General features: G+C 50.9%; 2 protein-coding genes across 3 annotated transcripts; one reads left to right on the plus strand and one right to left on the minus strand.

Annotated features, from left to right (window-relative positions):
• Positions 1-50,463: 50,463 nt before the first annotated feature.
• On the minus strand, positions 50,464-56,906 carry LOC144249847 (prominin-2-like). Its single transcript, XM_077792045.1, has 10 exons — positions 56,807-56,906; positions 56,411-56,577; positions 55,857-55,948; positions 55,658-55,742; positions 53,644-53,790; positions 53,289-53,360; positions 51,771-51,860; positions 51,454-51,560; positions 51,027-51,100; positions 50,464-50,682 (listed from the first exon to the last, which is right to left on the minus strand). Exons 1-9 carry the CDS (start codon positions 56,904-56,906, stop codon positions 51,037-51,039), a joined length of 924 nt encoding a protein of 307 aa, XP_077648171.1. The 3' UTR covers positions 50,464-50,682; positions 51,027-51,036.
• LOC144249730 (small ribosomal subunit protein uS5m-like) lies at positions 56,743-92,776 on the plus strand. 2 transcript variants are annotated; one of them, XM_077791896.1, is made up of 11 exons: positions 56,743-56,962; positions 60,695-60,775; positions 64,888-65,025; positions 65,638-65,763; positions 66,686-66,919; positions 68,502-68,536; positions 70,763-70,853; positions 72,570-72,707; positions 74,278-74,395; positions 89,213-89,340; positions 92,613-92,776. In XM_077791896.1, the coding sequence occupies exons 1-9, from the start codon at positions 56,905-56,907 to the stop codon at positions 74,286-74,288; spliced, it is 912 nt and encodes a 303-aa protein (XP_077648022.1). In that variant the 5' UTR covers positions 56,743-56,904; the 3' UTR covers positions 74,289-74,395; positions 89,213-89,340; positions 92,613-92,776. The 2 variants fall into 2 exon arrangements, with proteins under 2 accessions (XP_077648022.1, XP_077648021.1); XM_077791895.1 differs by having other exon boundaries at positions 56,751-56,962; positions 92,676-92,774.
• Positions 92,777-142,012: the final 49,236 nt, after the last annotated feature.

The following is a 142,012-nucleotide window of genomic DNA, read 5'->3' on the forward strand; positions in this document are numbered from 1 at the left end:
TACTTTTTATTTTGGAGGAGGTATTATTTAATAGGGAATTCCAACAGCTACCTAATAGTGAAATGAGAAGTCTTGCATCCATTTTATTTTGTTTCTGATGATTTTTATGAGTAAGGGTAAGATACTTCCTTGTTCTGATGCAGATGTTGCCCACTTTTGTGAATGGATGCGGGGTGTCACCTACTACTTGCATATCTGCATATTGGGCTTGACACTGCTATCGTACTTGGTAGTTGGCAAAAAGTCAATACTGAAGTTAAGCTCTTGTGTTCTAGCAGCAGAGCTGAAGATCCTTGATGTGCCACCTTCTGCAATCCATGCTGCTCTCTTCATGTTCCTTATTGACTTCCTGGTGATGAGCATCATGGTCTCCTGGTCTTGAGAATGGCCAAGCATTGCTCTGTGAATGTGGAAGATGGGCATGTGGAAGGCTCCAGGGAGGAGGGATCATTGAACATGTACTCTAATCCATGTGCCTGTTGAATGACCTGTTTTTTTATTTTTGGGTTTTAAGGGAGACACTGCCCTCAAACACTTCTGTGCAGCTGGGAATGCAGGCTTCTGCTTCACCTTGCAGGAAGCATTAACGAATCCTTTCCAGAAGACATGAGAAGAGAGAAGTGAGCCTCTGGTATCATGCAGGTTCCTTGCATTGCCCATGGGCTAGAAGAGAGAAGAGTTGCTTCATGAGATTTGATCCCCTTTTTCCTGAAAAGTTCCACACAGAGGTGAGTCCCCAGCATGTTTAGAAATCATTTCAGACACCTTTCTGGACGGAATTGAATCAGAGCCCCTGATGATGTGGAAGAGCTAAAGATGGGTTTGCTATGAATTTTCTATTTCATTCATCAGGGCCTGAGTCAAGTCAGTCATTGTGCTGTCAACACAGGAGCTGCTGGTCAAATGTGAGGAAGTGGTCTTGCTTTATGAAAACACCACCCTGATTCAGTGAGCCAGAGGCAGCCTGCAGTCCCTGTTTTCCTGTAAAGGCAGATTGCTGTGGATGGCCTCTGGCCTCGTCATGCAGCCCTGCTCAGAGTAGGGGATTGAGGGACTAGGCAGATCCCTAGTTCCTTTTGACCTTTATTGCCATTGGGCCACCCCAGGGTCCTTGGACTCTACCTGGTCTTCTGGCCTGGGTCAGGGGATGTGAGGTTTGGAATCCCCCTCTGTGGCAGGATCCCAAGCCCCCCCAGACACTTGAGGACAGGCACAGCCTTCCCTAATTGTGTTAGAGTTGGAGACTTCTCCCACCCATCCTCATCCATGCTCATCCCACATTTTGTAGCTTGACACCTGAGGACCTTTATTCATTGACTTAGTTGTTAGTGATGATGGTTACTAAGACTAAGTGACTCTTTCAAGTCACATCACTTGCATGGTAGGGCTAGAGCATGGATCTTCCTAATTGATTTCATGGGACTCTCTCATGGAAACTGTGACTGCCTCCTAAACACACACTCTACATTTGGAGTGTCAAAATTCTTGGCACTGCCTCCTTGGCAAGTGTATCTTGTCTTCTACGTGGGAATTTCACAAATATTTTCCTTTGGTTTGTGGAGGTCATGCAGAAGGGATTTCATTTGAAATAGCCCAAACAAGAAATACCAGTTGTCTTTTTCGCACATGGATGTGTGTAGTGAACATCCCTTTCTGTGTGCTTGCATGAGTTGCTCCTTTGAATTTGTTGAAGAATGGTTGGCTGGGGAGCAAGGTAACGAGAGATGGATATCAATGCTTGTCCAGTATTCTGAAGTGAAGAATGTATTGAGGATGTGAAGGCTTTTCTAGCCAGTTCCTAGGGATCAGTCAGAGGATTCTGTCTGGTAGACTCTTTGGAACATATGTCAAAGTGGCCTGGTCTTACCCTGTCCAGGACTGAATGCTGAGCTTGAGTGGGAGCTTCTTATCAGTCCAAGTACTTCCATGAGTCTGTCCTCTGTTCTCTTTGTTTTTTTTTTTTTTTCAGTTTTCAGTGGACATATCTTTATTTTATTTTATTTTATATGGTGCTGAGGATCGAACCCACTGACTCGCGCATGCCAGTCGAACACGTTACCACTTGAGCCACATCCCCAGCCCCCTCTGTTCTCTTTTTTCCGAGCAGTTTCTAACAGGAAAGGAGAACAAACATTGAAAGTACAGTGATTGATTATGTATACCAATGTTATTTGAATCAACTTTGTATAATTCAAAATTAACTTTTTGCTAGTAAAATTTCATATGTTGAGGAAATAATGAAAATATTGGGGTTGGGGGATGAGGATGGGCAAATCAAATATTTTTGAGCACCAAGACCTGTTTTTTTGTTTTTTTTTTTAACTTAAATCATAAACTGCCTGAGGACCACAGCAAGTAGATATTTCCAGAGACAGTGGGAAGGTAGTAGCACATGAGGAAGGGAAGAGCTCTCAGGATGGGAAGAGGGGGCCGCTTCAGGACTCACCGGGCAAGGCACGAGGCTGCTGGCCATGGTACATGCCTGGGCCCACTGAGTGGGGAAGATCCATGCTCTGTGTCCCTCCACCCTCCTCTGTAGCTTGTGTTGGCAGCAGATCAGGGAATTGGGGTCAGAAGTGCTCCCAGTAATATAGGCACCAGCCCCCAGAGTGTGTTCCTAGCCCTTTCCCCACCTGGCCTGACTTGGTGCTTGTGTTGATGCATGGCTGAAACCCTACAGTCATCAGAGTGTGTCTGCGGTCCAGATCCACCCTGCATGGCCAACATGCTCAGACCTTCGGCTGGGTCCTAGGCCTGCTACAACCAAACTCTGTCAACTGGGTGGCCAACAACAGAGGAAGGGCCTTCCCTCAAGCTCCAGGGGCTCAACACACAAGGTGTTGGGCGGTCTCACTGCCAAAACACCTCACAGGTTCCTAGGGGACTGTCCCCCCAACTCTCCCAGCCCTTGCCCACTCTCCTATTGCTGCCCACGATCTGTGGTTCCCATATGGGCATCCCGCCCTGGCTCCAACCTCACATAGCTGGTATCCCCAAGTCTCCCTGGTATCTGGGTCCAGACTCTCCTCTTCCCTCAAGAATATCAGATATTGGATTTGGTCCCAGTTGATGCTGTGTTCCATCATGTGAGCTCTTAGCTTCATCACTGTGCAAAGACTCTTTTCCCACACAAGTTCGCACGACTTTTGGCTGGCTTAAGAATTTTCAGGCGACACTTTTCTAATGAGTACACTTTCCTTCCTTCCGATCTCCCCCCAGTGAGCATTCCTCGCACCCTTGTCCTAGTTCCTTTATGGCAGTTTCCCTCCTTATGGCTGAGAGGACCTAGTGACCCCTGGATTCACACGTTCTCCTTAATCACCAACACACTGCAGAATTCTCCAAAGGGCCATATATGCTCCTGGAAGTTGGTGTTGGAAATAGTTCTCCATCCATTAATCACTCCCTCACTCACTAATGTCCTTGTGTCCTTGAGAAAGGCTCTCCCTTTCCTGGTTTTCCTGAATAGAAATCCTCTTGCCTCTTGGGTGAATAGGGTTATGGGTTGTGCAGAGGGTGTTGGTCCACTGAGCATCTTAGAGACTGTCCTTTATGGAGCCTAATGATCCTCACTGGGGAATGAGGCCAGGGTCCTAACTGTGGTTAGTGTGAGGACACCCTGGGTTCAGAGAGGGAAAGAAGGACGAGGGAAACTCAGATGTCCCTTCATGGCCCCTGGAGTTAGAGGACTTACCCCTTTGCACCTGGGATCAGGAGACCTCATTTCCTCAAGGACACGCACACTCAGACGTTAATCTTGAGTGTGGGTTCCTTTCTGGGGTCCAGGGCTGTTGTTAGCCACCAGGAATGACAGTGCTCTCCATGCTGAGTGGAGCCATTTTTGCCAGGAAAGAGCCCGTGGTCACGCCTTGTGCAAAGCATCCCGCGCCAGGGGCTCCCATCCCTACATTCCTGTCCTGAAAGGAAACCACTCAGAGGCAAGGTGGGTCCAACCACCTCCCATGTGTTCACTCATCACTGTGTTCCAGCATCACCCCAGTTAACAGTCCTGATGGGATTGGATGTGGCTCAGAGTGTCACCCTCATGAGCTCTACCCTGCCACAGCTGCAGTTCTGCAGTGGGAGAAACTCAAAACCTCAAAACACATGCACATGAAAGAAAAGAGCAAGAGCCAGAGCCCAAACAGGCCAGGTGTGGCAAAGACAGCTGGAGTGCCTAGGTTGGGACTCAGAATTCTGTCAGTGGGGTGGCATTGCTGCTGGCACCAGCATGATAACCGAGAGCCAGCCCTGCTCATTTTGGGGAGCAGTGTGTTGGGGAAGGCAGCAGAAATTGAGAGGCAGGATTGAGTTTGGCCCTAGGAGGAGGTTGGGTAAGAGGCCAGTGTGGGTTGGAGGGCCTGGGCAGATAGAGAGAGGCCAGGGCACACCCCAAAGCCTGGAGACTGCACTGGATGTCCAGGGTTGTGAAACACCCTCCCCTCTTACTCACAACTGAGAGCAAGGGGCATTGATGAGTTCAGTTTGTGTGCGGCTGCATCCAAGGTGGCTCGGCTAGGCACCTCTGTTTCCTTGACTCAGGAGGCTGGGAGTCCAGGCTCCACCGAGGCTCGGCTGGGAGGATCGGACTCTGAGTTTATGCCTGTGTTCCTGGTAGGATCCATGTTGGCTGAGCCTCAGTGTTTTTGTAATGAGAGGATGGGTGACCGTCATGTCTTTATCACAGGACACACTTGCTAAATGGATGTGTTTGCTCTGAGGAGGAAAGAGAGAGGGGGGAGTGGTGCTGGAGACAGGGATGCAGACAGGGGTCATGGACTTGGCATAACTCAGTCTTGGAGGTGATATCCCATCACCTGTACCCACTTCAATTCCCATGAATCCAGAGGCTGAGCCCCCTTGAGGTGAGGGGTGAACCGGTTCTGGGCAGCAGGATGCTGTGGTACCTCGGAGTCTCTGTGAGACCCCAACACTAGACACACTTGGCCCTTTTGAAATCTTAGGAGAAGCCTTGGGAAGTTGTATGGCAGAGGGGAGCAGCCTCTGCATCTCAGTCCTCTCCAACTTGCCATGGTGTAGAGAGGGAACTGCAGCCACGATGGGACGGACATTGGCCATGTCCCTGTGTGGGACACAGGCCTGATTGAGTTAGGGTGCATTCTTTGTCTCTCCCCTTCTTGTGATTGTCCCATCTGTACATTTGTGCTTTAGCCACCTGTGAGTCCCATCTCTGGTTTCAGAGAGAATAGAGGGTGTTAGGGGCCAATAGACACAATAAACCCTAGAGATTAGATGCTACCCTACTTTCCAGAAAAGACTGGGCACACCATGAGTTGCACAATGATGGGACCAGGGTCCAAAAGCTGCTGAGAGGGAAGGACTGGTTGTGAATGCCTTTTTGAAGGCTCCAAGCTGGAACTCTAGTGGCACCAAGCAGGGCAGATGCTGGTGGGGATGTTTGGGTAGTTGTTGGTGAACACCTGCGCACCTGAGATGGGTAGGCATGGAGGAGAAATCAGCAGCCCATAGGGCTTTTGAAAGTGGTCTTATGTGAAAAGAGGCTCAGGTATGGGCACAGGAAATGACATCATTGCCTTGACAATGGATCAAACAGAACATGGAACCCTGGTATCCAGGCACCCACTTCACTGACCAAGCCATCCGAGCTCACTTGGTTGGAGCCACTGGAGGGAGAAGGATGTTCTCCTGTGGTTGCAGACAATGCCGAGCCTCAGGCTCCCAGGAATCTCAGGGGGGCCAACTAGCCCTTTTGTGGATACACTGGGTGAGGCTTCATCTTAGACGCCAGAGCCTCTGGCGATTGTCGCAGAGGAGCTCAAGAGTAACAGTGAGTAGCACAGGGCAGGTGAGCCCAGCAGGCCCTCTAGTCTGATCCCTGATGAATGGCCCAGGACTCCTATTCTGACTGACTGTGTGTGTGTGTGTGTGTGTGTGTGTGTGTTTGTACTGATGGGAACTGTCCCATTGTGCTTTGCGTCTAGTGTATTGGCACAAGTCATTTTTCTGTTTGTCACCATTTCCATTTTGAACCCACCATTCTTGGTCCCAACCCAGGGTGAAAATGATCAGAACACGGAGGAGCCCTTCAGGGTTCAGAGCCTTGAACCTTACAGGCAGGACCAGCTTAGGAATGAGCTCCTGCCTGTCATTTGTGGGAGGAACCTACAGTTCAGCAGCAACATGGGGTTAATCTCCTGGGATTTCATCCCCACCCAGCAGGTGCTGGATCTCTTGTTCCCAAGGTAAGCACCAGACCACCAAGCCCAAGTGTGTAGCCCCCTCATGCCTCTGTCTTGGGGCTGCCATGTGCCTCTCAGGGACCCAAAGGTTTGTGATACCTAATGAGATAGAGGACCACACTCATAGTGGAATGTCAGCCCCGAATGGTACGAGTCCTGGAGGTGCCTGCCACAGCCTTGCAAGGGCAGTGAACTTCCCCTCTCAGGCAGAGAAACCATCCTGACTCCAGCTGATCCACAGAGGTCCGTGGAGCAGTCCCCACACACTGGGCACCACAGCTCAATGGTGTGCACTGAGCTCATTCCCAGGTGGACTCAGTGAGGCCAGGTGGTCTTTCTGGTGTGATGTTGGCTTTGTGAAGAACGTAGATCTGTGCCAGAGGCGTCTCAAAACTCGGGCCTTGGGAAAAGCACTTTTGGGTTAATAAAGACATGTTAGTTTCCATAGTGGGACAGAGCGTCCTAGCTGGGACATAGCTGGACAGGGGCTTTGGACATGGCAGCTCCCACACCCAGAGATATGTGGGAATCAGCAGTTTGGGCTCATTCACTGGTGAACATGGAGAAAGCACCCACTGTGTGAAGACACGTTTCCAGTCACGTTTCATAATTCAGTGAAAAATGGGGTGCAAATGATTGCCATTGTGTCCCTTTTCATGGGGTCAGCCTAAACCGCAGGTGCCATGAGTACATATCCTCCATGGGACTGCATCCCTGACTCCATGAGGCATAACTGCACGTTGTCCTCTTCAGTGACTATGGTGGACCCTTGGACCAACTTCAACATGGAATGGGCTTGGGGTCAAGAGGGTGGGCTCCTGTTTCCAGAATAGGGACCTGCAAGGTGATTTGACTTGGGAAGGCTGAGGAAAGACTGCTCTGCCCAATTCAGTTTTCTGCCTGCAGTGTAAGGTGTGGGGCTTCAACAGTGGGAGGGGTAAGGCGGGGAGTTGTAGGTGGAGTCAGGGTCCTCTGGGGAAGGCCCTGGGATAATGGATCCCCCCACACCACACCTCCCTGTCCTCCCCCAGGGCCACAGAGATGTGGTCTGCACTCATGGGAAAAGAGAGGTCCACCGCTACTCAGGGGAACTCAGTGAGAGCTCACAGAGAATGAGGTAGCATTGCAGCCCACGCCAGGGGAGGAGGTGTCTCTTGAGCCCCGAGAAGAGTGGGCAGGAGGACAGACACTCCCAGAAGGTGCATTCCAGGTTGGAGAGCATGTAGCCAAGAGGAAGAAGAGTGTCAGGCCTGCCCAGAGGAGGGGAGAGCTGGTCAAACCATGGATCTAGCGCTCCTTCGTTGAAGGTTCTTTGCCTGTAGCGACCTGTCCTGACCCTGCCTGTACAGCCACTGTGTCTTGCCTGAGGTGGACTGGTGTGTTCAGAACCAGGGACGGTTCAGGAGGGTAGGGTCAGAGGTTTGCTCTGGAGGCCGTGGCGAAGGCAAGGCCAGGGTTTTGCTGACTCCACACCTGCCTCCCCACAGTGCCTCATCTTCCTTCCTGGGGACCTGGGTGAACTTCTACTCCGAGGCTTCCCATCAGCCTCCAGGCTCTCTGAGTCTGCAGCAGCTGTTGCCGTACATGTGGCTCCTCCTGAGTGGCTTTAACCTGGAGCACCAAGCACACCACCTGCTGGCCCAGGTTGAAGATGGCAGATCAAGCCAGGCAGAGCCTGAGAGCCAGGCGGACCGGGGTGAGTACCTAAGTACCTCAACACACCTCCAAACCATACCCCTCCAATTAGTGTAGCCCTGTATGAGTAGATGAGTCCACTGTCAAGGTGGAGGCACCCACCATCAAGTGCTTTTCCCCAAACCCACCTGTGATCATTGCTGCAGTGGGGAGAAAACCTTCAACACATGAGTCTTTGGGGACCAATCCAGATACAAAGTCTAGCTGTTTCTCTTTGATGGGTCCAACGTGAACTAAGAGGTACTGGGGTACAAGGGGCTATTTCCTTGAAAGGTGTTCCTGTAGTGGACCTCCTGTGCATAGAGGGTCCTCAGGGATTAATCAGTGGGGAGTGTTTGGTGGAACAGAAGCTGGATTCGGGGGCTCTCAGGTCTGTGTGTGAGACCTGAGCTGGCAGAGGCTCTCAGTTGTGGGGGATGTTGGGTAGTGTATTCCTTGAGTGTCACCTACCACGCCTCTGCCCCTGCCTTTCCAGAGCTGAGGGTCCCTGCTGATGCGAAAGTCTATCACGGCCTGATTGGAGGAGTGCATTATGACTTTCTTCTTCGAGAAACAGATGCCAGCAAGTCGTTGAAGGTCAAACCAAAGGAGGTAAACAGCCACCTTCTTCAGTCTTTACTCCTGGTGCCACTCCACATCCTCCAAGGGGACAAGAACCTCAGGTTCTGGATGGATGTTGTAGAATGCCCACAGAGCCAACTGCCAGGCTGGGTGGGGTGCAGTTGCTGGGCTTTGCTGATGTTGTCATCCCCCACAGTTCTTGGAACCTTCTGTGGCAGTGGCATCCAGGACCCCAGCAGCTGTGAGCAGCAGCTCTGCAGTGGCTGCAGGATCATTGCCCCAGGCCACCCAAAGCAATGAGTGCTGCATGAGAAAAGTCACCAGTAGCAGCTCCTCACTGCTTCACTCCAGCGAGCAGGTGGAAGACAGCCGCGTTGTTCACGTCCTCCTAGAGGGACAGAGCCTGAGGGAGACAAAGCGCATCCCGGTAAGCCCGACAGCAGGGCTGCCTCCTGGTTGTCCACACAGTGGAAGGCAGGAGACACAGCCAACCCCAGGGCTATGGTGGGAAATAAAGAAGAGAGAGGTCCGTCTTAAGGGCTTGACCTGAGGAGGGAGAGCATCAGCATGCCCAGCTTCCGTGGTGAGTGGGCCTGTGTATTGTGGGTTTTGCAGGCCAGAAGTGCAGACGGAAGTGCTGTGGACAGATGAAGGCAGAGATATGTCCAGGGTGCAGGCTGCAGTGCCTAGAACTTGGTATTCTCAATGAGTGAAGTTGGAGCAGAGGAGGTGGCAGTGACTTGTCACATGTGTAGGAGGGGATGTGTTCCTGGTGGCAGGGAAGAGAACCTCCTTAGCATGACTAGGTGTAGGAATTTGGGGTCGGGATCACCTGGGGGGTCATGCCAAAGCTTCGGAATGTTAGGCTTTGCATGTATGTAAATACGGAGCTAAAGGGGTTCTTGGCAGAATTTCTATGGATGTGCAGTAGACACGCTAATGCTGCAGGTGTCCAGCTGCAGAGGAGACATGTTCAGTGACTGCCAGTGCTGAGTCAAGTACATCATTACAACCAGACCCGCACCGAGCTTCCAGAGGCCAGGGCCTCTCAAAGCTATCATGAAGCACTCAAGTGCACACTCTTGTATCTGAGTCTGTTTTGTGTCGTGGCAGTCAGGACCCAAATTTTCAGTGCATCTGCCTCTTCCACCCACAAAGGCAGCCTGCATCCCAGATCACACTTGGTGCGCAGATCCCTGGCCCATTGCTCTCATCTCAGTGAGATGAGAGTGTGTCTGTGCATAGGCAGTTTGGTCCTTTGACATGAGTGGAATGTGGCTCCCCAGGGGGAGGGGAGATGGCAGGTACAGGCAGATATTTGTACCAGGATTGTTCTAGTAGCACATTGCAAGAACCCAGGTGGTATATGGAGGACACACTCAGGTAGCAGGATAACAAGATTGTGCCCTTGTATATGTAGCTGAGATTTCTCCTGAATGTTTGACCACAGTCTTCTGGGTAGCTCTTCTAAAAGCCATTCTCTGATGACATTTGTCCCACCCTGATCCAGGTGACCTTTCAGGAGACGGTGACAAGCCTCATCCGCAGGGCCTTGGACCAAAATTTGTTGCAGCATGAGGATGTGGACAACTTTGAGCTGCTGTATATGATGTCTGAGGATGAGAGTAAGTAGGACAATCAGACAGTGGGGAGACATGATCCACAGTGGGCTCAGGATAACTGACAGCCAAGAGAAAGTGGGCCTTGGCCCCAAAATACCAAAGTGTGATGGGCCTGGCGGAGACTCTCAGGGGTTGTGGGTGTTTTGTGGCATAATCCTTGAGTGCCACCTAACAATTCTCTCCACTTCGCTCTGCAGAAATCAAGATCTCTGACCACTCACTCGTGTGTCTGTCCATGAATCTGGGAGTACAATATTTCATCGTGAGGAAACGCCCCCAGGTCAAGGGAAAGGAGGTAAACACCTACCTTATTCAAGCTGTGCATGTGCTGCCATTCCACTCCGACCTGAGGAAATAAGAAGCCTCAGCACCTGGACATATTTGCTGGAAGCCCATAGAGCCAACTGACAGTCTGGGGTGGCTTTGTGTTTCTGGGTTTGCTGATGTTCCATCCCCCACAGTTCTCAGAATCAACCTGCAAGTCCTCCAGGCCGCTTTCCCACAAGCAGGTGGGAGACACCTGCTTAATTCGTGTCCACTTAGAAACACAAAGTCCAGAGATGGCCAAGAGTGTTCTGGTAAGCCTGGGAGCAGGGGTGTCCCGTGGTGCTTACACCTGGGTGGGGAGCAGACACTGGTCCAATACCATGGACTACTCATGCCCTCTTGAATTTGGAGCTTCTGGATGATCAGGAGGATAGATGGGAATCAAGAAGGGAGAGGTCAGTGTGAAGGGCTGGAGCCGAGATGAGCGAGTGCAGCAGCTTGTCCACTGCCATGTCTGAGGGAGTCTGTGTGTCAGGTGGCAGCATGCAGTCCAGAAGGGCAGGGACAGGTATGGGTGACAGATGAGAATAGGACAGGAACTAGGTTGCAGGTTCCCTTGTATGGGATGCTGACGTCTATGGAGGAGGACAGCAGTGTGAGGTTCTCCATGTTCCTTGAACAAGGAGCTGAGAGAGTCTCTCTGCAGAGTCGATATGGATGTGGAGCAAGCACACTAAATGTCCAGGTAACCCAATGACCACCCTTGCCGGATGAGGTGCCCTCCTACATCCCAGCCAGCACTGAGCCTCTGGAGGCCAGGAGCTCTCGTGGCTATCTTTCAGCACTCCTGTGTGTGGTCATGTTCCTGGGTCTGTTTTTGGCCCTGGCAATCCAGACCAAAGCCTCTAGGTTTCGTGCCTAGGCCATTCCCAATGCCGCCTGCATCCTCGGGCATACCTGGGATCTTGGAGGCTATTGTCCCATTCCTCCCAACTTGTGGGATGAGATTGCATCTGTATGCAGGTAGTGGGGTCCTTTCACTCCGAGAGGAGTGCAGCTCCACAAAGAGCAATGGCAGGCCCAGGAAGTCCTATGTACAAGGATTGGGCTAGTAGCCTGTGGGAAGAGCCCACACGATGAGCAGGAGGTCAGCCTCAGGTAGTAGGGTCATGGGTGTTGCCCTTGTATTTAGAGTGGAGGTGCCTCCAGAATGCCCCTGCCCACTGTCCTTGAGTAGTCACTTCAAGGCCCATTTCCTGAAGGCCTGTCTCCCATGCTGCTCCAGGTGACCTGCCAGGATAGGGCTCCTGTTGTCATCCGCAGCGCCCTCGACCTACACTTCCTTACTGAGGAGAATCCAGAGGATTATGAGCTGGGCCAAATCATCTCTCGCCGTCAGAGTAAGTGAGACAATCAGATAGCAGAGAGCAAGGGTCAGGATGTGGACTCAGGTCAACTCTTAGCAACAAAGAGTAGTCTCTGACCCCCAAGAACACTCCAACAGGTGTGTTGGGTTCGTGCACAAAGCCAACTGCACTTCTGCTGGTGGAAGGTCTTGAGGTCCAATAGTATACCCCAGTGGATATTGCGGCTCCCCACCAGGTGCCCTCCCCTGGACATGAACAGGCATCCAAAGCTGACATCTTTGAGGAGTGAGGAGGAAAGCCTCTCTCCAGGAGCAGTATGTTTTCATGGTCTGGGATAGGAGTGGTTTCAAAGGAACATGGGAATGCATGGGCTAGAGAGGGAACTGGCATTTTGTGGACTGAAGCAGTACTATTGAAAGCCTTCTGTGTGACCAAAAAAACCACTGCCTGGGCAGAGCATTGCCAGGATTCTAGCAAGCAGTAACAGGATGAAATTGGGAAGAAAACACAGCCTGGGAGACAGCCTGAATCATCTGTTTTTGCATAAATTCCATGGTCTTACGCACCTGAGTCCACTAGGCAAGGAGTGATCACAATAGCCAGGTTGTGATCCCTAACTAAAGTCAGATGAGGGCTTCCTGAGCACTTAGCCACAGAGCTCATCTGATAATAATGCCAGCGCTTTTTTGTTGGTTGGTTGGTTGGTTTTTGTGAGCCAAACACCACAGCAGCCATTATCCCAGCCTATGTACCCTGAAGACCACCATCCCTATGAGTTCTAGGATCACTTGTCTCCTATCTTAACCTACTGTTAGGTTAGTAGAGTCTATGGAAGAGGAAGTCTGTCTGGGGCCTTGGTAGCCTAAGAAATTCATAGCAGAGATCTCCACATCCAACCCAGAAGGGATGGAGAACAGGCTCTAGGTTAGAGGAGGGCGACAGGAAACACATGTTCAGAGGAAGGAGAAGCGGCTGTTGTATTCCCCCACTCGGGGTCATGGCACCACTGGGCCATACACCATGTTGGAGGGAAGCAGTCCCTTTGCTGGTCTTCGGAACCATTGTTCTCAGTAGGGCAGTATTTGGAATGTGGCCTCCATTCTCAGAAGCCTGGTTCACATGGAGGCGGGCTCCACAACGCAGAAGCATGGCTCTAACGTGGTATCCGTGCTGGTCAGCCTGTCCTCACTGTGGCCATACTTGAGGAAAATAACTCAGAGGAGGAATCCTAGGCCTTTTCTCTGGGTTTCATAGCTTTCTCTTTGGTTGTGCACTGAGGCTGTCCATAAAGCTCTAGTGTGTGGCAGTGGAGGGAGAGCTCCTCAGCCCTTGCCACAAAGGCATAGACTGGGAGAGAGAGAACGAGGCTGGCAGAGAGGGAGAGAGAGAAAGATGGAGAGGGAGGACCTCTACTTGGAGAATGAGGATTCAGTGGAGCCAACAGGAACAAGGTACTGTTGCCCAGGGCACAACCCTGTTTAGGTCTTCCTCCAACCATGCTCAACCTTTCTTCCAGTCCCTCCCACCCCCCAGTAGTGTATTCATCTTGAATGAGAATTTCATGTTGACATCAGAGCACTCACCATCCAATGCTTCCCTCCAAACCCACCTATGAAGATGGCTCATGTGGGGACTGAATCTTCGGCACAGGAGCCTTTTGTGGGAGATTTCAGATGCCAACCCTAGTGGTGTGCTTTGGCAGATGCAAGAGGACCTGAGATATTCTGGAGTCCAAAGCCTTTGGTAGGAACAGACATTAGGTCTGTTGAAGTGCTCTGCCTAGTTCTTCCTCAGGGAGGACTGTGGAGGCTGTCTTTGTTGGTATTGGTGCTGAATTGGAGAGCTCTCAGGTGTGTGGCTCTGGCCTTTTCTGGCACAGGCTCTCAGATGTTGGCGTGTCCTAGGGAGCACCTCCTGAGTGCCACCTTCTTTTTGTACACCCCTCTCTCCCCAGAGCTGAGGATTCCAGCAGAGGCCAACGTATTTTATGCCAAGAATCCTCACAAAAAATCCAACTTTGTGCTGAGGAAAAGGAGCCTCTCCCAAAAGAATGATGGGTGGATCCAGCCTCAACCTCCCTCTCGTCCTGGAAAGAAGGCTCCAGCCCTCCTGAGGATGCTTGCAAAACCATTCTGCTGCTGTGTGCCTGGGCGGGGCTGAGGCAGCCCAGGAATATTTACATTGATTACTATTTTCTTCAAAGTTTGAATCTATAGTTTGCCATTGTCCTTGACCTTGTTTAGTAACACAGTTGTTACTCTATCCTGTATTTGTTGTTTCCATTAATATATTATTATTTTAAAATATATATGTTTTTGTTACCTGATCTACTGTAATGATTTGAGTATACTAAATGTAGCAGTGATTCCTAAAGGACACATCCAAACCAACAGGAAGGAATGTTTCATTCTATCAGCAAGAACTTTGGTTTTTAGGAGTTTGGCAGATGGCATTATCTGAGTCAGTTTTCCAATGGGGGCAATGAAGTATCGGCTATGATGGTACAAACACAAACAAAGACACACAAACACACACAAGAGCACACACACTCACTGAGAGATAGATAGACAGATGGAGTTGGTCTCTGCTGAAATACTTTGGAGACATGGTTCTGATTTCTCCCCTTTTGGAGTATTTTCAATTGCACAAGGTGTCTTGCAAATGAACCCATGTCTGAGGAAGACATGCATGTGTACTTCACATGCCACTTTTCACATAGCAGGAAGGTCATGTAATATTTTTCATGCAGCTGTCTTTTGACTGTGAACCATCCCATGAGGTCAGCTGTGGAATTTTCAACTTGTAGCATCACAATGGGGATCCACTCTTTGGATTTGGGGATATTTCCGATTTTCTTGATTCAGATTGGAATGATATATATATTAGTTTTTGATGAAAATTCTGCATTTGATGGTAATGAATGTCGTGCATCTAGGAATCTGTAGAGTGCAGACAATGAATGGATGCCTACTGTTGTCTGGACTGGTCTGAAAAGTCCTGTAGCATCTGAGCATGTGTGAGGGCTGTACAGGTCTTGCAAAAAGTCCAGGTCAGATGATCCTGCACAAAGCTGAACTCCTAGTGGTCTCCACAACAGTGTAAGGGCCAAGGAGAAACACACTTCCACACAGAAGTTGGGAAGCTACCTTATGAAGGTGATCATAGATACGGGATTATTAATATATCCAGGTTGGCATCTATTATTTTTTTAGCTTTTGACTTTCGCAGCTGTGGGCATCTTGACAACCATCAACTCCCTGTAAGCACAGACAACTCTATAAGAACCTGAGGATAAATTTCCCTGTGCATGTCCCCTTGTGAAACTGCTTAAGCACCGCCTGGTTTACACACAGGTGGAATTTCTAGGTCAAAGTGTGCATGTTTACTTCTTTGACTAAGCACTGCCAGGTGGCTCCTCTGCATAGCTCTACCTGTGGCCAGGATTGTATTATCTAGCTTTCTAACTTTTGCATGTTGAGTAGATACATAGTGGGAGCACACTGTTTTTGTTGGTATTTTTCTTGGTATCTATTCTGATGCTTTTCACTGGGGGATTTTTTCCTGTGAAAATGGGCTTCCTCTACTTGACCTTATTTTCTTCTTTTTAAAATTTTTTCAATGTGACTTTTTAATTTTAGTTTTATTAAAGACATTGCCCCTTGCTTGCATAGTCTATATCTAAAGCACTAGTCCTTGCTCCAAGGCCCAGCTTGCTCTCAGCTGCCCCAGGAGGGGAACAGTCTTTGGCGGTAGACAAGAGACACCCCTGCAGGGGGCACAAGTGCTTTGGCCCTCTGGTGTCTTGCCAGCAGTGCTTCCCATGCTCACAGAGGGTTTCAGACACTGAGTCAATGGTCCAGGTGGTCTTTTGTTCAGTCTGATCTCAAATTGAGCTCCTCTGAGAGGTCATATTGAAGTCCTTGTGTGTACCTGATCCATCATTTTAAACAATATTCCAAGTTCACTTTTTGTGTGTACGTGGGTTCTGGGGATTGAACCCAGGGCCTTGAGCCTGTGAGGCAAGTGACCTACCTGAGCTACACCCTCAGAGACCCCTGTAAAAGTATTTCCCCTTTGCCTCGGGGTCTAAGTTGCCAAGGCTGACCTCAAACGTTCCTCTTGCCTCAGCCTCCCTGGTGGCTGGCATGACAGGCATGCACCTGGGACTGTCACACTCGAGCCTGTGATGGGAACTCATGTGCATCTGTCCAGGGCTGAGCATGGTTAGGCAGAGCTGTGCTCCAGGCTCCCTGCAGGGCTGTGGAGGCTTTTGCTGCCCAGCAGCCCCTGGTGCCATGGCCAGGGCTCCTCCCAGCCGAGGGCAGGCAGCTGCCCATTGCTGTAGGCTGACCTTATTTTCTTCTTATGGCACTCGTCCGTTCTCTGGAGTATGTTGTATGGTTTGTCCATTAGGAGTCTAACAGGTCCTCTAGAACCTTCAGACAATTAGTAAAATTCCTAAACAGTAAGTGAGCACGCGCAGAAATTGGGCTAATATTTTGGGAAGAACAATGTTGGATGATATATTCATGGCTTGAATATATCATCCAACATGAAGTTATATTTTATTACTTACAAAATAATAAAATAATGAAGCAATACCATGGGCTGAGCTAAAATAGATCCTTAGGATCTTAGGCATTCTGTAATAAATCTGTGTCACTTGAAGTATAGAGTTGATCGACTCTGAGTAATGAAACAGAAGTAAAGGTATCAAAGCAAATGATCATCTGTTTCCAATTTTCTGTGATTTGGTTCAAGTGGTAAAGTGGTGATATTTATTAATAATGGATCAAATAGGTTCATACTTGTTTTAGAGTACAATTAGATGCCTTCAAACTTTAGGCTACATGGGCACATTTGAGAACGGTTCCAGCCGTTCTCTCATCCTTTGGGTCATTCCCCTCCTATGTCCTGTGAGACATTTTCTATGTGAGGCTTTAAGAAGAAGAAGAGAATATTCTGTAAAGAAAACCTTGTGATCTGTGCAGTATGAAGTTGAATGGGTTCATTCAGAAATCAGAAATTCTATTGAAAGATATTTATTTGCATGAGCCAAATAAAACCTATTTTTAGGCATCCTGGTGAAGACAAGGTTTTATCTTTACGTCTCATTTTCTATGTTTTGTTGTTGTTGTTGTTGTTAGAATGAAATTCATATGTTGCCAGACCATTCTATCAGATGTGTAACTAGATGCCATTTAAATTACCCACTTTTACATGGTAGACAGTTTTTAATGAACACTGCCTGTCTGCACCTTTTTTAAAAACAGGACTGGGATCAGAAGCCCAAATACCAATGGTTAGCTGGAACATATTTTTCATTTGGCCTATCTGTCAGTATTCCCTGAGGTCATCTGTGCAATCAGCTTCGTTCCTCCTGCTCCCTCACTGGATTTCATAGAAACCATATGCTATGTATGAATCAGGGACACCAATCCCACAACATAGCATTCTTGGAATATCCAAAGTCCCACTTTTCACTTCGCCATGCCTGAGATCAGCAGTAATATTTATCAGCAAATGTGAGATTTTCAAAGATCCAATTCTATGTGCTCCTTTCTCATAGAGCCTTAGGCAGGGATATAGCATACATAAATATTAAGTAAAGTCCATAGTTTTTAAAATGTCATCCATTGAATAGTTGACACATGTCTGAGATACTTTTTATTTTGGAGGAGGTATTATTTAATAGGGAATTCCAACAGCTACCTAATAGTGAAATGAGAAGTCTTGCATCCATTTTATTTTGTTTCTGATGATTTTTATGAGTAAGGGTAAGATACTTCCTTGTTCTGATGCAGATGTTGCCCACTTTTGTGAATGGATGCGGGGTGTCACCTACTACTTGCATATCTGCATATTGGGCTTGACACTGCTATCGTACTTGGTAGTTGGCAAAAAGTCAATACTGAAGTTAAGCTCTTGTGTTCTAGCAGCAGAGCTGAAGATCCTTGATGTGCCACCTTCTGCAATCCATGCTGCTCTCTTCATGTTCCTTATTGACTTCCTGGTGATGAGCATCATGGTCTCCTGGTCTTGAGAATGGCCAAGCATTGCTCTGTGAATGTGGAAGATGGGCATGTGGAAGGCTCCAGGGAGGAGGGATCATTGAACATGTACTCTAATCCATGTGCCTGTTGAATGACCTGTTTTTTTATTTTTGGGTTTTAAGGGAGACACTGCCCTAAAACACTTCTGTGCAGCTGTACACCCCCTAGTTCTGCTATGGAAGGGCTCGAGCAGCAGGCTGTCCCTGTGGTCAGGGTACAGACCTCTGAGTGTGGACTGAGATGCTACTGCAAGAACAGCACCTTGTCTCTTGTCCAACACAGACACACGGATCACAGGGGATGCGAAGGTGATGAAAGCGTACGCAAACGCATGGGCACAGCTCAGCCAGCGCCCTGTGGCTTCAGCCTCCACACAGACCCACCTCAACCACATCCCTGTGAAATCAGTGCTTGGAAATAGCTCAGTCCCCCACTGAGTGCCTGTCACCCTCCCCCAGGTGCTGAGACAGAGCCACCGGCCTGTGCCCCTCATATTTTGCAAGCTAGGACACCAAGCCTGAGACTGAGGGTTCCCAGGGCTATAGAAGCCACGTGCAGCTCACGTTTTCTTTCCAGGGCTCAGTTTCCCCATCTGTGCCCTGAGAACTCAGAAGGTCTGAGATGAAGCATGGAGGAGCTGGGGGAGGGATGGAGACTGCCCTTGTTCAGGTGTTTCCTCGTCCCCCCGAGTGCACAGGCATGGACTTGAGATCCTCATGGGGGAGCCCCAGGGTAAACTGTGCCTAGGTCTTTGCCTCTGCCCTCTTGCCTTTAGAAGGCGCTGGGGACATGGAGCCCCTGTCTGGTACAGGCTGGCATCAGGTCCCCAGATATGCCCAGTTCAGGCTTGGCCCTGACACATCAACCACAGCAGGTTTCCAGCCATGTTTGGGGTGAGGAGATTAGAAGGGCTCTGCAGGCAAGAGAGGGCAGAGGGAGGCTTTCCTGACTCCTTCCTCCCTTTCCTGACTCTTTCCTCCCTGTGTAGGTGCTTCCTAACTGTGTCCTGGGTAGGTGGATGGGTGGATGAGTGGATGGATGGATGGGTGGGTGGATGGGTGGATGAGTGGATGGATGGATGGGTGGGTGGATGGGTGGATGAGTGGATTAATGGGTGAATGGATGGTAGGTGGATGAATGGATGAGTGGATGGATGGGTAGGTGGCTGGATGGATAGGTGGATGGATGCATGGATGGATGGATGAGCTAATGAGTGGATGTGTGGATGGATTAATGAATGGATGGATGGCTGGATGGGTGGGAGGATGGAAGGATGGATCATTCCCTCTGTCATCCCCAAGCTCTCCCCCAACAAAGGTGGGGGGTCACAGTGCTATCCACTTGGCAGGGTTAGCCAGGGGCATGGTCATGAGTTCCAAACCTGCCCCACCCACAGCACACTCTGCTCACTCTAGTTCCCTCCTTTTGCTCTGGCCACAGGGGTGCTCACAAGCTGCACATCTCCCTCTGCTCTGGGGCAACCCCTCTGTGTTGGGAGCAGGAGACAATTGCTTCCTTGGGCCCCTGAGCCTCCCACCTGATCCAGGCAACCTTAACAGACAGTAGCCACACTCTTGGTCAGATCCCAAGGCTGCGGGGAGCTCCCCAGTTTCTGTAAATGCCTCCTCTTACAGGGCTCTTCTTGTTTTCCTTCTGAAAACTTAGAGGTGGTGCTACTATGATAAAAACAAAATAAATCCTCTACCTTTCCTTCCTCTTAGTTGACTTAAAAATCACTTATTTTTGAGGTCACAGAGCTGGGCTATACATTATTAGTCTCCCACTAGCCTGCGGTACCTCTGCTGTGTGGGTTATGGGGCTCACTTTACAGGGACTGAAGTCCACTCTTTCTGAAAACACTGACTCTTCCCTCAGGCCTGGAGACGACAGAATGTGGCTGGGACAGAATGAAAGGCTTGACCTCCCTGCTTTCATATTGTCTGACTCCTTTGTTGACCCTCCTAGAAGTGTTTTGTCCAAACCTATAATACAAGATGAGCCTGCCTGCTCTCTCTCACTCCTTTCCAGGCCAAGGACGCAGACCCTCCAGGACCAGAGCCACCAACCACGAAAGAGTGAACGAGGTGGCCTCCAAGTTCCTGGAAGCTCTTTCCCTGTTCCAAGGAAAGACATGACTATTCCTCCCTTTTGTTCCTATCCTGAACTGACCCCCCGAAGCCCCCTGAAGATGAGAAACTGATCTTTGAGCACAGCCCGTACTTCTCCATTCTTCCACTAAAAAATGTCTCTCTCCTCAAACTCATCCCTGGGACACTGGTTTTCCTGTGGAATGGGCTCTGAGCTGAGTTTGGTGACAGTGGTGAGACAGTCTCGTGAGCTTTCACCCTGCAGGGTGGCGCTGTGGTCAGTGCTCCCACCATCATGGCTGGTTCCTTCTTCCTCCTGCTCACTCCCATGATCCTGACTCATGGACCTGACTGAGCTCCTGTATGATCTCTGCCACTCCCTGCTTTTTTCCTAACATTTTGGTCACTACTTAGGTTCTATTCCTCAGTGCACCCTCCTCTGGGGACCAGATGCCAGCCCCAGAGGTGGAGGCATGACCGCACCAGCATGGCTGTATCTTTCCCTGAAGGGAGGCAGGGAGCATGTCCTCCTTGGGCCCCAGCCAGGACACCTTCCCCACAGCTTGCCCCAGGCACTGCCTGTCACTCAGCCAGCCTGTGACTAGAGCCCTCATCCAGACTCCAGACCAGGGGTCTGCCAGGCTGTGGTCCCAGGCTTTTATAAACCCTCTCACCTTTTCCCCAAAATGGGAAAAATCCACAAAGCACCATCTTTCACTTACAATGTAGGGACACTGAATATATATATTTTTAAATAAACCCAACTTCTCACCATCTTCACCATTATTTCAAAAGAGAATGAAGACTTGACTCCATCCATCCATCCACCCATCCACCTATCCATCCATCCACCCATCTACCTATCCATCCATCCACCCAGCCACCTATCCATCCATCCACCCATCCACCTATTCATCCATCCACTCATCCACCTATCCATCCATCCACCCACCCACCCATCCACCTATCCATCCATCCATCCATCCATCTACCTATCCATCCATCCACCCATCCACCTATCCATCCATCCACCCATCTACCTATCCATCCATCCACCCACCCACCTATCCATCCATCGATCCACCCACCCACCCATCCACCTATCCATCCATCCATCCATCCATCCACCCACCCATCTACCTATTCATCCATCCATCCACCCATTCACCTATCCATCCATCATCCATCATCCATCCACTCGTTCATCTATCTAGTATACTGGCAAAGTCTATTCATGGCCTGTTTTCCACCATTTCACCCCAGAGACCCCCCAGCCTGTGGGCTGTAGGTGGGAGCCCTGGTCTGTGTCCAGGGAAGCATCCTAAATGAGATCATTGTGGGCTTCCCTCCCCCAGCCCTGTCAGGTGCCAATCAGGAGGCCCTGCCTTGAACCTGTCCCTTCGTCCACACACGAATGCAGAGGACAGCAAAAGACCTTCTTAAGCAGCATCCTTGGACCCACCCACCTTTCTGAAGCCTCTGGAGGTGACATGGAATGAGGCTCTTGTCACTCTAAACCACATGGAACACTAGTGACAAGAGCAGAGATCTCATGGGCAGCAAGGACTAAACTCAGGGAATTGAGAGCCAGGATGCATCCTGGGTGAGAGGTGGCAGCCTGAGAATGCTAGCTCTCTTTGTCCCAAAGCCCCAAAGGTGTGAAGGGCGTGGTCAGAAAACAGCCTGTGACAAAATGTTAAATTGGTGCCGGGAGATGGCCACGTTGGCAATGCTGCCCCCTGGTGGGAAGATGGGGAATGACTAGCAGGAGAACTGCAGGGAGGCAGGGAGGCAGGCTGGGCCTTCCCAGGGCGGGGCTCCAGGATCCCCAACCTGTGAGGGTCGGCCTGGGAGCTCCAAGCCCTCAGCCACCCGCGTGGTTCTCCCTTTCCCTTGAGTTGTCCTAAGTGTCCCTCCCATCCTGGACATGTGGACACTTTCCCAGCCTCCCTTCCCTCTCCCCAAAGACCCTCCAAAGCCCTCCCCCTCAGAGCACAGGGACCCCCACATACGCACACCATGCCAGGGGAGGGTTCTGGTGCCAGGGAGGCGGTTATGGGGCTGGGAAGTCCCCATATCCAGGCGGGTGGCTCCTCAATGCTTTGTGGAAACTCCCCTGCCCACCTCATCAGCTGGCCAGGCCCACCCTTCCTGGTCACCCTGCCCATTGGCTCTGTCTGTGTGGAGGCAGGCCATGAGGGAGGCCGGGTGGGCAGAGGCTGGAGTGGGGGCCTGGACCACAGCTGCCTGCTCTGTCCACAGAACCCAACCACTGGCTAAGGAAAAATGCCAAACTGCTCACAGTTGGCTCTTAATGAACTCCGCCTCGTTAGCGAGGCCCTGGGGAGAGGTTTAGGAGATGCTCAGAGCTGTGAAAGGGCCCAGGACATCCCAGGATGCAGAAAGGAGGGGTGGGGAACAGAGTTACATAGAGGCAGGACTGGGCATCCCCCAGACCTGGGTAAGTGGAGCCGGGAGAAATCACAGGATTCACAGCTGGCCCTTGACCTTGAAAATCGCCATCTTTAGTCTCTGTTTTTAGCCTTCGTTTCACAGACAAGGAAACTGAGGCCCAGAAAGGGAGATGCCCCAGCACAGGGCCACAAAAACCCCATCAGCATCATCCCAGACACTGGCTATGAAGGGTAGCACTGCTCTGTCCTTAACTGACACCGGTACAATCCTCAAGAGTACCCTGTTATGTCGGACTGATGGACATATGTCACCTGACAGCCCCTCTCCATGACCTCTTATGGCCACTTCACAGACGAGAAAGAGGCTCAGAGAGGTGAGAATTTGCTTTGCACAGGGCCATGAGATTCTGTTTTTATAACTTGGGAATAAAGCTAGCGACCACTGAGTAACCTTTGAGGTCCTGCCAGGACATCGTCCACTCCTGGGGACAGAACTAAATGGTTCATGGACTGGGGCTGGCACGCACAGACCTGTCAAGCTGATAAGATGCAATGGATTCCTCTTCTCTCTGGCAAAGAACCTGCAGGCGGTGGCTTTGCTGTCCTGGATCTTTCTTGGTTTCCCAACCCAAGTGTCCACGGGAGCATCCTCTCTCTGTCCCCTGCATTGCCACCCTCTGTCAAGCTGCCTGTGTTTCCCTGGTGAATCAGCCTCGTCACGTTTCTGCTTTCGTCATTTAGGGTTCACCAGAACCTTGACACTCTCTCAAGTCTATTTGTAGGCGCACGATATTTTTAACGCTTGGGCACGTTGCTTTGACAACTCAAGCCAGATGTGCTCAGCTTTGTCCCTGCTGTCCCAGCCTCATCCCTGGCCCCTCCCTGCCTCTGCCCCACAGCTGCTTGTTTCTGGGAGCCCTGGGCCTGCTCTGTGATGGCAGGGACTCTCTGCTGGCCATGGGGCCCCACGTCTCCTGTCTGGGTGCCAGATGGGACTTTTCCTGTAGCATTTGGGCAGAAGTCCCAGCAGCCAAGGCCAACACAAATGGTGGTGACCAGCTAGGCAGGTCACATTTGGGAACCGGGAAGTCTGCTCTGTGGCTTGCTCCTCCTCCCTCCCTGAAGGGCAGAGCAAGTGGAGGTTGGTGACTCAGAGGGAGAGAATCTGCTGGAAAAGGCAGGTGTGTTGGGGTGTTTCCCTCCGTCCCCCACCCGAGGAGCCTCCATTCATACCCCATCCAAGTAAGGGGCTTCTCAGAAGCCTGTGGGTATCTGAATGTGTCCCCTGGAGTTTGGGAGGTACAGGACTAGGGGGTTCTGACCCACCCATGGAAGAGGTGTGTTGGTGGCTGGGGATGCATTGGCCAGAGGCAGCCAGGAGGAGGGCAGTGACCTGCCTATGCTGCCCTGGGACCATCAGAGAGCCAGGGCCCCTGCAGACCCCAAGGAGGGGCAGGGGCATCCCTCTGCCCAGTTCCATCCTAGAGAAGGCGTGGACAGGAGGTGGCTCAGCACCTGAGAGTCAGGGCCAAGGGCACCCGGCCGTGGGAACAGCATGAAAGGCCTCCCTGGGCATGGCTGACACCTAGTGTCTGCAGGTCTGCATAGAGTTCATCCAGAGGGCAGGCAAGAGCCATCCCACAGAGTGGACTGAAGGGTCAGAAGTGACAATGACCAGGATCTCCCCCAGGTGGTCCTATAGGTAAGCATTGGGCATTTGTGGTTTTAGCAGCTGCCCAAATGGTTCTCAGGACACCACGGGGCTCCCCGGGCCTGGTTGGCCTCGGCTTTTTCTATGCCCAGGTAGCTCTTCCCCACATGGCAAGAGGCCCAGAGCCAGTGGCCTGCAGAGCCCATAGGAGCATGGAGGTCGACCAGCAGGCCCAAGCCTTCGCCATCCACACGCCCTACCTTGTCCTGGGGAGGCAGGTTGTACCTCAGGAGACACAAACCTGCAGTCCTTGCCCTTCCCTCCCCTGGTTCTGAACCAGTGTTCATTGTCCACCTTGGGGACAACCCTATTAGGCTCCTAATCAGGCTTTGTCTCATTCTCCCTAAGGATAGGATGGATAAATTATTGAGAGAGAAAGAGAGAGAGAGAGAGAGAGACACACACACACACACACACACACACACACACACACGTACATGCGGGGGTGGGGGAGAGGGTACCAGGCCCTGCAGGTGGAAGGTCTGAAAAACACATGAAGCTACCAGGTCATGAGGACCTCTGTTTATCACGGCACCGTGGCAGGAACTGACCCTTCCGCCTCCTACAGAGCAGGTTCTGTTACATATCCCACTGGACAGATGAGGGGCCATGGTCAGGAGAGACCCTCAAGGTCACTCATCAGTGAGCATGTAGGGGCAGCTGTAGGAGCAGCTAGCGGGGCCATGGCCGGTGGGCTGGTGACCCTGGCTGCACCCCTCTGCCCTCGACTGGGCCTCTCCAGGGGTCTCTCCTCACAAAGAAGTGGCCAGCGGCCCCACCTCAAATCCCCTCCTCCCCCTTCCTGGAGAGGGGCAGGCAAGGCCAAGGGTGGCAGGAGCACCTCAAGGTAAGGGCCTGGGTCCCCACCAGAGCCCCCTGAGCTTGCCTCGTGGCTCCAGACTTGGCCCCCATCTGCAAACCGTCACAACAGCAGAATCCTCTCCTCTTGTCCCTAGAGATGAAGTCCTGCTTTCCAGTATTTTCCACCGATTTCCAGAGGTTTGATTCTGTGCTCAATTTGGTGTTTTTATTCTTAAAATGTCATCTGTGAGTCTGACAGGCATTTAACGTGACAGAGGCTCTGTGCTGGGTGCTCCAGATGAGGCAGGGAATAACCTGGGCACAAGGCCCTGCCTCTGGGGAGGGGACAAGGTCAGGGACTCCAGCCCTGCCCTTGGCTCGCGGTGGGCAGGCAGGTCGGTGGGCATCACACTCAGCCTGTTGCTTTGGCTCTTGGGAAGTGTGCCTCGCACGCCCACACCGACTCAGGCAGGATTTTTAGGGGTTTTGATTTATACCCAGGAAGTCACATGACTGCTTTGGCCCACCAGTAGCAGGACAGGACAAAAGAGCCAGGAAGTCCTTGCTGGGTCCCCAAGCTGCAGATGGCCACCCTGTTTCTGGGTCTGAAGCTCCTGTCACCACCCCTTCCCAGGCATCCTGCCAAGGAGACTCTGGGTCCCCACGTGCAGGGATCCCTCCCCTCCACCCTCCTCGCTGTCCCCAGGACTGAGTCTGGGTCTTGGTCCTGCTCAGCTCTGAGTGGGGGGCGGAGGAGGCAGAGAGGAAGAGGGGACGGGACGCAGCCTGCTTGGAGTCACCCCCATCCTGAGCTCCAGCCCAGGCCCGAGCCTGAGAGAACTCAGGGATTCTCAGGGGACCCCCTGCACTCCTGCCACACCTCCAGGGGTGCTGGGTTTCATGAAGTTTGAAAGGTGGGTATCTGTCACCCACTAGCTCATCTCCCTTATCATCACCACAGATGGAGGAAGAGAGTGGGGTGGGGGGCAGCCTAGGGGCCCAGGGTCTGTGCACACCGGGGAGGAGGCTTGTCCCCTCCCCTCCTGCTCTTCCTCCTGGGCAGCCCTGGCTTGGCCTCCACTGCCCACAGCTCACAGCAAGAGGGGCAGAGCTCAGAGCCGGTTCTTTCCAGTCCTGTCCCCAGGGCCGCTGCCCCTGGACAGTGCTGTGCAGGAGGCAGGCTGGGTCCTCAGCCCTAGGGCTGCCTCTCTCTGCCCTCCACCTCGCGCCCCTGGTCCCACCGAGCAGCCCTCACCTCGAGCCAGGTTCCCAGAGATGAAGCGGAAGAAGAAGCTGATGATGTCGCCCAGGTGCTTTTTGCAGCCATGCTGGCACTCCTGCAGCCTCAGGCGGGGTCCCTCGCCGTGCCCCGCCATGCCCCGCCTGGGGGCCCCAGGCCCAGCGCCTGTCCCAGGCTGTGCACCACAGGCCACAGGGCAGGCCGCCGCCCCCTGCTTTCCACCTCCTCTGCCTGCCTCTCCCAACCTGATGCTGAGTGCCTTTCTTTTTCTAGAACTTTCTCTTCCCCCACCCACTTCTGGCCTCTCAATACCGGCGTCTCTTCTCTTGGCCCCTATCTCTGTCCCTGTTGCCTGCTCTCTTGGTCTTTCCAAAGACAAGCTACCCCGCAGCCCAGAGGCCCAGAGGCCCTGGGCAGCCAGAGCCCCACAGCCCCTGCCCTGGACGTGTCTCTCCACCAGCCCGACCCCTGCCTCAGGACCCTCCACCTTGCACCTGGCTCCTCAGCCTCCCAACCCAGGAGCTCGCTGTCCCCGCGCTTGTACGGGAGGGGACTGGTGAGGGTGGGCAGGGCTCCCGAGCTCCCAGCACCCAGGGAGGAGCTGCCACCAGTGTGACTCTCACTAAGGGTGTGATCTCACTGCAGAGGGCCCCGCCAGGCCCCCACCTCTCTGCAGCCACCTAGGAGGCTCAGTGCCAGGGCCCAGGCAGAGCTGGGGCAGGGGACCCTGGTCTTTGGCTTTTTCTTGGCCTCTGACCTCTACTCACGGATCCCACCCTGCAGCCTTACTGGTGCAGCATGAAGAGGTGGGAAGGGGTCCCTCCGATGAGATTAGGGGAAGATGTACCTGGAGCAGGAACTGCTAACCCCGCCCACCCCCAGGCCTTCTAAGCCCCAGTGAGCACCTTCAGCCCTAAGTGTGACCCTGTGAGCTGTTGTGCTGCGTGTGACTGAGAACGCCAGCTCCACATCTATTCTCCCTGCTTCTTTGTCTATGGAATTAGCTTCTATTGAAGATGGAGATAGGCCCAGCCCCCCAAATTACCATTCCCCCCACCTTCCTTGCAGACAGCATGGCTGAGTTATGGCCCATGAAATGTAAGCCTAAATCTTCCAGAGGTTTCTGAAAGTGTTGCTTTCCTGATGGAAGCATCACCAGTTTCCCCTTCCACCAGATTTCTTCTACCTCTTGCCTGGAATGAGGCCATGATGGTGGAAGCCAAAGCAACTATTTTGCAACCATGAGGGCAAAAGAACAGATGTTGACTCACATCCTCAACTAACAGCGAGGGCCTGCCACCTCCTATCTTAGATAAAGCCGTTGCTACTTGGTACTTCTGCTACATACAAGTGCAGGCAAGTCACAAGATCCTCTCCAGTGTCAAGGAAGAATGCTTCACCTTGTAGCTTCTGCTGATCAAAGAAGATGCAGAGTTTCATGGGCTGGCTTGTGTGTCATGGGTTGGCATGCTGCTCTGAGCTGGTCACTTGGCTCAAGGAGTGGCTGGGCAGCAGGCCTGGCCAGGGCAAGCAGCACTGCCCTGGGGCTTAGTCAACCACACATTCCATGGCACAGTGTGCCTGAGGCTGGCTAGGACACCTGTGGTGCCACAGGTGTGTGTGTGTGTGTGTGTGTGTGTGTGTGTGTGTGTGTGTGTGTCTCAGTGGGAGAATCTCGGGTTCTAAGCAAAGTCTACTTTTTTGGCAAAAATCTCCTCTCCTTCTAAGCAAGCAGCCATTGCTTGCTGCTGGGCTGTGCCAGAGGTGAAAGGTTGCCTGAGTCCTGAGCTGCCCTCCACCTCGCCCTCTCTCCCAGCTTGCAGGATCTGGTGTGTAACGCTCCACGATGATGTAAAGGTGCTGCAACACGAGTTCAGAGCCCGGGCAGCGTGGGGACTGAGGGCACAGGCCGGTTGTGCAAGCAGGTGGCTTGTACTCTTGTGGTGTGTCTGCTACATGGCCACCGTCCCCTGAACCCACACCTGGTAAGTCCCTAAGACTTCTCAAGGAGGACAAAATTCACATCTGATTTGCAGACAGAACTGGAGGAACTGTTAGCACCAAGTCCAAGCAGATATTAGGGCCCACTTGGGGATAGGAAAAATGGGACATGTTCCCGGGGGGCAGAACTTTGTGGACATCTACTTACCCCTGTTGTCTGGAAGGAGAGATGGCCGAGGCACAGATTTACCTTGACCATGGAAAGGTGCTAACCATTTGTTCAGGGCTCAGGGAGGCGGAGGGGACAGGATTGGGGCAGTGGTGACAAGGAAGTCTGGGGAAGAAGCCAGAGTGAGGCTACCAGAGTCCTGGGTGAACTCTTGGAAAGGTGCCCAGGGATGGGCAGGGGCCTGGGACCCAGGGAGACCCGAGGACCTGCTCTGTGCAGTGGGGCCTCCCCTGCCCACTTGAGTGCCTGCTCAGAAACAAGGTGCCCTTCTCGTAGTTGCCTAAGGTTCCACTGGTTCAGCACAAGAATCCCTCCCGCTGTCTGGCCTGGCTGCTGAGTGCCCAGCCAGCCACCAGGTGGCAGGTCAGCCAAGTGTATGCCACGCATCACAGAAAGGGCCACCATTCCCCTCCCGGCCTCCCCTCACACATATCTAGACGTGGACCTGCCTGTATGGCTGTCCTGCTGCTGGGGTCCCACATGTCATTGTTACTGACCAAGGGGCTCACTGCAACAAAGTGCTTTCAGACCCCACTGTCCTTACATGTCCCAACCCTGGATGGCCTTGCCCAGAGGTGGAGAGGTCTACTGCTGCGAGGTTGAGACCGTCCTGTTAGATGCTGGACATGCAGCTTCTCCTGCCCAAAGGACGGTCCAGGAACCAAGGGATGAGGTGAGGCTGTCCCCACCCCATGCCCAGCATTTGGCCCGTGTCTCCAGGGCTCTGGGCTCTGGATCAGAGACATCAGATTCCAAAGGAAGAAGCCATCTCTGAAGGTGAGATGCCTTGGCTCTGCGGAAGCACAGGCTGAGAAGCCACCTGGCCATCATGGGCTCCTTGTACCACTTAGACTAATGGATGTAACAGAGCATTGGCCAGGTGGACGGGCCTGATGGTCAAGGGACGAAGACGCTGCAGCTACACAGCGAGGGATCCATAGGACCCAGACGACATCTAGCAAGTTCTCCAGGGAACCCTGGGACAGTGCCAGACACAGTGATTAAGGTTAGTGTCAGGTGGGCACAGTGGCACACACCTGTTATGCTGCCCACTATGCGGGAGGCTGAGGCAAAAGGATTGCAAGTTTGATGGTAGCCCAGACAACCAAATAAGTCCCTGTCTCAAGAATATAAAGTAAATAAAACAGTGGGGCTCATAGCAATCCCTCAGAGGTGGCCCACAGAGGGCTCAGATCTCTAAGGGGGGAGGGATTTGGATCTCTCCACGGGGGACTCTTAGCTGAGGCCCCTGTGGTGGGTTAAAGATGGCCAAAGTTTCGTACCCCAGCTCTATGCAGAGGCGGAACCTGTTTGTTCTCCCCTTGAATCTGGGCTACCCCTGCACTTATCTTGATTGATTTTTTCCCTTAACTTCCCTGATGGAAGTGTCTACCAAGTAAGAAGCTGGCTTACCCTGAGGCTGCCATGCTGTGAGGAAGCCCAAGCAGCCATGTGGACAAAGACCCACACTGAGGCACCACAAGGCAATTCCCAGGAGCTTCACGCCCATCCCAGCCACCAGCAAAAGGCAAATTGTCACAACTGGTAACATGCCAAGTAGAAGAACCATCTAGGAGGAGCCCTGCCCAAATTCCTGACCCACAGGAGAGAGAGACACAAAATAGCTGTTCCTTTAAGACACTATAGAGTATGTTGTTAAGTAACAAGAAGAAACCCAAACTTGCCCCTCAACTTCGAGGGTGGTGGGCTCAAACAACTCCCCTCTGTGTAGAGATCCTCCTCACAAATCACCTCTCCCCTGGCTCCACCTGACCTCCTGCCTCTACTTTTGGTGAAGATGGCAGCTTCCCAAATCACGGAACCAGTTTCCAGAAAAATCTGCATCCAATCTGATATTTCATTTGGAAATATAATATCAGTTGAATCTTGGTGCTTCAGACACGGTAAAATGCTGGCAGTATATCTCGATATATTCTCACAGTTTAGAGGCAAGTTAATTTGACTTTCTGTTTCCAGATCTCTCTGCCGTCCCCTTTCCAGGAGGATGCTGGTGGTGGTCTCCTGGTTTTGCCTGCAGCTATGATGGGAGCCTGGGAGGAGTAGGTCCCAGACACAGAGGGGCTCAGGGGCTGAGGAGACTGCAGGGCTCCACTCTGGGAGGGGTGGGGCTATGTCCTTTGGTCAGCAGTCGCACTGTCACACAGAAGCACGTGGCTGGTGCTCCAGGGCTGCTTCAGGAATAGCCCAAGGGGTGGGGGAGACGCTTCCCACAGTGGCAGGGCTTAGTCACATCCTTGTTCGTTGACCCTCCAGAATTTCTACAAACCTGTCCAGGCCTGGAGCCCGCGCTGCCCTGCTTAACAGCCTGGATCCGGCTGTCCACAGTCAAGACCCAGGTTAAGCGGGTATTATTCTGGCTAAACAATCCAAGAAACCGAAGGCCCACAGCCCTGGCGAGGAGTCAGACTTGAGAAGCAGGTTTGTTGGGTTGGCTGCCTCAGCCACGCTCCGAGAGGTGTCCTGCCAGGAAGAACCTTAGGAAGGACCTTGCTGGGGAGGACACACAGCAGGTCGGTCCCAGCTTCTGGGTTATCAAGAAGGGCTCCCTGGAGCTTCTGGGCTGAGGCTGGGGTGCTTCTGCTGGCTGAGGCCCCACCCCGCTGCCACAGAGGCCACCACCTTTGCCCACCTCCCAGCTGCAACTCTGGGGTCTTCAGCCCAGGAGTGACTGCCCAGGGCACAGCTGAAGCTGGTCCAACCCTTGTCCTTTCTTCTCCAGGTCCCTCAGTCCCTCTCACTCTTTGCCAAGGTTCCAACCAACCGGAGCCCTAGGACACCGCACTGGACCTGGGCTTCTGCTCTCAGCCACTCCAGGCCCCATCTCTCTGGCCCTGCGCCTGCAGAGTGGAAAAACCCGGCCAGGAGGGCCAAGTGTCTGGGCCGCCCGACTTCCACAGACCCTGGAGTGCTCAGGACTGCGTGCCCGGCCTCTCTGAGCACATGGACAGACAGCACTGAAAGGCACCTATTGTCCTCCGTACCCAGAGCCCACAGGGAGCAGAGGCACCTCACCTGCACACATGTGCACAAAGCCCCTGATGTGGCCACATCGTGGAGTCGTCCTTGAGGACACAAGGATGCACAAGATCTGTTTGGACTGGGGAATGCGGGCTTATCAAGGTCTGGGTTCCTCAGTCTGTGGGGTCCCCAGGAGACCCATGTCACGGTGGGCACCCTGCTCAGAGCACGCCAAGGTGCTCCAGGTTCCACACTTCCCAGGGCCCCAATGCCGGTGACCTGCTGAGCCATGTGACCACTCCAAGCACCCATGGACTTTTATGTAAAGGAGGGTGACAGATTTGAAATGCCTGCTTCCATAATTACATAGAATCTCATTTTTTGCTTTCGTATCTCTTCTCACTGCCTGGTGTGGGGTCCAGTAAATGTGTCCTCCTAGGGAAGTGCACCAAAGGAGGGGAGCCACTTGGGCCTTGTCAAGAGCCGCAGGCAAGAGGCCCCGCCCATTAGGAAGCGCCCTGAGTTGGGCGTGGCCGTGGGCGTGGCTTTCCCATCTCTTCCATTTCCCACCTTCTCTCCCATCATCCACACTCTGCGGGGCTGCTGCTTGGCCAAGGACACACCAACCAGCCTCAGCCCCATCCTGAGCCACCACTGCCTGCCAGCGGGAGACGCAGAGGTGAGGGTGGGTGACATGGGACCTACAGGAAGAGAAGGAAGCCTCAGCTCCATCACCCCCCTTGGATCCACCAGGAAGACTCAGAGGCCAGATTCAGAGGCCAGGAGGGACTCTGGGTTTCAGGGGTACAGAGCCGTGCCTGTTAAAGAGACCCAGAGTCCCCTGGATATACAGAGGCTGCACCTGCCCCCCTGCTCTCCCTTCCCTAGCAGACGGAAAATAGAGTGTTTTTATCTTGCTGCAGGACATGCAGCTCGGTGAACATGTGATCAGCCCGTTTCTACCACCTGCAAAACCTATCCTCCCCCACAATAAATACGGGGTGCACAAGGGACCTAAGAGTGCATTCAAGTGTGCTAGCACTTCCATGGGAGAGGCTGGGGGACAAATGCCAGCTAAAGGTGACAGCAGCACAGATGGGCAAGGGCTCCTGTGGGCTGGAATGGTGCAGGCAGGATGGGGACTTGGCGGGTAGCAGCCCTGTCCCCTCATGCACACTCAGGACACTAGGAGTAGTTGCTATGTTTGCTGCCTAGCCTAGGCCCCTCAGGGGGCTCCCTCCACTTGTGCCCCATCAAGCCTGAGAGGCTGGGCCCTTGATCGTGCCCATTCTCCAGCCCGAGGCTCCCTGGAAATCACACAGCTAGAGGACATCCAAGACAGTGAGCAAGGCGCAGGTCTGAAGGACAAGTGTGTACCTCAGAGGCAGACTCTCACCCGTGTGTGACATCACGAGTGTGCGGAGTGTGTGCGTGGGAAGGGCAACTGTGCATGGCCTGCAGGCGTGAGGGCTGTGTGCCCATGTGTGCAAGGTGGTTGTGCCCACCTGTGTGTGGGGAACACGGGCATGCGTGCACAGGTTAAGTGAGGTGTGTGCATGTGTGTGAGATGGTGGGGGCTGCCTCTGCCTCTCCCTCTCTGTCACACTCACCAAACACCAAATATGGCCGTCAGCAAGCACAGGACGGCCATTTCTGCTAGTTCCTCTGTGAACCCCTAGGATGCCAGCTCTGCACACTGGGGCACACTGGGGCACACTGGAGGGCTGAGGGCAAGCCTCCCCTCTCCAGGCCCTCATGCCCATCCACATATGCGCCTTGTGTCAGGGGTACCAGGCCCTCTTTTTACAGAGGACTTGGAAAGGACAGAGAGATGCCCAAGGAGACCTGGCAGGTGGGTGCTGGGTCTGGAGGAACCTGGCTTCTGAGACCGCGGCTCTGTCCTCGCAGCCACCCACTCCCAGCATGGCCTCAGCCCTGTGTCCCCACGCTCCCTGAGTCCTGCCGGGAGCTCACTGCCCTGATGAGACCCGGGGGCGAGGCTGAGGCCTCAGAAAGGACAGAGCTCCAAGCAGATCCCCTGCCCTCAGCCCCAGCCCTACCTGAGCCCTGCGGGGCTGCGCTGGACAGAATCCACTTGACCAAGCAGCACCGCATCAGGGCCTGGCGGGTGAGCCGCGGCCGCTGCCACTTGACACTCTCCTTCTTGCTCAGCGGTGTGCGCCCAGGGTCCCCCAGGAGACTGCCGTCCGACGCCTTCATGGCCTCCTGCAGCAGAACAGGCAGAGCATCCTGAGCCGCTGATCCCAGAGGGGCCTCGGGGACATTGCTGGGCCACCTGACATCGGGTGAGGTCCGTCTTCACCTCACCCAGGGCTTGGAGAGGCCCCAAGCTCTGCTGCCCCACGGGCCTCCGTGGCCCCTTCCATGTCTTCTCTGCCCCATCTCTAAGGTTTCTTCCTCTCTGCACCCTGCTCTAGCGTACGATGGGGCCCCCCAAAAGAAGGTGGTGAGGATTCCGGGGTGGGAGGGGAATGAGGGTGAGCCTAGACCCGCTGACTGAAGCCCCCGCCTGAGAAAAGACCAGATTGCCAGAGCTGGTGGTCACTCAGAGGTCCCAGTCCAAGCCCCTCCCTCTCTTCACTAAAGCCCGCGGACAGCAGTGGGCGTCCCTGTGCCCCGGAGCCTTTGCTCTGCCTGCCTTTTTTTTTACCTATGGCAAGCTGAGGATGGGTGAGTGGCTGATGGTCACCACAGGAGGGGCACACGGATGGATCCCACCGCCCAGCTGTGCAGTGACCTGAAGAAGCAACTCAGATGGCTAACGGGAGGGATCCCGGAGGAGAGAGTGGGTGGTTAAGAGACGGAGGGGCCTGAATCGGAGTCGGTGTGAACTGAGAAAGGGCAGCCCCAGAGCAGTGGGACTTGATTTCCTGTAACAATATTTGAGGCCCCTCCATCATCCTGGTTTCCAGACCACCCGGGTCTTCAGTTCCCCAGGGGCAGCCGCGTGGCCCCTTCCGGCCAGCTGCAGTCAGCCGCAGTAGTCCCTCTGGGCATTGCTGTGCCTTTGTGTTTGGTACCTGTGGCCATGGGACAGGTTCGGCCCCTGTGATTGGGTCACGGCCCCCAAGCAGCCCTGGGCTCATGGTATCCATGTGCTAGTCTTGGGGCTCACGGGACTGTTCTGAATGGCCAGGTTGTCAGCCATTCAGAGCCAGGGCCATTGAGGTGTCTGCTGAGGCTTTACGGGTGTTACCTTCACACAGTTCTGAAAAGCCTTTTGTGGCTTAGCGTGAGTGACAGGCAGATGTGCAGTCAGGTGGGGGAGGGAGGCAGGGAGCCAGTCCTGTCACCGTCTCCACGGAGGGACAGGAAGCCAGGCTTAGGAGTCGGATCAGGACAGCCAGAGGCCAGTGAGGCCTCTCTGTGAGGCTGGGTGATGCTGGCCCCTGTCCCAAGGGCACCAGGCCTGGGACCCTCAGTGACCTCCTGGCCTTGCTGCCCCTGGAACCAGAGGCTATGCCGGGCCAGCTCAGTGCAGACACTGGCTCCGGGGTCAAAGCCAAAGCCCTGGCTGGAGACCCACTCCCTGGCTGCCGGACACAGGAAGCAAGCCCCTGGCCTCCATTCTGTCTTGTTCGCATTCTGTAGGAACCGTCTGAACACGGGAAGAGGCCCAGCCATGATCCCTGAATTGCTGAGGGGCTTGCTACGTTCTGGAGGCTCCAGGTAGAGGACAACCCTCCAGTGGCTTCATGGCTCATGGCCCCACAGTGACTCCGGGTCAGATTTGGATGAAGTGACCCCTTGGCCGGCCAGTGTCCAAACCCCTGATGCTGGCTCTCAGGCCCCCTCAGCCAGGTCCCAGCTGTCAGTTCCCCTGTCCACAGCTGTCCCCACCTCCCCAACACACCTCCTCAGCAATACCCCACAGGCCCCCTTTCTCCATGCCTGGCCCCACTGTGAGGGGCATCAGTGGTGCCCAGAGCTGCAGCCTGGGTAGGGCCGATGGTGCTGATGGGCAGAAAGGGGGCGAGAGGCGGGTAGAGGGCCCAGGGGTGCCCAGGGAGGCACACACACAGGGACCCTACCCTGGCTGGTCGGAGAGGCACCTTCTCCATGATTAAAGATCTTATTCAGGAGAGAAATGGCCTCCATGAATAAAGGCTTCGCTTCAGCCAAGGAGCTGGCAGGGAGGCGGGCAGCTGCTGCCTCTCAGCTCCCAGGTTCCTTGCTGAAGGATCTGCGCCCGGGTTGGTGGGCGCGTGGGAAGGAGAGGCCAAGGTGGTCCTCAGGTCACCTCTGTGAGTTCACACCCCAGGACAGCGCTGGTGAGGGCAGGCGAGGGCCACCCTGGCCAGGCGCAGCTCGGTCACAGGGATTCTGTCTCGCGGGGGCCAGGCTGGGAGAGGCCTGTGGTGTCCCTGGCTTCCACCCCATGGTGGTTCCATCCACCTGGGAAGGTTGGGAGGCCCACGGGCAGGCCGAGCCCCCTGGTGCATGTCTGTTCTGAGCCTCAAGTCGTCTCCTTGCCACCTACAGGGCGGGAACACCACCCAATTATACAGACCAGGAAATGACACCCCGGGACAATTTGGGACGTCCCGGGACTACACTGGCAATGCCAAGGCCTTCTGATGCCAAAGTTCAGGTGGCCTTGGCCACAGGCTTGGCCAGAGTGACTGGTCATAGGGCCAGGACCCTGGAGAGCTCACAGAAGTTTTGGGGTTCCCCAGCCCCCGCAACCAAGTCAACAGTCTTTCATGTCCCGGGGTAAGGGGCCTTGGTGGGGAGCCCAGGAGGGGTGGTGTTGGGAGGCCTGGGCGGGGCTGGGAGGTTGGGCTGCCTGCCTGAGGGGCCGGGGCTCAGGGGCTGGCTCAGGAGTCTGGTTTTGGGAGCACCCCCTCAGCCTAGGAGAACCCCTGGGTCCCCGTCCCAGCACTGCTGTGTCTTGGACTTGGGAACCTTGTCCTCTTGGAACTTATCCTATTTTTTTTTTTTCTGTTTTCAGGTGCATTTATTTTCTTCTTCCAAAAGAGGTGGGTCCTGCTATGTGTCCACAGCTCCTCGTGTCACAGACCCTGGCACCCATGAGACCCTCACTCCCCAAACTCCACAGGAAAAAACCTATCTATCCATCCAGCAAGAACGTGGGTAAAAGGCATGCAGACAGCCCTCCAGTGGAAGGGGACACGGAGATGGCGATGAGCCCCTGACCACATGGGCAGCTCCATTAGACTCTGGGATCTGTGAGCAGAGCCACCCAGAGAACCATCTCCTCTCAATGGCCAAGATAAAAAATAGTGACAGCATCGAAGGTCAAGGCGGATGCAGGGACCCTGGACCACTCCTTCCTCGCTGGTGGCAGGCAGGACCCTGTGGCTCCTCTGAACAACGGCTCTGCAGATTCTTAGAAAACTGAAGACCCATCGACCGCCCAACCCGTCCATCACACTCCGGGGCACTGGTCCAAGACAGCTGGAAATACGTGCTCCAGCACTTACACACGAGAGTTTGCAGCAGTTTTATCTGTAAGAGCCCTGAACTGGAACCCTCCCGGGTGTCCTTCCGTGGGGGAAGGTTAAATACACAGTGGTGCGTCCATGTCACCGGCTCCGCATGAGAGCAAACAGCCTGGGTGAATCTCTAGGTTGCCAGGCTGGATGAAGGAGGCCAATCCTGAAGGTCACGTGCTGTGTGATCCTAGTTATGTGACATTTTGAAATGACATTTTAGAAATGGGGAACCGATTAGAAGGCCAGGGGTTGGGGACAGGGAGAGGCAGGCGGGAGAAAGGGTGGCTGTCAGAGGGCAAGAGGAGGGGTCCTGGGGGGCAACACTGTGTTCCTTGACTGTGTCTCAGACTTGGGAACCTGTGCAGTGCGTGCGCGCGCGCGCACACACACACACACACACACACACACAAATGAGTACATGCAAAACCGGGGGAATCTGAATAAGATCTGGGACTGCATCCCCGTGGATACTCCAGCTGCCATATTGTACTAGCTTTGTAAGATGGAAATCAGGTAAAGAGGTTGCAGGACTCTGTTGATTTCTTACCAAAATCAGATCAATAAAAAATTCAAATTGCAAATACTCTCATAAAAAAAGAGTATTAAAAATACAAACAGAAATAAGGCCTTTGATAAATACCCATGAACGGCAAGGTGATGACCCTGATGTTCTCCTGAATCCACTGGAGTGACCTTCACTCCATTGGCTCCTGCCTGAATCTGCCTCATTTTAACTGGTGACAGTGTTGTCATTGTCCACAGGCCCCAGGATGGCCAGGGCAGGGTGGCAGAGATTGATGAAGCCAGAAGACCTGGGTCCAGGGGATCCACAGAGTCCCTGGTGACATAAGTGTTCAAGACCATGTCCCAGAGACAGTGCCCAGCAAGGCTTACAAGATTCCCTCAAGGTGGCACACACCTGTCATCCCAAGGGCTCGGGAGGCTGAGGCAGGAGGATTGCAAGTTCAAAGCCAGCCTCAGCAACTTAGCCAGGCCCTAAGCACCTCAGTGAGACCCTGTCTCTAAATACAATACCAAAAAGAGCTGGGGATATGGCTCAGTGGTTAAGTGCCCCTGGGTTCAATCCCTGATACAAATAAATAAATAAATAAATAAATTTCCTCAAAGGTAGAGGCTGCAGGTAGCTGGGCAACTCTCTGCCGGTCACCCCAGAGCCAAGACTCACAGGTAGGCCAGGGGCAAGTCTAGGCTTCCTTCCAAGTCCCCCTGGCCTGTGGGGGTGGGAGAGGGACCTGGGCTCCCCAGAGCAGGGTGACACACTGCTATGTGCTGGTACTGGGTTACGTGTCAGGAGAGGTCACTCACTGAAAGCTCACACCAACACAGAGAGGTTCCTCAGAATTACCCAAGGCCCCGCCCGAAGCCCAAATCCTGCAAAGGCTCCTCTGCACACCCTCTTACCAGGCCACCAGGACCCCAGGTGTGCGCTCTCCCTGGCTTGACAGGAGCACCCCCCACCTGTTTAATGTCCAGACTGGGGTTGCCCCGAGGTCACAGGCTCCCGGGAGATGCCCCTGCATGGCATGAGAGGTGACTTAGTACCCCTCCAGCTCCCCTCACCACCTCTGTACAAAGAGGGGGCCTGGCCCCATCAGGCCGCGCAGGTGGAAATGGGACGCAGTGGATGTGTTTTTGTGGCATTGCTGGGTCCCCTACTTGCATGACGGCTGTCAGCTTTCCCTTGACAGTACTGACTGAAAGATGCCCCTTCAGCTGGGCACAGAGGTACCCACCCAGCTGGGGAGGCTGGGGCACGGGGATTGCAAGTTCCAGGCCAGCTTCAGCAATTGAGCAAAGTTCTGTCTCAAAATAAAACTAAAAAAAGGCTGGGGACCGTGGCTCAGTGGTCAAGTACCACTGGGTTCCATCCCTGGTATGAAAAAAGAAAATGCCCCTTCCCGGGAGTGTATCAGAATTTGAAATGCCAGTTAATTAAGAAAAAATAACTCGCACCTGGTGAAGCATGCAAGGCACAAACAGCAAAGGCAGATGTTGTGGCTTGACTATGATTCATCCCCAAACCCATGGAGCAGTTGAGTCCCCAGAGCCTGACGTTAGTGAAGGGTGGGCACTTAACAGGACTGCGTGTGTTTAGAGGTGGGGCCTTTGACAAATGGTTAGGTTAGATGAGGTCAGTGGTGTGGGCATATGATTGAATTGTTGTGGCTTTATAAGGACAGGGAGAGACCCCAGACTCAGAAAAACACATGCACTTCCTCCATGGTGTGATGCAGCCTAAGGAACCCTCGTCAGAGCCTGCACCCTGCTTCTCTGACTTCCAGCTCCAAAACTGTGAGCTAAGTGAACCTCTTGTCTTAAAAAGGCAGCCTGCCTGAGGTATTTTGTAATAGTCAGTGAAAATGGACTATCACAGGGGAGGACAAACAGGCTAAGAAGCTTGTGTTTCTCATCCCAGCCGAACCTGGCCCAGCAGTGACGCCTGAAGGTCTGAGCTACCCCACACAGTGGCCACAGCCACATAGGATTATTGAACAGGTGGTGTGGACCTAGTCCAAACTGAGAAGTGATATTCTGTGTAAACACACTCTGGGTTTCAAATATTTGTGTACCGGAAGCAAAAATAGCTCATTAATAATATTTATAGAGATTACCTTTTGAAAAGACAGTGTTTACACTGGTTTCCAGTTAATTAACCTGGCTGGGGGTGGGCTTCAGGCCAGTTGGCATAGTGTCAGACCACTGAGCGCAGAGGGAGGAGGTCTGTGGTCAGTCAGACTGGAGGGCTGACCTCAGGGGGCCTGGAACCTGGGACCCTCACGACCCAGCTCGGTTGCCTGGACAGAGTCCGACTGCTCAGGGCCTCCCTAGTACACCCTGGCTGGTTTCTGAGTGGTTAGGTGAGGCGTGAACACAGAGCCCCAGAGGGAGACCACCACGGGTCTCCACCCTCTGGTCCTGCGTCAGGCCGCTGCCCAGGACAAGGGGGAGAGGTCAAGTGCATGGCCAGTAACAGACTTGCCGCCCTCGGCAGGTGCTTGCTGGGATCTGCTGGGAGATTTCCACCCCTTCGGGGGCTCCGTGGTCAGATTCAGGGGAGCCTGGGCCACTCTGTGAAGCTCTTCATCCTATTTGGAAGTGCAGCTGAGGTTTCCAGGGCTTCTCCTACACACAGAGAATCCTGCTCCTGCCCATGGGGGAAGGAGGTCCAAGGTCTCAACCCACTTCCTCCCGGGCTGCTGCCCGAGGCCGGGACCTGGGCCTGCCCACCCGTCCCCCGTCCTCCGGGGCAGCAGCAGCGCGGCCGTCTCGCCCGGCGCCCGCTGCGGTTGGCTCTACTTCCATCTTGCGGGACAGATGGCGGGAAGCAGTGGTGGGCGTTGTGTCGTGCGGGCTCCCAGGTTTGGGATGGGGAGGCTTTGGGAGCCCAGCTCGTCACCCACCCTGGGCACAGACAGGTGTGGGCCAGCAGGGGGCTGAGACGGCCGGGTCCCCACAGCCACAGGCACATTTGCACACCCACCCACGTGCCGCACGCCCCTGGCCTCGGCCTCTCAGAGCGCTGGAGCAGGAGAGGCCAGACCTGCCGTCCTGGCCTGAGACTGACGGCGGCCAACTTCCCCAAGGCGCAGGCTCCCTCACCCTGAGAAGGGGGCATCACATTGACCCAAAGTTGACCAGTGGGGCTGGCTGGCCTTCCCAGGCGGTACCCAGCCACCAGAAAGCCATGGCGTCAACACCCCCCCTCTACGCAGCCCTCAGCGGAGCAAGCTGGCAGATGATCTCCTTCATCCAGGTGGGTGATATCTCCTCAGGAAAATCAAAAGCGCTTGGCACAGAGAAGCTGAGCAACTTGTCTGTGGATACACAGCTAAAGGGTGTAGGGAGCAGGGCTGAGTCCAGAGAAACAGGGGCAGAGTCTTGGCTAGCATCTGGCTGCCCTGAGTGCCCGTCCAACAGCGCTGAGCGTGGGGTGTGCCATCCGTGGCAGAGGGACTTGGATCTACTCTGGTGGCCACCCACTGCCCATTGCTGGAGGCAAGGGTGACAGGCAGAGCTGGAGACCAGGCCAGCAGTGCTTCGTCCCCTCTGGCAGAGGGGACAGCTGGGCAGAGAGCTGAGGCCGCAGATCCAAGAGGGGAGACTGAGCCAACCGAGGGGAGGGACAGGGCCCCTTCTGATGTCCTCCTGTCTCAGCTGAGCTCTGTCCCCCCCACCAAGCTGGCACCTGCGGGTCCCCTGGGTTCCTCCCTGTCACGTGGCTCTGTGGGCTCTAGGACGTGGGCTGAGCACAGCTGACAGACGCACCTGTTCTCGGGAACATCAGCTTGCTGGGGCGGGGGTGGGCACCACAGTGAGTCAGGTGCCTCCCTCCTGCCCGGGGGCTGGGCCACCAGGAAAGGGGCTGTGCCCAGCCTCTCTGGTCCCTTCTTTCTCTGCTTTGGAAGGCAGGGGTGTCCTTCCCCCTCCAAGAGGCCATTTCTGGAACCCCCAGGGAAGCCTGGTGGTGGTCCGCGGGAGCAGGGGGCTCCAGCCTCGGCCTCGGAGTCAGAAAGGCAGCCCTCCACTCTGGTGGAAGGCTTTGGAGAGCAAGGGGCGGTGGGGTGTAAAACCCTGGGGTCCTCTCCGCCACACTCCTGCACCCTCAGCCCGGAAAGGGGAGGCAGGAGCCAGGCCTCAGGACTGGGAGCGGGCAGCTTCCCGGTCACCTGGGTAGGGGCATGCCCTGGCCCCCTGGAGTCTTCCCCTGGAGCCGGAGCCCTGGGGCCCAAGCCTGAGAATGAGGCAGAGCGGGGCTCAAATCCCAGCGACCACGGCGCTTGCCAGCCAGCTTCCTGCTTCCTCATCTGCGAAACGGGAGCAGAAGGGAGGGGGAACTTCAGGGCTCCTGCCCCTCGACCCTGGCCTTCTCCTCCACGCCACCTGAACAGCAGGGCCACTTCCTGACCTGCGCTCTCAGGGGCTTTGGAAACCAGGGAGCAGTTTAGGACCCATTTTGCACAAGTTCGTGCAAGACGGCTGCAGCCGGGCAGGAGAGGTTCCCGGGCTGAGCTGGGCCTCCAGGACACAGCCCCCCAGAGTCCCAGGACGGCGCCCGCGCCCATCGCGGTGAGCCCAGCCCAGGCTCCCTGCCTTCTCCTAAGAGCTGGTGGAGTTGATGCTCCTGGGGACCTGGTGCTGCGACATAGGATCCCCCTTCTGGGCCTCAGTGTCTGTGGGCTGGGAGCGGCAGTGCCCACCCCAAGGCTGAGCCAGGGTTCGTGAACGGGCAGCTGGGGAGAGCAGGGAGCAGGGCAGGGCAGGGCTGGGGGCAGGGGCTGGCGAGAGTGACCAGAGGAGCCAATCCCCTGCGGGTGCTGACGGCAGACCCCGCCGCCCCTGGAGAGGAAGGTGTGGCTCCCCATCTCCGGTGGCGGCTTCCCCGGGAACCACTGCCCCTGCCTGGCCCAGCACCCAGGGGTGTGGGCTCCACTCCTGTCCCTGGCCAGGCCTACACAGGAAGGCCTCTGGTGGGCAGAAGGACAGTGAGACCCACAGGAGCTGGTTGTGGGGCGGGTGTAGGGCCGGAGAGGGGGCCACAACGGCCAGGAGAAGGGCCAGATGCACCTGCAGGACTCGGGGCACTCACTCTGCCCATGTAGCGGGGACAGTGGTGGCCACGCTCCAGGGGTGATCTCCAGCAGCAGAGGCAAGGGGAGGGGAGGGGGACCATCCTCTGGGTGGACAGAGCTGGAACGCACATCTGGGTGCCGCTGGACGGTAGGAGCCCCTGCCTGTGGACGCTGCGTTGCATGATCTCCCGGGGACTGTCCTGGGGCTGCGGGAGCGTGTGCTGGTGAGGCTGTAGTACGCACCAGGCCAGCCTTCATGCCAGCCGCGGGTCACTTGACCTGGGCTACCCACAGCACGGGTGGACAGGGAGCCTCGGGAAAGCCTGAGGTTTCCCCGCGTCTGCTCTGCCCTCCTGGCAGATACTGGGGACACTTGAGGTGACAGGAGAGAAAGCAACTTTTCAACGTTCATTGTCACCATGCTCAAAAGCTTCGTGTCATCACCTCTGCTGATCCTCCTGGTGTCCCTGAGAAACAGCCTGGACAGGGCCGGGGCAGCCTGGGCTTTGGGACAGTGTGATCTGAAGCCAGCCTCGAGCCCTCTCTGGGCTGCTTGTCCTCATGGGTGGGAAAGGCAGGAAGCCCTCTCTCGGGAGGCGAGATTAAGAGATGCCAGCCCAGTATTCATTCTTTCTTACTCACAAGACCTTGATTTTATTTGGGTCCTTTGGTCCTGCCTTCTTTATCCTTACTTCTACCTGCATGTGCTGGCTGGAGCGCCAGCAGCCATGTTGGGCAGGGAGACAGATGGAGCCTGGGTCCCTGCTGATGGGTGGGGGGGGGTCGGTCTGTGTCATTCCTGTATCACCTCCCTCTCAACATCTGCATGAGAAAAATCGCCATCAACCTTTTTCTAACCACTGTTATTTGGGGGTGATCTGAGCAGCCAGACCTAATTCTGGTGCTTCTTCTTTCCGGCAGAGCAAAACTGTCCCGCACCTTTCAGCAGCTGCAGGGCACTGGACGGCATTTTCTGAGGGTGAACTCTGGGCTGGGGGCTGGCTCACTTTCCTTGCCTACAGTTAGTTCTTCCTCCTTGCCCCCCTCTACCTTTATTTCTCGACCCCTGTGTCAGGTGTTTCCCTCACCTCCTCTCCAACCTACCAGCAGCCCCACCAGAGCGGACAGCTGCTCTGGGTCCTTGGTAGAAGAGGGCACTCGCTAGCTACTGAGCAGTGAACCGGAACACGCACTCCTTGGCCCTCCTCCAAGCACCAGACACCCCTCCTGTGTCCTGCCTCCCCTGACCCTCAGGACAGTGGAAGCCAGCTCCCGGCCGCCTGACCCCTGTCCCTGGGACCTAACTGGGCAGGACCAGCCATAGGGCTGCTCTCCAGTCCTAGTCTCAACGTCACCTTAAAGGAGACAGCAGAGGATGGGGTCATAGAAGGAACCTCTAAGAGGATCCCTGGTCCCGAGCAGTCCCCAGAAGCCCCACGTCCCCTCCACATCCCAGGCGAGCCCTCGCCGGCCAGCGCCTACCTTGTCCCGCTGCATCCCGGGTGCTGGCGGGCACTGCTGCTGGCCGCCCCGCTCCCCAGCCCAGGCAACCAGGACTGCCCGGCGGCGCGGCTGGCAGCTGCCTCATGTTTGCTTGGACCCAGACGTAATTGTCACCGGTGGCTTCTCCCCCCCTGCCCCCGCCCCCTGCCCACACCCCTACCCCACCCTCCCTCCCTGCCTCCCAGCGCTCCGCCCTCCTGCTCCCCCTCCCTCTCCCTCTCCCCCTCCCTCGCTCTCCCTCTCACGCACATATGCACGAGTCTGTCTTGCATCTTTCTGGTCCCCTCCCAGGCTCTCTCTCTACATGGCTTCAAATCCTGGCCCCTTGTCCTGTCCTCCAGGTCATGTCCCCTCAGGTGTCTGTCCCTGACTCACTCTCTCTCTCTCTCTCTCTCTCTCTCTCTCTCTCTCTCTCATCACCCCTCTTCTTTGTTACCAGGGGAGGTTGCAACTGGGGGTGCAGAGGGTGCAGGGGGTGCCCTGGGTCAGGGAGCAGCAACTGGTGGGAGCTGTTCCCGGGGCAGGGGTCCTGTCCTGCCAGGGGAGCTCTAGGAGCCTCTTGGTGGCATTTTCCAGGCCGGCCCCTCCCTGTCCTGCGCCCCTCCCCTGGGACACAAATGTGGAGAAGCTGGCCCTGGCTGCTGTGGCTCTGTAGGGGGGCTGGCCACCAGGACAGATTAACAGCCCGGGGCAAAATCATCAGGGTGACACTCAGGGGTCCTTCCATCTCTTTCCTCTGTCTCTCAGGACCCTGAATCACCTCCCTGTCACCCTGGTAATCCTTGCAGAGTGGGAGTCTCCCCGGAGCGTGGACTTTTCCTATTTCCCAAATACCGTTGTCCTGGCAGCCTGGCTCTGAGGGTTGGAGAGCATTCAGGGCAGCAGCGGGACCTCACCAGATGCTCTGGGAGGATGGCAGCAGCAGAGGAGAGGTGAGGGCCCCGGGGATCCCTGGGAGAGGGGGTCTTACTGCCGTTTGGGGGGGCGGGCTCCCTAGCTTCTTCTCAGCCCTGGGGAAAGCACCCAGGAGCCGGGTGCCTGAAAGCTCTGCCAACTTTCCCCTCTGGGTGCCCGGAGGAGCCCGCCTGTGCGGTGCCTGTGGTTCCCATGGCAACAGAGCCCTGGCCGCCCCCTCCTCTGCAGTGTGCTCAGGAGCTCGCAGCCCTCCCCACCCCCCTTTTTGAGCCAGCCAATTAGCTTCAGTGTTCAGATGCTCCAGGGAAGAAAACAGCCTGGAGCTGTTGACCCACTGAGGCCAGGAGGACTGTCCCCAGAGGGGGGATGACAGTCCAGGTGTCTGCCAGAAGCTCCCTGAGGATTATAAGCTGGGCAGACCCCAGACTTCCAGTCCCAGAGCAGCACTGCCTGACAGAGGGGAGCCCCTCGGCAGCTGGGGTGGGGACCAAGCTCCCTGCCTCAGGGACAGGGACAGCCCTGCCACTCCTCCTAGCCAACTTCCGGAAGCTGGGTCTGATGAGCATGTTGTCTTTTGGGGGCCTTGGGAGAAAAGTGTCTTGGTCCCACTCTATGATAATGACAGGAAGACCCGGAAGAGTTAAAAGGTCGGCCAGTCCCGGGCTGGTCAGTGGCGGGGCCAGTGAGTAAAGGCTACTCCTTTCCCCACGGAGCGCGGTGGGCAAGACCTGCCTGGCCCGCCAGGCGCCAAGTCCCACCATCCGCCTGGACACTTCCTCACCTACACACAGGCTGCAGAACCAGGGCCACAGCCGCCGTCCCGGGGCCAGGCCCTCTGCAGTCCCCAAGTCACTGAACTTCCCCTGCTCAGGGGCCCTTCCTGGGGATTGGCGACCTGCACAGAACAGGTGGGGACTCCCCTCTCTCCGCTGGGCCATGGGGCAGGGGCAGGGGGATGGGGGTGGTGCAGGTGGCAGTGCTCTGGGAACTTGCCCTGAAGCCCCGTGAGGTGGGCGTCCCCCATGGGACACAGAAGTGGGTGCATGTGCCCTGCCAGGGTCCTTGTGTCACCACACTCTCTTCCTCCTCTGGCCCCCATGGTCTCCAGGCACTGCCCCCGGGGTCTCTCTGCTGGGCCTCTGGAAAATAAGAACGAGAAAAGACCAAAGTGGGGCTCCCCACCTGGGCCCCACAGACTCCCCCCCAGACTCTCAGAGTGGCCGCATCAGCCCTGTCCAGGTGAGGGACTTCCCTACCCCTGCCCTCAAGTCTTGGGGTCTTCTGGCCCTTCCTCAATGTCTGTCCATAACCCCTCTGCCTTAGGCCCACGTTCAAGCCCTCGTCCCCAGGACCCCTGACCTGTGGAGCCCCCTGCCCCTGTCCTTCCCTCAGCCCTTGTTTCTCCTGGCCTAGGAGGTGGAGGAAAGAGAGAAGTGCTGGGTCAGAGGGGGCGGCTCCTCCCCCGGAAGCCCCTGCCTGTCAGCAAGGCCCAGGGGCTGGAGGGGGCTCACCGTGCACATGGAGCCCCTCTTTACGGGAGCACTGAGAATGCCTGAGGCCCCCAAAGGCCCAGGAGTGTCACATGACTTGAGCTGGTGCAGCTGCGGCTTTGGAACCTACCAGAAGCACATTAGCGGTATCTCCTTGAAACCTCCTCTGCCCACTGCCCTCCCAGAGCCCTAGGGACAGTTGGGGCTGAGGGCACTTCTTGGTAGGGAGATACAAATGGCCGTCTCTCGCGTCACATCACACAGCTCGGCCCCTCCCGTCCACTCTCCTGTCCAGGGTGGGAGTGGTGGGAGGTGCGCTGCCCCAGGGCTGTGCTCAGCCTCCAGCTGACCTCAGCTTGGCGAGGTCGCAGACTCCACCTCTGTGTCTTTGGGGGCGCATCCAAGGGTCTCCAGAGCCCGGCCCCCGCCTGGATTCTCAGGGACCAAGGAGCCCGCAGTGCCCAGTGGCAGACTTGCCTTTTCTTGGCGAAGTTCTGTCCCTTCTCCCCGTGGCTTCCTGGGACTGAGCTAAAAGACCCTGTGCCGACTGTCATGAGGGCCTTCATGGAGGCCACCCGTCCTTTGTGTAGCTCTGCCACCAGCCACCAGCTCATCTCCCACCTGCTGGACTGTGCAGGGGAAGGGCCTTTCACATCAGCCACTGGGTTGGTTAAACTGCTCTCAGGCCCACCTTCCTGTGGCTTGAAGGACTCTCCTCACCGTCCCCCAGGGCCCAGTTCACACCCTCTAGTGCCCCTCCTCTAACCCCAGCCCCCTCCGTGTGGGCAGGACCCATGACCCCCCCATACCCCCTCCCACCTGTGTCACTCAGGCGCAGGTCAAGGCTGGGTGGGGGTCTCCGCCCCGGGCATACCCCACCTCCCTCCCCACCCAGCGCTCTGAAGCTCAGTCACCATGTGTAGGACAGAGGACTGTGAGGTGCTCCAGGATGGCACTCCAGGACAGCCAAGGGAGGACTGGGGACCTCCGAAGGGGCTTGGTTCCAGCAGCACATGGTGTGGGGAGCAGGCTGGCCACCGCCTCCCGGGTCAGTCCCTGGCATTCCAGCCTGGAGAGGCAGGGCCCAGGGAGAGGCAGGCCCTAGGCGCGAAGCAGAGGGCCCTGGCTCTAGCAGGTGGGAACGGGGACACTGTCATTCTGAGCAGGGCCACAGACTGTCAGGCTGGGCGCGGAGGATTCCGAAGGCCGCCATCACCGTGGGTCCCCTTGGATAGGTGGCGCCCTTGGTACTCAGCCCCTGTTCAGTGTCCATGCTCTGGTTTTCCCAACCAAGTAGCTGAGTAGCGCTGGCCACCTGGTCATTAGTTCAGGTAAGTGTGCAGCACACTCCCTGACGGATACTCAGCTCAGTGAATACAGGTGAAGTCACATTGTCCCAGCCCCATCACGTGGCCCTCCTTCTGCACACCCAGCCACTGCTAGGGACCTCAGATGTCCTGGCCCATGTGGCGTTTCTTGGGCAAAATCTGCCACAGGGCTTTGTGCTGGGCAGCCAGGTGGAGCACCTGGCAGAACTCCCAGGGCCCCCAATCTGTCATCTCTTCTGCCACAGGGACATCAAGGACATCTGAATCAGATCTCCCTGGAGACACAGCCTCCTTCCCAGGCTCCCGCAGGGAATGGAAGCAGCGGCTCATCCAAAAGGAAACCCCCAGGCTCAGCTCCAGAGAACCCGAGTCCAACTTCTGTGAACTTGAACCAGGCAGAGACATGATGGAGCTTCGTCTGCTCAGGCACACATGTCAACCGCCCCCTTCAGGACCCCTGACATCTGCTCCTGTTGGAATGACAGACCAGACTGTGATCATGGGGACTTTGTTTCACCTGTGAAGCAGAATTTGCCTGGCAGAATCCCAACATTCTAAAACCAGGTCATGAGGCGACCTTCCCACATCATTTCCACCTCTTTGTCAACTGCCGAGTGCTGTCCCCAGCCCTGAACGACTGGGTGCTCTCTGAACAAGCTCCGGTGCAAAACCAGCATTCGGCGGGCCTGGGCTGGACTTCTGGAGACTAGATTTGAAGTGAGGCGGCCACTGGCCAGTTCTCAGGAGGAATATCAAAATCGACTTTTAGGACCATGACTTCTGATCATGGTGGAAAGGTGATTTGTTCCAAATTCCCAGCCGAGGACAACTTTAAAAGTTGCTCAGATGACTGCATGTAGACATATCACTGCATGTATACATGTACACACCCCAGTGCACACACACAGAAGCACCTGCACAGTAGCCAGCAGCTTTTTGACCTACTGATTTATTTAATATACATAATGTATACATTTAATATTTACAATGTATACTTATGTAGGTCTATTTAAGGGTGATTGAGGGCACCAAGAAGCAAACCAGACAGCCACAGATCACAGTGCCAAGACCTGGGAAAGAAGGACATCCAGAGACCGGCGCCCAGCACCGCGGCTACTTTCTCCCTAGAGGGTCTGCTGATTCCAGAAGATACCGCAAAGGTGCAGAGTTTTGCACAACTTCTGGGGCGACAGACCAGGCCCACGAGAGGAGTGTGCCCGGCACGTCTGTTGTACTCTGAGCTGGGACCCCAGAGACCCTTGTGTTAGGAATGAGTCAAGTGGAAATGAAGAATTCCGCCCAGGGACGGAAAAATCATCTCTTTCCCGCAAGTGGACTCAAGCGACCTGGTTTGCCAGGTCCCCAGACACCTGCAGATGTAAACATAGGTTTCCTGGAGGAAGAGAACTTCATCCTAGGCCTCCTACTGGTTTCAGATACAGTGAGGACCCAAGTCAGTCAAAACCCACCAAGTCCCCAAAGAGGGATACGAGAAATCGAACAAAACCCAGGGGAAAAACAGCCACTAGAAACAGACCCATGGGTCTCCATTCAGGGGAATTACTCAACTTTAAATAACTCTGCTGCTGGGATGGAGCTCAGCGGTAGAGAGCTTGCCTAGCACGCACGAGGCCCTGTGCTCAATCCCTCTCACCACAAACAAAACAAAAAGGCAAAACTATGCTTAAATATATTGATGACAAGAGGCAATTATAATAGAGAACTGGACATGACTTTTACATTATTTCTACTTCATTTTTTTTTGGTACTGGAGAGCTCTACCACTGAGCTACATCCCCAGACCTTTTCTATTTTTATTTGGAGACAGAGTCTTGCTAAATTGCTTAGGGTCTCACTAAGTTGTTGAGGCTGGCCTTGAACCTGTGACCCTCCTTCCTCAGCCTCCTGAGTTGCTGGGAGTACAGGTGTGTGCCATGGCACCCATGGCATGTTTAATAGGTAGGGTGCCACTTCCTCTGCACAAGCCGGCCTGCGAGCAAACATCAAAACAAACAAATAAAACCCTCTGGGGAAAGCCAAGAAGAGCGACTGTGCTGAATGTGAGGATGCTTGTTGGAGATGTCACATAGGCACCCCCCTGGTTTGTAAGATGCAATTAAACACAGACACCCCCAGAAATTCAGGAGACCACCGCTGTCATGGGCTTTGGCCTTTGAACACGGACCCATCTCCCCTTTCCCTTGTGCCCACCCAGACCCTGGCTCTGCCTTTGGTCCAGCTAAGTCGTGATGGAAAACAGCAGCCCTCGGCCAAGGGCATTCCACAGATCACGTTTAATTGTCACGACCCTCCACGGGGCTAGGGTGCCTCCATGCTATGAAAGGAGACACCAAGGTGAGGGACCTGCAGTGCATGTTCCTGGTGCCCAGCCAGCCAGCACCAGAGCCAGGCTGGGGGCCAGGTCTGGCTGCTCCTGGGCAGGCCCCCAGATGGGTGCTGCTCCCCTGCTGGTGGCTGGAATCACCCCTGGATGCCTGAAGCCAGAAGAGGCCTCGGCACTCTTGTCTCCACAACCCTCATTAAACCCCAGCTGGGTTCAGGGACCCAGCCTGAGAGACCTGGCTTCTGGGACCCCAAGCCGAGGCTTCCAGGGAACGGAGAGCTGCCATCTCTTCTCTCCCTTGTGGAACTCGGTTCAGCTTGGCGGTGATGACGGGCACGGGCTGGGATGGCCTCAGCCATGTACACAGGGGCCCTCCTGGGAAAGCTGCTGGGGAAGATGCTGCCTCCTGAGAAGCAGGGAGGGGACGCAGGGAGGGGTAGGGCTGACACAAGGACTCCTACCCCGGTGCAGGCAGAGGCTCGGGCCGTAGAGGCCACTCACCCCACGGAGGTCCCTTAAGTCCAGGCTGGGGCCCAGGGCAGTGGAGGGTTCAGGGGCCACCAGGCAGAGCCCAAGCCCAGACCTGGGTCGTGGTGGCCTGATTAGTTTGGTTGAGTAGATGAGTCCCTGGGAGGGTTGGGAGGTGAGAGCCTCTCTGAGGCCCCTCCACCCTGCGGGGACCTGAGGGGCCATGTCCACCTGCACGCGGAAGGCCTGGTAGTTGACTTTCTCCAGCCCACTGCTCTGCAGCGCCTCCAGGTCCCGGTGGGCCTCGGGGCTCAACAGCTCCAGATTCTGCACATTCGGTTTGAAGTTCTGCAAGTTCTGCTGCAGGTTGTGGGTGTACTGGGGGAGGAGGGGGAGGATGGGGAGCACGCCCAGGTGGCAAGCCAGGGTCCCAGACGCTCCCCAGGCCGGCGGTCAGCGGTCACCAGCCCTCAGGACCTCCGTGCTGGGTAGGCAGGACCACCCAGACGCACCCCACCCCCTGCCAGCCTCCTTGCACACCCTCCAGGACCCGGCCTCTGCGCTCCCGCCTGTCAGATCCGCTGCCGAATGGCCACAGCCGGGCCCAGACGCCACCAGGTCCCCAAGCCTCCCTGCCCTCTTGGAGACCCCTGGTCCCAGCCCCTCTGCTCCCCACCCTGAGCCCCCAGCATGGAGGAACTGAGGGGTGGAGCAGCTCTTACCTGCTGCGTCCTACAGCTTCAGGGAGGTGACCCGGGGGATGTGGAAGAGCTGAGTCTCCTCAGAGCTGGTAGAGCTGCGGCACAGCAAAAGAAAAGTGTCCCCAGAACAGAACCCCAGCTCCCACACAGGGACAAACCCAAGTCCTGATGTTCCTGCCTCTGAGGCCCTCCAGGAGAGAGGAAGAGTTTTAAGATGCTATGCTTCGGTGGATGTGTTACAGTAAGAAGGATGTGGGGCAGACATAGGGGAGGACTTCCAGGCCATGGAACTCCTTAGTGCATGTGTCTCTTCAGGCCTAGACTATGATTCTTCTCTGCCAGGTTTCAGGAGTAGGTAGGGCAGGGGATGAGGGTCCAGTGTCTATAAAGACTCCTTCCTGGGCCTCCAGTGTCCCCCCTGTCCCGTGAGATCCTGGCAGCCCCTCACCTGAGGCGTTTCCGGATAGGACGGAAGTATTTGGAGGTCTTCACAGCAAAGACGACACTGGGGATGAGGAAGAAGGTGCACCAGGCCAGGCAGAACCAGAAGGCGTTCTGGAAGGGGTGTGAGGTCAGTCAGCTGGCCGGGCGGCCTTCCCTGCTGCTCTGCAGCCTCCGCACTGGCCCAGCGAGGGACGGGGACAGCTGTGACCAGCGCTGGGAGGGCTGGGAGCAGGCCCCGGGCTGGGGGCGCCGCATGGCCTGCTCACACTGCCCATCCATGGGCCTCCATGTCCACGGGCCCTGATGAGCCGGGGCACTCACCCAGGGGTCGGCCACCATGTCACACAGGATCACACGGCCATTGTCCAGGGCTGCGGAGAGGGGCTGGCAGGTGGCGATGCGCTGAGTCACCTGTGATGGAAAGGAGGTGGGCACATGGGGAGACCCCTGCCCCTCAGGTGTGCGCCTCACATTCAGCAAGAGGTGGACAGGGACACACAGAGGTCCAGGGACATGGCTGGAGCCCTGCACACCGTACACAGATGCGGGCAGCGGCCCTGGGCAGGCACAGGGTGCAGGCCCAGAGATGGAGACGCTCCTGCTCAGCTCCTGCCCTTGGGGCTGGTGGCTCGGCCCGAGCTAGACCCACCCTGTGCCCAGCACTGAGCTCTGAGTGGCCCTCACTGGACAGCAACACATACATGTGCACGTGCTTGCCCACGTGGCCTTATGTGCTTGTACACACACGCACGTGCACAGACACACTCAGGCCAGGCCAGCCCCCTGTGGCCAATTGCAGAGCCAGGACAGCTCTCAGAGGTTTGGCCAGCGGGCGCCTGGAAGAGGAGGTGGGCTGTGACCACGGAAGGGCAGGGGCACGGCGTGGACGGCACGTTCTAGACGGCCAGGGCCCTCCCAGCTCACACTGGCGCTGGGCAGAGGTGGGCGGGCAGAGATCAGCCAGCAAAACCAGGGGTGCCGATGCCAGGTTCGGGAGTTTGGGTTCAACCCTGAAAGCCTGGGGCACCTCCAAAGGACAGGGTGACCAGCTGCTCCCCTGGGCGTGGGGGACAACCTTCTCCTGATAGAGATCTCTAAGCCCATGGGCCTCCATTCTCAGCTGCTGCCCCAACGAAAGAATTGCCCTGAGAGTGGACAGAGACCAGAATGTCCCCCACGCCCCGCGAGACAGGCTCTGCCTGAGAATCCTTGACCCAGACTCTCCACGGAGGGGAGGTGGGAGGCTAGGATCAGAGGCAGCAGAGGAGACTTCTCAGCTCCAGGGAGACCTGTGCCCGAGTTTTAGGTCTGCCCCTAGTCAGCCACGGGACCCTTATCAGCTACGGTAGCATCTGCAGACACCAAGGGACGCTCCTTGCCTGCCCACCAAGCTTGGTGGCTGCAGGGTCTCAGAGATGTCAGAGAGAACGTCCCAAACTCTAAATATCTGTGATTACAAAATGCCATTCCTTCCCCTGGAGGGCTGCCCTGGGGTCCCCGCGACCCCTGTCCCTGCATGTCCATGACGGGCGTGTGCATAGGAGACACACGATATCAGGCCAGTTACCTCATCTGATCTGAGGTGACGTCAGTCCTTTTTATGGATAAAGAGACTGAGGCTCAGAGAGGCTGAACGACTCATCCCAGGCCACACAGCCCATTGGTGGCGGAGCTTGAGTTGGAACAGATGGTGCAAAGCCTGCAGCCCAGTTTGGGGACGAAGAGCCTCAGCTGTCACTGGTGAGGGGACCCTCGGTCCCCTGCCTCTGCCCTCATCCCCTCTCCCATGCAAGCATCCTGGCCTACCGCACCCCCGGGCCTCCTCTGCCGGCTTCTCACCTGGGCCTGGGCCAGCCCCTGCAGCTCCTGGGCCAGCTGCTCCAGGTCAGTCTTCACCACAGGCCTCTGGATCTGAGGGCAGACGGGAGAGGCCACGAGGGGTGAGTGCTGAGGCCCCTGGCCACGTTTCAGACATTTCCCAAGACAACCACAAAAGGAGGCGCCCTCTGGTGGAGCCCAGGCGGAGCTGCCCAGCGCGGGCTGCAGGGGGCTCAGCACCAGGAACAGCGCTGGGGGTGGGCCCAGGGCGTGGCGGCTCCCAGCAGGGAGGACCCCGGAGCCGCTGGGAGGGTTGGGAGGTGAGAGCCTCTCTGAGGCCCCTCCACCCTGCGGGGACCTGAGGGGCCATGTCCACCTGCACGCGGAAGGCCTGGTAGTTGACTTTCTCCAGCCCACTGCTCTGCAGCGCCTCCAGGTCCCGGTGGGCCTCGGGGCTCAACAGCTCCAGATTCTGCACATTCGGTTTGAAGTTCTGCAAGTTCTGCTGCAGGTTGTGGGTGTACTGGGGGAGGAGGGGGAGGATGGGGAGCACGCCCAGGTGGCAAGCCAGGGTCCCAGACGCTCCCCAGGCCGGCGGTCAGCGGTCACCAGCCCTCAGGACCTCCCAGACGCACCCCACCCCCTGCCAGCCTCCTTGCACACCCTCCAGGACCCGGCCTCTGCGCTGCATCTACTGGCCACCAGGCTGCCAGCACGGGCCTCCCTGTCCTCTGGCCCCTCTTTTTCACATCCGCAGAGTTGAGGTCTTTCCAGGGCCCCAGGTTCTGAGATCATCTTTTTTTCATTTGTCTACTTGTCAACTGCCATCAGCCCCCGTGACAGTGGGACCTCGTCTACCTACTCTAGACACCAGCCCCGGGCATTAGAGCAAAGACTCCCACGTAGTGGCTGAGGCCCAAGTTTGTGGACTACAGGAAGGAAGGAATGAAGGAAGGAAGGAAGGAAGGAAGGGAGGGAGGGAGGGGGGGAGGGAGGGACACAATTGCATTTCCAGGAAAGATCCTTGGCATTGTCCTACCATCACGGCAAGAGATTTAGGGCTCATGAAAGTTCAGTCTCGGGGCTGGGGATGTGGCTCAAGTGGTAGCGCGCTAGCCTGGCATGCGTGCGACCCTGGTTCGATCCTCAGCACCACATACCAACAAAGATGTTGTGTCCGCCGAGAACTAAAAAAAATAAATATTAAAAAAATTCTCTCTCTCTCCCTCTCTCTCTCTCCCCTCTCTCACTCTCTCTTTAAAAAAAAAAAAAAAGAAAGTTCAGTCTCAGAGTTTAACAGAGAGAAACTGAAACCAGACAGGGGGTTCATCTCCTGGACGATGCACAGCAAATTAGAAAATGCAGCCCATCTCTGCTCACTATTCCCCCAGGCTGCTTCCCCCCCACCACCACTGTGACAGAAAAGCCCTCGCCTCCTAGGAGGGGGTCTCAGTATGGGGGGGTCAACGCAGTGGGCCCCAGAAGGCTCGCCTGCCTCTCTGATCCCTGCATAATCAGCTGTCGCTTTCTGACTTGAGGACGGCATCTCTAAGGTTCCCCCGGGTCAGTTGCCGGACGGACTCTGAGGACCTTCAGTTCTATCTGTCCAGACTCTTCCCTGAGCTGGACCCTTTCCCTTCCCAGGACCAGGCCTGAGACCTCTCTCCCTGGAGCCGGGACCCCCAGCCAGCAGCCTTCACCCTGGGGCAGTGTCCCTGGCCTCTCCGTAGGGTACGCCAGCTCAGTGGACCTCCTTTCTGGGTCAAGAAGCGGACAGGAGTGAGCTGAGGTCTGACGCCAGCTGTCCCAGGTCACACAGCTTAAGGCTTGGAGTTGGGACTGGGCCCCGTGGACCAAGAACCGGGGTGGACCTGAGAGGAGTTGGGGGCGTTCTCGGGAGGAAGCAGAATCAGAAGTCAGCCTGCTGCTGCCCAGGGCAGCGGGGGCAGGCCAGGGAGGGGTGTGGGTTTCCTAGGACACACTCAGAAATGGCTCCACCTCCCACCTCCACTAGGCACCAGGGAGGCAGGAGGGGAGGTTCACAGCCTCCACACATTTAGAGCCATGTTCTCAAAGTCCGCCCCTCTCTCGTGAGGTGGCATCTTGGTTTGTTCTAGAGCTGCCCTGGCCAGCATGGGCCAGCACCTCCACCAACTTCCTGTGTGACCTCTGGCAGGCGACTGCCCCAAGTTCCAGGAGGCACAGGGAGAGTCCTGGGGGTCAGGCTGGCCTTGGGTGCTGGGCAGGGGCCAGGCTCTAGTCCTGGGCCAGGCCCCGAGCACCTCAGCCAGACTCCCTGGGTTCCCAGAATCGGCGCCTCCACAGAAGCAGGACCTGAGGAGGAGTATCTGCAGGAGAGGTCCTCACAGCCTTCTGGAATGTTCTCCTACCTGGCTGAGATCCAGGTGCTTCTCGAGGTTGTAGGAGTCATCCAGCTGCAGGACCTTCCAGAGGGCAGCCCCTTCCCTGCACTGCCTGGGGGGAGGGTGAACACAGAGGAAGGGGGCTGGTGGCCCGCATCACCCTAAGGGGACAGCCACTCTGCCCTCCCCGCAGGCCCCCCTGCCCCCAGCCCAGGCTCCCACTCACTGATAGGTCAGGAGGACGCTGACATTCTTCCTCATGCCGAGAAGGTGGGACAGGTTCAGGGACGGGGGCAGGTTCCCCGGGGTGTCTGCAAACTGGGCATGGACAGGGAGAGACGGGGGTGAGCGTGGTGGCCAGGCTGCCCGCTCCCCTGAGCCCACCCTGGCAGAGCAGGCCGGGGGAAGCATCTCCAGACCCAGAGCTTGCCTGTAACCTGAATGAGCCCCGGGCCCCTCCTGGCTGGGGCGATTCCCATGACTCTCTGGGAGGGTGGTGGGTCAGCCTGACCCTCGGAGAGAGCCCAGGCCAGCCCCCAGCTCACCACCAGAACGCACCCAGGGCCCCAGGCCCCGGGCTCAGAGTGGGAGGAGGGAGGGGCCAGGTGTGAGTGGAACCACGAGGTCCTTGTCTGGAGGCGCACGGGTTCTCCCCTGTCCTGTCCCCTGGGCCTTCCTGTCTCTGTGCCCACTCTGCCCCCCTCTCTCCCTCTCGCCCCTTCTTCTCTACCCACGCCTCCCTCCGCCGGCTCTGGGTCCCCGGAGCGGTGGCAGGCCCACCTGGTAGAGCTCCCCGCTCTCCCAGCTGCGGCACACCAGGGTCTGCACGTTGCCGCCCACCAGGAAGGTGAGGAAGACCAGGAGGATGAGGGGCGCGGCGAAGACGAAGCTGAAGCCCACCCCCCTGTGGATCCTCCCTACACTTCGTGCGTCCCGGCCATGGGTACCTTGGAGAGCTCGCTGGGCCAGCCCGACCTCCCGGGCGCTCCCAAGCAGCCACCTCCAACTCGCCGACCCGCGCCCCGGGCTGGCCCCGCCCCAGCCCCGCCCCCGGGCCCTAGCGCGAGGACCCCGCGGAGCTGTCCGCGGCTACGCCTGACCCAACCTACCCTGTGGCCCATCCGGATAATCCTTCCCACCCGATATGGGCTACGGCGTGGTCCTCGGGTCTCGCACCTCCAGCCGAGGGCTGGGGCCCGCCGTTTGACGAGGAGCCTCGCGGCAGGCGAAGGACCGGCTGCCCCGGAGGGAGGAGGCGCGGCTCGCGCTTCAGCATGGCGGCGGCGGTGCGCGCTGAGGGCCGCGTCCCTGCGCTGTGCGGTGTGTCGACCGGTGAGCGCGGGGAGGGGTCGCGGGAGCCGGGGTCTCCAGGGCCTGCGGGAGTCCGGGCGGAGGAAAGTGAGCAGCGTCCCGCGGCTCTCCCATCCAGCCCGGGACCGCTGGGTGACCTTGCGCGCGTTCCTTGCCTCTGTGGGCGTCGGGGCGCTTGGCTGTAAAATGACCGTGAAGCGTAGTCGGTTCTTCACGGTTCATTTCGGTGAAGAGGAGGGAACTGGCGAGCCTTGCTTTCCCGGCGGGCAGGCGCGACCCCCGGGGTCACACGGTGATGCCCACCGGGTTCGGGGCTGAGAGGCGCCCGCGGGGCTCTGAAGGTGATGGTGGTTCTCCAGGTGGAGTCGGAGAGCACTGGCCTCCGTCAGCTTAATTCCAGCTGGCCGGTGGCCTCAGTGCAGAGACGGATGACTCGGACGTCAGCCCGCAGTGTCGCCTTTCCTGTGCCCCCGGGCCCTGGTGGGTTGTGTGCACCCTAGGAAGGCGCCCTGCTGCTGTGTTGCCTACGGTTGGCTCCAGGGCCGCTGCGTGGCCGCCGCCTGCCTTCTCTGCCCTATTTTGTTGTTGAGTCCACAGTTCAGCATTTCTAATTCTGGAACTCAAAGCCCCCTAAAACCCTCAAAGTTCTTTTTTTTTTTTTTTTTGGTAACTCATTTAGCAGCAAAAAATTTTACCAGCAATCTTGGCAGAAAATCTGACCTTAATATTCTTTTCTTTTGTCTTTATGATTGTCTCTTCCCTTTTATTTTTCTTCCCCCATCTCCTACTATTTCAAGGCTGTCTTCCTTCATGAGTCTAAACTGTGTGCCAGCCACTGTCTTCCTCTGTTCATGCGTTTTTCCTCACTGTCTTCCTAATCCCTTTATGGAGTAGATTCTGTTATTACACTCTTTATACAGGTGGTGGAGGGAGCCACACAGATTGAGCAAGGGACAAAGGTTTTTGCACCCCAAATTCCTGACACCAAAGTGTGTTTCCCCGCCCCCCCCTTTTTGTCTTCTTGTGTATAACTATTTTTTTGTTTTTTTTCAGCTTTATTGAACTATGATTCACATACCATACAGTTCATCTATTTGAAGTGCACAATATTTGCACAAACCTGTGCATTTATCATTATAATCTAATTAGAACATTTTTATCACTCCAAGAAGGAAGCTTTTTAGCTGTAGCCACCACTGATCTATTTTCCACTCTTCTTAGCTCTCCTATTCTAGACATTTCATATAAGTAGAACCACATACATGGCTGGCTTATTTAGTGCAAGGTCATCAAGATTCATCCACATTGTAACATGTATCATCCTGAATTTCTTAGGGCTAAATTGTAATGTGTCCATCACCACACTTTATCTGCTCATCAGTTGAGGGACACTTGGGTTGTTTTCCATCTTTTGGCTATTATGCCTAATGTTGCTGTAAACATTAGCATGCCATGTTTTTACACGTGTGTCTATTTTCTTTTCTCTTGAGTATGTGCCTGGGAATGGAGTTGCTGGATAAAATGGTAATTCCACACTTGAGGGATGGCCAGAATGTTTTCGAAGTACCTGAGGGTACAGTGAGGGTTTTGATTTTTCTTTAGCAACATTTCTGATTATCTGTTCTTTTGATTATAGCCATCCTCGTGAGTATGAAATGGTATTAATTTGAAATTTTGATTTGCATTTCCCTGATGGATAATGAATGTATTTTCATGTGCTTATTAGCCATTTTTACATGTTTTTTTTGAGAAATGTCTGTTCAAGTGTTTTGGCTCTTTTAAAATTGGGTTTTCATTTTATTATTGAATTGTAAGGAGTCTATAGGTGTCTAATCAGATGTATGATTTGCAGAATTTTATTCCATATTTTGTTTTTTTAACTTTCTTGCTAGTTTGTGGGTTTTTTTTTTTTTTTTTTATACTGGGGATTGAACCCAGGGGTGCCTAATCACTGAGACACATCCCCAACCCTTTCTATATATATTTTTAGAGACAGGGTCTCACTGAGTTGCTTAGGCTGGCTTTGAACTCAACAATCCTCCTGCCTCAGCCCCTAGAGCTGCTGGGAATATAGGCGTGCACCACCAAGCCTGGCTTAATAGTGTTTTTTTGAGGCATACAAGGTTTTTGTTTATTTGTTTTTGTAGTGCTAGAGACTGAACCCAGGCATGCTGGTTCTTCTACCGCTGAGCTGAGCTTTATCCCCATCCCCGAAACACAGGTTTTAAATTTTGGTGAAGTCTGGTTTATGGGTTTTTTCTTTTTTTTTCTTTTTATCACTTGTACTTTTGGAGTTATGTTTAAGAAACATTGCTAGACCCGAGGTCATGATAATTTACCTCTGTTTTTCTTCTAGGAGTTTTATAGTTTTAGCTCTTACCTTCAGGTCTTTAGTCCATTTTGAATTAAGTTGTACATAAGGTGTGAGATAGGGCTCCAACTTCATTCTTCTATGGGTTGACACCCTGTTATTCCAACACCATTTATTGAACACATTCCTTTTTCCCTATTGAATGATCATGGTCCCTCTGCCAAAAACCAGTTGCCCATAAATGCTATCTAAGTCTGTTCTGGAGAACCACACTGTATGAAGGGTTGCACAGGGAGGTACAGTCAGCCTGGTGCTGTGGGGGCTCCAGAGGGTGGAGGTTTCACAAGAGCTGCTGAGCCTCCAGGATCTGGTGGATCCAGGATCTCATATACAAAAGTGTATGAGAGCGAATTCAAGACTAACTGTGTGTTTGGATGGCTATGGGGAGGGTGGGGCAGGGGCAGCAGGAGGCTGGTGTGGAAGCCTGGGGCCATGTGGCAGTCCTGCAGGCTGTGCCCAGAATTTGTAACTTGGCAGCAGGAAGCCAGGGAAAGACATGTCAGGGCTGTTAATTGATGAAGCCTCTTACTGTAGAAAGGTGGTAAATACAAAGGGAGAGGTGGGAGACCCATTAAGAAACCTTTAACCTGTGTCTGAGTGATGCTAAGGCCTGAACAAAGAAGTGGCAGCAGGACCACAGCAGAGGTGTGGCCCACAGCAGAGGGATTTTTAAGGTGACTGCCAAGCATGATGCCTGGTTGATGGGAGGGTGAAGAGAAGGTGCAGCATGATGGCAGCTACTTGGCCAGTGGTCACTAAGCCTGGAAATCACTCGTCCACTTCTCTTAGTTCTTTAATTCTGTGGATGGTATTATTCTGTGAATGTTACTGTTTTATTTATTTTTGGGGTACTAGATATTGCACCGTATTGTGCTTTACAGAGCCACATCCTCAGCCCTTTATATCTCGAGACCTGAATTTATACTTCCCCTGCCTTAGCCTCCTTGGTATCTGGGGTTGCGGGTTTGTGCCACAGTAGCTGGCTCACCTTATTATTTTAAATGTCCCTCTTCATGTAGGAATGTATCTTTAAAATTTATTTATTTATTTATTCTTGTTGCAGGCCTGTGGACATAGCTCAGTGGTAAAGCACTTGCCCAGCATATGTGAGGCTCTGGGTTCTATTGCCCACACCACAAAACAACTCCACTTTTTGCTGAGTGCAGAGGCATTCATTCATCTGTAATCCCAGCAACTTGGGAGCCTGAGACAGGAGAATTGCAAGTTGGAAACCAGTCTGGGCAACTTAGAGAGACCCTGTCTCAAAAAAAGAAGAGGGGATGTGGCTCAGTGGTGAAGCATGTGCCTGCAGGCTCCAGGCCCTGGGTTCAACCCCAGCACTGGAACCAAAAAATATTTATTTACTTATTTTTAATTGACAGGTCATTTCTGGTGCAGGCAGCTTTCCCTGAACACCTTTCCAACAGCTTCTGTTTTGGCGCTGAAGACCACTCTCAGCAATGGTGAGATTCATTTGGGAAGTATCTGTTCTCATAAGATTTAATAAGAGTTTCTGTAGATTTTAAAATGTGAATGGACAAGGCATGTCCTTGATGATGGTATTGTACAGTCTTGAGTATTTTTCAAATTTTTTATGACTGCAGTTGTTGTAGTTCAAGGCTTTAAAAAATAATGGTTGCCATTTTTGAGTAGGTATTGTGCACTAGGCTTGAAACATGTCACCTTGTTCAGCCCTCACACTGGCTTTCATGAGCTTATTCGAATTTTAGAGATGATAAGGTGAATCTCTGAGAAGCCAAGTGACTTGTTCAAGATCATACAGCCAGGCCAGGCACAGTAGTGCACACCTGTAATCCCAGTGACTTCGGAGGCTGAGGCAGGAGGTTGCAAGTTCAAGGCCAGCTCTGTCTTAAAATAAAAATAAAAAGGACTAGGGATGGGGCTCAGTGGTTAAATACCCCTGAATTCAATGCCCAGTACCTTTCCCCAAAAAAGAATGAAAGAAATCACACAGCCAGTGAAGCAGGGCTGGTCCCAGAGCTTTCTGGATGCTGTGATGCCCCCTCCTGTGGACACAGACTTCCTTGACATAGTGCAGGGCCTCTCTTCAGCTGCCTTCTGGGAAGTCCAGGCCAACCTTGCTGAGCAAGGAAGCCTGGCCCTTTCACCTTGAGCTTCTGGGACTCCTGAGTGCTGGGCTTCCCTGTGGGTCTCCTGCCTTTTCCTCTTGGAAACCCGCCTGTGAGATGCCTTGGAGATCCTGGGAGAAGTCCAGCTGACAGGGCTTTCTCCCTAGTGGCAGATTTCCTACGACCTGTCACACCCACTGTGAATCAACCAGTTTGATTTGTTGCTTGGGTGATTCACTCACTGATTTATAAACAGTTTATTTACCCCTTAACATGTGCCAGGCACTGCCCTGACCTGAGCTGGTGTAGGGCCTGATAGGGATAGCTGTCCTCACTGCAGGTTGCTGTGCTATTCCTTAAAATATTAACTTTCAGGCTGGGGGTGCGGCTCAGAGGTTGAGCCTTGCCTAGGGTGCCCAAGGCCCGCAATTGAATCCCCAGCACCACACTGGAAGTAAAAAAAAAAAAAAAAAAAAAATTGAGTTTCCAAAAGGTCGTAAAAGGCTCAGAGCTTTCATTCCTAGTCCTTTTCTGCTCCTTCCCATCATCTAGGGACACTAATTCTTTTACCTTCCTCTGGTTATATTTCTAAATACATTGAGTCTGCCGCTCTTTAAACAACATTGTTATGCTAATTGGAGATGTAACAGTCTATCCTTACCCTTACTTTCTTCCAGTATAGGTAGAAGCACAGTTTGGACTGAATCTCTGGGCATTGTTTTTGTTATTAAATTATGTGCACATTCAGAGCTGAGCTAGGTAGTATTCTACTGTTACATTTTTTCCTGAAATTAATAATTGCCTGACTTTTAAGAAGTTGATTGCTTTCCTTATCACTATATTTTTCTAAATGCTGCAACCAATCAGTCAGAAACATAGTAATAAATTTTCTAAAATCTCTCACCAACCAGTTTTCATAGAAGAGACCCAAGTGAGAAGGAAGGAGTTCTTGGTGTGGAACGTGATGTGTGCTGAGGTAGAACCCTGGGGGCCTCTCCGTCCCCACCAGACGGGTTCTGGCCTATCCCACTTTAGGCTGCAGGGTTGTTGCTTCCTGAGTCTGGGGTCTCATGACCTAAACTTAATAAGAACTCAAAGGATCAGAACAGAGTTGATAAGTGAGGTGGATTGTGATCTGTAACTGAGCTTCAGAACGTGACTCAGCCTGAACTACTGAACTTTCTTCTTTAAAAAATCATAACACGGGGCTGGGGATGTGGCTCAAGCAGTAGTGCACTCCCCTGGCATGGGTGCGGCCCGGGTTCAATCCTCAGCACCACATACAAACAAAGATGTTGTGTCTGCCGAAAACTAAAATGTAAATAAAATATTAAAAAAAATCGTAACACAATGTAAGCAAAACCATTTATACAAGTGTGCATGAAAATTGACTGTTGTTTTGGTGGTACTGAGGATTGAACTGAGCGGCACCCTATCACTAAGCCACATAACCAGCCCTTTTTATATATTTTTTCTTTGTTTATTTGTTTAGTGGTGCTGGGGATTGCATCCAGGGCCTTGTGCATGCAAGGCAAGCACTCTACCAACTGAACTATATCCCCTGACCTATGTTTTATTTTGAAACAGGTTCTTGCTAAGTTGCTAAGGCTGGCTTCGAACTTGCAATCCTTTGCCTCAGTCTCCTGAGTCACTGGGATTACAGCCATGTGCCATGCACCCAGAAAAAGTGACTATTTCTAATGTGTACAAAGCCCTGGGTTCAATCCCCAGTTCTTCCCTGCCTCCCATTAAAACAAACAAACAAAAAACAAGTGGCTATTTCTAAATTCTAAATTTGATTTCTTTTTATTTTTGACATTTGGTTTCTTTTAGCTGGGTACATTATTAGCTATGAGTGATGTTTCAGTCTTTCAAAAAAAATCTGTTAATAATTTTTACACTTCTTGAACTACATTAAAGATTATAATGCTGAACAGAGCAAGATGAAATTTTTTAATATTAGATATGTGTTGAAGATGAAGGTGTTTACAAGAAAGGCTGTGTATAGCAGAATGAGATTTGGAATGATAAAGTTCTGGTTTGTTAAACAATGAAGACCCAGGGCTGGGGTTGTAGCTCAGTAGCAGAGTGCTTGCCTAGCATGTGAGGCACTAGGTTTGATCCTCAGCACCACATATAAATAAATAAAGATCCATCAACAACTTAAAAAAAAATGAAGACCCAGTGTTTTCTGGCTACATTTTATTTGGTAGTTCATCAGGTGGGCTACAGGTCTAGAGGACATCTGTGTGCTAGGTGCGATCTCCCTCCCCACAGTGGAGCAAATCATCTGGAATTGAAATTAGTGTTGAAATCTCATCCAGTCATCCAGTACCTTGTGGCATTGGCAAATCTATCTCATAGGCCTACATTTGAAACAAAATGGTCGTATGAAGTGCTGTCCAGTAATCAAAGATTATCCCTTTGTGTTTGGGTCTCTGTATTCAGTGGAACTATTTCGATGGCTTCCTACTACCCTTAGATGTCGCTCTCCCTGTCCTTACCCGCTTTCTTTCTCTGGCCCTGTGAGCCATGGTTGGTGCTGCTGATGAATCTGCAGTTACTGTCCTCTGCATGGCTTCACTCAGACTTGAAAACAGCTGTTGTCATTTTTTTCTTTCTTTCTTTTTTTTTTTCCTTTGGCTTTCTATTTATCAAGCCAATACCCTAAAGGCCACTTTTCCTCCAGGGCTGTTTTAACCCTGTCACTTCTCTAGTGAAGCACAGAGCTCAAGAATCTGTGCATGCACTGATCTTGCCAGCACTGTCCCACTCCTGCATTACCACCTGTTCCTGTCACCTCTGCCTTCTTCCTCACCTGACACCGCCATCCCTGGGACTGGTCAGATGGCTTCCTCTCAGACATGGCTGTTCTAAAACCTTTTCTCAAGTAATAGATGCATGTGGTTAAAAAAAAAAAAATTTCCCCCAAAATACAAAAACGCGGGTCTTTCACATCCAGTCCTAAATGCCCCTGTTTTCTTCCACAGAGGCAGCCACTCTTCAGTTTCTTGCGTGATCTTCTGGAGTTGTCTACAACATGCCTTCCCTGCTTCCCTGAGTTTTGAACATAAAGGGCAGGGTACCCTCTGCACATTGAGTCTTGTTCTTCTGAACAGTTTCACTTGAAGGTCTTTCCTCATCTGCCCACTGCCCAGCTGCATACAGCAGAGGGCGCCATTTGCCCAGAGCAGCCCAGGAGCTTGGGCTGGGTAATGCAGCGCAGAAACCCTGGCTGTACAGAGCTTTCTTGAGACTGTGATATCTACTGTGCAAATGAACCATGACCTCTCTAGGATGGGCATTTACGTGGCTTTCATTCCTAAAAGTTTGGTTTTATTTTTTAAATAACAATTGTCCTCAAAATATGATTCTTAAAAGATTAGAATGTTTAGTGACTTATTTTTATCAAGTCACAGTTATTTGGTGCTGGCAGCTCCACAGCCAGGGAGCATCTAACTTGGTTTTGTTTCATCTCTCTGTAGGCCCTTTGTCACTGCAGGGAACCAGAGACAGCCGACACTTCACCAGCTTGAGCCAAGCTCTACAGACACAGTGCTGTATCTCTCCTCCCACCAGCCGGTCAGGCCAGCAGTGCAGACCCTACAGCTTCTTCACTAAATGTGGGTAGACTGGCACACACTTCCACCTCCTGCGACAGGAAAGTAGGGGTGCTTTCCTATCTTAATTTTTCTTCTGTCATAAACGAATTAACATTTTAGTGATTACTAAACTAAAAATGCAACTAGGATTACCTCATGTGCCACAGCTGTGTTTGGAGAGCGCTAGTTTCTCCGAGCCCCTCATCTGGGGCACCCAAGGCCTAAAAGTATTGAATTGTGCCCCAGATACCCTGCTGACTTAGAGTCACACCGAGAAGGCCCTTACTGTTTTTAGCTGGGCCTTTGCTAGGACATCTCATTTGGAGAAGTTCAAGAGACGACACTACTGAGACCTGAGTGGTGATTGGCAGACATCAGGGAAGCAAGTCTACTTACTGGTCAGGGACTAACTGGGATTTAATGTTAGCCATCTTTTGTGGAAAAAAAGTGGAATTGTCTCCTCTTGTGTTTTCCAAATGTAATCATGTTTTATGTTCACTGTATGGTTTTATTTTATTTTCATTACCTCAGTGACATGGGTGAAGCTGGGCTTTCTGGCCTTTCTTATTCTTAGGAGAGTGTAGATCTTTGCTTTACAACTACAGAGTTTTTAAAAACCCCGTTTCCTTACAGTGACAGCAGATGAGCTCTGGAAAGGTGCTTTAGCAGAGACTGGTGCTGGGGCAAGAAAAGGAAGAGGCAAAAGAAGCAAAAAAAAGAGAAGGAAGGATCTGAACAGGGGTCAGGTTATTGGTGAAGGTAAACGTGTTTGGTTGTTTTGACAGTTTTCAGATTTGGTCCTGAACTTGGGGTGGGAAACTGATGATCTTGGGAAGGGGAGAGATAGGCAGCAAGCTGGGTCTGAGGGAGGCCTGGGGGGGCCCAACGGCAAACTTTGTTCTAAAAAGAGTCTATGTGCTTTTAAAGTGTTTTCCCCATATTTTATGGATATTTGGCAAACTGGAAACATTCTCATTAAGTGCATAAGAATCCATGGTTTAGAGTCCAACCAGGGGGCTTAGCAGCTGCCCCAGAGTGTCACGTACTCCGTGGGGCACAGCTGTGATAGGTCCTGTGCTGCACACAGCCCAGTGCAGGCAGGTGGAGCTCGCAGAGAGCTGGCAGGCTTCCCCTGCCCAGAGAAGACAGTGACCAAGAGCAGGGCCTGTTGCAGCTACTCAACTGGGCTGCTGTCACACAGAAACTGCCCTGGACAGCGCATGGTTGGACAGGCCCAGCTGTGTTCCAGTAAAACTTTATTTACAAATCAGCTGGTGGGCCGCACTTGGCCTTGGTCCTTCATGTGCTGATGTGATTGTTTATACTTGTGCTTTTGAAAGCAAAAATAGGATGGATGAACTTGAACTGGCTTATTTTTACTGTTGTGCAGACTCATCGCTTTTGATACTAACAACCTTCCCGAAATAAAGGAAGCACCTTGTGCTGCACTTCTAAGATTGCACGGGTGTTTCTCTTGGTAAAAGTGAAAATGCGGTCACATGCCTGTAGGGTAGATATGCATAAAACTGTGACAGTGCAAGGTCACCTGCCAAGTGATCGCATCAGCTCCAACTCCACAATACTGTGCTGGTGTCTGTACACGCGTTCCCTGGCATCTTAGCAACATGAAGAGTGAGCACCTTTTAGAAGTTGTCACTTACCTATAATCTTAACCCTTCAGGGTGCTACGGCTTCTTGTGGCCGGGTCTGAATGCCCCTCTCGTGAGAAATGGAGCCGTGCAGACCATTGCCCAGAGGAGCAAGGAGGAGCAGGAGCAGGTGGCGGCTGACATGCTCCAGCAGAGGGAAGAGTGGGACCAGAAGCGGAGGATGAAAGTGAAGCGGGAGCGAGGCTGGAGCGGGAACACGTGGGGTGGCCTCAGTCTCGGTCCCCCGGACCCTGGTCCCAATGGAGGTAGTGGAGGCCTGGTTTGCTTGCCTTTGGGTAGAGGACGTGTCGTCCTACAGTGTTTCTGAAAATAATTTTATTGTTTACTTGTCTGTTTAGATTACCCTTTTTGAAAAAAGAATTTGACCTCTTTGACTAACTTTCCACATTGTTATCCCAGTTGCATTTGTGGGACACTAGAGGCCTGTAACCAGGAAGTGTTCCTCCAACAGGATGGAAAGCCCTGGGTCCCAGTGCCTTAGCAGGTGCCTTAGACATGGTGGTGTGCATTATAGATCTGTAGGGCACAGTGTTTCCCAAACACGTGGCCTCAGGCTTGGAGTGCTGTTTAACAGCAGAGTTGAGAGACCCCAGAGAGCTGTCACTAAGCCTTCGTAAAAGCAAACATGAAACAAAAACTGACGACACTTAGGCTGAATTAGAAAACAAAGCCTCCCCCTCCCCCAAAAGGCAAATTCACCTGAAAATCTTGCTCTTGCCAGTGAGTGGGAGAGGAGGAAGCAAACAGGAGTTTGGCTCAAAGTAGAGAAACGGTTGGGCTGGAGAGGATGGGGCGAGCGTGCAGGAGGGTGGAGGTCTGGGAGGGAGAGGACCTGCCCACGAGCCAAGTCCCCAGTAACCAGACCCAGAGTTTAGACAGACAGGCTGCTGTTAGCCAGCAGGGGCAGGGTGCAGGTTTGGGTGAGCCTGTGCAATGCGGGTGGAAAGGCGGGGAGGTCACCTGGTATCTGGTAGCTTTGGTCAGGAGTCATCAAGCCAGATAGTGGCATTGGTGAACATGGCCACCAGAATATTTCTTGATGAGAAGGTGGCACTTGGCACTGGCTTCACCAGTGGGTGGGACCCGGGAAGTGTCCAGGAAAGAAGATTGACTCTTGAGCTGACCGCTTTCAAAGCCGACTGCTGGGTACAGAAGCTTTTATTCTGCTCTCCTATTTTATTATGTAATTGAGATTTTCTGTAATAAGTAAAAGCAAGAGAATTGGGGAGTGTTTGAAACAGCTGTGGTGGTGAGCAGAGGCTGAATTAAGAGAACTGAAAGCTGAGGAGCCGGGAGTTCCCAAGTGGGTCAGACCCCCAGTTGAGAGTGGTGAGCGTAGGCCAGGCTCTGATCTCTCCCGGCAGCACCAGCAGGCCACTTGTGACCAGACAGCTGCCTGGGTTCTGGCCTGGAGAGGGCGGTAGAGACAAAAGTGTAGGGATTGAGGACGTTGGCGAGATCTATGAGGAGTGAGGGACTTTGGTGTCTTTGAGGGACTTTGGTGAGAGAGGCTGTGAAGACCCCAGGAGACCAGATGGGAAAGCAGCGATGAAGGCTCTGGAGGTGTCGGCGCTCCAGGAACCTGTGCCTCGGGAGCCGGCGGCAGGGAGCTGGAGAGGGGGAGGCTGCGGTCAGAGAGCCGTGGCTGAGCTCGTGAAGTCAGGCCAGGCAGTCCCCGTGGATGATGGGAACTGGGGCGCAGCCTGGAGAGCGGCACCAGAGAGCTCAGGTTCTTCCCATTAGAAGTCTGATGGCACCTGGGAAAGGCTGTCACACGTGAGCAGCTTGGATGCTCTTATCTGTGTGCTTTTTCTTCTCTCCTTGTAGAGACCTATGAGGACTTTGATACCAGGATACTCGAGGTAGGCCTGCCGAGCTCAACTCCCAGGGTCCTCTGGAGAGGTTGCCGGGGTGGGGTGGGCAGGAGGAGCTGAGCAAAGCTGTGGTCACAGTGATCTCTCGGACACAGACTCAAGTTCAGGGAGGAATTAACACAATTTGAAGTTCAGTTCCTTCATGTTGGTGGTCCCCACTGCTGCCTTGGTTTTTAGGGGACTATGAAATTGAGGTTTGTGAGGGGCAAATTCAGGAGCAGAATTTGGAGATTATGTTAAGTTCCTTCTTCCTGGAGCTAGAGTGTGCTATCTGGTGGCCTCTTGTGGAGCTGTACACCAGTTGTATCTAGGACACAATCAGAGAACAGGTTGGGAGGAGCAGGGGCAGGGGCAGAAAGCCTCAGGTTAAGGCCAGTGTCCAGTTTGACTAGGGCAGTGGTCTCTGGGCTGCTCACAGATCCTGTATCAGGTGTACTTGAACCACCCTTCCAGGGTGGTTCTCTAATGGCCAGTGTTCCTTTGAGCTGGCACTGTGCATTTAATCAGTGTTTAATAATGTGGAGAACAGAGCCGGGCGCGGTGGTGCACAGCTGAAATCCCAGTGGTTTGGGAGGCTAAGGCGGGAGGATGGTGCGTTCAACAGCCTCAGCAAAAGCAAGGCCCTAAGCAACTCAGTGAGACCCTGTCTCTAAATAAAATACAAAAAAGGGATGGGATGTGGCTCAGTGGTCATGTGCCCCTGAGTTCAATTCCTGGTACCTCCCCAAATTGTGGAATAATTTATATATCAAATTTTGACAAAGCCTCTCTGAATAAGTATATTATTTCTTCAATATCAGTTATATTATGGAATGCTGAGGGCCATTGCCAAGTAGGAATGACGCATCGAAATTTCCTTGCCAGCGTACCCCATGTTAAATGGAAATTCGCTGTGACATTGCATGTGTCTTTGAGAAAGGTGACCCTGCTCAAGGACCAGGGTGGATCCAGGTTTAAGGTGTATATCCTGCAGGTTTTAGGAAGTATCCCGGTTTAAGATAATTTGGGTTTAAGGTGTTCCCGGTTTAAGACAATCTGGGTTTTAGGGATGTTCCTGTTGCCTGAGTTCCCGTTGAGTTCTCTTGGAATTGAGAAAGTAATTTGGGACGTGAATTGTGCGGGCAGAACTTGGATTTCCCGAGAATGTGTGTAGAGGCCGGTGTGAGTTGGGGAATAAAAAATTGCTGTTTGAATCTACAAAGTGTGAGTGGCTCGTGATCTAGTGCCCAGCCAAGACTGCGGCAATGGAATTTTTAAAATATGTTTACAAGTATTTTATGTTGGCATCCCATTGTGTGTTATTCCCCCCACCCCAATTCTAGAGATTGAACCCAGGGCTTTGTGCATGCTAGGCAAGCACTCTGCCACCAAACCACATCCCCAGCCCATTTTACTTTTTATTTTGAGAAGGGTCTCGCTAAGTTGCCCAGGCTGGCCTTGACCTTGCCTTCTTCCTGCTTCAGTCTCCTGAGTCACATGGATTACAGGCGTGTGCCCCTACATACACCCCAGTTCATAGCTTTTGAAAGTTAATCCCACTGAAAGAGTCTTTCATATGTAGGTTGTTTCCTATAAGATCATTCAAAAGTGTAGACTCAGCCTCCCTTTTCCTTAAACTTCTTCCTAGGAAGGAAAGGGGACAACTGTCATTTAAGCAGTTTAGTTAATAGTTTCATAATTCCTGTCCTTTAAAATAGGCTGAAAAAATGGGAGATTTTCCTGAAGTTTATAATAAATAGGTGTTTCCAAATTCTGTATTTTTGTTTAAGCCTGATCCTTAACATAGCAGTCCAGTCCTGCGAAGTTTTTTCCTTACGTTGCATTTCATCATATCTAAGATATTTTAGTACCTTTGATACTGGAATTTGTCTTATAATCAGTGTTAAACTATTTCAAAGTTTAATCCACAGTGTTTTCTTTCCTGTGTACATTTATTAAGATGGGGTATATTGAGTTGTGTAGTTATAAGTTCCTTTAAAGATTATCTTAGTTAACTCTCCTAATAACCCAATGAAATAGGAAGAGAAAGTCTTATTTCCATTGTGTTCCCGAAATGCTCCAGAGGGAGGGTTTGTTTGGGAAGTTTGCTTTTGTGCCTACAGACTGGAGGTGCTGGGTCCTGCACAAGCCTTGTGTGGCTGAGCCAGCAGGTCCTCGTCCTCTACCTCAGAGTTTTCTTCAGCTGTCCTATTGATGAAGCATTTTGTCTTTTAGGTAAGAAATGTTTTCAATATGACAGCCAAAGAGGGAAGGAAGAGATCAGTCCGTGTCCTGGTGGCTGTGGGGAATGGGCAGGGAGCTGCAGGTGAGTAGGGTGACGCTGGACACAAAGAGGCCTGGCTGCCCGGCTGGAAGCCAGGGCCCTGCTGCTAGTCTCACTTTTTCTACTAATAGAGCCGTCTTGAGGTCTGGGCTCACAAACCTGGTGGTAAACCACGAAGCTTCTCAGAGAAAGAAAGAAAAGCTCTTAAGCCCTACATCTGAGGACTGGGTATTTTAACGGGCTTAAGACACTATTGTATTGTGCATAATAGTGAAAAATTAGAACAAGTTCAATCGGGCCTAGTTACAGGATAGCTGTCCAATATAATATTCTTTTTTTTAATATCTATTTTTAGTTATAGGTGGACACAATATCTTTATTTTTTATGTGGTGCTAAGGATCAAACCCAGTGCCTCACGAATGCCAGGCGAGTGCTCTCCCTCTGAGCCACAACCACAGGCCTCCAAAGTAATATTCTATAGCCATTAAAAAATTGTGAAAAATTACTTACACAATAAGTAATTTTTGTTAAAAATTTGTCATGTAATCATGATTTTTTTTAAAGTCATTTATATGCAAGGAAAAAACTAGAAGACTATACACTGATAAGTGTTCACTTGGGTTAGCAGGTTTGTCAACCATTTAAATTTTCTTCTTTAGATTTTTAAAGTTTCCCTACTGAACATCTTGTTTTTGAAATGTGTTCACATAGAACTGAAAAACTGTTAGTTGCTTCCTTTTGAAAATTTCTGGTTTTGCCCTCAGAGGTCTTCTGTTAGCATAAGCAGATTTCTGGTATTGGTTTCATAGTGTTCCAGTGTGTGCATAGACATGATTTTTGACCCAATCCCTATTGTTTCCACATTTGTATCATTTATTAAAAACAACAACAATAACATTGACCTTTTTGTACATGGCGTTTGTTGAACTTTTGGAAATATAGAAATAGGAGAAATGTCTTGAAATTGCTGCCGCACTAGGTGTAAATGTCAAGTATGGCCAGATCTCCTCCTCAAAGTTTGCATCAGTTTATGTCCCTCTGTCCCACCCATCCTTGCCCTGAGTAGTATCGGACTTTACTGATTGTCAGTATGATCCCTGAAACGTCTCTCCTAGTTTATACCTGTACTTTCTAAGTTAGGAGAGTGCCGCGCCATTTTGCGTGTTCATTGGCCGTTGCGCTTTCATTTGGACATCTGTCAGTTCAGGTGCTTTGCCTATTTTTTTAATTGGGTGGTTTTCTTGTCTTTATTGATTGGGATTAGCTTCTTGTAAGTTAAGGACATGAGCCCTTTTTGTCTATCAGATATTTTGACTTAGTTTTGAATTTTTTTCCACATCGAAGCTTTAAAATCCACAGAAGTTTTAAACCTTAACATAGCACACATTGAGTCTTGTTCTTCTGAACAGTTTCACTTGAAGGTCTTTCCTCATCTGCCCACGGCCCAGCTGCATACAGCAGAGGGCGCCATTTGCCCAGAGCAGCCCAGGAGCTTGGGCTGGGTAATGCAGGGCAGAAACCCTGGCTGTACAGAGCTTTCTTGAGACTGGGACATCCACTGAGTGAAGCAACTGTAACCTCTCTAATGAGGATGGGCATTTAGCTGGCTATCAGCCAAAAATTGGTTTAAACAACAATTGTCCTTAAATATGATTCTCAAAAGATTAGAATTTTTAGTGACTTTAGTGACAGTTATTTGGTGCTGGCAGCTCCACAGCCAGGGACATCTAACTTGGTTTTGTTTCATCTCTCTGTAGGCCCTTTGTCACTGCGGGGAGCCAGAGACAGCAGACACTTCACCAGCTTGAGCCATGCGCTGCAGACACAGTGCTATATCTCTCCTTCCAGTAGCTGGTCAGGCCAGCAGTGCAGACCCTACAGCTTCTTCACTAAATGTATGTAGACTGGCACACACTTCCACCTCCTGCAACAGGAAAGTAGGGGTGCTTTCCTGACTTGATTTTTAAAGAATTAACATTTTAGTGATTGTTAAACTAAAAATGCATGATCTTGTTCAAGTAGTACCTAGAATTATCTCACATGCCAGACCTGTATTTGGAGAGCCGCTGGTTTACTTGGAGCCCCTTATTTGGGGCACCTGAGGACTAAAGGTATTGAATTGTGCCCCAGATACCCTGCTGATTTAGAGTCACACCAAGAAGCACACACTGTTTTTAGCTGGGCCTTAGCTGAGGAGATAGGACATCTCATTTTGAAAAGTTCAAGAGACATCACTACTCACGCTTCCTCTTTGGGATAGTGTTTGAAAGTGTGATCTGGACTAAATTAGCTTGTCAGGCAATCAATGGAGATGGAGTTCACAGTTTAGCAGTAGGTTAAATTTTGGATAACCAAGGCAATTCATGATCATTCTAGAATGTTCAGCAGATATAGAAAAATCAGAAGGGATTAGCTGGCAAGTGATCTGCTTCTCCAACAATGGACTGCCACTCTTTTCACACAGCACCATGTCCTGTGCTTCCCCGGGCTGTGTGGTGACCATGGAATTTTCCACTGTGAAGATGTGGATCATTTTAGCGTGGAAGTCTCGTGGTACTCGTGGTACCTGGATTAGTGGCATAGTGACACAGATATGAATGTCAGGTCAAGGGGCTGGAGTACCACAGGCTTGGTTGTACCTGTGGATTTAGGTGCAAGGAGAAGAGAGGTGGCTGGGCCTGCTGGTCTCTCCCCCTCATGCCCACAGCCTCATTTTTTTCTGAGTTGACTTTGACCCTTAGAGGAGTATTTTAGACCCAGAGGCCTTGGGAATTTTATTTCTGATCATCTTTTCCCTGCTCGAAAAAGGCTCTTCTCCAACTCTTCTTGTTCGAGCGTGCCCCTCATCCTCGCACACCTGCACTGTTGACCCACATCTGCCTCTGACTCTCCACCAGCCCTCCTTGTCCTCAGTTATGTGGACTTATGAGGTGGCTGCTCGTGAGTCCTGCTGAGCTGGGCTACAGTGGGAGACCTCTGTGGAAGCCAGTGTGCTTTGCTATTTCAGGAGTGTGAGGATGGCCTTAGGCCTGAGCTTAAGCGACCCCATTTTAAAAACTTCAGTTTGAAACCTGCAGTCTCACCTGGCATGCCTAAGGGAGCCCTCCAGGATGGCCTCAGACACAATCAAGTCACTTCTCCCCATCCTGAGAAACAGAGAGAAGCCTCTGTCAGGCTGTTCTCCCCTGAAAAGAGGGAAAGACGAGAAAATCAGGGAGGGCCCACCAGACCAGATGTTTTAACCCCAGGGTGAATGTTGTCACTGAGAAATCTGGTGGTAACTGATAAGGATTGAAAGGGGGGTCAAAAGTCCCCAAATTTAGTATAAATAATAGAGCAAATGAACAGACATTCAGCCAGCCAAAACAAGGATGCACCCAAGCTGGAGTGTCTGATGAGGACCTGGACTGACATCTCATCACTTGTCATCTTGTGCCTGATCCTTACCGCTCTCCAACTCTACAGCCACATCTTGACCCTGGTGAGAGCCGCAACTTCTCCCTGTGACCCTCTCCTCAGCCGGCCGTCAGCTCCATTCCAGGAGAAGCCTGCCTTGGTTCCTGACCTGATCACCGCGGTCTGAGTGAGTGTGTATGTCTGCTGGACATAAAGCCTAAGGCTTGAGACTTTTGAACTTAGCCTGCAGAGGGAATGTCTGTCATTAGCCTGTCATGATTAAGTGTGTTTGCAGTGCTTAGAATTAATCTAGAATAGTTTGCTGTGAATTGATTATGTCTATTACAGTGCATAGCATGAAGGATGGTCGTCTTCTTGATTAAGAACCTATAGAGTGAAATTTTATTGAGTGATTCTAGTGAATAAAGCATTGGAAAGGGCAGAAGTGAAGGGACATTCTTTATTTCTCCCCCTTGACTGCATATGTTGCAACTTTGCCCCTAGGACAATGAGGAAATGGCTTTTGAAATTCTAGATCTCCAAGACACAGAAACTCATGGGTTTTCAAAACTTACTGAAGAGGATGTAACCTTGTACTTGTTGAAACTGTGCCCTGTTGTAGAGTCCTCACTTAAATGCCATGGGTCCCATTTAGTAAGTGGTGTAACTTGCATGATTAAGAAAGAACTTGGGTTGGGGCTGTGGCTCAGTGGTAGAGCATTGGTCCAGCTTGCACAAGGCCCCGAGTTCAATCCCCAGCACTGCAAAAAATAGAAAGAGTTCAGTCTATTAGCGTGGATGCTACAATGGATTGTGCATGCGGTGTGTGTGCACATGCACACATCTGTTTCAAACATGAACTTCACTCACATAAGTGTAATTAACAGGTGTATAAGTTAACCTCATTGTCCCTCCAGAAAGTGTCAGAAAGAGTTGAAATAATAGTAAATCTAAGTAGCCTTTGAAGTTCAATAGTCTTTACTTGAAATTAAAATAGTAAAATGCATGTTAATAAAGAACTTAATTCAACGGGTAGACATTAAAAAATCATAGTTGTGAATAATATTTATGAATGTAGGAAAATATTCACAGTGTAACAGTCAAATAAAATTGAGCCACTGCAGGACCTATATAAAGAAAACAAAAGCAATACAATAAAAAAATTTCTGATAAACGTAAAGATTAAAAAAACAAAAATATTATCACTTAAATTGATAAATTGAATAATAATACAATGAATAATAATACAAAATTTCAGTTTTATCTTGTGAATCATAAGTTCCATAGAATTTTATTGCCTCTTTTTAATTTAAATGAATGATTAAAACTGTTACCTTGTGGGGCACCTTGGTGCAGCCTGTAATCCCAGGGGGTCCGGGAGCAGAGTCAGGAGGATTTTGAGTTCAAAGCCAGCCTCAGCAAAAGTGAGGCTCTAAGCAACTCAGTGAGACCCTGTCTCTAAATAAAATAAAAAATAGGGCTGGGGATGTGGCTCAGTGGTTTGAGGGTCCGTGAGTTCAGTCCCCATTACCCTAAAAAAAAAAAAAAAATAAAAGTGAACAATCAATATATCAAATTTGTGACAAAGCCTCTCTGAATATGTATATTGTTTCTTAAATATCAGTTATATCATGGAATTTAAAGTATGTTTAGAAGCATTTTATGTTGGCATCCCATTGTGTATTATTCCCCCCCTCCCCGCAGCCAACACAATGTATTGAACTCAGGGCCTTGTGCATGCTGGGCAAGCACTCTGCCACTGAGCCACATCCCCAGCCATTCTTATTTTTTTATTTTGAGAAGGGTCTTGCTAAGTTACCCAGGCTGTCCTTGAACTTGCCCTCCTCCTGCCTCAGCCTCCCCCACTGCACCCAGCCCAGTTCATAGCTCTGGAAAGTTGATCCCATTGAAAGAGTCTTTCATATGTTGGTTGTTTCCTATTAGATCATCCACAAGAATGGACTCAGCCTCCCTTTTCCTTCAACGCCATTTCCTAAGAAAGGGGCCACCATGAGCCAGAGTCAGCTAGCTTTGAAGCAATTTAGTTGATACTTTTATAGTTCCTGGCCTTTAAAAGAGGCCGAAAAAATTGGAGATTTCCCTGAAGTTCATAATCAGCAGGTATTTCCAAAGTTTGTATCCTCGTTTCAGCCTCATCCTTAAGGTAGCGAGCCAGTCCGGCCAAGTAACTTCTTATGTTGTATTTCACCATTTCTAAGACACTTTAGTGTCTCTGACCCTGGAATGTGTCTTACAGTCAGCGTTAAACTATTTCAAAGTTCAACCCACAGTGTTTTCTTTCCTGTGGTACATTGATTACGATGGGGTATATTGAGGTATATAGTTACAAATTCTTTTCAAGGTGATCTCAGTTAACTCTCCTAATAACCTTGTGAAATAGGAGGAGAAAGTCTTATTTCCATGCTGTTCTTGAGGAAATGCTCCGGAGGGAGGTTTCATTTGGGGAGTTTGCTTCTGTGCCTACAGACTGGAGGTGCTGGGCCCCTCACCAAGCCTGTGTGGCTGAGCCAGCAGGTCCTCGTCCTCTACCTCAGAGTTTTCTTTAGCTATTCTATTGGTGAGCCATTTTGTCTTTTAGGTAAGAAATGTATTTAATATGACAGCCAAAGAGGGAAGGAAGAGATGGGTCCGTGTCCTGGTGGCTGTGGGGGATGGGCAGGGAGCTGCAGGTGAGTGGGGTGACTCTGGACATGGAGGTGGTGGTGTGCAGAGGCTTGGCTGCCCCGCTGGGAGCCCGGGGCCCTGCTGCTGGCCTACTTTCCCCCTCACTGAGCGTCTAGAGGTCTGGGCTCAGAAACCTTGTGGTAAACCACAAGGCTTCTCAGGGTAAAAAAAGAAGAGCTCCAAGACCTACATCTGAGGACAGTGGGTATTTAAAAGGGTTAAGTCACCGTTGTATTGTGTATAATAGTGAAAAATTAGAAGAGCAAGTCCAATCTGGCCCAGTTACAAAAACAGGATAGCTGTCCAATGTACTATTCTCTAGCTTGTGAAAAATCACTTACATAATTACTGTGTCAGTAACTAATGTGTCAGTAATGTTGATTTTTTTAAAGTCATTTGTATGTTAAGAAAAATTTAGAACACTATACACTGTTAAGTGTTTATGTGGATTAGTAGGTTTGCCAGTCATTTAAATTTTCTTCTTTAGACTTTTGTTTAAAGTTTCCCTAGTGAACATCTAGTTTGTGATATATATTCAAATAGAACAGAAAAACCATCAGTTGCTTCATAGTGACACTTTCAAAGCAAAAGTAATACACATGATAGTGCGTTGGTGTAAGAAATCATGATTAGCAGTTACTGTTGTCTCTTTCCAAAAATATCTTTTCAGTAATTTTGTGTCCAGTTATCACCCTTAACCTTGTAAAAAGCTTCACCAAGACATCATGTTACAGCCGTGAGTTCGCACCTTGCCCTTCTTGCTTGGTTTTGCCCTCAGTGATCCTGGGTTAGCACAGCAGATTCCCCTCTGTTCCGGTACTGGTTGCCTAGTGTCCCCGCGTATGCACAGACCTGATTTTTGTTACCTGCTCCCTATTGCTGAATATTTTTGTTTGCAAATTTGTATCATTTACTTAAAAAAACTGAACTTTTTGTACATAGATTGTTGAACTTTTGCAAGTATAGCAATAGGGGAAATGTCTTGAAATTGCTTGAAATATCTTGAAATTGCTGCTGCACTAGGTGTAAATGTCAAACATTGCCAGATCACCTCCTCAAAGGTTGCAGCAGTTTATGTCCCTCTGTGCCACCCCATCCTTGCCCTGTGTATTCTCAGACTTTACTGATTGTCATCTGGTCCCTGAGACATCTCTCCTAGTTTCACCTGCGCTTTCTAAGTTAGGAGAGTGCGGACTCCATTTTCATGTTCATTGACCATTGCGCTTTCACTTTGGACATCTGTCAGTTCGGGTGTTTTGCCCATTTTTTAATTGGGTGGTTTATTTTCTTTTTTGATTGGGATAAGCTTCTTGTAAGTTAAGGACATGAGCCTTCTGTCTATCAGATATTTTGACTTTGTTCTTAATTTTTTTTTCACACTAAAGTTTTAAAATCCACACAAGTTTTAAACCTTAATATAGCAAATTTATCAGTCCTAGATCACTTCTGGCTTGTGTTTTGCTTAGAAAGCCTCCTTTTGAAGGTTATATATTTCCCTAACTGATGGCAGCAAATAATGGAAGCATTTTTGCAACTTGTGATGAACCTCATTTCTTGGGATTCAGCATTTACAAATTGAAAAATTGTTGGTTTTATTTTCCTGGTTCATTAAAATCTAAATTCCACTCAGAAGTTCCATTGATATCATAGTTTTACTCTATAGCAATGTATTTTTTCCCCATCTGTCTGGGCATTTGAATCTTTCCACAAGTGTCCAAAACCATTTGCCTCTTGTAAATATAGAGCATACTTAATTTTAAAAATTGAGTATATATATCATTATATTAGAGATTTATATAGATAATGTTATGCGTCTAAACTTGGGTTTCGTAAATACATCCAAATGTAATGTCTCCAGATTGCCTCAGAACAGGTGAGCAGGTCTCTGGCTTTCTTCATGGCTGGTTGTGCATGCAGGTGTTCTGTGGGCAGTTGGAGGGAGAAGTGCGTGAAATGTTGTAGGAGCCCAAACTGGGAGCTGGGGAGAGGCAAAGGCTGGGCCAGTTCTTTCGCTTTTCATAGTTTGGATTTTTCTTTGATGCTTTTGCTATTGGTTAGGCCATCATGTGGGTGAGTTTTTTTCCTTGTTGTCACTCAGTAGATGATGATGAGCTCTGTGTTAGCCACCGGGGCACCACAGGCAGACAGTCACATGTCCCAGAACCCTCTCCTGGTCCTTGTGCTCAGAGCCTGTGTATCTCGTGAGACTCCGTTCAGACCCCCACTGTTGGTCAGACCCATGGCCACTCACTAGAATCATGAGATGGCTGTGAGCAACACTAAGGAACAGTCAGTGTGCATGTGATGTTGGTACTGTGGCTACCTGTTGTAAGTCTTTATCCTTTAGAAGTATATAGAAAAAATTTGCACAAGTAAAATTTCTTTTCTTATTTCTTTTTTTATTATTATTTTTATTTGTTCTACTTAGTTGTACATGATAGCAGAATGCATTTTAATTCACCGTACCAAAAACGGAGTGCAACATTTCAATTTTCTGGTTGTACACGTTGTAGAGAGGCACCATTTGTGCAGTCATATATGTACCTAGGGTAATGATGTCCATCTGATTTCACCATCTTTGCTAGCCCCCATAAGCCTTCCCCACTCTCCCCTTTTGCCCAATCCCATGAACTTCATGTTCAAGTCTAAAGTTGGCTAGGATGACTCGGTGGCATTGCAATCTCCTGAAGGTCCTTCTTGGATGCATACACAAAGAGAGAGCGAGGGATTAAGGGGCAGGAAGGAAACACAACTTTTTCAAACACTGAGATCTGGAGTCCAGCTCCTGCCATGTAGTCAGTGAATGAATGGATAATAGTTGTTTTTACAGGACCATGTGACTGGGGCTGCTCGGCTTCCTGTGGGCCCTCAGCATCCCCATCTATAAAGCAAGGGCACAGACCAAGGGTGCTGTCAGCTTTCTGTTGCTGTGACAAAGCATCTGAGAGAATCCCCTTAAAAGGAAACAGGGTTTCTTTGGGCTCATGGCTGTATAGGTCTCAGTCCATGGGATTTTAGCCCTGTTGCTTTGGGCCTGTGGCAGCACAGTAGGACATCCTGGCAGCTAGAGCTTGTGACAGAGGAGGCTGCTCACCTCTGGGAAGTGGGGTGGGGGTAGGGGGTAGGGGTAGGACTGGGCTGGGTCCCAATATCCCCTCAAGGTCACACCCCTAATGACCTCATTCCGTCCACTAGGCCCCACTTCCTAAAGGTTCCATTATGTCCCAAGGGCCACAGGCTGGTGACCAAGCCTTTAGCACATGGGCAATGGGGACATTTGACATCCAAACCACGATACCAAGTGATCATTAGCTGGGGGCTAACCCCTGGTCACCAGGCCAAGCCTCCCCACAGCCCAGGCCTGGGGAGATTGACTGCATTCTGCAGGACACCCACTGCAGGCAGCTGCCTCAGCCAACATGGAAGTCCTTAACAGAGTCTCTTTTTGGGGGGGTGGGGGAGGTACCGGTGTTTAGTCTCAGTGGTGCTTGACCACTGAGCCACATCCCCAGCCCAATTTTGTATTTTATTTAGAGTCAGGGTCTCGCTGAGTTGCTTAGTGCCTTGCCATTGCTGAAGCTGGTTTTGAAGTTTTGATCCTCCTGCCTCAGCCTCCCGAGGTGCAGGGATTACAGGAGTGCACCACTGCGTTGGCCAAGAGGCTCATTTTTGGCAGTGGGGTTTCCTTGGAGAGAAAGCTGACCCTGTCCTGGGGTCATCCCTGATTTGCCCACACAGCAGTGCTTTGTTACTTTTTCTTTTCTCTGGAGGGCAACTCAATTCATACCTAGTAAACATAGCCCCACAGGTTCTCTGATTAAGAATAGTGCAGAGCTGGGGGGCAGTGGTGCATGCCTGTAATCCCAGCAACGCTGGAGGCTGAGGCTAAGGCTGGAGGATGGCCTGTTTGAAGCCAACCTTAGCCATTTAGTGATGCTCTGAGCAACTCAGTGAGACTCTGTCTCTAATGAAATATTTTAAAAAGGGCTGGGGATGTGGCTCAGTGGAAAAGCACCCCATGGTTCAACCCCTTGTACCAAAATACCAAGGGGGGGAGAGAGAGAGAGAGAAAGAAATAAGGGAAAACTCAGGCTAAGATCTTAACCCTGCAAACGCAGCTGGTAGAGAAAGGTGCTGACTGTAGGACTATGGGGATTTACCTCACCAAGTCTCAGTTAGCCAATGCTCTCCAAACCTGTCACCCTCAGGGCTGGGTGAGCTCCGTGGTAGAGCACTTGCCTAGCATGTGCAAGGCCCTGGGTTCAATGCCCAGTGCGGCAACAAAAAGGATTTCAAAACCCCATGTCATCCTCAGGTCCAGGGAGAGCAGTTAGGGCAGCTGTCTGCCCCTGAGACTGGGCCTGGGAGGACTCACTGGGAGGATGCCAGGGGCTCATCAAGGGTCCGGGGAATTGCCACCAGTGCGGCCAAGGTCACTCCTTGATGGCAAACTGAAACCTGTGAGCCATGTTTTCTGTGACTCTCAGGAATCCCTTCCATACCTCTGTCCTTAAAACAGGGAAGAGTAATAATGTCACTCAGTCCCTTTGTACTGCTGGGACCACAGTGGTCTTTAGAGGAGATCCCATGGCTGCCCTGGGTCACCCCTGCTTCACATCCCCTTGGTGACCAGTGGTCTCTTCCCACCTGAATGCTGTCCAGACCCGACTCCTGGGGGGCAAGCCTTCCCCTCCACTCTCCACCAGTGCTCACCAGCTGCCCTGGAGCACGGGAGGCTGTGACCCAGGCTTGGGGAGGGCTTCCCCCCTAGCCAGAGCCGTCCTGACAGCCCCAGGCTGCAGCCCCAGCCTGGAAGTGGCTGCCTGGAACAGAGCAGGAGGTTGCTCCCTGTGGCCCCTCTGGTCCCTCTCTTCCTCCTGTTGAAGAATCATGTGAGGAATGGCTTGTCCTTATCCCTGTGCAGAAGCTTCCAAAGAAACCACTTCAAAGTCCTGGAGCAGGGGAGGGGGTTGAAAGATTTGGAGATGGAGCCATCTAAGAAGAAATGGCAGAACTTCAGAGAATGAACAACAGGAGTTCCAAGCCTCTGTCGATGGAGTTTCTAGCAAAACAGGATGTTGTCTTGCAGGAGCCGGAACAAATGGCCCTGGAGTGTGCCTGAGATGCAGTGTCCTTTCTCAGGCCCTGCGTTTACTCAGGACCAAACAGAGTCACCCCCACCCCTCCCGGGAGAATGGGGCAGAGCAGGGGATTCGAGATGGTTCCGGAAAGTGCAGGGCTTTGCCCACACACATCTAATGACCTATGTGTTCCCAAGATGGTGCATGGCCAGGGCTTCCTAGTAGCAATAAAGAGGATACAGGCTCCAGGTGTGGGGGTGCACGCCTGTAATCCCAGGGACTTGGGAGGCTGAGGCAGGACTATAAGTTTGAGGCCAGTCTCGCAACTTAGTGAGTCCCTAAGCAAACTCGAGGCCCTGTCTCAAAATAAAAAATAAAACATGGGGACTGGGATGTGGCTCAGTAGTAAAGCCCCCCTGATTCCATCCCCAGAATGAATGAATGAATGAATAAACAAACAAACAAAAGAACACAGACAGTGAAGCCGTGGGGTCAAGCCCCAGAAGAGGAAAAAAAGATTGGGTCTCAGGAACCTTCAGCATGGAAGCCATGGGTTCTTAAAGCAGAGAGTCCCCCTTGCCCTGGCTCCGCAGGGAGAGCTGAACATGGCAGTGTGCACAGAGGCTAACACCCCCCACCCCACTAAGGCAGAGCTGGCACTAGAGGATCACATATGTCCATGTCATCCTCAAGACCTTCCATAAACCTTCCATCACCAGCACAACGAGGGTGAGAATGAGTCACTGAGTCCCAATCTGGCTGTCTGCAAGCACCCTCTAAAAGCTTTTTAGAAAAGCAGAGTGCTTGTCCATCTCTGGGCAATGGGATAAAACTCTCTGGGGCTTGTATTATTTTGCCCAGGAAACACACACAAGAAATCTACATGTTGATCTCACGAATGCATCCAAAAGCCAAACCCCAAACACATTTGGCAATTGAAAGCATGCTGCAGCATTTCTACTTGGAAGCTGCGACAGTTGGACATTGCACCTTTTCTGGAGGAAGCCTCACTCTAATTTCTTTGGTGTGGAAGATACGTGTCAAGACACCAAGACGTGGAGACCCGTTAAAGGGCTGCTCATCGCTGGCCATCTCTCGGCCAGTGTGCGGTTTCTCCCTAGCCAGAATGTCCTGGACTCTAAACAGTGGCTCATTGGTCCCTGAGCAGGCTGCAGAGGGCTTTGGCTGGAATGCACAGCAGTCTCTGAGGGCCTGACAGGTGGGCATGGGGCATTTGGGGGGCTTGGTTCTACCCCTTAAGCAGAACCCACAGGTCTGCCATCGTCTGTCAGGACCTGAAGCTGCATCTTCCCACTAAGCAATAAGCAGGCACAGTCGCCAGGACTGATCAGACGTGGAAATTGTAGCCCCACCCTGAGGTTGCCTTCCAGAGAAGGGACCCTGCCTGGGCCACCAGGTCCTGGATATTCTTTCCATCTTTCTCCTAGAAAAAAAAAATCATTGCATGAAGGGGTTCAAGTGACCAGAGGGCTGCCACAACAATGGCCGCATGACTGACTGGACAGAATTATGTTGGAGTCATTAGCTGGAGAATCAGCTTAGAAGAGGAAAACCTTGGAATCTCTCCAGGAGAAGCCTGAACATCTGATAGAAATCACACACATTCCTGAAAAAATCTGTAAACAAGGAGGAGGCAGGTACTTCCTCTGGGTAATAAATGGTGCTTTCCAGAGTACACTTGGGTTGCCTGGAAACCTCAGAACTTTCCTCCCACCCCAGGAGGGAGCAGGACATGTGTGTCTACTCATCAACACCTCTTTTCCATTGTGAGGGCTGACCCAACACTGCAGGCCCAGGAGGGACAGGACTTAGCAAAGCCATCTGCACTCCCCGGGATGTGATTGAGCATCTGGCTCATCCCAGAGGATGGTGACTGGCAGATGCAAGCCAGGCTCCAATGACGCATGGAGTACCATCAGGAGGCCAATGGCCAGTTAAAAGTGTATTGTAAAATAGCCTCCAATAAATAAATTTTAAAAATCATTAAAAAAAATAAAGAGGAAAAAAAAAAAAGAGCTTCTAGTCCTGAAGTGCAAACTATTTCAGGGGCTTCCAGGCTAAGTGACAGAAGCAGGCATGGAAAGAAACCTGCCTGTGAGCTCACTCATTGAGAATATAATACAGTTACACCATGGAAGTAGAAAAAATTATTGTGACTGATATTTTAATAATGATGATTATTATGATGGCCTTTCATGCCGGGTGTGATATTTGACTGCGGACATTTTACAAATAATGTTGATCAAACGCTCCCTCTGGGCCATGCTCTGGGCCAGCCACTCTACCTGCCTTGCCTACCTGATCCTCACAGTGTCCCCAAGAAGCCAACACAACAAACCAGAAAGCACAATGTCCCTGCTAGCAAGTGCAGGACCTAAGTCTAGAACCCAGACACAGAGATCAACCAAATCAAAAGAAATATTTACTGGAATACTGGTAGAAATCTAGAAGAGGCTGTGGCCTAGAAATGGGGAGGGTTGGCTTCAATCCTCAAAACCCAAAGCTGTCAAGATGGTTCAATTGACCATCCACATTAGAAACTACTCTCCAACGAAATATGCCCCAAACATTGTCAAAACAGAGGGACCGATTGGGAGGAAATGGCAACCCAGTAGAACAGGAGGCTCGAGGAGAAACACAGATGAGGACTTTGCACGGGCCGAGGTCGCTGGAACACAGCTGGCAAGCAGATGATCACAAGTTCAAATGACGTATTTTATTTTATTCATTTATTTACAAAATCTAAGGATGTTGATAATATGTGCTGGGAAGGGGATAGGAAGATAAGCTTTTTTCATACACTTTGGAGGCACATTTAACATTATCCATGAAAATGCACGAATGCTATGCTGCCTACAACTCAGAAATTTAGGTCTTGGTACATGCCCTGGGAAGCTCCCAGAAGGAAATTCATTTCAATGTTGTGTTAAATTATAAGACATGTACAATGAAATGGCCATTGGCAGGAAGTCTGTGGCCACAGTGAATAAGGACCTGCAAGTTCTTAGGACCTGTGGATGGAAAGAAGACCCTGGACCACGTGTTTCAGCTTGTGGGACACAGAGCCCTGAACATAGGCTGGTCCAGCGGCACTGTGCATCTCTCCAGATCCACACAGTGTGGAAACCGCAGCCATCACTTGGCTTTAGGGACAGTAGCTGAGGTGATCCTCTCTTCTGGGAGGTAGGGGACCACGGGTGACTCCCTAACAAACAGATGACCAGAGCCACCTCTGGGGAGAGTCTGGGCCAGGGGGTGATGGGAGAAGAGGAATTTGACGTTCGTTTGTGGTGGCTGGATTTCTTTCCAGGAGAAAATCTGGTTTCTGCCATCATGTTTCCCCTTGGAGCTTTGGGCAAGCCCTCTTCCCACCCCTTTCCTCCATCTGCTCTCATGGGCTGAGTCTGTTCTCCCAGATTCACAGGTTGAAATCTTGAGCCCAGAGCCTCAGAATGGGAGCTATCTGGAGATAAAGCTTCTACGTCAAAGTGGGGTCACTGGGGAGCCACCCTCGTCCAGGATGCCTAGAGTCTTTATAAGGAGAAGGAATTGGTCACACAAGAGACACCAGGAGTGTGTGAGCACAGCGTATGACCCTGTGAACAGGTGGCAGGAAGGTGGCCATTGATGAGCCAAGGGGAGAGGCCTGGTTGTGAGCCACCCCTGAAGACAGAAAGCTTTTCCTCTGAGATGAGGAGTAGGATGAGGATGGCCACTTGTAATTCCCAGAGCCCTGGGAGTCCCTGATGGAGTCATTTGGCAAGGGGAAAGATCAAAGGCACGGTGCTGGGGCTGGAGCTCAGCAGTAGCGCACTTGCCTGGCATGCGTGAGGCACTGTGTTGGATTCTCAGCACCATATAAAAATAAATAAATACATAAAGGTCTATCAAGAACTAAAAAAAAAAAAAAATTAAAAAAACAAAAGCACATAAATTGGATAGAACAAATCAAATGGTCTTTAAGATGATAGGATCACACATCATCTAAAACTCTAAAGAGTACACACAAACACATAGTTGGTTTTATGAGAACTAATAAAAGAAGTTTCAAAGTGGCAGGATCCCGAGAAAACACACCAAAATTGTTTTAGTTAGCTTTTCCTTACTGTGACCAAAATACCTGACAAGACCGATTTAGAGGAGGAAAAGTTTATTTTGGCTCAGGATTTCAGAGGTTCAGTCCAGGTTGGCCGACTGCATAGCTCTGGGCGGGGGGTGAGGCAGAACATCATGGCAGAAGGGTGTGGCAGAGGAGAGCAGCTCAGGGCATGGCCACCAGTAAGCAAAGAGAGCTCCACTAACCAGGGACAAAACAGAAACCTCAAAGTCATGACCCCAGAGTCCTACTTCCTCCAGCCACACCACACCTGCCTTTAGTTACCACCCAGTTAATCCATTTCAGTGTCTCAATCCACTGATTAGGTTACAACTCTCATAATCTAATCACCTTACCCCTACATTATCTCACATGTGAGCTTTTGAGGGATGCCACGTACCCAAACCATAACAAATTCACTGCATTTCTATGTACTACTACTAATTAATCTGAAAAGAAAATTATAAAGATAATACCATTTTCAATAACATCAACAAAAAATAAAATAGCACTTTGAAATTAACCAAGGAAGTGGAAGATGATAGTGTAATGATAATGATAAAGCACTGTTGAAAGATATTGAAGAACATATAAATTTGTGGAAGCATCCCATTTTCATGAATTGGAAGACTTAATATTATGATGTCAATACCACCCCAAATCTACAATTTGATCCCTAAAAAAATACAAATGACAGTTTAAAAAAAATTTTAGATGTTGATGGAACTTTATTTTATTCATTTATTTATATGTGGTGCTGAACTCAGTGCCTCGCACATGCTAGGCAAGTGCTCTACCACTGAGCCACAACCCTAGCCCACCAATGACAATTTTAAAAAATATTTTTTAAGTTGTCAATGGACATTTATTTATTTATATGTGATAATGAAGAAAAAAAAATACAACCCAGTGCCTCTCACATGCTAGGTAATCACTCTACCACTGAGCTACAATCCCAGCTCCCAATGACAATTTTTGCAGAAAAAGAAAAACCCATCCTAAAATTCTTATGGAATATCAAGGGAATCCAAGTAGCCAATCCTATTATGAAAACGAGAAACAATTAGAAGGACTCAAACTCCCTGATTTCAAAACCTACTACAGAGCTAGCACAATCAAAACAGTGTGGTGTTGACAGAAAGAGATCAATGGGACAGAATAGAATGCCCAGAAGTAAGCCCTTGTGTATATGGTCAAATGACTCTTGATAAGGGACACAAGACCATTCAATGAGGAAAAGAACAGTCTTGTCAGCAAATCATTTTGGGGAAAACTGGACATACACATGCAAAAGAATGAAGTTGAACTCTTACCTAATACAACACCTACAAAAGAAAACATAGGGCAGTAGATTCAGGACACTGGAGTTAACAATGATTTTTTTTTTTTTTTTGATAAAATGCCAAAAGCACAGGCAACTAGAAAAAAATAAATATATTGGACTTCATGAAAACTGAAGTTTTGCTCATAAAAAGATAACATCAATACAGTAAAAAGACAGTCCATTGGATGTGAAAAATAATGGCCAACCACATATTTTTTGCACCACCACACCAGGTGTGAAGTGTAATTCTTAGCAGTAGGCTGTGTATAAAACAGGATGCTGACTTTAAAAACCCCAATGTTATATAATGGTCATTAAGTATGCCTGCTGTTTTCTTAAGCAAGGCATTATCTTTTGATGTTTTCCATTATATATTATTTAAAAACCCCTCTATAACAAATACAGACTTCTTTTATGAGGGGTAGAATTAGAGACCCGGGGAAAATTATAACAGTGTATCAGAAGTAACCTATAAAATTACTAAAATTTGAGTATGCACCCTATCTCCCCTCTTTTGCCCTGGGGAAGAGATTTTGTTTCATTTGCCTTTGATGCTCCCAACACTAATTAGTTAAATGTAATCTGTGAATGGTGACAATCTTCACACACACACACACACACACACACACACACACACACCCCTACCTTCCCCACTCAAAGCTTCCTTAATCTCAGGCTACACATAAACAAGTAGCTAAATGACAGACTCTGGGAGGCCAAGGCCAGGTCTGTGCTGTATCCCGGAATGTTGAACAGTATCTGACACCTAGTAGGACCTCAACATCTCTCTGTCCAGTGTATATAGGACCAGAAATACCTGGCTCCCTGTAGAGCAGTGTGTTCAGTTGGAAGCACCATTTAAAAGTGAGATTTCCAATCCGTGAAACTACAGAAGGCCTGAGGGCTGATGGCTGGGGAAAATGTCCTATGAGAAAGGGTGAGGGTACAGATGTTTGCAGCTCACAGATGTGATGGTTTGTTAGTGTCCCTCAAAAGTTCCCTTGTGAGACAGTGCTAGTTAGGAGAGCCTTGACCTAATTAGTGCATTGAACCCCTGGTGGGGACTAACTGGGTGGTAACTGTAGGCAGTAGGGTGTGGCTGGAGGTGGTGGGTCTCTAGGGAAGGCCCCTGGGGTTGCTACTCTGTCCTGGTGAAGGGAGCTCTCTCTCTGCTTCCCGGGTGTGCTCTCCTGAGCTGCTTCCCTACTCCACGCCCTTCTGCAGTGATTTTTTTTTATAATAATAATAATAATTATTATTATTGTTGTTATTTTGGTGTGTGCAGTGATGTTCTCAACTGTGAAAAGTTATTTAAAAATTGACTCAAATACGCCGCCCCCCACAGCAAGGAGAATGGCAGGCGCCTTTTCAGGGGTTAAGTGATTTTCAAAAGGGTGTCCCCAGAGTTTTTATTGAAAATCCCAATGTTTCCTGATGCATTTTGTTGTGGGAGATATGCTTCCATTCTCCTGTGACCAGGGATTTGTCTTCAGCTTAGCAGTGAATGGGTTGGTCGCCTGTAAGGAATGTGAAGTAGCACGTGTTCTGACTGCTCAATGGACAGTTAGATCAGAACCTAGGACACGTGAGTGTGTAAAAGAGTACGTGTAAGAGGTTAGGGTTGCATGTTGCCTAATGCAAGTTATTGAGTTGAAGTTACATTTGTTAATTTTAAAATATGGAAGGAAGTATGGTGTTTGGTCCACTTGAGGATTCACTCAATAGAGTATCAGACTTTGTTTCTTTTTTGTGGCACTGTGGAGATGTGAATGAGAACAAGTTGGTGACATCTTTCAGGTGGAAGCATTGTCTGAGGACGCACTCATCAAGTTGGCCAGGAAGCCGTTTTGTGAAGCCCCTATTGACTCAAGGCTTTTGATGATGAATTCATGGAGACGGTAATTCTTCATGGACCTTTGCATTTGGTGAGTCACGGAACGTATCTGAGTAGATAATCATTCACAAACATGTCCACAATAATCTCACATATTATGCATAACAGGTCATGGCTGGGTAAATATTACCATTTCCTTTTTTGCATTTAAGAAATCTAATAACGACATTATATTTTCTCCCTTTTTTTGCCTTGAAGTATGTCAGTGTCTTGACCAAGCATGATTGTTGGTAGGTAGGTTAGCAAGAACTTGAACTCAGGGATTTTACTGTCATGTGTCAACCTATTGTTTTTCATTGATTTCTATTAATATATCCAGGTTGGCATCTATTATTTTTTTAGCTTTTGACTTTCGCAGCTGTGGGCATCTTGACAACCATCAACTCCCTGTAAGCACAGACAACTCTATAAGAACCTGAGGATAAATTTCCCTGTGCATGTCCCCTTGTGAAACTGCTTAAGCACCGCCTGGTTTACACACAGGTGGAATTTCTAGGTCAAAGTGTGCATGTTTACTTCTTTGACTAAGCACTGCCAGGTGGCTCCTCTGCATAGCTCTACCTGTGGCCAGGATTGTATTATCTAGCTTTCTAACTTTTGCATGTTGAGTAGATACATAGTGGGAGCACACTGTTTTTGTTGGTATTTTTCTTGGTATCTATTCTGATGCTTTTCACTGGGGGATTTTTTCCTGTGAAAATGGGCTTCCTCTACTTGACCTTATTTTCTTCTTTTTAAAATTTTTTCAATGTGACTTTTTAATTTTAGTTTTATTAAAGACATTGCCCCTTGCTTGCATAGTCTATATCTAAAGCACTAGTCCTTGCTCCAAGGCCCAGCTTGCTCTCAGCTGCCCCAGGAGGGGAACAGTCTTTGGCGGTAGACAAGAGACACCCCTGCAGGGGGCACAAGTGCTTTGGCCCTCTGGTGTCTTGCCAGCAGTGCTTCCCATGCTCACAGAGGGTTTCAGACACTGAGTCAATGGTCCAGGTGGTCTTTTGTTCAGTCTGATCTCAAATTGAGCTCCTTTGAGAGGTCATATTGAAGTCCTTGTGTGTACCTGATCCATCATTTTAAACAATATTCCAAGTTCACTTTTTGTGTGTACGTGGGTTCTGGGGATTGAACCCAGGGCCTTGAGCCTGTGAGGCAAGTGACCTACTGAGCTACACCCTCAGAGACCCCTGTAAAAGTATTTCCCCTTTGCCTCGGGGTCTAAGTTGCCAAGGCTGACCTCAAACGTTCCTCTTGCCTCAGCCTCCCTGGTGGCTGGCATGACAGGCATGCACCTGGGACTGTCACACTCGAGCCTGTGATGGGAACTCATGTGCATCTGTCCAGGGCTGAGCATGGTTAGGCAGAGCTGTGCTCCAGGCTCCCTGCAGGGCTGTGGAGGCTTCTGCTGCCCAGCAGCCCTGGTGCCATGGCCAGGGCTCCTCCCAGCCGAGGGCAGGCAGCTGCCCATTGCTGTAGGCTGACCTTATTTTCTTCTTATGGCACTCGTCCGTTCTCTGGAGTATGTTGTATGGTTTGTCCATTAGGAGTCTAACAGGTCCTCTAGAACCTTCAAACAATTAGTAAAATTCCTAAACAGTAAGTGAGCACCCGCAGAAATTGGGCTAATATTTTGGGAAGAACAATGTTGGATGATATATTCATGGCTTGAATATATCATCCAACATGAAGTTATATTTTATTACTTACAAAATAATAAAATAATGAAGCAATACCATGGGCTGAGGTAAAATAGATCCTTAGGATCTTAGGCATGCTGTAATAAATCTGTGTCACTTGAAGTATAGAGTTGATCGACTCTGAGTAATGAAACAGAAGTAAAGGTATCAAAGCAAATGATCATCTGTTTCCAATTTTCTGTGATTTGGTTCAAGTGGTAAAGTGGTGATATTTATTAATAATGGATCAAATAGGTTCATAATTGTTTTAGAGTACAATTAGATGCCTTCAAACTTTAGGCTACATGGGCACATTTGAGAACGGTTCCAGCCGTTCTCTCATCCTTTGGGTCATTCCCCTCCTATGTCCTGTGAGACATTTTCTATGTGAGGCTTTAAGAAGAAGAAGAGAATATTCTGTAAAGAAAACCTTGTGATCTGTGCAGTATGAAGTTGAATGGATTCATTCAGAAATCAGAAATTCTATTGAAAGATATTTATTTGCATGAGCCAAATAAAACCTATTTTTAGGCATCCTGGTGAAGACAAGGTTTTATCTTTATGTCTCATTTTCTATGTTTTGTTGTTGTTGTTGTTGTTAGAATGAAATTCATATGTTGCCAGACCATTCTATCAGATGTGTAACTAGATGCCATTTAAATTACCCACTTTTACATGGTAGACAGTTTTTAATGAACACTGCCTGTCTGCACCTTTTTTAAAAACAGGACTGGGATCAGAAGCCCAAATACCAATGGTTAGCTGGAACATATTTTTCATTTGGCCGATCTGTCAGTATTCCCTGAGGTCATCTGTGCAATCAGCTTCGTTACTCCTGCTCCCTCACTGGATTTCATAGAAACCATATGCTATGTATGAATCAGGGACACCAATCCCACAACATAGCATTCTTGGAATATCCAAAGTCCCACTTTTCACTTCGCCATGCCTGAGATCAGCAGTAATATTTATCAGCAAATGTGAGATTTTCAAAGATCCAATTCTATGTGCTCCTTTCTCATAGAGCCTTAGGCAGGGATATAGCATACATAAATATTAAGTAAAGTCCATAGTTTTTAAAATGTCATCCATTGAATAGTTGACACATGTCTGAGATACTTTTTATTTTGGAGGAGGTATTATTTAATAGGGAATTCCAACAGCTACCTAATAGTGAAATGAGAAGTCTTGCATCCATTTTATTTTGTTTCTGATGATTTTTATGAGTAAGGGTAAGATACTTCCTTGTTCTGATGCAGATGTTGCCCACTTTTGTGAATGGATGCGGGGTGTCACCTACTACTTGCATATCTGCATATTGGGCTTGACACTGCTATCGTACTTGGTAGTTGGCAAAAAGTCAATACTGAAGTTAAGCTCTTGTGTTCTAGCAGCAGAGCTGAAGATCCTTGATGTGCCACCTTCTGGGATCCATGCTGCTCTCTTCATGTTCCTTATTGACTTCCTGGTGATGAGCATCATGGTCTCCTGGTCTTGAGAATGGCCAAGCATTGCTCTGTGAATGTGGAAGATGGGCATGTGGAAGGCTCCAGGGAGGAGGGATCATTGAACATGTACTCTAATCCATGTGCCTGTTGAATGACCTGTTTTTTTATTTTTGGGTTTTAAGGGAGACACTGCCCTCAAACACTTCTGTGCAGCTGGGAATGCAGGCTTCTGCTTCACCTTGCAGGAAGCATTAACGAATCCTTTCCAGAAGACATGAGAAGAGAGAAGTGAGCCTCTGGTATCATGCAGGTTCCTTGCATTGCCCATGGGCTAGAAGAGAGAAGAGTTGCTTCATGAGACTTGATCCCCTTTTTCCTGAAAAGTTCCACACAGAGGTGAGTCCCCAGCATGTTTAGAAATCATTTCAGACACCTTTCTGGACGGAATTGAATCAGAGCCCCTGATGATGTGGAAGAGCTAAAGATGGGTTTGCTATGAATTTTCTATTTCATTCATCAGGGCCTGAGTCAAGTCAGTCATTGTGCTGTCAACACATGAGCTGCTGGTCAAATGTGAGGAAGTGGTCTTGCTTTATGAAAACACCACCCTGATTCAGTGAGCCAGAGGCAGCCTGCAGTCCCTGTTTTCCTGTAAAGGCAGATTGCTGTGGATGGCCTCTGGCCTCGTCATGCAGCCCTGCTCAGAGTAGGGGATTGAGGGACCAGGCAGATCCCTAGTTCCTTTTGACCTTTATTGCCATTGGGCCACCCCAGGGTCCTTGGACTCTACCTGGTCTTCTGGCCTGGGTCAGGGGATGTGAGGTTTGGAATCCCCCTCTGTGGCAGGATCCCAAGCCCCCCCAGCCACTTGAGGACAGGCACAGCCTTCCCTAATTGTGTTAGAGTTGGAGACTTCTCCCACCCATCCTCATCCATGCTCATCCCACATTTTGTAGCTTGACACCTGAGGACCTTTATTCATTGACTTAGTTGTTAGTGATGATGGTTACTAAGACTAAGTGACTCTTTCAAGTCACATCACTTGCATGGTAGGGCTAGAGCATGGATCTTCCTAATTGATTTCATGGGACTCTCTCATGGAAACTGTGACTGCCTCCTAAACACACACTCTACATTTGGAGTGTCAAAATTCTTGGCACTGCCTCCTTGGCAAGTGTATCTTGTCTTCTACGTGGGAATTTCACAAATATTTTCCTTTGGTTTGTGGAGGTCATGCAGAAGGGATTTCATTTGAAATAGCCCAAACAAGAAATACCAGTTGTCTTTTTCGCACATGGATGTGTGTAGTGAACATCCCTTTCTGTGTGCTTCCATGAGTTGCTCCTTTGAATTTGTCGAAGAATGGTTGGCTGGGGAGCAAGGTAACGAGAGATGGATATCAATGCTTGTCCAGTATTCTGAAGTGAAGAATGTATTGAGGATGTGAAGGCTTTTCTAGCCAGTTCCTATGGCTCAGTCAGGGATCAGTCAGAGGATTCTGTCTGGTAGACTCTTTGGAACATATGTCAAAGTGGCCTGGTCTTACCCTGTCCAGGACTGAATGCTGAGCTTGAGTGGGAGCTTCTTATCAGTTCAAGTACTTCCATGAGTCTGTCCTCTGTTCTCTTTGGTTTTTTTTTTTTTTTTTTTAAGTTTTCAGTGGACATATCTTTATTTTATTTTATTTTATATGGTGCTGAGGATCGAACCCACTGACTCGCGCATGCCAGTCGAACACGTTACCACTTGAGCCACATCCCCAGCCCCCTCTGTTCTCTTTTTTCCGAGCAGTTTCTAACAGGAAAGGAGAACAAACATTGAAAGTACAGTGATTGATTATGTATACCAATGTTATTTGAATCAACTTTGTATAATTCAAAATTAACTTTTTGCTAGTAAAATTTCATATGTTGAGGAAATAATGAAAATATTGGGGTTGGGGGATGAGGATGGGCAAATCAAATATTTTTGAGCACCAAGACCTGTTTTTTTTTTTTTTTAACTTAAATCATAAACTGCCTGAGGACCACAGCAAGTAGATATTTCCAGAGACAGTGGGAAGGTAGTAGCACATGAGGAAGGGAAGAGCTCTCAGGATGGGAAGAGGGGGCCGCTTCAGGACTCACCGGGCAAGGCACGAGGCTGCTGGCCATGGTACATGCCTGGGCCCACTGAGTGGGGAAGATCCATGCTCTGTGTCCCTCCACCCTCCTCTGTAGCTTGTGTTGGCAGCAGATCAGGGAATTGGGGTCAGAAGTGCTCCCAGTAATATAGGCACCAGCCCCCAGAGTGTGTTCCTAGCCCTTTCCCCACCTGGCCTGACTTGGTGCTTGTGTTGATGCATGGCTGAAACCCTACAGTCATCAGAGTGTGTCTGCGGTCCAGGTCCACCCTGCATGGCCAACATGCTCAGACCTTCGGCTGGGTCCTAGGCCTGCTACAACCAAACTCTGTCAACTGGGTGGCCAACAACAGAGGAAGGGCCTTCCCTCAAGCTCCAGGGGCTCAACACACAAGGTGTTGGGCGGTCTCACTGCCAAAACACCTCACAGGTTCCTAGGGGACTGTCCCCCCCAACTCTCCCAGCCCTTGCCCACTCTCCTATTGCTGCCCACGATCTGTGGTTCCCATATGGGCATCCCGCCCTGGCTCCAACCTCACATAGCTGGTATCCCCAAGTCTCCCTGGTCTCTGGGTCCAGACTCTCCTCTTCCTACAAGAATATCAGATATTGGATTTGGTCCCAGTTGATGCTGTGTTCCATCATGTGAGCTCTTAGCTTCATCACTGTGCAAAGACTCTTTTCCCACACAAGTTCGCACGACTTTTGGCTGGCTTAAGAATTTTCAGGCGACACTTTTCTAATGAGTACACTTTCCTTCCTTCCGATCTCCCCCCAGTGAGCATTCCTCGCACCCTTGTCCTAGTTCCTTTATGGCAGTTTCCCTCCTTATGGCTGAGAGGACCTAGTGACCCCTGGATTCACACGTTCTCCTTAATCACCAACACACTGCAGAATTCTCCAAAGGGCCATATATGCTCCTGGAAGTTGGTGTTGGAAATAGTTCTCCATCCATTAATCACTCCCTCACTCACTAATGTCCTTGTGTCCTTGAGAAAGGCTCTCCCTTTCCTGGTTTTCCTGAATAGAAATCCTCTTGCCTCTTGGGTGAATAGGGTTATGGGTTGTGCAGAGGGTGTTGGTCCACTGAGCATCTTAGAGACTGTCCTTTATGGAGCCTAATGATCCTCACTGGGGAATGAGGCCAGGGTCCTAACTGTGGTTAGTGTGAGGACACCCTGGGTTCAGAGAGGGAAAGAAGGACGAGGGAAACTCAGATGTCCCTTCATGGCCCCTGGAGTTAGAGGACTTACCCCTTTGCACCTGGGATCAGGAGACCTCATTTCCTCAAGGACACACACACTCAGACGTTAATCTTGAGTGTGGGTTCCTTTCTGGGGTCCAGGGCTGTTGTTAGCCACCAGGAATGACAGTGCTCTCCATGCTGAGTGGAGCCATTTTTGCCAGGAAAGAGAGCCCATGGTCACGCCTTGTGCAAAGCATCCCGCGCCAGGGGCTCCCATCCCTACATTCCTGTCCTGAAAGGAAGCCACTCAGAGGCAAGGTGGGTCCAACCACCTCCCATGTGTTCACTCATCACTGTGTTCCAGCATCACCCCAGTTAACAGTCCTGATGGGATTGGATGTGGCTCAGAGTGTCACCCTCATGAGCTCTACCCTGCCACAGCTGCAGTTCTGCAGTGGGAGAAACTCAAAACCTCAAAACACATGCACATGAAAGAAAAGAGCAAGAGCCAGAGCCCAAACAGGCCAGGTGTGGCAAAGACAGCTGGAGTGCCTAGGTTGGGACTCAGAATTATGTCAGTGGGGTGGCATTGCTGCTGGCACCAGCATGATAACCGAGAGCCAGCCCTGCTCATTTTGGGGAGCAGTGTGTTGGGGAAGGCAGCAGAAATTGAGAGGCAGGATTGAGTTTGGCCCTAGGAGGAGGTTGGGTAAGAGGCCAGTGTGGGTTGGAGGGCCTGGGCAGATAGAGAGAGGCCAGGGCACACCCCAAAGCCTGGAGACTGCACTGGATGTCCAGGGTTGTGAAACACCCTCCCCTCTTACTCACAACTGAGAGCAAGGGGCATTGATGAGTTCAGTTTGTGTGCGGCTGCATCCAAGGTGGCTCGGCTAGGCACCTCTGTTTCCTTGACTCAGGAGGCTGGGAGTCCAGGCTCCACCGAGGCTCGGCTGGGAGGATCGGACTCTGAGTTTATGCCTGTGTTCCTGGTAGGATCCATGTTGGCTGAGCCTCAGTGTTTTTGTAATGAGAGGATGGGTGACCGTCATGTCTTTATCACAGGACACACTTGCTAAATGGATTTGTTTGCTCTGAGGAGGAAAGAGAGAGGGGGGAGTGGTGCTGGAGACAGGGATGCAGACAGGGGTCATGGACTTGGCATAACTCAGTCTTGGAGGTGATATCCCATCACCTGTACCCACTTCAATTCCCATGAATCCAGAGGCTGAGCCCCCTTGAGGTGAGGGGTGAACCGGTTCTGGGCAGCAGGATGCTGTGGTACCTCGGAGTCTCTGTGAGACCCCAACACTAGACACACTTGGCCCTTTTGAAATCTTAGGAGAAGCCTTGGGAAGTTGTATGGCAGAGGGGAGCAGCCTCTGCATCTCAGTCCCCTCCAACTTGCCATGGTGTAGAGAGGGAACTGCAGCCACGATGGGACGGACATTGGCCATGTCCCTGTGTGGGACACAGGCCTGATTGAGTTAGGGTGCATTCTTTGTCTCTCCCCTTCTTGTGATTGTCCCATCTGTACATTTGTGCTTTAGCCACCTGTGAGTCCCATCTCTGGTTTCAGAGAGAATAGAGGGTGTTAGGGGCCAATAGACACAATAAACCCTAGAGATTAGATGCTACCCTACTTTCCAGAAAAGACTGGGCACACCATGAGTTGCACAATGATGGGACCAGGGTCCAAAAGCTGCTGAGAGGGAAGGACTGGTTGTGAATGCATTTTTGAAGGCTCCAAGCTGGAACTCTAGTGGCACCAAGCAGGGCAGATGCTGGTGGGGATGTTTGGGTAGTTGTTGGTGAATACCTGCGCACCTGAGATGGGTAGGCATGGAGGAGAAATCAGCAGCCCATAGGGCTTTTGAAAGTGGTCTTATGTGAAAAGAGGCTCAGGTATGGGCACAGGAAATGACATCATTGCCTTGACAATGGATCAAACAGAACATGGAACCCTGGTATCCAGGCACCCACTTCACTGACCAAGCCATCCGAGCTCACTTGGTTGGAGCCACTGGAGGGAGAAGGATGTTCTCCTGTGGTTGCAGACAATGCCGAGCCTCAGGCTCCCAGGAATCTCAGGGGGGCCAACTAGCCCTTTTGTGGATACACTGGGTGAGGCTTCATCTTAGACGCCAGAGCCTCTGGCGATTGTGGCAGAGGAGCTCAAGAGTAACAGTGAGTAGCACAGGGCAGGTGAGCCCAGCAGGCCCTCTAGTCTGATCCCTGATGAATGGCCCAGGACTCCTATTCTGACTCTGTGTGTGTGTGTGTGTGTGTGTGTGTGTGTGTGTGTGTGTGTTTGTACTGATGGGAACTGTCCCATTGTGCTTTGACTCTAGTGTATTGGCACAAGTCATTTTTCTGTTTGTCACCATTTCCATTTTGAACCCACCATTCTTGGTCCCAACCCAGGGTGAAAATGATCAGAACACGGAGGAGCCCTTCAGGGTTCAGAGCCTTGAACCTTACAGGCAGGACCAGCTTAGGAATGAGCTCCTGCCTGTCATTTGTGGGAGGAACCTACAGTTCAGCAGCAACATGGGGTTAATCTCCTGGGATTTCATCCCCACCCAGCAGGTGCTGGATCTCTTGTTCCCAAGGTAAGCACCAGACCACCAAGCCCAAGTGTGTAGCCCCCTCATGCCTCTGTCTTGGGGCTGCCATGTGCCTCTCAGGGACCCAAAGGTTTGTGATACCTAATGAGATAGAGGACCACACTCATAGTGGAATGTCAGCCCCGAATGGTACGAGTCCTGGAGGTGCCTGCCACAGCCTTGCAAGGGCAGTGAACTTCCCCTCTCAGGCAGAGAAACCATCCTGACTCCAGCTGATCCACAGAGGTCCGTGGAGCAGTCCCCACACACTGGGCACCACAGCTCAATGGTGTGCACTGAGCTCATTCCCAGGTGGACTCAGTGAGGCCAGGTGGTCTTTCTGGTGTGATGTTGGCTTTGTGAAGAACGTAGATCTGTGCCAGAGGCATCTCAAAACTCGGGCCCTGGGAAAAGCACTTTTGGGTTAATAAAGACATGTTAGTTTCCATAGTGGGACAGAGCGTCCTAGCTGGGACATAGCTGGACAGGGGCTTTGGACATGGCAGCTCCCACACCCAGAGATATGTGGGAATCAGCAGTTTGGGCTCATTCACTGGTGAACATGGAGAAAGCACCCACTGTGTGAAGACACGTTTCCAGTCACGTTTCATAATTCAGTGAAAAATGGGGTGCAAATGATTGCCATTGTGTCCCTTTTCATGGGGTCAGCCTAAACCGCAGGTGCCATGAGTACATATCCTCCATGTGACTGCATCCCTGACTCCATGAGGCATAACTGCACGTTGTCCTCTTCAGTGACTATGGTGGACCCTTGGACCAACTTCAACATGGAATGGGCTTGGGGTCAAGAGGGTGGGCTCCTGTTTCCAGAATAGGGACCTGCAAGGTGATTTGACTTGGGAAGGCTGAGGAAAGACTGCTCTGCCCAATTCAGTTTTCTGCCTGCAGTGTAAGGTGTGGGGCTTCAACAGTAGGAGGGGTAAGGCGGGGAGTTGTAGGTGGAGTCAGGGTCCTCTGGGGAAGGCCCTGGGATAATGGATCCCCCCACACCACACCTCCCTGTCCTCCCCCAGGGCCACAGAGATGTGGTCTGCACTCATGGGAAAAGAGAGGTCCACCGCTACTCAGGGGAACTCAGTGAGAGCTCACAGAGAATGAGGTAGCATTGCAGCCCACGCCAGGGGAGGAGGTGTCTCTTGAGCCCCGAGAAGAGTGGGCAGGAGGACAGACACTCCCAGAAGGTGCATTCCAGGTTGGAGAGCATGTAGCCAAGAGGAAGAAGAGTGTCAGGCCTGCCCAGAGGAGGGGAGAGCTGGTCAAACCATGGATCTAGCGCTCCTTCGTTGAAGGTTCTTTGCCTGTAGCGACCTGTCCTGACCCTGCCTGTACAGCCACTGTGTCTTGCCTGAGGTGGACTGGTGTGTTCAGAACCAGGGACGGTTCAGGAGGGTAGGGTCAGAGGTTTGCTCTGGAGGCCGTGGCGAAGGCAAGGCCAGGGTTTTGCTGACTCCACACCTGCCTCCCCACAGTGCCTCATCTTCCTTCCTGGGGACCTGGGTGAACTTCTACTCCGAGGCTTCCCATCAGCCTCCAGGCTCTCTGAGTCTGCAGCAGCTGCTGCCGTACATGTGGCTCCTCCTGAGTGGCTTTAACCTGGAGCACCAAGCACACCACCTGCTGGCCCAGGTTGAAGATGGCAGATCAAGCCAGGCAGAGCCTGAGAGCCAGGCGGACCGGGGTGAGTACCTAAGTACCTCAACACACCTCCAAACCATACCCCTCCAATTAGTGTAGCCCTGTATGAGTAGATGAGTCCACTGTCAAGGTGGAGGCACCCACCATCAAGTGCTTTTCCCCAAACCCACCTGTGATCATTGCTGCAGTGGGGAGAAAACCTTCAACACATGAGTCTTTGGGGACCAATCCAGATACAAAGTCTAGCTGTTTCTCTTTGATGGGTCCAACGTGAACTAAGAGGTACTGGGGTACAAGGGGCTATTTCCTTGAAAGGTGTTCCTGTAGTGGACCTCCTGTGCATAGAGGGTCCTCAGGGATTAATCAGTGGGGAGTCTTTGGTGGAACAGAAGCTGGATTCGGGGGCTCTCAGGTCTGTGTGTGAGACCTGAGCTGGCAGAGGCTCTCAGTTGTGGGGGATGTTGGGTAGTGTATTCCTTGAGTGTCACCTACCACGCCTCTGCCCCTGCCTTTCCAGAGCTGAGGGTCCCTGCTGATGCGAAAGTCTCTCACGGCCTGATTGGAGGAGTGCATTACGACTTTCTTCTTCGAGAAACAGATGCCAGCAAGTCGTTGAAGGTCAAACCAAAGGAGGTAAACAGCCACCTTCTTCAGTCTTTACTCCTGGTGCCACTCCACATCCTCCAAGGGGACAAGAACCTCAGGTTCTGGATGGATGTTGTAGAATGCCCACAGAGCCAACTGCCAGGCTGGGTGGGGTGCAGTTGCTGGGCTTTGCTGATGTTGTCATCCCCCACAGTTCTTGGAACCTTCTGTGGCAGTGGCATCCAGGACCCCAGCAGCTGTGAGCAGCAGCTCTGCAGTGGCTGCAGGATCATTGCCCCAGGCCACCCAAAGCAATGAGTGCTGCATGAGAAAAGTCACCAGTAGCAGCTCCTCACTGCTTCACTCCAGCGAGCAGGTGGAAGACAGCCGCGTTGTTCACGTCCTCCTAGAGGGACAGAGCCTGAGGGAGACAAAGCGCATCCCGGTAAGCCCGACAGCAGGGCTGCCTCCTGGGTGTCCACACAGTGGAAGGCAGGAGACACAGCCAACCCCAGGGCTATGGTGGGAAATAAAGAAGAGAGAGGTCCGTCTTAAGGGCTTGACCTGAGGAGGGAGAGCATCAGCATGCCCAGCTTCCGTGGTGAGTGGGCCTGTGTATTGTGGGTTTTGCAGGCCAGAAGTGCAGACGGAAGTGCTGTGGACAGATGAAGGCAGAGATATGTCCAGGGTGCAGGCTGCAGTGCCTAGAACTTGGTATTCTCAATGAGTGAAGTTGGAGCAGAGGAGGTGGCAGTGACTTGTCACATGTGTAGGAGGGGATGTGTTCCTGGTGGCAGGGAAGAGAACCTCCTTAGCATGACTAGGTGTAGGAATTTGGGGTCGGGATCACCTGGGGGGTCATGCCAAAGCTTCGGAATGTTAGGCTTTGCATGTATGTAAATGTGGAGCTAAAGGGGTTCTTGGCAGAATTTCTATGGATGTGCAGTAGACACGCTAATGCTGCAGGTGTCCAGCTGCAGAGGAGACATGTTCAGTGACTGCCAGTGCTGAGTCAAGTACATCATTACAACCAGACCCGCACCGAGCTTCCAGAGGCCAGGGCCTCTCAAAGCTATCATGAAGCACTCAAGTGCACACTCTTGTATCTGAGTCTGTTTTGTGTCGTGGCAGTCAGGACCCAAATTTTCAGTGCATCTGCCTCTTCCACCCACAAAGGCAGCCTGCATCCCAGATCACACTTGGTGCGCAGATCCCTGGCCCATTGCTCTCATCTCAGTGAGATGAGAGTGTGTCTGTGCATAGGCAGTTTGGTCCTTTGACATGAGTGGAATGTGGCTCCCCAGGGGGAGGGGAGATGGCAGGTACAGGCAGATATTTGTACCAGGATTGTTCTAGTAGCACATGGCAAGAACCCAGGTGGTATATGGAGGACACACTCAGGTAGCAGGATAACAAGATTGTGCCCTTGTATATGTAGCTGAGATTTCTCCTGAATGTTTGACCACAGTCTTCTGGGTAGCTCTTCTAAAAGCCATTCTCTGATGACATTTGTCCCACCCTGATCCAGGTGACCTTTCAGGAGACGGTGACAAGCCTCATCCGCAGGGCCTTGGACCAAAATTTGTTGCAGCATGAGGATGTGGACAACTTTGAGCTGCTGTATATGATGTCTGAGGATGAGAGTAAGTAGGACAATCAGACAGTGGGGAGACATGATCCACAGTGGGCTCAGGATAACTGACAGCCAAGAGAAAGTGGGCCTTGGCCCCAAAATACCAAAGTGTGATGGGCCTGGCGGAGACTCTCAGGGGTTGTGGGTGTTTTGTGGTATAATCCTTGAGTGCCACCTAACAATTCTCTCCACTTCGCTCTGCAGAAATCAAGGTCTCTGACCACTCACTCGTGTGTCTGTCCATGAATCTGGGAGTACAATATTTCATCGTGAGGAAACGCCCCCAGGTCAAGGGAAAGGAGGTAAACACCTACCTTATTCAAGCTGTGCATGTGCTGCCATTCCACTCCGACCTGAGGAAATAAGAAGCCTCAGCACCTGGACATATTTGCTGGAAGCCCATAGAGCCAACTGACAGTCTGGGGTGGCTTTGTGTTTCTGGGTTTGCTGATGTTCCATCCCCCACAGTTCTCAGAATCAACCTGCAAGTCCTCCAGGCCGCTTTCCCACAAGCAGGTGGGAGACACCTGCTTAATTCGTGTCCACTTAGAAACACAAAGTCCAGAGATGGCCAAGAGTGTTCTGGTAAGCCTGGGAGCAGGGGTGTCCCGTGGTGCTTACACCTGGGTGGGGAGCAGACACTGGTCCAATACCATGGACTACTCATGCCCTCTTGAATTTGGAGCTTCTGGATGATCAGGAGGATAGATGGGAATCAAGAAGGGAGAGGTCAGTGTGAAGGGCTGGAGCTGAGATGAGCGAGTGCAGCAGCTTGTCCACTGCCATGTCTGAGGGAGTCTGTGTGTCAGGTGGCAGCATGCAGTCCAGAAGGGCAGGGACAGGTATGGGTGACAGATGAGAATAGGACAGGAACTAGGTTGCAGGTTCCCTTGTATGGGATGCTGACGTCTATGGAGGAGGACAGCAGTGTGAGGTTCTCCATGTTCCTTGAACAAGGAGCTGAGAGAGTCTCTCTGCAGAGTCGATATGGATGTGGAGCAAGCACACTAAATGTCCAGGTAACCCAATGACCACCCTTGCCGGATGAGGTGCCCTCCTACATCCCAGCCAGCACTGAGCCTCTGGAGGCCAGGAGCTCTCGTGGCTATCTTTCAGCACTCCTGTGTGTGGTCATGTTCCTGGGTCTGTTTTTGGCCCTGGCAATCCAGACCAAAGCCTCTAGGTTTCGTGCCTAGGCCATTCCCAATGCCGCCTGCATCCTCGGGCAGACCTGGGATCTTGGAGGCTATTGTCCCATTCCTCCCAACTTGTGGGATGAGATTGCATCTGTATGCAGGTAGTGGGGTCCTTTCACTCCGAGAGGAGTGCAGCTCCACAAAGAGCAATGGCAGGCCCAGGAAGTCCTATGTACAAGGATTGGGCTAGTAGCCTGTGGGAAGAGCCCACACGATGAGCAGGAGGTCAGCCTCAGGTAGTAGGGTCATGGGTGTTGCACTTGTATTTAGAGTGGAGGTGCCTCCAGAATGCCCCTGCCCACTGTCCTTGAGTAGTCACTTCAAGGCCCATTTCCTGAAGGCCTGTCTCCCATGCTGCTCCAGGTGACCTGCCAGGATAGGGCTCCTGTTGTCATCCGCAGCGCCCTCGACCTACACTTCCTTACTGAGGAGAATCCAGAGGATTATGAGCTGGGCCAAATCATCTCTCGCCGTCAGAGTAAGTGAGACAATCAGATAGCAGAGAGCAAGGGTCAGGATGTGGACTCAGGTCAACTCTTAGCAACAAAGAGTAGTCTCTGACCCCCAAGAACACTCCAACAGGTGTGTTGGGTTCGTGCACAAAGCCAACTGCACTTCTGCTGGTGGAAGGTCTTGAGGTCCAATAGTATACCCCAGTGGATATTGCGGCTCCCCACCAGGTGCCCTCCCCTGGACATGAACAGGCATCCAAAGCTGACATCTTTGAGGAGTGAGGAGGAAAGCCTCTCTCCAGGAGCAGTATGTTTTCATGGTCTGGGATAGGAGTGGTTTCAAAGGAACATGAGAATGCATGGGCTAAAGAGGGAACTGGCATTTTGTGGACTGAAGCAGTACTATTGAAAGCCTTCTGTGTGACCAAAAAAACCACTGCCTGGGCAGAGCATTGCCAGGATTCTAGCAAGCAGTAACAGGATGAAATTGGGAAGAAAACACAGCCTGGGAGACAGCCTGAATCATCTGTTTTTGCATAAATTCCATGGTCTTACGCACCTGAGTCCACTAGGCAAGGAGTGATCACAATAGCCAGGTTGTGATCCCTAACTAAAGTCAGATGAGGGCTTCCTGAGCACTTAGCCACAGAGCTCATCTGATAATAATGCCAGCGCTTTTTTGTTGGTTGGTTGGTTGGTTTTTGTGAGCCAAACACCACAGCAGCCATTATCCCAGCCTATGTACCCTGAAGACCACCATCCCTATGAGTTCTAGGATCACTTGTCTCCTATCTTAACCTACTGTTAGGTTAGTAGAGTCTATGGAAGAGGAAGTCTGTCTGGGGCCTTGGTAGCCTAAGAAATTCATAGCAGAGATCTCCACATCCAACCCAGAAGGGATGGAGAACAGGCTCTAGGTTAGAGGAGGGCGACAGGAAACACATGTTCAGAGGAAGGAGAAGCGGCTGTTGTATTCCCCCACTCGGGGTCATGGCACCACTGGGCCATACACCATGTTGGAGGGAAGCAGTCCCTTTGCTGGTCTTCGGAACCATTGTTCTCAGTAGGGCAGTATTTGGAATGTGGCCTCCATTCTCAGAAGCCTGGTTCACATGGAGGCGGGCTCCACCAACGCAGAAGCATGGCTCTAACGTGGTATCCGTGCTGGTCAGCCTGTCCTCACTGTGGCCATACTTGAGGAAAATAACTCAGAGGAGGAATCCTAGGCCTTTTCTCTGGGTTTCATAGCTTTCTCTTTGGTTGTGCACTGAGGCTGTCCATAAAGCTCTAGTGTGTGGCAGTGGAGAGCTCCTCAGCCCTTGCCACAAAGGCATAGACTGGGAGAGAGAGAACGAGGCTGGCAGAGAGGGAGAGAGAGAAAGATGGAGAGGGAGGACCTCTACTTGGAGAATGAGGATTCAGTGGAGCCAACAGGAACAAGGTACTGTTGCCCAGGGCACAACCCTGTTTAGGTCTTCCTCCAACCATGCTCAACCTTTCTTCCAGTCCCTCCCACCCCCCAGTAGTGTATTCATCTTGAATGAGAATTTCATGTTGACATCAGAGCACTCACCATCCAATGCTTCCCTCCAAACCCACCTATGAAGATGGCTCATGTGGGGACTGAATCTTCGGCACAGGAGCCTTTTGTGGGAGATTTCAGATGCCAACCCTAGTGGTGTGCTTTGGCAGATGCAAGAGGACCTGAGATATTCTGGAGTCCAAAGCCTTTGGTAGGAACAGACATTAGGTCTGTTGAAGTGCTCTGCCTAGTTCTTCCTCAGGGAGGACTGTGGAGGCTGTCTTTGTTGGTATTGGTGCTGAATCGGAGAGCTCTCAGGTGTGTGGCTCTGGCCTTTTCTGGCACAGGCTCTCAGATGTTGGCGTGTCCTAGGGAGCACCTCCTGAGTGCCACCTTCTTTTTGTACACCCCTCTCTCCCCAGAGCTGAGGATTCCAGCAGAGGCCAACGTATTTTATGCCAAGAATCCTCACAAAAAATCCAACTTTGTGCTGAGGAAAAGGAGCCTCTCCCAAAAGAATGATGGGTGGATCCAGCCTCAACCTCCCTCTCGTCCTGGAAAGAAGGCTCCAGCCCTCCTGAGGATGCTTGCAAAACCATTCTGCTGCTGTGTGCCTGGGCGGGGCTGAGGCAGCCCAGGAATATTTACATTGATTACTATTTTCTTCAAAGTTTGAATCTATAGTTTGCCATTGTCCTTGACCTTGTTTAGTAACACAGTTGTTACTCTATCCTGTATTTGTTGTTTCCATTAATATATCATTATTTTAAAATATATATGTTTTTGTTACCTGATCTACTGTGATGATTTGAGTATACTAAATGTAGCAGTGATTCCTAAAGGACACATCCAAACCAACAGGAAGGAATGTTTCATTCTATCAGCAAGAACTTTGGTTTTTAGGAGTTTGGCAGATGGCATTATCTGAGTCAGTTTTCCAATGGGGGCAATGAAGTATCGGCTATGATGGTACAAACACAAACAAAGACACACAAACACACACAAGAGCACACACACTCACTGAGAGATAGATAGACAGATGGAGTTGGTCTCTGCTGAAATACTTTGGAGACATGGTTCTGATTTCTCCCCTTTTGGAGTATTTTCAATTGCACAAGGTGTCTTGCAAATGAACCCATGTCTGAGGAAGACATGCATGTGTACTTCACCTTCCTGCTTTTCACATAGCAGGAAGGTCATGTAATATTTTTCATGCAGCTGTCTTTTGACTGTGAACCATCCCATGAGGTCAGCTGTGGAATTTTCAACTTGTAGCATCACAATGGGGATCCACTCTTTGGATTTGGGGATATTTCCGATTTTCTTGATTCAGATTGGAATGATATATATATTAGTTTTTGATGAAAATTCTGCATTTGATGGTAATGAATGTCGTGCATCTAGGAATCTGTAGAGTGCAGACAATGAATGGATGCCTACTGTTGTCTGGACTGGTCTGAAAAGTCCTGTAGCATCTGAGCATGTGTGAGGGCTGTACAGGTCTTGCAAAAAGTCCAGGTCAGATGATCCTGCACAAAGCTGAACTCCTAGTGGTCTCCACAACAGTGTAAGGGCCAAGGAGAAACACACTTCCACACAGAAGTTGGGAAGCTACCTTATGAAGGTGATCATAGATACGGGATTATTAATATATCCAGGTTGGCATCTATTATTTTTTTAGCTTTTGACTTTCGCAGCTGTGGGCATCTTGACAACCATCAACTCCCTGTAAGCACAGACAACTCTATAAGAACCTGAGGATAAATTTCCCTGTGCATGTCCCCTTGTGAAACTGCTTAAGCACCGCCTGGTTTACACACAGGTGGAATTTCTAGGTCAAAGTGTGCATGTTTACTTCTTTGACTAAGCACTGCCAGGTGGCTCCTCTGCATAGCTCTACCTGTGGCCAGGATTGTATTATCTAGCTTTCTAACTTTTGCATGTTGAGTAGATACATAGTGGGAGCACACTGTTTTTGTTGGTATTTTTCTTGGTATCTATTCTGATGCTTTTCACTGGGGGATTTTTTCCTGTGAAAATGGGCTTCCTCTACTTGACCTTATTTTCTTCTTTTTAAAATTTTTTCAATGTGACTTTTTAATTTTAGTTTTATTAAAGACATTGCCCCTTGCTTGCATAGTCTATATCTAAAGCACTAGTCCTTGCTCCAAGGCCCAGCTTGCTCTCAGCTGCCCCAGGAGGGGAACAGTCTTTGGCGGTAGACAAGAGACACCCCTGCAGGGGGCACAAGTGCTTTGGCCCTCTGGTGTCTTGCCAGCAGTGCTTCCCATGCTCACAGAGGGTTTCAGACACTGAGTCAATGGTCCAGGTGGTCTTTTGTTCAGTCTGATCTCAAATTGAGCTCCTCTGAGAGGTCATATTGAAGTCCTTGTGTGTACCTGATCCATCATTTTAAACAATATTCCAAGTTCACTTTTTGTGTGTACGTGGGTTCTGGGGATTGAACCCAGGGCCTTGAGCCTGTGAGGCAAGTGACCTACCTGAGCTACACCCTCAGAGACCCCTGTAAAAGTATTTCCCCTTTGCCTCGGGGTCTAAGTTGCCAAGGCTGACCTCAAACGTTCCTCTTGCCTCAGCCTCCCTGGTGGCTGGCATGACAGGCATGCACCTGGGACTGTCACACTCGAGCCTGTGATGGGAACTCATGTGCATCTGTCCAGGGCTGAGCATGGTTAGGCAGAGCTGTGCTCCAGGCTCCCTGCAGGGCTGTGGAGGCTTCTGCTGCCCAGCAGCCCTGGTGCCATGGCCAGGGCTCCTCCCAGCCGAGGGCAGGCAGCTGCCCATTGCTGTAGGCTGACCTTATTTTCTTCTTATGGCACTCGTCCGTTCTCTGGAGTATGTTGTATGGTTTGTCCATTAGGAGTCTAACAGGTCCTCTAGAACCTTCAGACAATTAGTAAAATTCCTAAACAGTAAGTGAGCACGCGCAGAAATTGGGCTAATATTTTGGGAAGAACAATGTTGGATGATATATTCATGGCTTGACTAGATCATCCAACATGAAGTTATATTTTATTACTTACAAAATAATAAAATAATGAAGCAATACCATGGGCTGAGCTAAAATAGATCCTTAGGATCTTAGGCATTCTGTAATAAATCTGTGTCACTTGAAGTATAGAGTTGATCGACTCTGAGTAATGAAACAGAAGTAAAGGTATCAAAGCAAATGATCATCTGTTTCCAATTTTCTGTGATTTGGTTCAAGTGGTAAAGTGGTGATATTTATTAATAATGGATCAAATAGGTTCATAATTGTTTTAGAGTACAATTAGATGCCTTCAAACTTTAGGCTACATGGGCACATTTGAGAACGGTTCCAGCCATTCTCTCATCCTTTGGGTCATTCCCCTCCTATGTCCTGTGAGACATTTTCTATGTGAGGCTTTAAGAAGAAGAAGAGAATATTCTGTAAAGAAAACCTTGTGATCTGTGCAGTATGAAGTTGAATGGATTCATTCAGAAATCAGAAATTCTATTGAAAGATATTTATTTGCATGAGCCAAATAAAACCTATTTTTAGGCATCCTGGTGAAGACAAGGTTTTATCTTTATGTCTCATTTTCTATGTTTTGTTGTTGTTGTTGTTGTTAGAATGAAATTCATATGTTGCCAGACCATTCTATCAGATGTGTAACTAGATGCCATTTAAATTACCCACTTTTACATGGTAGACAGTTTTTAATGAACACTGCCTGTCTGCACCTTTTTTAAAAACAGGACTGGGATCAGAAGCCCAAATACCAATGGTTAGCTGGAACATATTTTTCATTTGGCCGATCTGTCAGTATTCCCTGAGGTCATCTGTGCAATCAGCTTCGTTACTCCTGCTCCCTCACTGGATTTCATAGAAACCATATGCTATGTATGAATCAGGGACACCAATCCCACAACATAGCATTCTTGGAATATCCAAAGTCCCACTTTTCACTTCGCCATGCCTGAGATCAGCAGTAATATTTATCAGCAAATGTGAGATTTTCAAAGATCCAATTCTATGTGCTCCTTTCTCATAGAGCCTTAGGCAGGGATATAGCATACATAAATATTAAGTAAAGTCCATAGTTTTTAAAATGTCATCCATTGAATAGTTGACACATGTCTGAGATACTTTTTATTTTGGAGGAGGTATTATTTAATAGGGAATTCCAACAGCTACCTAATAGTGAAATGAGAAGTCTTGCATCCATTTTATTTTGTTTCTGATGATTTTTATGAGTAAGGGTAAGATACTTCCTTGTTCTGATGCAGATGTTGCCCACTTTTGTGAATGGATGCGGGGTGTCACCTACTACTTGCATATCTGCATATTGGGCTTGACACTGCTATCGTACTTGGTAGTTGGCAAAAAGTCAATACTGAAGTTAAGCTCTTGTGTTCTAGCAGCAGAGCTGAAGATCCTTGATGTGCCACCTTCTGCGATCCATGCTGCTCTCTTCATGTTCCTTATTGACTTCCTGGTGATGAGCATCATGGTCTCCTGGTCTTGAGAATGGCCAAGCATTGCTCTGTGAATGTGGAAGATGGGCATGTGGAAGGCTCCAGGGAGGAGGGATCATTGAACATGTACTCTAATCCATGTGCCTGTTGAATGACCTGTTTTTTTATTTTTGGGTTTTAAGGGAGACACTGCCCTCAAACACTTCTGTGCAGCTGGGAATGCAGGCTTCTGCTTCACCTTGCAGGAAGCATTAACGAATCCTTTCCAGAAGACATGAGAAGAGAGAAGTGAGCCTCTGGTATCATGCAGGTTCCTTGCATTGCCCATGGGCTAGAAGAGAGAAGAGTTGCTTCATGAGACTTGATCCCCTTTTTCCTGAAAAGTTCCACACAGAGGTGAGTCCCCAGCATGTTTAGAAATCATTTCAGACACCTTTCTGGACGGAATTGAATCAGAGCCCCTGATGATGTGGAAGAGCTAAAGATGGGTTTGCTATGAATTTTCTATTTCATTCATCAGGGCCTGAGTCAAGTCAGTCATTGTGCTGTCAACACATGAGCTGCTGGTCAAATGTGAGGAAGTGGTCTTGCTTTATGAAAACACCACCCTGATTCAGTGAGCCAGAGGCAGCCTGCAGTCCCTGTTTTCCTGTAAAGGCAGATTGCTGTGGATGGCCTCTGGCCTCGTCATGCAGCCCTGCTCAGAGTAGGGGATTGAGGGACCAGGCAGATCCCTAGTTCCTTTTGACCTTTATTGCCATTGGGCCACCCCAGGGTCCTTGGACTCTACCTGGTCTTCTGGCCTGGGTCAGGGGATGTGAGGTTTGGAATCCCCCTCTGTGGCAGGATCCCAAGCCCCCCCAGCCACTTGAGGACAGGCACAGCCTTCCCTAATTGTGTTAGAGTTGGAGACTTCTCCCACCCATCCTCATCCATGCTCATCCCACATTTTGTAGCTTGACACCTGAGGACCTTTATTCATTGACTTAGTTGTTAGTGATGATGGTTACTAAGACTAAGTGACTCTTTCAAGTCACATCACTTGCATGGTAGGGCTAGAGCATGGATCTTCCTAATTGATTTCATGGGACTCTCTCATGGAAACTGTGACTGCCTCCTAAACACACACTCTACATTTGGAGTGTCAAAATTCTTGGCACTGCCTCCTTGGCAAGTGTATCTTGTCTTCTACGTGGGAATTTCACAAATATTTTCCTTTGGTTTGTGGAGGTCATGCAGAAGGGATTTCATTTGAAATAGCCCAAACAAGAAATACCAGTTGTCTTTTTCGCACATGGATGTGTGTAGTGAACATCCCTTTCTGTGTGCTTGCATGAGTTGCTCCTTTGAATTTGTCGAAGAATGGTTGGCTGGGGAGCAAGGTAACGAGAGATGGATATCAATGCTTGTCCAGTATTCTGAAGTGAAGAATGTATTGAGGATGTGAAGGCTTTTCTAGCCAGTTCCTATGGCTCAGTCAGGGATCAGTCAGAGGATTCTGTCTGGTAGACTCTTTGGAACATATGTCAAAGTGGCCTGGTCTTACCCTGTCCAGGACTGAATGCTGAGCTTGAGTGGGAGCTTCTTATCAGTTCAAGTACTTCCATGAGTCTGTCCTCTGTTCTCTTTGGTTTTTTTTTTTTTTTTTTAAGTTTTCAGTGGACATATCTTTATTTTATTTTATTTTATATGGTGCTGAGGATCGAACCCACTGACTCGCGCATGCCAGTCGAACACGTTACCACTTGAGCCACATCCCCAGCCCCCTCTGTTCTCTTTTTTCCGAGCAGTTTCTAACAGGAAAGGAGAACAAACATTGAAAGTACAGTGATTGATTATGTATACCAATGTTATTTGAATCAACTTTGTATAATTCAAAATTAACTTTTTGCTAGTAAAATTTCATATGTTGAGGAAATAATGAAAATATTGGGGTTGGGGGATGAGGATGGGCAAATCAAATATTTTTGAGCACCAAGACCTGTTTTTTTTTTTTTTTAACTTAAATCATAAACTGCCTGAGGACCACAGCAAGTAGATATTTCCAGAGACAGTGGGAAGGTAGTAGCACATGAGGAAGGGAAGAGCTCTCAGGATGGGAAGAGGGGGCCGCTTCAGGACTCACCGGGCAAGGCACGAGGCTGCTGGCCATGGTACATGCCTGGGCCCACTGAGTGGGGAAGATCCATGCTCTGTGTCCCTCCACCCTCCTCTGTAGCTTGTGTTGGCAGCAGATCAGGGAATTGGGGTCAGAAGTGCTCCCAGTAATATAGGCACCAGCCCCCAGAGTGTGTTCCTAGCCCTTTCCCCACCTGGCCTGACTTGGTGCTTGTGTTGATGCATGGCTGAAACCCTACAGTCATCAGAGTGTGTCTGCGGTCCAGATCCACCCTGCATGGCCAACATGCTCAGACCTTCGGCTGGGTCCTAGGCCTGCTACAACCAAACTCTGTCAACTGGGTGGCCAACAACAGAGGAAGGGCCTTCCCTCAAGCTCCAGGGGCTCAACACACAAGGTGTTGGGCGGTCTCACTGCCAAAACACCTCACAGGTTCCTAGGGGACTGTCCCCCCCAACTCTCCCAGCCCTTGCCCACTCTCCTATTGCTGCCCACGATCTGTGGTTCCCATATGGGCATCCCGCCCTGGCTCCAACCTCACATAGCTGGTATCCCCAAGTCTCCCTGGTCTCTGGGTCCAGACTCTCCTCTTCCTACAAGAATATCAGATATTGGATTTGGTCCCAGTTGATGCTGTGTTCCATCATGTGAGCTCTTAGCTTCATCACTGTGCAAAGACTCTTTTCCCACACAAGTTCGCACGACTTTTGGCTGGCTTAAGAATTTTCAGGCGACACTTTTCTAATGAGTACACTTTCCTTCCTTCCGATCTCCCCCCAGTGAGCATTCCTCGCACCCTTGTCCTAGTTCCTTTATGGCAGTTTCCCTCCTTATGGCTGAGAGGACCTAGTGACCCCTGGATTCACACGTTCTCCTTAATCACCAACACACTGCAGAATTCTCCAAAGGGCCATATATGCTCCTGGAAGTTGGTGTTGGAAATAGTTCTCCATCCATTAATCACTCCCTCACTCACTAATGTCCTTGTGTCCTTGAGAAAGGCTCTCCCTTTCCTGGTTTTCCTGAATAGAAATCCTCTTGCCTCTTGGGTGAATAGGGTTATGGGTTGTGCAGAGGGTGTTGGTCCACTGAGCATCTTAGAGACTGTCCTTTATGGAGCCTAATGATCCTCACTGGGGAATGAGGCCAGGGTCCTAACTGTGGTTAGTGTGAGGACACCCTGGGTTCAGAGAGGGAAAGAAGGACGAGGGAAACTCAGATGTCCCTTCATGGCCCCTGGAGTTAGAGGACTTACCCCTTTGCACCTGGGATCAGGAGACCTCATTTCCTCAAGGACACACACACTCAGACGTTAATCTTGAGTGTGGGTTCCTTTCTGGGGTCCAGGGCTGTTGTTAGCCACCAGGAATGACAGTGCTCTCCATGCTGAGTGGAGCCATTTTTGCCAGGAAAGAGAGCCCATGGTCACGCCTTGTGCAAAGCATCCCGCGCCAGGGGCTCCCATCCCTACATTCCTGTCCTGAAAGGAAGCCACTCAGAGGCAAGGTGGGTCCAACCACCTCCCATGTGTTCACTCATCACTGTGTTCCAGCATCACCCCAGTTAACAGTCCTGATGGGATTGGATGTGGCTCAGAGTGTCACCCTCATGAGCTCTACCCTGCCACAGCTGCAGTTCTGCAGTGGGAGAAACTCAAAACCTCAAAACACATGCACATGAAAGAAAAGAGCAAGAGCCAGAGCCCAAACAGGCCAGGTGTGGCAAAGACAGCTGGAGTGCCTAGGTTGGGACTCAGAATTATGTCAGTGGGGTGGCATTGCTGCTGGCACCAGCATGATAACCGAGAGCCAGCCCTGCTCATTTTGGGGAGCAGTGTGTTGGGGAAGGCAGCAGAAATTGAGAGGCAGGATTGAGTTTGGCCCTAGGAGGAGGTTGGGTAAGAGGCCAGTGTGGGTTGGAGGGCCTGGGCAGATAGAGAGAGGCCAGGGCACACCCCAAAGCCTGGAGACTGCACTGGATGTCCAGGGTTGTGAAACACCCTCCCCTCTTACTCACAACTGAGAGCAAGGGGCATTGATGAGTTCAGTTTGTGTGCGGCTGCATCCAAGGTGGCTCGGCTAGGCACCTCTGTTTCCTTGACTCAGGAGGCTGGGAGTCCAGGCTCCACCGAGGCTCGGCTGGGAGGATCGGACTCTGAGTTTATGCCTGTGTTCCTGGTAGGATCCATGTTGGCTGAGCCTCAGTGTTTTTGTAATGAGAGGATGGGTGACCGTCATGTCTTTATCACAGGACACACTTGCTAAATGGATTTGTTTGCTCTGAGGAGGAAAGAGAGAGGGGGGAGTGGTGCTGGAGACAGGGATGCAGACAGGGGTCATGGACTTGGCATAACTCAGTCTTGGAGGTGATATCCCATCACCTGTACCCACTTCAATTCCCATGAATCCAGAGGCTGAGCCCCCTTGAGGTGAGGGGTGAACCGGTTCTGGGCAGCAGGATGCTGTGGTACCTCGGAGTCTCTGTGAGACCCCAACACTAGACACACTTGGCCCTTTTGAAATCTTAGGAGAAGCCTTGGGAAGTTGTATGGCAGAGGGGAGCAGCCTCTGCATCTCAGTCCCCTCCAACTTGCCATGGTGTAGAGAGGGAACTGCAGCCACGATGGGACGGACATTGGCCATGTCCCTGTGTGGGACACAGGCCTGATTGAGTTAGGGTGCATTCTTTGTCTCTCCCCTTCTTGTGATTGTCCCATCTGTACATTTGTGCTTTAGCCACCTGTGAGTCCCATCTCTGGTTTCAGAGAGAATAGAGGGTGTTAGGGGCCAATAGACACAATAAACCCTAGAGATTAGATGCTACCCTACTTTCCAGAAAAGACTGGGCACACCATGAGTTGCACAATGATGGGACCAGGGTCCAAAAGCTGCTGAGAGGGAAGGACTGGTTGTGAATGCATTTTTGAAGGCTCCAAGCTGGAACTCTAGTGGCACCAAGCAGGGCAGATGCTGGTGGGGATGTTTGGGTAGTTGTTGGTGAATACCTGCGCACCTGAGATGGGTAGGCATGGAGGAGAAATCAGCAGCCCATAGGGCTTTTGAAAGTGGTCTTATGTGAAAAGAGGCTCAGGTATGGGCACAGGAAATGACATCATTGCCTTGACAATGGATCAAACAGAACATGGAACCCTGGTATCCAGGCACCCACTTCACTGACCAAGCCATCCGAGCTCACTTGGTTGGAGCCACTGGAGGGAGAAGGATGTTCTCCTGTGGTTGCAGACAATGCCGAGCCTCAGGCTCCCAGGAATCTCAGGGGGGCCAACTAGCCCTTTTGTGGATACACTGGGTGAGGCTTCATCTTAGACGCCAGAGCCTCTGGCGATTGTGGCAGAGGAGCTCAAGAGTAACAGTGAGTAGCACAGGGCAGGTGAGCCCAGCAGGCCCTCTAGTCTGATCCCTGATGAATGGCCCAGGACTCCTATTCTGACTCTGTGTGTGTGTGTGTGTGTGTGTGTGTGTGTGTGTGTGTTTGTACTGATGGGAACTGTCCCATTGTGCTTTGACTCTAGTGTATTGGCACAAGTCATTTTTCTGTTTGTCACCATTTCCATTTTGAACCCACCATTCTTGGTCCCAACCCAGGGTGAAAATGATCAGAACACGGAGGAGCCCTTCAGGGTTCAGAGCCTTGAACCTTACAGGCAGGACCAGCTTAGGAATGAGCTCCTGCCTGTCATTTGTGGGAGGAACCTACAGTTCAGCAGCAACATGGGGTTAATCTCCTGGGATTTCATCCCCACCCAGCAGGTGCTGGATCTCTTGTTCCCAAGGTAAGCACCAGACCACCAAGCCCAAGTGTGTAGCCCCCTCATGCCTCTGTCTTGGGGCTGCCATGTGCCTCTCAGGGACCCAAAGGTTTGTGATACCTAATGAGATAGAGGACCACACTCATAGTGGAATGTCAGCCCCGAATGGTACGAGTCCTGGAGGTGCCTGCCACAGCCTTGCAAGGGCAGTGAACTTCCCCTCTCAGGCAGAGAAACCATCCTGACTCCAGCTGATCCACAGAGGTCCGTGGAGCAGTCCCCACACACTGGGCACCACAGCTCAATGGTGTGCACTGAGCTCATTCCCAGGTGGACTCAGTGAGGCCAGGTGGTCTTTCTGGTGTGATGTTGGCTTTGTGAAGAACGTAGATCTGTGCCAGAGGCGTCTCAAAACTCGGGCCCTGGGAAAAGCACTTTTGGGTTAATAAAGACATGTTAGTTTCCATAGTGGGACAGAGCGTCCTAGCTGGGACATAGCTGGACAGGGGCTTTGGACATGGCAGCTCCCACACCCAGAGATATGTGGGAATCAGCAGTTTGGGCTCATTCACTGGTGAACATGGAGAAAGCACCCACTGTGTGAAGACACGTTTCCAGTCACGTTTCATAATTCAGTGAAAAATGGGGTGCAAATGATTGCCATTGTGTCCCTTTTCATGGGGTCAGCCTAAACCGCAGGTGCCATGAGTACATATCCTCCATGTGACTGCATCCCTGACTCCATGAGGCATAACTGCACGTTGTCCTCTTCAGTGACTATGGTGGACCCTTGGACCAACTTCAACATGGAATGGGCTTGGGGTCAAGAGGGTGGGCTCCTGTTTCCAGAATAGGGACCTGCAAGGTGATTTGACTTGGGAAGGCTGAGGAAAGACTGCTCTGCCCAATTCACTTTTCTGCCTGCAGTGTAAGGTGTGGGGCTTCAACAGTAGGAGGGGTAAGGCGGGGAGTTGTAGGTGGAGTCAGGGTCCTCTGGGGAAGGCCCTGGGATAATGGATCCCCCCACACCACACCTCCCTGTCCTCCCCCAGGGCCACAGAGATGTGGTCTGCACTCATGGGAAAAGAGAGGTCCACCGCTACTCAGGGGAACTCAGTGAGAGCTCACAGAGAATGAGGTAGCATTGCAGCCCACGCCAGGGGAGGAGGTGTCTCTTGAGCCCCGAGAAGAGTGGGCAGGAGGACAGACACTCCCAGAAGGTGCATTCCAGGTTGGAGAGCATGTAGCCAAGAGGAAGAAGAGTGTCAGGCCTGCCCAGAGGAGGGGAGAGCTGGTCAAACCATGGATCTAGCGCTCCTTCGTTGAAGGTTCTTTGCCTGTAGCGACCTGTCCTGACCCTGCCTGTACAGCCACTGTGTCTTGCCTGAGGTGGACTGGTGTGTTCAGAACCAGGGACGGTTCAGGAGGGTAGGGTCAGAGGTTTGCTCTGGAGGCCGTGGCGAAGGCAAGGCCAGGGTTTTGCTGACTCCACACCTGCCTCCCCACAGTGCCTCATCTTCCTTCCTGGGGACCTGGGTGAACTTCTACTCCGAGGCTTCCCATCAGCCTCCAGGCTCTCTGAGTCTGCAGCAGCTGCTGCCGTACATGTGGCTCCTCCTGAGTGGCTTTAACCTGGAGCACCAAGCACACCACCTGCTGGCCCAGGTTGAAGATGGCAGATCAAGCCAGGCAGAGCCTGAGAGCCAGGCGGACCGGGGTGAGTACCTAAGTACCTCAACACACCTCCAAACCATACCCCTCCAATTAGTGTAGCCCTGTATGAGTAGATGAGTCCACTGTCAAGGTGGAGGCACCCACCATCAAGTGCTTTTCCCCAAACCCACCTGTGATCATTGCTGCAGTGGGGAGAAAACCTTCAACACATGAGTCTTTGGGGACCAATCCAGATACAAAGTCTAGCTGTTTCTCTTTGATGGGTCCAACGTGAACTAAGAGGTACTGGGGTACAAGGGGCTATTTCCTTGAAAGGTGTTCCTGTAGTGGACCTCCTGTGCATAGAGGGTCCTCAGGGATTAATCAGTGGGGAGTCTTTGGTGGAACAGAAGCTGGATTCGGGGGCTCTCAGGTCTGTGTGTGAGACCTGAGCTGGCAGAGGCTCTCAGTTGTGGGGGATGTTGGGTAGTGTATTCCTTGAGTGTCACCTACCACGCCTCTGCCCCTGCCTTTCCAGAGCTGAGGGTCCCTGCTGATGCGAAAGTCTATCATGGCCTGATTGGAGGAGTGCATTACGACTTTCTTCTTCGAGAAACAGATGCCAGCAAGTCGTTGAAGGTCAAACCAAAGGAGGTAAACAGCCACCTTCTTCAGTCTTTACTCCTGGTGCCACTCCACATCCTCCAAGGGGACAAGAACCTCAGGTTCTGGATGGATGTTGTAGAATGCCCACAGAGCCAACTGCCAGGCTGGGTGGGGTGCAGTTGCTGGGCTTTGCTGATGTTGTCATCCCCCACAGTTCTTGGAACCTTCTGTGGCAGTGGCATCCAGGACCCCAGCAGCTGTGAGCAGCAGCTCTGCAGTGGCTGCAGGATCATTGCCCCAGGCCACCCAAAGCAATGAGTGCTGCATGAGAAAAGTCACCAGTATCAGCTCCTCACTGCTTCACTCCAGCGAGCAGGTGGAAGACAGCCGCGTTGTTCACGTCCTCCTAGAGGGACAGAGCCTGAGGGAGACAAAGCGCATCCCGGTAAGCCCGACAGCAGGGCTGCCTCCTGGGTGTCCACACAGTGGAAGGCAGGAGACACAGCCAACCCCAGGGCTATGGTGGGAAATAAAGAAGAGAGAGGTCCGTCTTAAGGGCTTGACCTGAGGAGGGAGAGCATCAGCATGCCCAGCTTCCGTGGTGAGTGGGCCTGTGTATTGTGGGTTTTGCAGGCCAGAAGTGCAGACGGAAGTGCTGTGGACAGATGAAGGCAGAGATATGTCCAGGGTGCAGGCTGCAGTGCCTAGAACTTGGTATTCTCAATGAGTGAAGTTGGAGCAGAGGAGGTGGCAGTGACTTGTCACATGTGTAGGAGGGGATGTGTTCCTGGTGGCAGGGAAGAGAACCTCCTTAGCATGACTAGGTGTAGGAATTTGGGGTCGGGATCACCTGGGGGGTCATGCCAAAGCTTCGGAATGTTAGGCTTTGCATGTATGTAAATGTGGAGCTAAAGGGGTTCTTGGCAGAATTTCTATGGATGTGCAGTAGACACGCTAATGCTGCAGGTGTCCAGCTGCAGAGGAGACATGTTCAGTGACTGCCAGTGCTGAGTCAAGTACATCATTACAACCAGACCCGCACCGAGCTTCCAGAGGCCAGGGCCTCTCAAAGCTATCATGAAGCACTCAAGTGCACACTCTTGTATCTGAGTCTGTTTTGTGTCGTGGCAGTCAGGACCCAAATTTTCAGTGCATCTGCCTCTTCCACCCACAAAGGCAGCCTGCATCCCAGATCACACTTGGTGCGCAGATCCCTGGCCCATTGCTCTCATCTCAGTGAGATGAGAGTGTGTCTGTGCATAGGCAGTTTGGTCCTTTGACATGAGTGGAATGTGGCTCCCCAGGGGGAGGGGAGATGGCAGGTACAGGCAGATATTTGTACCAGGATTGTTCTAGTAGCACATGGCAAGAACCCAGGTGGTATATGGAGGACACACTCAGGTAGCAGGATAACAAGATTGTGCCCTTGTATATGTAGCTGAGATTTCTCCTGAATGTTTGACCACAGTCTTCTGGGTAGCTCTTCTAAAAGCCATTCTCTGATGACATTTGTCCCACCCTGATCCAGGTGACCTTTCAGGAGACGGTGACAAGCCTCATCCGCAGGGCCTTGGACCAAAATTTGTTGCAGCATGAGGATGTGGACAACTTTGAGCTGCTGTATATGATGTCTGAGGATGAGAGTAAGTAGGACAATCAGACAGTGGGGAGACATGATCCACAGTGGGCTCAGGATAACTGACAGCCAAGAGAAAGTGGGCCTTGGCCCCAAAATACCAAAGTGTGATGGGCCTGGCGGAGACTCTCAGGGGTTGTGGGTGTTTTGTGGTATAATCCTTGAGTGCCACCTAACAATTCTCTCCACTTCGCTCTGCAGAAATCAAGGTCTCTGACCACTCACTCGTGTGTCTGTCCATGAATCTGGGAGTACAATATTTCATCGTGAGGAAACGCCCCCAGGTCAAGGGAAAGGAGGTAAACACCTACCTTATTCAAGCTGTGCATGTGCTGCCATTCCACTCCGACCTGAGGAAATAAGAAGCCTCAGCACCTGGACATATTTGCTGGAAGCCCATAGAGCCAACTGACAGTCTGGGGTGGCTTTGTGTTTCTGGGTTTGCTGATGTTCCATCCCCCACAGTTCTCAGAATCAACCTGCAAGTCCTCCAGGCCGCTTTCCCACAAGCAGGTGGGAGACACCTGCTTAATTCGTGTCCACTTAGAAACACAAAGTCCAGAGATGGCCAAGAGTGTTCTGGTAAGCCTGGGAGCAGGGGTGTCCCGTGGTGCTTACACCTGGGTGGGGAGCAGACACTGGTCCAATACCATGGACTACTCATGCCCTCTTGAATTTGGAGCTTCTGGATGATCAGGAGGATAGATGGGAATCAAGAAGGGAGAGGTCAGTGTGAAGGGCTGGAGCTGAGATGAGCGAGTGCAGCAGCTTGTCCACTGCCATGTCTGAGGGAGTCTGTGTGTCAGGTGGCAGCATGCAGTCCAGAAGGGCAGGGACAGGTATGGGTGACAGATGAGAATAGGACAGGAACTAGGTTGCAGGTTCCCTTGTATGGGATGCTGACGTCTATGGAGGAGGACAGCAGTGTGAGGTTCTCCATGTTCCTTGAACAAGGAGCTGAGAGAGTCTCTCTGCAGAGTCGATATGGATGTGGAGCAAGCACACTAAATGTCCAGGTAACCCAATGACCACCCTTGCCGGATGAGGTGCCCTCCTACATCCCAGCCAGCACTGAGCCTCTGGAGGCCAGGAGCTCTCGTGGCTATCTTTCAGCACTCCTGTGTGTGGTCATGTTCCTGGGTCTGTTTTTGGCCCTGGCAATCCAGACCAAAGCCTCTAGGTTTCGTGCCTAGGCCATTCCCAATGCCGCCTGCATCCTCGGGCAGACCTGGGATCTTGGAGGCTATTGTCCCATTCCTCCCAACTTGTGGGATGAGATTGCATCTGTATGCAGGTAGTGGGGTCCTTTCACTCCGAGAGGAGTGCAGCTCCACAAAGAGCAATGGCAGGCCCAGGAAGTCCTATGTACAAGGATTGGGCTAGTAGCCTGTGGGAAGAGCCCACACGATGAGCAGGAGGTCAGCCTCAGGTAGTAGGGTCATGGGTGTTGCACTTGTATTTAGAGTGGAGGTGCCTCCAGAATGCCCCTGCCCACTGTCCTTGAGTAGTCACTTCAAGGCCCATTTCCTGAAGGCCTGTCTCCCATGCTGCTCCAGGTGACCTGCCAGGATAGGGCTCCTGTTGTCATCCGCAGCGCCCTCGACCTACACTTCCTTACTGAGGAGAATCCAGAGGATTATGAGCTGGGCCAAATCATCTCTCGCCGTCAGAGTAAGTGAGACAATCAGATAGCAGAGAGCAAGGGTCAGGATGTGGACTCAGGTCAACTCTTAGCAACAAAGAGTAGTCTCTGACCCCCAAGAACACTCCAACAGGTGTGTTGGGTTCGTGCACAAAGCCAACTGCACTTCTGCTGGTGGAAGGTCTTGAGGTCCAATAGTATACCCCAGTGGATATTGCGGCTCCCCACCAGGTGCCCTCCCCTGGACATGAACAGGCATCCAAAGCTGACATCTTTGAGGAGTGAGGAGGAAAGCCTCTCTCCAGGAGCAGTATGTTTTCATGGTCTGGGATAGGAGTGGTTTCAAAGGAACATGGGAATGCATGGGCTAAAGAGGGAACTGGCATTTTGTGGACTGAAGCAGTACTATTGAAAGCCTTCTGTGTGACCAAAAAAACCACTGCCTGGGCAGAGCATTGCCAGGATTCTAGCAAGCAGTAACAGGATGAAATTGGGAAGAAAACACAGCCTGGGAGACAGCCTGAATCATCTGTTTTTGCATAAATTCCATGGTCTTACGCACCTGAGTCCACTAGGCAAGGAGTGATCACAATAGCCAGGTTGTGATCCCTAACTAAAGTCAGATGAGGGCTTCCTGAGCACTTAGCCACAGAGCTCATCTGATAATAATGCCAGCGCTTTTTTGTTGGTTGGTTGGTTGGTTTTTGTGAGCCAAACACCACAGCAGCCATTATCCCAGCCTATGTACCCTGAAGACCACCATCCCTATGAGTTCTAGGATCACTTGTCTCCTATCTTAACCTACTGTTAGGTTAGTAGAGTCTATGGAAGAGGAAGTCTGTCTGGGGCCTTGGTAGCCTAAGAAATTCATAGCAGAGATCTCCACATCCAACCCAGAAGGGATGGAGAACAGGCTCTAGGTTAGAGGAGGGCGACAGGAAACACATGTTCAGAGGAAGGAGAAGCGGCTGTTGTATTCCCCCACTCGGGGTCATGGCACCACTGGGCCATACACCATGTTGGAGGGAAGCAGTCCCTTTGCTGGTCTTCGGAACCATTGTTCTCAGTAGGGCAGTATTTGGAATGTGGCCTCCATTCTCAGAAGCCTGGTTCACATGGAGGCGGGCTCCACCAACGCAGAAGCATGGCTCTAACGTGGTATCCGTGCTGGTCAGCCTGTCCTCACTGTGGCCATACTTGAGGAAAATAACTCAGAGGAGGAATCCTAGGCCTTTTCTCTGGGTTTCATAGCTTTCTCTTTGGTTGTGCACTGAGGCTGTCCATAAAGCTCTAGTGTGTGGCAGTGGAGAGCTCCTCAGCCCTTGCCACAAAGGCATAGACTGGGAGAGAGAGAACGAGGCTGGCAGAGAGGGAGAGAGAGAAAGATGGAGAGGGAGGACCTCTACTTGGAGAATGAGGATTCAGTGGAGCCAACAGGAACAAGGTACTGTTGCCCAGGGCACAACCCTGTTTAGGTCTTCCTCCAACCATGCTCAACCTTTCTTCCAGTCCCTCCCACCCCCCAGTAGTGTATTCATCTTGAATGAGAATTTCATGTTGACATCAGAGCACTCACCATCCAATGCTTCCCTCCAAACCCACCTATGAAGATGGCTCATGTGGGGACTGAATCTTCGGCACAGGAGCCTTTTGTGGGAGATTTCAGATGCCAACCCTAGTGGTGTGCTTTGGCAGATGCAAGAGGACCTGAGATATTCTGGAGTCCAAAGCCTTTGGTAGGAACAGACATTAGGTCTGTTGAAGTGCTCTGCCTAGTTCTTCCTCAGGGAGGACTGTGGAGGCTGTCTTTGTTGGTATTGGTGCTGAATCGGAGAGCTCTCAGGTGTGTGGCTCTGGCCTTTTCTGGCACAGGCTCTCAGATGTTGGCGTGTCCTAGGGAGCACCTCCTGAGTGCCACCTTCTTTTTGTACACCCCTCTCTCCCCAGAGCTGAGGATTCCAGCAGAGGCCAACGTATTTTATGCCAAGAATCCTCACAAAAAATCCAACTTTGTGCTGAGGAAAAGGAGCCTCTCCCAAAAGAATGATGGGTGGATCCAGCCTCAACCTCCCTCTCGTCCTGGAAAGAAGGCTCCAGCCCTCCTGAGGATGCTTGCAAAACCATTCTGCTGCTGTGTGCCTGGGCGGGGCTGAGGCAGCCCAGGAATATTTACATTGATTACTATTTTCTTCAAAGTTTGAATCTATAGTTTGCCATTGTCCTTGACCTTGTTTAGTAACACAGTTGTTACTCTATCCTGTATTTGTTGTTTCCATTAATATATCATTATTTTAAAATATATATGTTTTTGTTACCTGATCTACTGTGATGATTTGAGTATACTAAATGTAGCAGTGATTCCTAAAGGACACATCCAAGCCAACAGGAAGGAATGTTTCATTCTATCAGCAAGAACTTTGGTTTTTAGGAGTTTGGCAGATGGCATTATCTGAGTCAGTTTTCCAATGGGGGCAATGAAGTATCGGCTATGATGGTACAAACACAAACAAAGACACACAAACACACACAAGAGCACACACACTCACTGAGAGATAGATAGACAGATGGAGTTGGTCTCTGCTGAAATACTTTGGAGACATGGTTCTGATTTCTCCCCTTTTGGAGTATTTTCAATTGCACAAGGTGTCTTGCAAATGAACCCATGTCTGAGGAAGACATGCATGTGTACTTCACCTTCCTGCTTTTCACATAGCAGGAAGGTCATGTAATATTTTTCATGCAGCTGTCTTTTGACTGTGAACCATCCCATGAGGTCAGCTGTGGAATTTTCAACTTGTAGCATCACAATGGGGATCCACTCTTTGGATTTGGGGATATTTCCGATTTTCTTGATTCAGATTGGAATGATATATATATTAGTTTTTGATGAAAATTCTGCATTTGATGGTAATGAATGTCGTGCATCTAGGAATCTGTAGAGTGCAGACAATGAATGGATGCCTACTGTTGTCTGGACTGGTCTGAAAAGTCCTGTAGCATCTGAGCATGTGTGAGGGCTGTACAGGTCTTGCAAAAAGTCCAGGTCAGATGATCCTGCACAAAGCTGAACTCCTAGTGGTCTCCACAACAGTGTAAGGGCCAAGGAGAAACACACTTCCACACAGAAGTTGGGAAGCTACCTTATGAAGGTGATCATAGATACGGGATTATTAATATATCCAGGTTGGCATCTATTATTTTTTTAGCTTTTGACTTTCGCAGCTGTGGGCATCTTGACAACCATCAACTCCCTGTAAGCACAGACAACTCTATAAGAACCTGAGGATAAATTTCCCTGTGCATGTCCCCTTGTGAAACTGCTTAAGCACCGCCTGGTTTACACACAGGTGGAATTTCTAGGTCAAAGTGTGCATGTTTACTTCTTTGACTAAGCACTGCCAGGTGGCTCCTCTGCATAGCTCTACCTGTGGCCAGGATTGTATTATCTAGCTTTCTAACTTTTGCATGTTGAGTAGATACATAGTGGGAGCACACTGTTTTTGTTGGTATTTTTCTTGGTATCTATTCTGATGCTTTTCACTGGGGGATTTTTTCCTGTGAAAATGGGCTTCCTCTACTTGACCTTATTTTCTTCTTTTTAAAATTTTTTCAATGTGACTTTTTAATTTTAGTTTTATTAAAGACATTGCCCCTTGCTTGCATAGTCTATATCTAAAGCACTAGTCCTTGCTCCAAGGCCCAGCTTGCTCTCAGCTGCCCCAGGAGGGGAACAGTCTTTGGCGGTAGACAAGAGACACCCCTGCAGGGGGCACAAGTGCTTTGGCCCTCTGGTGTCTTGCCAGCAGTGCTTCCCATGCTCACAGAGGGTTTCAGACACTGAGTCAATGGTCCAGGTGGTCTTTTGTTCAGTCTGATCTCAAATTGAGCTCCTCTGAGAGGTCATATTGAAGTCCTTGTGTGTACCTGATCCATCATTTTAAACAATATTCCAAGTTCACTTTTTGTGTGTACGTGGGTTCTGGGGATTGAACCCAGGGCCTTGAGCCTGTGAGGCAAGTGACCTACCTGAGCTACACCCTCAGAGACCCCTGTAAAAGTATTTCCCCTTTGCCTCGGGGTCTAAGTTGCCAAGGCTGACCTCAAACGTTCCTCTTGCCTCAGCCTCCCTGGTGGCTGGCATGACAGGCATGCACCTGGGACTGTCACACTCGAGCCTGTGATGGGAACTCATGTGCATCTGTCCAGGGCTGAGCATGGTTAGGCAGAGCTGTGCTCCAGGCTCCCTGCAGGGCTGTGGAGGCTTCTGCTGCCCAGCAGCCCTGGTGCCATGGCCAGGGCTCCTCCCAGCCGAGGGCAGGCAGCTGCCCATTGCTGTAGGCTGACCTTATTTTCTTCTTATGGCACTCGTCCGTTCTCTGGAGTATGTTGTATGGTTTGTCCATTAGGAGTCTAACAGGTCCTCTAGAACCTTCAGACAATTAGTAAAATTCCTAAACAGTAAGTGAGCACGCGCAGAAATTGGGCTAATATTTTGGGAAGAACAATGTTGGATGATATATTCATGGCTTGACTAGATCATCCAACATGAAGTTATATTTTATTACTTACAAAATAATAAAATAATGAAGCAATACCATGGGCTGAGCTAAAATAGATCCTTAGGATCTTAGGCATTCTGTAATAAATCTGTGTCACTTGAAGTATAGAGTTGATCGACTCTGAGTAATGAAACAGAAGTAAAGGTATCAAAGCAAATGATCATCTGTTTCCAATTTTCTGTGATTTGGTTCAAGTGGTAAAGTGGTGATATTTATTAATAATGGATCAAATAGGTTCATAATTGTTTTAGAGTACAATTAGATGCCTTCAAACTTTAGGCTACATGGGCACATTTGAGAACGGTTCCAGCCATTCTCTCATCCTTTGGGTCATTCCCCTCCTATGTCCTGTGAGACATTTTCTATGTGAGGCTTTAAGAAGAAGAAGAGAATATTCTGTAAAGAAAACCTTGTGATCTGTGCAGTATGAAGTTGAATGGATTCATTCAGAAATCAGAAATTCTATTGAAAGATATTTATTTGCATGAGCCAAATAAAACCTATTTTTAGGCATCCTGGTGAAGACAAGGTTTTATCTTTATGTCTCATTTTCTATGTTTTGTTGTTGTTGTTGTTGTTAGAATGAAATTCATATGTTGCCAGACCATTCTATCAGATGTGTAACTAGATGCCATTTAAATTACCCACTTTTACATGGTAGACAGTTTTTAATGAACACTGCCTGTCTGCACCTTTTTTAAAAACAGGACTGGGATCAGAAGCCCAAATACCAATGGTTAGCTGGAACATATTTTTCATTTGGCCGATCTGTCAGTATTCCCTGAGGTCATCTGTGCAATCAGCTTCGTTACTCCTGCTCCCTCACTGGATTTCATAGAAACCATATGCTATGTATGAATCAGGGACACCAATCCCACAACATAGCATTCTTGGAATATCCAAAGTCCCACTTTTCACTTCGCCATGCCTGAGATCAGCAGTAATATTTATCAGCAAATGTGAGATTTTCAAAGATCCAATTCTATGTGCTCCTTTCTCATAGAGCCTTAGGCAGGGATATAGCATACATAAATATTAAGTAAAGTCCATAGTTTTTAAAATGTCATCCATTGAATAGTTGACACATGTCTGAGATACTTTTTATTTTGGAGGAGGTATTATTTAATAGGGAATTCCAACAGCTACCTAATAGTGAAATGAGAAGTCTTGCATCCATTTTATTTTGTTTCTGATGATTTTTATGAGTAAGGGTAAGATACTTCCTTGTTCTGATGCAGATGTTGCCCACTTTTGTGAATGGATGCGGGGTGTCACCTACTACTTGCATATCTGCATATTGGGCTTGACACTGCTATCGTACTTGGTAGTTGGCAAAAAGTCAATACTGAAGTTAAGCTCTTGTGTTCTAGCAGCAGAGCTGAAGATCCTTGATGTGCCACCTTCTGGGATCCATGCTGCTCTCTTCATGTTCCTTATTGACTTCCTGGTGATGAGCATCATGGTCTCCTGGTCTTGAGAATGGCCAAGCATTGCTCTGTGAATGTGGAAGATGGGCATGTGGAAGGCTCCAGGGAGGAGGGATCATTGAACATGTACTCTAATCCATGTGCCTGTTGAATGACCTGTTTTTTTATTTTTGGGTTTTAAGGGAGACACTGCCCTCAAACACTTCTGTGCAGCTGGGAATGCAGGCTTCTGCTTCACCTTGCAGGAAGCATTAACGAATCCTTTCCAGAAGACATGAGAAGAGAGAAGTGAGCCTCTGGTATCATGCAGGTTCCTTGCATTGCCCATGGGCTAGAAGAGAGAAGAGTTGCTTCATGAGACTTGATCCCCTTTTTCCTGAAAAGTTCCACACAGAGGTGAGTCCCCAGCATGTTTAGAAATCATTTCAGACACCTTTCTGGACGGAATTGAATCAGAGCCCCTGATGATGTGGAAGAGCTAAAGATGGGTTTGCTATGAATTTTCTATTTCATTCATCAGGGCCTGAGTCAAGTCAGTCATTGTGCTGTCAACACATGAGCTGCTGGTCAAATGTGAGGAAGTGGTCTTGCTTTATGAAAACACCACCCTGATTCAGTGAGCCAGAGGCAGCCTGCAGTCCCTGTTTTCCTGTAAAGGCAGATTGCTGTGGATGGCCTCTGGCCTCGTCATGCAGCCCTGCTCAGAGTAGGGGATTGAGGGACCAGGCAGATCCCTAGTTCCTTTTGACCTTTATTGCCATTGGGCCACCCCAGGGTCCTTGGACTCTACCTGGTCTTCTGGCCTGGGTCAGGGGATGTGAGGTTTGGAATCCCCCTCTGTGGCAGGATCCCAAGCCCCCCCAGCCACTTGAGGACAGGCACAGCCTTCCCTAATTGTGTTAGAGTTGGAGACTTCTCCCACCCATCCTCATCCATGCTCATCCCACATTTTGTAGCTTGACACCTGAGGACCTTTATTCATTGACTTAGTTGTTAGTGATGATGGTTACTAAGACTAAGTGACTCTTTCAAGTCACATCACTTGCATGGTAGGGCTAGAGCATGGATCTTCCTAATTGATTTCATGGGACTCTCTCATGGAAACTGTGACTGCCTCCTAAACACACACTCTACATTTGGAGTGTCAAAATTCTTGGCACTGCCTCCTTGGCAAGTGTATCTTGTCTTCTACGTGGGAATTTCACAAATATTTTCCTTTGGTTTGTGGAGGTCATGCAGAAGGGATTTCATTTGAAATAGCCCAAACAAGAAATACCAGTTGTCTTTTTCGCACATGGATGTGTGTAGTGAACATCCCTTTCTGTGTGCTTGCATGAGTTGCTCCTTTGAATTTGTCGAAGAATGGTTGGCTGGGGAGCAAGGTAACGAGAGATGGATATCAATGCTTGTCCAGTATTCTGAAGTGAAGAATGTATTGAGGATGTGAAGGCTTTTCTAGCCAGTTCCTATGGCTCAGTCAGGGATCAGTCAGAGGATTCTGTCTGGTAGACTCTTTGGAACATATGTCAAAGTGGCCTGGTCTTACCCTGTCCAGGACTGAATGCTGAGCTTGAGTGGGAGCTTCTTATCAGTTCAAGTACTTCCATGAGTCTGTCCTCTGTTCTCTTTGGTTTTTTTTTTTTTTTTTTTTTTTTTAAGTTTTCAGTGGACATATCTTTATTTTATTTTATTTTATATGGTGCTGAGGATCGAACCCACTGACTCGCGCATGCCAGTCGAACACGTTACCACTTGAGCCACATCCCCAGCCCCCTCTGTTCTCTTTTTTCCGAGCAGTTTCTAACAGGAAAGGAGAACAAACATTGAAAGTACAGTGATTGATTATGTATACCAATGTTATTTGAATCAACTTTGTATAATTCAAAATTAACTTTTTGCTAGTAAAATTTCATATGTTGAGGAAATAATGAAAATATTGGGGTTGGGGGATGAGGATGGGCAAATCAAATATTTTTGAGCACCAAGACCTGTTTTTTTTTTTTTTTTAACTTAAATCATAAACTGCCTGAGGACCACAGCAAGTAGATATTTCCAGAGACAGTGGGAAGGTAGTAGCACATGAGGAAGGGAAGAGCTCTCAGGATGGGAAGAGGGGGCCGCTTCAGGACTCACCGGGCAAGGCACGAGGCTGCTGGCCATGGTACATGCCTGGGCCCACTGAGTGGGGAAGATCCATGCTCTGTGTCCCTCCACCCTCCTCTGTAGCTTGTGTTGGCAGCAGATCAGGGAATTGGGGTCAGAAGTGCTCCCAGTAATATAGGCACCAGCCCCCAGAGTGTGTTCCTAGCCCTTTCCCCACCTGGCCTGACTTGGTGCTTGTGTTGATGCATGGCTGAAACCCTACAGTCATCAGAGTGTGTCTGCGGTCCAGATCCACCCTGCATGGCCAACATGCTCAGACCTTCGGCTGGGTCCTAGGCCTGCTACAACCAAACTCTGTCAACTGGGTGGCCAACAACAGAGGAAGGGCCTTCCCTCAAGCTCCAGGGGCTCAACACACAAGGTGTTGGGCGGTCTCACTGCCAAAACACCTCACAGGTTCCTAGGGGACTGTCCCCCCCAACTCTCCCAGCCCTTGCCCACTCTCCTATTGCTGCCCACGATCTGTGGTTCCCATATGGGCATCCCGCCCTGGCTCCAACCTCACATAGCTGGTATCCCCAAGTCTCCCTGGTCTCTGGGTCCAGACTCTCCTCTTCCTACAAGAATATCAGATATTGGATTTGGTCCCAGTTGATGCTGTGTTCCATCATGTGAGCTCTTAGCTTCATCACTGTGCAAAGACTCTTTTCCCACACAAGTTCGCACGACTTTTGGCTGGCTTAAGAATTTTCAGGCGACACTTTTCTAATGAGTACACTTTCCTTCCTTCCGATCTCCCCCCAGTGAGCATTCCTCGCACCCTTGTCCTAGTTCCTTTATGGCAGTTTCCCTCCTTATGGCTGAGAGGACCTAGTGACCCCTGGATTCACACGTTCTCCTTAATCACCAACACACTGCAGAATTCTCCAAAGGGCCATATATGCTCCTGGAAGTTGGTGTTGGAAATAGTTCTCCATCCATTAATCACTCCCTCACTCACTAATGTCCTTGTGTCCTTGAGAAAGGCTCTCCCTTTCCTGGTTTTCCTGAATAGAAATCCTCTTGCCTCTTGGGTGAATAGGGTTATGGGTTGTGCAGAGGGTGTTGGTCCACTGAGCATCTTAGAGACTGTCCTTTATGGAGCCTAATGATCCTCACTGGGGAATGAGGCCAGGGTCCTAACTGTGGTTAGTGTGAGGACACCCTGGGTTCAGAGAGGGAAAGAAGGACGAGGGAAACTCAGATGTCCCTTCATGGCCCCTGGAGTTAGAGGACTTACCCCTTTGCACCTGGGATCAGGAGACCTCATTTCCTCAAGGACACACACACTCAGACGTTAATCTTGAGTGTGGGTTCCTTTCTGGGGTCCAGGGCTGTTGTTAGCCACCAGGAATGACAGTGCTCTCCATGCTGAGTGGAGCCATTTTTGCCAGGAAAGAGAGCCCATGGTCACGCCTTGTGCAAAGCATCCCGCGCCAGGGGCTCCCATCCCTACATTCCTGTCCTGAAAGGAAGCCACTCAGAGGCAAGGTGGGTCCAACCACCTCCCATGTGTTCACTCATCACTGTGTTCCAGCATCACCCCAGTTAACAGTCCTGATGGGATTGGATGTGGCTCAGAGTGTCACCCTCATGAGCTCTACCCTGCCACAGCTGCAGTTCTGCAGTGGGAGAAACTCAAAACCTCAAAACACATGCACATGAAAGAAAAGAGCAAGAGCCAGAGCCCAAACAGGCCAGGTGTGGCAAAGACAGCTGGAGTGCCTAGGTTGGGACTCAGAATTATGTCAGTGGGGTGGCATTGCTGCTGGCACCAGCATGATAACCGAGAGCCAGCCCTGCTCATTTTGGGGAGCAGTGTGTTGGGGAAGGCAGCAGAAATTGAGAGGCAGGATTGAGTTTGGCCCTAGGAGGAGGTTGGGTAAGAGGCCAGTGTGGGTTGGAGGGCCTGGGCAGATAGAGAGAGGCCAGGGCACACCCCAAAGCCTGGAGACTGCACTGGATGTCCAGGGTTGTGAAACACCCTCCCCTCTTACTCACAACTGAGAGCAAGGGGCATTGATGAGTTCAGTTTGTGTGCGGCTGCATCCAAGGTGGCTCGGCTAGGCACCTCTGTTTCCTTGACTCAGGAGGCTGGGAGTCCAGGCTCCACCGAGGCTCGGCTGGGAGGATCGGACTCTGAGTTTATGCCTGTGTTCCTGGTAGGATCCATGTTGGCTGAGCCTCAGTGTTTTTGTAATGAGAGGATGGGTGACCGTCATGTCTTTATCACAGGACACACTTGCTAAATGGATTTGTTTGCTCTGAGGAGGAAAGAGAGAGGGGGGAGTGGTGCTGGAGACAGGGATGCAGACAGGGGTCATGGACTTGGCATAACTCAGTCTTGGAGGTGATATCCCATCACCTGTACCCACTTCAATTCCCATGAATCCAGAGGCTGAGCCCCCTTGAGGTGAGGGGTGAACCGGTTCTGGGCAGCAGGATGCTGTGGTACCTCGGAGTCTCTGTGAGACCCCAACACTAGACACACTTGGCCCTTTTGAAATCTTAGGAGAAGCCTTGGGAAGTTGTATGGCAGAGGGGAGCAGCCTCTGCATCTCAGTCCCCTCCAACTTGCCATGGTGTAGAGAGGGAACTGCAGCCACGATGGGACGGACATTGGCCATGTCCCTGTGTGGGACACAGGCCTGATTGAGTTAGGGTGCATTCTTTGTCTCTCCCCTTCTTGTGATTGTCCCATCTGTACATTTGTGCTTTAGCCACCTGTGAGTCCCATCTCTGGTTTCAGAGAGAATAGAGGGTGTTAGGGGCCAATAGACACAATAAACCCTAGAGATTAGATGCTACCCTACTTTCCAGAAAAGACTGGGCACACCATGAGTTGCACAATGATGGGACCAGGGTCCAAAAGCTGCTGAGAGGGAAGGACTGGTTGTGAATGCATTTTTGAAGGCTCCAAGCTGGAACTCTAGTGGCACCAAGCAGGGCAGATGCTGGTGGGGATGTTTGGGTAGTTGTTGGTGAATACCTGCGCACCTGAGATGGGTAGGCATGGAGGAGAAATCAGCAGCCCATAGGGCTTTTGAAAGTGGTCTTATGTGAAAAGAGGCTCAGGTATGGGCACAGGAAATGACATCATTGCCTTGACAATGGATCAAACAGAACATGGAACCCTGGTATCCAGGCACCCACTTCACTGACCAAGCCATCCGAGCTCACTTGGTTGGAGCCACTGGAGGGAGAAGGATGTTCTCCTGTGGTTGCAGACAATGCCGAGCCTCAGGCTCCCAGGAATCTCAGGGGGGCCAACTAGCCCTTTTGTGGATACACTGGGTGAGGCTTCATCTTAGACGCCAGAGCCTCTGGCGATTGTCGCAGAGGAGCTCAAGAGTAACAGTGAGTAGCACAGGGCAGGTGAGCCCAGCAGGCCCTCTAGTCTGATCCCTGATGAATGGCCCAGGACTCCTATTCTGACTCTGTGTGTGTGTGTGTGTGTGTGTGTGTGTGTGTGTGTGTTTGTACTGATGGGAACTGTCCCATTGTGCTTTGACTCTAGTGTATTGGCACAAGTCATTTTTCTGTTTGTCACCATTTCCATTTTGAACCCACCATTCTTGGTCCCAACCCAGGGTGAAAATGATCAGAACACGGAGGAGCCCTTCAGGGTTCAGAGCCTTGAACCTTACAGGCAGGACCAGCTTAGGAATGAGCTCCTGCCTGTCATTTGTGGGAGGAACCTACAGTTCAGCAGCAACATGGGGTTAATCTCCTGGGATTTCATCCCCACCCAGCAGGTGCTGGATCTCTTGTTCCCAAGGTAAGCACCAGACCACCAAGCCCAAGTGTGTAGCCCCCTCATGCCTCTGTCTTGGGGCTGCCATGTGCCTCTCAGGGACCCAAAGGTTTGTGATACCTAATGAGATAGAGGACCACACTCATAGTGGAATGTCAGCCCCGAATGGTACGAGTCCTGGAGGTGCCTGCCACAGCCTTGCAAGGGCAGTGAACTTCCCCTCTCAGGCAGAGAAACCATCCTGACTCCAGCTGATCCACAGAGGTCCGTGGAGCAGTCCCCACACACTGGGCACCACAGCTCAATGGTGTGCACTGAGCTCATTCCCAGGTGGACTCAGTGAGGCCAGGTGGTCTTTCTGGTGTGATGTTGGCTTTGTGAAGAACGTAGATCTGTGCCAGAGGCATCTCAAAACTCGGGCCCTGGGAAAAGCACTTTTGGGTTAATAAAGACATGTTAGTTTCCATAGTGGGACAGAGCGTCCTAGCTGGGACATAGCTGGACAGGGGCTTTGGACATGGCAGCTCCCACACCCAGAGATATGTGGGAATCAGCAGTTTGGGCTCATTCACTGGTGAACATGGAGAAAGCACCCACTGTGTGAAGACACGTTTCCAGTCACGTTTCATAATTCAGTGAAAAATGGGGTGCAAATGATTGCCATTGTGTCCCTTTTCATGGGGTCAGCCTAAACCGCAGGTGCCATGAGTACATATCCTCCATGTGACTGCATCCCTGACTCCATGAGGCATAACTGCACGTTGTCCTCTTCAGTGACTATGGTGGACCCTTGGACCAACTTCAACATGGAATGGGCTTGGGGTCAAGAGGGTGGGCTCCTGTTTCCAGAATAGGGACCTGCAAGGTGATTTGACTTGGGAAGGCTGAGGAAAGACTGCTCTGCCCAATTCACTTTTCTGCCTGCAGTGTAAGGTGTGGGGCTTCAACAGTAGGAGGGGTAAGGCGGGGAGTTGTAGGTGGAGTCAGGGTCCTCTGGGGAAGGCCCTGGGATAATGGATCCCCCCACACCACACCTCCCTGTCCTCCCCCAGGGCCACAGAGATGTGGTCTGCACTCATGGGAAAAGAGAGGTCCACCGCTACTCAGGGGAACTCAGTGAGAGCTCACAGAGAATGAGGTAGCATTGCAGCCCACGCCAGGGGAGGAGGTGTCTCTTGAGCCCCGAGAAGAGTGGGCAGGAGGACAGACACTCCCAGAAGGTGCATTCCAGGTTGGAGAGCATGTAGCCAAGAGGAAGAAGAGTGTCAGGCCTGCCCAGAGGAGGGGAGAGCTGGTCAAACCATGGATCTAGCGCTCCTTCGTTGAAGGTTCTTTGCCTGTAGCGACCTGTCCTGACCCTGCCTGTACAGCCACTGTGTCTTGCCTGAGGTGGACTGGTGTGTTCAGAACCAGGGACGGTTCAGGAGGGTAGGGTCAGAGGTTTGCTCTGGAGGCCGTGGCGAAGGCAAGGCCAGGGTTTTGCTGACTCCACACCTGCCTCCCCACAGTGCCTCATCTTCCTTCCTGGGGACCTGGGTGAACTTCTACTCCGAGGCTTCCCATCAGCCTCCAGGCTCTCTGAGTCTGCAGCAGCTGCTGCCGTACATGTGGCTCCTCCTGAGTGGCTTTAACCTGGAGCACCAAGCACACCACCTGCTGGCCCAGGTTGAAGATGGCAGATCAAGCCAGGCAGAGCCTGAGAGCCAGGCGGACCGGGGTGAGTACCTAAGTACCTCAACACACCTCCAAACCATACCCCTCCAATTAGTGTAGCCCTGTATGAGTAGATGAGTCCACTGTCAAGGTGGAGGCACCCACCATCAAGTGCTTTTCCCCAAACCCACCTGTGATCATTGCTGCAGTGGGGAGAAAACCTTCAACACATGAGTCTTTGGGGACCAATCCAGATACAAAGTCTAGCTGTTTCTCTTTGATGGGTCCAACGTGAACTAAGAGGTACTGGGGTACAAGGGGCTATTTCCTTGAAAGGTGTTCCTGTAGTGGACCTCCTGTGCATAGAGGGTCCTCAGGGATTAATCAGTGGGGAGTCTTTGGTGGAACAGAAGCTGGATTCGGGGGCTCTCAGGTCTGTGTGTGAGACCTGAGCTGGCAGAGGCTCTCAGTTGTGGGGGATGTTGGGTAGTGTATTCCTTGAGTGTCACCTACCACGCCTCTGCCCCTGCCTTTCCAGAGCTGAGGGTCCCTGCTGATGCGAAAGTCTATCACGGCCTGATTGGAGGAGTGCATTACGACTTTCTTCTTCGAGAAACAGATGCCAGCAAGTCGTTGAAGGTCAAACCAAAGGAGGTAAACAGCCACCTTCTTCAGTCTTTACTCCTGGTGCCACTCCACATCCTCCAAGGGGACAAGAACCTCAGGTTCTGGATGGATGTTGTAGAATGCCCACAGAGCCAACTGCCAGGCTGGGTGGGGTGCAGTTGCTGGGCTTTGCTGATGTTGTCATCCCCCACAGTTCTTGGAACCTTCTGTGGCAGTGGCATCCAGGACCCCAGCAGCTGTGAGCAGCAGCTCTGCAGTGGCTGCAGGATCATTGCCCCAGGCCACCCAAAGCAATGAGTGCTGCATGAGAAAAGTCACCAGTAGCAGCTCCTCACTGCTTCACTCCAGCGAGCAGGTGGAAGACAGCCGCGTTGTTCACGTCCTCCTAGAGGGACAGAGCCTGAGGGAGACAAAGCGCATCCCGGTAAGCCCGACAGCAGGGCTGCCTCCTGGGTGTCCACACAGTGGAAGGCAGGAGACACAGCCAACCCCAGGGCTATGGTGGGAAATAAAGAAGAGAGAGGTCCGTCTTAAGGGCTTGACCTGAGGAGGGAGAGCATCAGCATGCCCAGCTTCCGTGGTGAGTGGGCCTGTGTATTGTGGGTTTTGCAGGCCAGAAGTGCAGACGGAAGTGCTGTGGACAGATGAAGGCAGAGATATGTCCAGGGTGCAGGCTGCAGTGCCTAGAACTTGGTATTCTCAATGAGTGAAGTTGGAGCAGAGGAGGTGGCAGTGACTTGTCACATGTGTAGGAGGGGATGTGTTCCTGGTGGCAGGGAAGAGAACCTCCTTAGCATGACTAGGTGTAGGAATTTGGGGTCGGGATCACCTGGGGGGTCATGCCAAAGCTTCGGAATGTTAGGCTTTGCATGTATGTAAATGTGGAGCTAAAGGGGTTCTTGGCAGAATTTCTATGGATGTGCAGTAGACACGCTAATGCTGCAGGTGTCCAGCTGCAGAGGAGACATGTTCAGTGACTGCCAGTGCTGAGTCAAGTACATCATTACAACCAGACCCGCACCGAGCTTCCAGAGGCCAGGGCCTCTCAAAGCTATCATGAAGCACTCAAGTGCACACTCTTGTATCTGAGTCTGTTTTGTGTCGTGGCAGTCAGGACCCAAATTTTCAGTGCATCTGCCTCTTCCACCCACAAAGGCAGCCTGCATCCCAGATCACACTTGGTGCGCAGATCCCTGGCCCATTGCTCTCATCTCAGTGAGATGAGAGTGTGTCTGTGCATAGGCAGTTTGGTCCTTTGACATGAGTGGAATGTGGCTCCCCAGGGGGAGGGGAGATGGCAGGTACAGGCAGATATTTGTACCAGGATTGTTCTAGTAGCACATGGCAAGAACCCAGGTGGTATATGGAGGACACACTCAGGTAGCAGGATAACAAGATTGTGCCCTTGTATATGTAGCTGAGATTTCTCCTGAATGTTTGACCACAGTCTTCTGGGTAGCTCTTCTAAAAGCCATTCTCTGATGACATTTGTCCCACCCTGATCCAGGTGACCTTTCAGGAGACGGTGACAAGCCTCATCCGCAGGGCCTTGGACCAAAATTTGTTGCAGCATGAGGATGTGGACAACTTTGAGCTGCTGTATATGATGTCTGAGGATGAGAGTAAGTAGGACAATCAGACAGTGGGGAGACATGATCCACAGTGGGCTCAGGATAACTGACAGCCAAGAGAAAGTGGGCCTTGGCCCCAAAATACCAAAGTGTGATGGGCCTGGCGGAGACTCTCAGGGGTTGTGGGTGTTTTGTGGTATAATCCTTGAGTGCCACCTAACAATTCTCTCCACTTCGCTCTGCAGAAATCAAGGTCTCTGACCACTCACTCGTGTGTCTGTCCATGAATCTGGGAGTACAATATTTCATCGTGAGGAAACGCCCCCAGGTCAAGGGAAAGGAGGTAAACACCTACCTTATTCAAGCTGTGCATGTGCTGCCATTCCACTCCGACCTGAGGAAATAAGAAGCCTCAGCACCTGGACATATTTGCTGGAAGCCCATAGAGCCAACTGACAGTCTGGGGTGGCTTTGTGTTTCTGGGTTTGCTGATGTTCCATCCCCCACAGTTCTCAGAATCAACCTGCAAGTCCTCCAGGCCGCTTTCCCACAAGCAGGTGGGAGACACCTGCTTAATTCGTGTCCACTTAGAAACACAAAGTCCAGAGATGGCCAAGAGTGTTCTGGTAAGCCTGGGAGCAGGGGTGTCCCGTGGTGCTTACACCTGGGTGGGGAGCAGACACTGGTCCAATACCATGGACTACTCATGCCCTCTTGAATTTGGAGCTTCTGGATGATCAGGAGGATAGATGGGAATCAAGAAGGGAGAGGTCAGTGTGAAGGGCTGGAGCTGAGATGAGCGAGTGCAGCAGCTTGTCCACTGCCATGTCTGAGGGAGTCTGTGTGTCAGGTGGCAGCATGCAGTCCAGAAGGGCAGGGACAGGTATGGGTGACAGATGAGAATAGGACAGGAACTAGGTTGCAGGTTCCCTTGTATGGGATGCTGACGTCTATGGAGGAGGACAGCAGTGTGAGGTTCTCCATGTTCCTTGAACAAGGAGCTGAGAGAGTCTCTCTGCAGAGTCGATATGGATGTGGAGCAAGCACACTAAATGTCCAGGTAACCCAATGACCACCCTTGCCGGATGAGGTGCCCTCCTACATCCCAGCCAGCACTGAGCCTCTGGAGGCCAGGAGCTCTCGTGGCTATCTTTCAGCACTCCTGTGTGTGGTCATGTTCCTGGGTCTGTTTTTGGCCCTGGCAATCCAGACCAAAGCCTCTAGGTTTCGTGCCTAGGCCATTCCCAATGCCGCCTGCATCCTCGGGCAGACCTGGGATCTTGGAGGCTATTGTCCCATTCCTCCCAACTTGTGGGATGAGATTGCATCTGTATGCAGGTAGTGGGGTCCTTTCACTCCGAGAGGAGTGCAGCTCCACAAAGAGCAATGGCAGGCCCAGGAAGTCCTATGTACAAGGATTGGGCTAGTAGCCTGTGGGAAGAGCCCACACGATGAGCAGGAGGTCAGCCTCAGGTAGTAGGGTCATGGGTGTTGCACTTGTATTTAGAGTGGAGGTGCCTCCAGAATGCCCCTGCCCACTGTCCTTGAGTAGTCACTTCAAGGCCCATTTCCTGAAGGCCTGTCTCCCATGCTGCTCCAGGTGACCTGCCAGGATAGGGCTCCTGTTGTCATCCGCAGCGCCCTCGACCTACACTTCCTTACTGAGGAGAATCCAGAGGATTATGAGCTGGGCCAAATCATCTCTCGCCGTCAGAGTAAGTGAGACAATCAGATAGCAGAGAGCAAGGGTCAGGATGTGGACTCAGGTCAACTCTTAGCAACAAAGAGTAGTCTCTGACCCCCAAGAACACTCCAACAGGTGTGTTGGGTTCGTGCACAAAGCCAACTGCACTTCTGCTGGTGGAAGGTCTTGAGGTCCAATAGTATACCCCAGTGGATATTGCGGCTCCCCACCAGGTGCCCTCCCCTGGACATGAACAGGCATCCAAAGCTGACATCTTTGAGGAGTGAGGAGGAAAGCCTCTCTCCAGGAGCAGTATGTTTTCATGGTCTGGGATAGGAGTGGTTTCAAAGGAACATGGGAATGCATGGGCTAAAGAGGGAACTGGCATTTTGTGGACTGAAGCAGTACTATTGAAAGCCTTCTGTGTGACCAAAAAAACCACTGCCTGGGCAGAGCATTGCCAGGATTCTAGCAAGCAGTAACAGGATGAAATTGGGAAGAAAACACAGCCTGGGAGACAGCCTGAATCATCTGTTTTTGCATAAATTCCATGGTCTTACGCACCTGAGTCCACTAGGCAAGGAGTGATCACAATAGCCAGGTTGTGATCCCTAACTAAAGTCAGATGAGGGCTTCCTGAGCACTTAGCCACAGAGCTCATCTGATAATAATGCCAGCGCTTTTTTGTTGGTTGGTTGGTTGGTTTTTGTGAGCCAAACACCACAGCAGCCATTATCCCAGCCTATGTACCCTGAAGACCACCATCCCTATGAGTTCTAGGATCACTTGTCTCCTATCTTAACCTACTGTTAGGTTAGTAGAGTCTATGGAAGAGGAAGTCTGTCTGGGGCCTTGGTAGCCTAAGAAATTCATAGCAGAGATCTCCACATCCAACCCAGAAGGGATGGAGAACAGGCTCTAGGTTAGAGGAGGGCGACAGGAAACACATGTTCAGAGGAAGGAGAAGCGGCTGTTGTATTCCCCCACTCGGGGTCATGGCACCACTGGGCCATACACCATGTTGGAGGGAAGCAGTCCCTTTGCTGGTCTTCGGAACCATTGTTCTCAGTAGGGCAGTATTTGGAATGTGGCCTCCATTCTCAGAAGCCTGGTTCACATGGAGGCGGGCTCCACCAACGCAGAAGCATGGCTCTAACGTGGTATCCGTGCTGGTCAGCCTGTCCTCACTGTGGCCATACTTGAGGAAAATAACTCAGAGGAGGAATCCTAGGCCTTTTCTCTGGGTTTCATAGCTTTCTCTTTGGTTGTGCACTGAGGCTGTCCATAAAGCTCTAGTGTGTGGCAGTGGAGAGCTCCTCAGCCCTTGCCACAAAGGCATAGACTGGGAGAGAGAGAACGAGGCTGGCAGAGAGGGAGAGAGAGAAAGATGGAGAGGGAGGACCTCTACTTGGAGAATGAGGATTCAGTGGAGCCAACAGGAACAAGGTACTGTTGCCCAGGGCACAACCCTGTTTAGGTCTTCCTCCAACCATGCTCAACCTTTCTTCCAGTCCCTCCCACCCCCCAGTAGTGTATTCATCTTGAATGAGAATTTCATGTTGACATCAGAGCACTCACCATCCAATGCTTCCCTCCAAACCCACCTATGAAGATGGCTCATGTGGGGACTGAATCTTCGGCACAGGAGCCTTTTGTGGGAGATTTCAGATGCCAACCCTAGTGGTGTGCTTTGGCAGATGCAAGAGGACCTGAGATATTCTGGAGTCCAAAGCCTTTGGTAGGAACAGACATTAGGTCTGTTGAAGTGCTCTGCCTAGTTCTTCCTCAGGGAGGACTGTGGAGGCTGTCTTTGTTGGTATTGGTGCTGAATCGGAGAGCTCTCAGGTGTGTGGCTCTGGCCTTTTCTGGCACAGGCTCTCAGATGTTGGCGTGTCCTAGGGAGCACCTCCTGAGTGCCACCTTCTTTTTGTACACCCCTCTCTCCCCAGAGCTGAGGATTCCAGCAGAGGCCAACGTATTTTATGCCAAGAATCCTCACAAAAAATCCAACTTTGTGCTGAGGAAAAGGAGCCTCTCCCAAAAGAATGATGGGTGGATCCAGCCTCAACCTCCCTCTCATCCTGGAAAGAAGGCTCCAGCCCTCCTGAGGATGCTTGCAAAACCATTCTGCTGCTGTGTGCCTGGGCGGGGCTGAGGCAGCCCAGGAATATTTACATTGATTACTATTTTCTTCAAAGTTTGAATCTATAGTTTGCCATTGTCCTTGACCTTGTTTAGTAACACAGTTGTTACTCTATCCTGTATTTGTTGTTTCCATTAATATATCATTATTTTAAAATATATATGTTTTTGTTACCTGATCTACTGTGATGATTTGAGTATACTAAATGTAGCAGTGATTCCTAAAGGACACATCCAAACCAACAGGAAGGAATGTTTCATTCTATCAGCAAGAACTTTGGTTTTTAGGAGTTTGGCAGATGGCATTATCTGAGTCAGTTTTCCAATGGGGGCAATGAAGTATCGGCTATGATGGTACAAACACAAACAAAGACACACAAACACACACAAGAGCACACACACTCACTGAGAGATAGATAGACAGATGGAGTTGGTCTCTGCTGAAATACTTTGGAGACATGGTTCTGATTTCTCCCCTTTTGGAGTATTTTCAATTGCACAAGGTGTCTTGCAAATGAACCCATGTCTGAGGAAGACATGCATGTGTACTTCACCTTCCTGCTTTTCACATAGCAGGAAGGTCATGTAATATTTTTCATGCAGCTGTCTTTTGACTGTGAACCATCCCATGAGGTCAGCTGTGGAATTTTCAACTTGTAGCATCACAATGGGGATCCACTCTTTGGATTTGGGGATATTTCCGATTTTCTTGATTCAGATTGGAATGATATATATATTAGTTTTTGATGAAAATTCTGCATTTGATGGTAATGAATGTCGTGCATCTAGGAATCTGTAGAGTGCAGACAATGAATGGATGCCTACTGTTGTCTGGACTGGTCTGAAAAGTCCTGTAGCATCTGAGCATGTGTGAGGGCTGTACAGGTCTTGCAAAAAGTCCAGGTCAGATGATCCTGCACAAAGCTGAACTCCTAGTGGTCTCCACAACAGTGTAAGGGCCAAGGAGAAACACACTTCCACACAGAAGTTGGGAAGCTACCTTATGAAGGTGATCATAGATACGGGATTATTAATATATCCAGGTTGGCATCTATTATTTTTTTAGCTTTTGACTTTCGCAGCTGTGGGCATCTTGACAACCATCAACTCCCTGTAAGCACAGACAACTCTATAAGAACCTGAGGATAAATTTCCCTGTGCATGTCCCCTTGTGAAACTGCT

Source organism: Urocitellus parryii, chromosome 12, assembly GCF_045843805.1.
Source record: "Urocitellus parryii isolate mUroPar1 chromosome 12, mUroPar1.hap1, whole genome shotgun sequence".
NCBI lineage: Eukaryota > Metazoa > Chordata > Mammalia > Rodentia > Sciuridae > Urocitellus > Urocitellus parryii.

Bases quoted from the DNA above. Each gene is read 5' to 3' on its own strand.
- LOC144249730 (XM_077791896.1), top strand. From the start codon at position 56,905: ATGGCGGCGGCGGTGCGCGCTGAGGGCCGCGTCCCTGCGCTGTGCGGT. The intron at 60,776-64,887 runs GTGAGATTCATT...ATCTCTCTGTAG, and splicing joins GAAGACCACTCTCAGCAATG to GCCCTTTGTCACTGCAGGGA. The intron at 70,854-72,569 runs GTGAGTAGGGTG...ATCTCTCTGTAG, and splicing joins GAATGGGCAGGGAGCTGCAG to GCCCTTTGTCACTGCGGGGA.
- LOC144249847 (XM_077792045.1), bottom strand. From the start codon at position 56,906: ATGCTGAAGCGCGAGCCGCGCCTCCTCCCTCCGGGGCAGCCGGTCCTT. The intron at 55,949-56,410 runs GTGGGCCTGCCA...GTCCATGCCCAG, and splicing joins AGAGCGGGGAGCTCTACCAG to TTTGCAGACACCCCGGGGAA. The intron at 51,861-53,288 runs GTGAGAAGCCGG...TTTCCATCACAG, and splicing joins AGGGGCTGGCCCAGGCCCAG to GTGACTCAGCGCATCGCCAC.